The following is a 105054-nucleotide window of genomic DNA, read 5'->3' on the forward strand; positions in this document are numbered from 1 at the left end:
AGAAGGGATGAAAGAGACGTTAGGTAGTTGTTGGCCCGGGGAATCTCGTGTCCGTGTGTTGTTAATCCTAACCTCGAGTTAACTCAAAAATCCAAAAATGCCACACACCCAAAAAGATTACTTTTATCTTTTACCTTCGCTTTGCTTCATTATGTGATACAAAAAATCAGACTGCCAATTCAAAGACAGCAACGGCATTGCAACATTTCAGCTGAATGATTTGTCGAGCATTCATCATTTTGGAAAATATTTACAGAATTTATGTGTTTCCAGCAAATTAATTATGCTAACGATCAAACATATGGACACGTCAAGGTTAAATAAGGGTCACTGGTTAAAGTAACAACTAAAACCTCTAGAATTCATAGGTTTGACATGAAATTTTAAAAGGAGTGCAGCTTGCACATTCCAATATCTTTGTAGGATCACATCGCTTCTAGGTAAACTAGATGAAAATTAATTCGCAAAAAAAGTTGATGATAGAGCTTGTACATCTATTTTAGTTTAGCAATAATAGCATAATATGCAAATCCTACATTAATAATTTACATCGTCACAAATTAGCCCGTGTATTTGCTTTTTTGTGGTAAATAGGTCCCGAACAACATTATTTTATTTGTCATTAACATTTTTGTTGGAGAAGTTTTTGGCCAATAATAAGATGTTTTTGGCCAATAATAAGATTACTTTATCACGATCCAGGCGTCGTAAGTTTAAAATATGGAAACAACCTCTCTAATCCATCATTGACCTTGAGATAGATAAAAATCTCATTTACTATGACATCCTTTATTGTACTTATTTTTGCTTCTTTTTTTTTCATTTTACTTTTTTTCAGTATAGCAAATGGGGTCTTTCAGCAACATATCACTCCAATTATCAAGAGACGACATGCTGGACCCCGTATCCCTACCAACATGGACAAGAACAAAGCCTGAAATGCCAAAGATTACACTGAAGAAATGCTTTATTTCAAATCGGTAAACATGTCACAGCCTCCATAGGAAAAGATCTATTTACTAATAAGCAGATTGATGAGATTTATCTAAAACATCATTATTATGGAGAAACAATCTATCTGTAACATCATAATTACGGAGAAACAATTTATTTCTCTTTAATAGTATCTTGCAGACGTTTTGTTATCAGCAACCATGGCTTAATGCAGCTGGCATGGAAATCATGTCCAGAGTCTCCCAAGACATTTTTTTTGTACTCTCTGTCCATTCAAAATATAAAAACAAGAAAACAGCATCTAGCCTTTATTGTTATTGTTATTGTTATATATATATATATATATATAGCAAAGGAACGTTATCCTTCAGCAATGAATGTACCGCTCCAATTATCAAGCCTCGCATCCCGAACATCATTGACAAAAACAAAATCTGAAACGGCTATAATTACACTGAAGAAATGCTTTATTTCCAACCTGGGAACATGTCCTCCATTTGAAAAAGTCAATTTACAAATGAGCAGATTGATTAGACCTATCTAAAACATCATAATTATGGAGGAACAATTTATTTGTCCTTCAAAGTATCTTCCAAGGCCGAGGCTTTGCAGATTGGGCAGACATTCTTTATCAGCAACCATTGCTTAATGCAGCCGGCATGGAAATCATGTCCACAGTTCAGTCTCCCAAGACTTTCTTTATTTCCGTACTCTTCCTGTCAATTCAATAGAGAAAACCATGAAAACAACATCGCGTCACATACATATGATTGTAATTTCGTTCATAGAAGATTTGGTTTTTCATTGTAATCAAGTCAATTAGGCATAGATCTCATTGAAGTGGTTCAATGAACATTACCAAGCATATTGGACACTTTAATTCTTCCTCGTCATCCTCATTCTGCTTGGAAGAACAGTACAATGACTCCATCAAACATCTTGAGATGGCATCTTGAGATAAGCCTGTGCTGACAATTCCAATTCTTTCTCCCAGTGAAAGCAGCTCCTATACCAACCCCAATAACTTGAACTTGTCAGGCAATCTGATGGAAGGGAAAATAGAAGTTTTTTTTTTTTAAAAAAAAATTCTAACCTCATAGCTCATGTTATCAACGTCTAGTCTCATGTCATGGTGCTGATCAAAGAAATTCCTAGAATCATAGAAGGTTGACCGGTCCATTATAGCTACACCCTGGAGAAATAAAGCATGACAGATCAGTCTTCTTGGTGCATGAAAAAAATAAAGTAGCATTTTATTGGGCGGATAGCCAAAGAAAGCTGATTTCATCAACTAATAACATTGTTACCTCAGAAATCCATCTACTGCGATTATTGTCTTCATCTGAGAATGACTGGAATCTATCGTAGAAATTCCTTGCCCTTCCATTCCTCTCACCATTACACCCTATAGTAGTCAGTGGCCTTGGCTGCCTGGGAGGCATAACAGTTTCCATTCCGGGCCGCCCGCCATCTTCCGAATTGACTGCAAAACCAACAGATGGGTAGCTTGCAATGGCCCTATAAGTTCTTGGACCATGGTTACTACGAGCCAGCCCTGGGCCTCGTGTGGGAGGACCCTGAAGACTTGGTAGAGTAGTACTTGAACTTCCACTTGCAATGAAATTGGAGTGGTACCCCCCATCAATCTCTTTACTGTTATTGGTGACACTGCTGCCTGCAAGGGACTGATTTATCTCATGATTGAAGGAACCAACATCTGCAATTGCGAAAACCATGAAGGAAAACAAACTAAAAGATTTGAACTGTATAAACCAAAACCAAATGTACTAATTAAACTAACCTGAAGATAGAACCATTCTTTGGGGATCCATAGATACAGAATTTTGGCTCCATTGCCCTACTACACTCAGACCAGGAGTATCTGCTGCTGAATGAAAATGTTCAGGTACATTGTTAGATGCATGGACCCCAAATGGGACAGTTTCCACATGAAAGCCATGATTATGTCGGGTTCGGACATTCCTCTGAGATCCTTCTCCAGAAGAAAAGACATTACTGCTTCCATAACTGGGAACTACGCTAACAGGATTGCAAGGCCAACAATGAGGACCTGATAAAGGCTTTCGCTGTACTTGCTCATTTGAAATGGGAAGATTGGAAGCACTACCAGAACTATAATATCTGCTGGTGTTCCCTCTGTCAGAAACTATTGAGAGTTCTGGGATCTTTCTTTTATGTGATGCTCTTCCATAGTCCATTTGAGGATTAACTATGCTGCCCGCATCCCCAGTTGCACGTTGGTCAAAGAAAGGAGGTCCATGCTGGACATAACTTGGTGGAGGCTGACTAGAGCTCGCAGCAGATGGAGTACGCAGGTAGAGATCATTTGAGGTTCCAATTGCCATGTAATTTGGAATCTCTGAAGTGAAAGTAGACAATGGAGGACCATTTGATCTGAGAGTCGTGTTAAAATAAGCCACTGAATTTAACCCATTGACTGCTACATTCTCTGAAGAATGGACGAAAGAACCATTTTCTGCAAATGAAATTTCAAAACTAGTCATCTAATTAAGTTTCAAAACACATTCATTAACATGCAGAAGCATGGAGGGGGCCTAAAACCCCCTCCCATTCTCTCAACAGACAATGCAGGCATGGAATTGACAGAGGTACCCAAGTTCGGGTGAGGATCTGGGCATGGATGATTCCAGCTTTGGCCAGAATCCAATTCAGACATTTGGGATTGATTAATCAAGTGCCTATGCCCCATGGAAGACATAGACTTGGATCAGGACAGCATAACAAAATCTACAAAAAAAAAAAAAAAACAAATATCAAAGATCGCAGATTCAGCATTTGAATTCTAGATTGCAATAACACATTCAACTGCGCTACAACACACAAGCATAAAAATGATAGGAAAAGAGACCCTGAATGTTTCAAGAAGCATTATCACGGAAGATTGTTGGCCATTGTATAAATACAAATATGCATTGTCGGCATCAATTTAAAACTCCTTATTGTTCAAAAAGCAGCCTTTAATTGTTTAAATCTTTAAAGAATAATAATTTCTTTTACTGAATGAGAAAAAAAATCAACTCTTCACAGCAATAGACAATAAGCATCCCTGGCAAACAAATGTTATAGCATGACCTGCTATATCTCTCTGCTAGTTGGCTGACAATACAACTTTTGCCAGTGCTAAGGACAGATCCACAACAACATCACAGAAGGCTAAAAAAAGTTTAAGATATGCTACAGAAACCTTTTCTTTTTGACCAGACAACTTGTGATTGATTTAAGATCACATACAGATACATCTTGAATGAACAAAAAAATTGGTTAAAAATAATTGTGTCATCTTAAATCAAATGTAACATGCACACTGTCACCAACAGCCATAGTCCAGAGACTATGCACATCTATATATCTAAAACATATTTTTCCATTATTTCAAAATTTCAGAGTTGAAACACATCAAAATAAAAAATAAAATCACATAAAGAGATGACCAACTCCTGTCATGTTAAACCAGATGGCATTTCTACTCATACAGATCCTGGAACAATTTGACATGAGCACTGAAAGAGAATGAGTTACAGCTCATCTTTCAACTTCCCAAGAAGGGAAAAATAAATCAGTCAATGGTTCAATAACCCAATGGAATGGATCAATAACTAAATTCCATACCAAGAATAGAAAGAGGCAAAATATCATCACTTTCCTGGAGGAGGTGGTGATCTACAACCATATTTGCCAATTCCTTCATCCAGAAGCACATTCCAGTTACACAATGTAGAACTGTTCATGGCTATCTTCAAGGAATATAAATTCATTGTTAGATATGCATATACCCTTCTGAGTTCTATCAACTTCTATTTGATACTGCCTCAAAAAATATTACGATGCATGAAATTACACCATTTGGATCATCCTTATCACAGGTTCTCCCCTAGTTGGTGATTTGAAGCATATGATTTCTTGGTCATTTGGTGAAGCTGAGTATCAAGCAACATGGTGCCACAAAATAAACTTGAACTTCAAGTCAATTTGCAAATTTTGTTTGGGCTTAGGTTCAACCAACTTTTATCATCAAAGATAATAATAATGCTATCAAAACATCCTCTGACCTAGATTGATTGCCTGCACTGAACACTCAAAACACTGAACAAATTAGCACCTGATTTCACTTCTTCTCAGTCTAGCGACCAAGTTATCTAAGTCATTCTTAGTCTCAATATTTTTTTTGAAAACCTTTTTCTTGATTTTATCATTGTAGTATGTCAAAAAAACATTCTTCTTTTATTTTAACAACTTCTATAGATAATTCATTAATTTTGTTTCATGAATTATATTGATTTTTCAAATTTACTAAATTTTGCTTGCTCACAAAGATATTACTATATATATATATATATTCATAATTTTCTGACCCCCATCACCCCTCCCTTAAAAAAAAAAGCCTTTTTTTTCTTAATTACGAACTCTTGGTGTTTCTAAATCTGAATTCATGACTCTACTTTTCACCATCTTGCTAGAACTCTCAACCAAGGGTTTTCAAGAAAATCTCATGGTTTTAAGCAAATATTTGTTGCTACGCAAGCTCCATTTAAGAGTATAAAAACACGATGCTTGTAGCAGAATCATGTACATTATATTTGCTACATACCATCCAGTCTTCTTATAATACATAACAAACAATATATAAAAAGTGTGCTGTCCGCCATGAATAGCAAACGAAATTGCACTTCATATTTATTCTTTCCATCTATATTCTTCCAAATCCCATTATTTTGTGGTACATGAGACTAATTTTCACCATATAGCTAAGCATGCCAGAGTCTCTCCTTGAAGATTAAATAGCCTATACCTTAGAAACTAGAATTTCAAGAAATCATAAGAACATCAAAATGTTGAAATAGCAATACACCCATCAAATTCCTTTTGCTTCTATGTGGCTTTAAAATCAATATTCACATTGCAAATTTATATGAACTCAAATTAAAATAGTCATTCAAGTATATTGGAATTAACATGACAAGAAAGAATACCAACTCAACTATTCAAGAGATAATACTCATTACCTATAATGACAACAGAACCAGTTCAACACTACAGTTACTTCTTACAGGGTAACCTTGAATGTACCAATAACTAAAACCTAAGAGGATAGCTGCAGCAAATGTGGCCAGAAAGATAAAATAGAAGCTCATAATTGGCTTTATGTTATCACCTTTCTGCTCTGGAAGATGTCCCACTGTATTCAATGAGCCAATAATACAGATACACTTTGAGGACCAAAGACCATTTTTCTTAAATTAAATGGAAAGGCATAGTATTTATGAGCAACTAATAATAAAACAGAAGGTACATTTTTTTTGGAAAACAGAAAAAGATACCTACCACATAACCTTGTCCAACCTAAACTGGTATTAGTTCAATCCAAACTTTTCATTTTTCAAAGTAATTGCACATAGCCCATGCACAACTAACTGAAGTGGTTTCAGACTATAGTTCACATCACATTCTTTCTTCCTTTATTTTCTTCATAACTTACGATAGGGAATATTCTGTTCATGTATAATGGGTAACAACGTCTTCTCCTTGTCACAATATTAGCGATAGCAACCGATAAAACAGGAAGGTCAGGAAAACAAAATGAGTAGTATTAAACCCTGCTCCCACTATTTTAGAGAGATCATGATTCATAAGTCAGATCATGTCTATAGAAATGAAATGTTCAATTACTCAAAGCAACTTTGTTTCGTAAGGAAGCCTTTTAACATAGTAAGCCATGTCAGGATATTTAACTGAGCATGCAGACATGTCATCTACAGCAATTCAAAGCATAGGTGAAAAATGTCAGTGGTCATCAGACCAGGAATGGAAATGCATGTTTTTTGATACTACCCATCCAAACAAAGGGTAAAGAAAAATGAACACTCAAATATACAGATTATGCCACTAGAGCATATACTGAATAGCCCAGAAAGGCAAAAGCAGTTGGGTAAAAATCACATTCTTTATAAAACTATTTGATTTAGTCTAAATCACTGCCTAAGTCTGACAGGAAGAACCTCATCTGTTGCATACCTCCAAGATCCATTTGCATATGCCTAAAGAACATATCTTGTCATGTAAAGAGACCAATGTACGGTAGAAAATAACATGGACTTATTTCTGTAAAAACATACTTTGCTCTAGTTACAACTTAAAAGCATGATCTATGACTAAAATTTTTGAAAACTTTTCAAAACTGCAGCAATTTTTCTTTTCGATAAAGCCAGATGACCTCGACAAAAAATGGAAATGTTTTATATTGATATGCTTGCATAACACTGCAGAATCTCTTTTACATTACCCAATAACTTTCTCCTACAACAGGAAGGGAATAGATACCAATGGATCACGAATAGATGCCAATGGATCCAAGGTTCGCCAGACCGACCGTACCGGCATACCGATGAGCACCGGCACCGGTACAGTTCCGGTTCGGTGCCGGCTTGGAACCGGTACCGAACCGGAGCCGCATGCGCAGCCACGCGCGCGCGGACATAAAAAAAACAAAAAAAAAACGCGTCTGCGCGCGTCCGGGACGCACGCGGACGCATCAAATGCCACTCTGTGGCATTTAATGCCCCCACGCGGGCTGCCAGCCTGCGTGGGCACGGTGCCCCGTGCGGGAAACCGCGCTCGAGCATGATTCCCTGTTGAGGAATCGCGCGCGGACGCGCGAGCGGACATAAAAAAACAAAAAAAAAACGCGTCTGCGCGCGTCCGGGACGCACGCGGACGCATCAAATGCCACTCTGTGGCATTTAATGCCCCCACGCGGGCTGCCAGCCTGCGTGGGCACGGTGCCCCGTGCGGGAAACCGCGCTCGAGCATGATTCCCTGTTGAGGAATCGCGCGCGGGCGCGGTTCCTGCGAGGGGAATCGCGCGCGGGCGCGCGTTCTCCGCTCGCGCGTCTGCGCGCGATTCCCAAAAAAAAAAGCGCGTCTGCGGACGCGCGCGGACCCGTCAAATGCCATAGAGTGACATTTAATGCCACTCTGTGGCATTTAATGCCCCCACGCGGGCTGGCCGCGTGGGCGCTCTTCTCCGCTCGCGCGTCCGCGCGCGTTTCCCAAAAAAAACACGTCCGCGCGGACGCGTTAAATGCCACTCTGTGGCATTAAGAGGCCCACGTGGGCTCCAGCCGCGTGGGCGCTCTTCTCCGCGCGCGGAGAAAGAGTGGCTTGGAGTGGAGCCCGCGTGGGCGCTCTTCTCCGTGCGCGGGGAAAGAGTGGCTTGAACCGGTGCCCGGTTCGCACCGGTACCGGCTTGTACCGGCGCGAACCGGGCCGGTTCGCGCCGGTCCAAGTACGGAACCAATCGATTCCGACCCAGTTTGGGTCGGAACTGTTTTTATACGCTGTACCGTACTGATGCCCGTTGGCACCGGTTCGGTACAGGTTGAGCCAACCGGTTCCAGTCGGCTCAGCATACCATGAATGGATCACAATGAAAAGATGACGGAGTTCTAGAGAGAAGCAAATAAACTGTACAGAATGAAAATGAAATGGAATTATACAACAAAAAAAATCCTTACTCCTTAGACATCATTGAAATTCTAAAAGTGACCAATAATGAAAATCTTGGCAAGTAGACTGCAGCTCTGACTGATTATTTCATAAGACCTTACATAATTAAGAGATGTCACCATGCAACTGAGATGTGGTTGCCATAAGAGTAACTTATTCATGGTACTCAGACACGAGTAGCACATGGTATTTAAGAGTAGAACCTTCCACTCCTTTCACCTCTAACTGGTCTCTTTGTATCATCATACAGTCCAGTGAATGATCATCAACAGGGACATATCAAAAGTGTTGGTAGATGCCTCTGCCAAGAATATCAGATGAAAGCAAATTTACTCCTAACCACATGCAGAAATTCAAGAAAAAGCCCAATGAGCTCACTATGCCAAGCCAACCAGCGATAGTTGGCACACATTAAAATCACCACATTGATGCAAAGACAATTGATTCATCAGAAATCCAGCCACTGTCTCAGTGCACAACCTAAATATTATGCTACAAAAGAATCACTGAATATTCAGTCTCGAAAATAATACACATCTAATCACATCAGTTTTAGCAAAGGTATAGAAATCTGAAGGCCTGGAGATGATAGGAAGAGAACTTGTCTGGCTCAAAATTCAGAAATAGGCCTTGGATAAAAAAACAATCATCCCGGCTTTAAATAAAAAATAAGGAATCTTAAGACAGTAATGATAACAAATGGATAACTCAGCATCTCCATTATATGCGTCACTATGACCTACTAGCTTATCCCTGGATCATCATGTCACCAATGCTCTTTGGCATGAACACCAAACATTTTGCAGTTTACACAGAGAAGCTAAATCTAAGGATCCTACAATCCCCAGAATGATGCCAAATCGATGCTTTGGCAAGCTTTGCTGTGGAAAGAGTGGTCGAAGTCGCCGAGAAAACATAGCCTCTGTTTCAAGGAGCATCATGATACTGTTACAATATTTGGCTCAATATGGACAAGATTGCAGCTGCTCATACTCAATGATTTTGATGGAAAACTCAAGATTTCAAATCCTTGTCTCTCTATGACCCAATAAGCCAATAAAATGCCTGCAAAATAATTTATTTCAGTTGATAACCATCAAAAATGATATCAAAACAACCTACCCTTTCATAGAAGTTAACCTATGAATGATTGTTGACCATATAACCCTGATTGAAACAAATTGCTCACCTGATTTTCCCCATAGAAAAGAGAGAGAATATAGGGCTGGAAAATCTAAAACTGGAATCTTTTGGAAGTTAATATGTGATGCAACAGCAAAAGGATTTGGCCAACTCCTAGAGATTTTTGTTCCAAAGGAAAAATTAACCTATTGTAAAGCAGTTTAACACTGCCAAAGCTAAGACTATGCAAATTTTAGAGCAGCCTAAGATGAGAAAAGAAACTTATCTGATGATCTAACCATAAGTTAGGAAGATACATAGGCCAACTTAAACCAAACACCTCACCTGTGAAAACGAATCAAGTCAAATAAATATTAAAGGTCTTCAATTTTCTAAGATCACCAATTTTCTGATATAGCATACCGTGAAGGCTTTTCAGAGAAGCGGTTAGTGTGAAAGCAACATATACATTAATCACCTATAAACGCGCGTGTTAGTCAACACAATCTAATCTTGGTAGTGAAATGTATGAAAATATAACAAATCTAAAGGGTCTCCGAGAAGCACCACAACTGATTATCTGAAGCAGCATTGAGATCTGAAATAATCCAGTGTAAGAACATCTGGAGCCATTGAGTTGACACTTCTTAACCATATTAAGAGAAACACCATTCCTTCCAGAAACTATATATTTTGTTTATAAGAGATTCTCCAAATAAATATTTTAATAAAGAAGTAAAAATAGAGAAAAACAAATTAATAAATGCAACGATTGAACCCATATTAAACAAAGTTACGCTCTAATTCACTGTTAATAGTAATTGTTAAAAAAAGAGGTACATGGAGCTTCAGAGATCATTGAGGGTTAGTTGGGTGAAAAGATCACTAAGGTCTGCATTATCAATATTGTTCCACTTAATTAATGCTTAGCACTGGAGTAAACATGTCTGAGATATGAGTTTGCCTTGCTTTGTTATAAAAAAAATAGAATTAATGGAAAAAAGGGATACCTACATGTTCTTAAGATTTTCACTGAAATGAGGGTTCATAAAAATCTGCAAACCTCACTTTTCTGATGGTCTAAGGTAGTTTGGAACGTTGGTTAATGTTTTGTGCAGAAGAAAATATATTTCAGAATGGAGATGTAGTTGGCTCAGAGTCTTGGCTGGAAGGAGTTAATGGATGAAGGAATCTAGTCAGGGAAATTAATATTTTGTTGATGACCTGTGGACAACCTGAAATACAATGAAAGAAATCCTCAGTTTCCACTTTTTTTTCTTAATTAGTTCAGTACTTCAAAGGTCATCGAAGTAATCATTATATCAATTGAATTATTAGTACAACATGGTTCATGGCAGATTTATTTTCGAGACTAGATATCTAAACTATTCAAATAATTTGTATCAATATAGTTCATAATTTTTTTCTTTTTTCTGCACATAATATTGTTATCTTTCTTTTTATTACTAAACGATTAATGGAATTCTTATATATGGTTTCTCTCCAAGCATAGCCCTACCACTAAAGACTGAACAACAACAGGCAATGATATTTACAGACCTTTTTATGAAAAAATGCGAAATTTTCCAGACAACCGCAGTCTCTGAAGATAAATAAAATGTGTCAATATGTATCTTCTATCAAAAAGATCAAAGTGTTTAAACTTTGAAGTGATCCAATAAGAAGGATTAGATGCTTTAGGGTAACAAACATCAAACCAACACAAGTTAAAAGGACCAACGACACCTGGACATCATACGTTTGCAATTTATGCAAAGAGCTAAAGGCAAAGAAAAAGATAAGCACATGGCTCTCACTGAATATAAAAACATATATTAACGTAATGCCAGAAGTGATCTGGTGAACATTTATATGCCAATATGCATGTAGATAAGACAGTGGGAGTAATGTCTTTGTAAAAAACTTGTCATGAGAGCAAAAAATTTCCAACAGTGATAGGCCTAAACCAAGGGCGAGCTTAAGCCCTCCTCTCCTACACTATATAATCGAACATTTGGCAGGCATAAGTGGGACGTGTAACTTACAGAGGATGGTATATCATTCAATAAGACAAACATGAGTAGAAGTAAATAGGAAATGCATTCTTGTAATACATTTTTTGCCAAAAAAGAAGCAATAGTAATAATAACCATAGTGCATGTGGACAACTGCAACAAGGCATCAATAAGTTCGTGGCTAGCAAATCTCCTGGCACCGAGTTTTCTTGTGCTGCATACATATTGCAGAATAATAAAAGATTGATGAATGCATAAACAGTGGGATTGGGTGACATGGATATGTGTTTATCAAGAGTAAGGCAATTGCTGCACACAAGTGAAATTAATATGAACTTTTACAGAAGCAAAAAATATGATGATATAGATGATGATGGAAAGCCAAATGAAATGGCATGTTCAACAAAGACTGAAGTTGCGGCCAGGAGAAAGCAAACAAATTTGTGAACAACTTAATAGACAGGAAGATAAGATCAAGTAGGTAGAAAAGCTTGACATGAAGCATGAAGCAAGCCAATTGATTTTCTTTGCTAGCTAAGATTTTATTACACATCATAGTTCTGACTCAATTTGTGAAGACCAAGTTCAGGCTCCTGGTTCAGTGAAATGAGTGGATAAACTAAAAATGAAAGATCAGTGTCAAACTGAGTTCCTCCACCGGATTACCAAGACAAGAATATTAAATGGACATGCAATCCAAGACCATGATGTATACTAAAAATGAAGCATCATGGAATTGATCCTTCCAAAAAGAAAGAAAGAAAGAAAGAAAGAAAAGAAAATGGCAGCTTGTCATCCTGGGGAATGAACTAAAAATGCATGAGCACATGCTTTCTTCCATAGCTAATGGAATTCAACAACGATGCAGGTTGCAACAATGCATCAACCAGTAACCATATTATGTCTGCAAATTGGTAAACGCGGTTAAAGGAGAACACAGTCAATGGTGGCTAAGCATGACTCATATCTCAGTCAGCAGACATGCATAATAAATTAACACAAAGAATAATCATCATAAGGGTCATGTATACCAGAGAAACATCTCACCCACGCTGCAGGTGTCAAGACAACCATGTGGAGCATCCACTACATGCATATAGCATAACTTCCTATATTTCATTCTTGTTAAGGAGACACTATTGATCTTCTGAAGCATCCCATCCAACCTAAGCTAGAGACTTGAGAAAATAAAAAGATCAAAATCACATGCATTCCTGCAAAGTTAGATAACAAATAGACTTTGATGTATATAGTACTCCACTACTCCCACATGACTTGAACTCACCTTTGAACCAGAAAATCACTAAAATCCAACCTTATTGCGTAGGTACTATGCAACCAACCAAACTTCCAAAGATGGGCATGGCAACAACCCTATATCAAAGGGAAATTCTTCATTGTGGGCCAAGACTCTCATCCGCAAATTCAAACAGCAAAGATAGTATCAATAACAATCCCACCAACACAATGACAAATGTCCACTAAAAATAATGGTAAAAGGGAAATATGAGCAAATATTTTGGATCAATAAATAAATATAAGGAAGAAGCGGCCACTTTTTACTTCTTTTCCTCTTTTGCTGATGCCACATCTCTCTACTCCCAACTTGGCCCTCAGGAAACAAAAACGCCTTCTACTTCTCCTTATCCAATCAGATCATGTTGCATACAAGAGGATGAAAGGAAACCTAGCCAGCCTCAACAAATGCCAAAGTTTCATGCTTTTTTTTCTCACCACCAATGGATCTTCTCACTATTGCAAAAATACCCAAAAAAAAATATATAACAAATGTTGATAGGTCTCATATTGGGTTTAGGTCCAATAATATTAAATGTTTTGTGCTTTACTTCAAGTTATTTTTTTAATTTTATTGAGTTGTAGGATTTAAGCTTTTCAAGAGTAGGTCACAGAAGTTATAAACTTGAAAAAAAAAATTAATTTCTAGGGGTTTTTTTCTAGTGGATTTAAGTCCCACTTTAAGTAGAACAATTACCTAAAATGTCTTGCTTAAGATCTAGGTTGTATTAAAGAAATAGCTGAACCCACCTAATATCATTCTAAGGTGATCTGAATGGCTTTCCCTAGAGGTTTCTATCAAAATACAGATTTTATCATTTTTGTAAAGTCTGGTTCAAGGTTCGCCAACTGGACCCCCTACTTGTACCATGCTATTACAGTATTTGTACGCGGTACGGTACGAGATGGTGGGGCATACCGAGTGTCGTATGGTACAGTACCGACCGATACAACAAACCTTTGGTCTGGTCATTTCTTGTTGGGAAAGTGAGTAGCTCAGAATAGTCATGATGTAGGTTGATTACCAATCCTAATTTGAGAAAAACTTATGTAAATTAGAAACAAAGGTTAAGTACTGGTAAGTTAGGCATCCTTTTAGAATTAATTAACTTCATTTTGCAATTATTTTAGCATCTAAAAACAAAGTACCATGAAAAGTGGTTCACAATTTAAATAAATTAGTTCCTTATTTAAATTAGTTCATTTCAGCTGGTTTTTTCCCTTAATTCTTGTCATTCTGCCCACTCAAATTCTTTTTACCTCAATTCCACCCTTGAACCTTCTCTTTTGCCTCACATTCCTCTTTTATTTGATGTTATTTGTTGTTTATTAACAAAAATTCTTTCAGCATGTTACATAATTAACTCATAGCCAAAACACTAAGGAGCTGCATCACTAACCCTTTGTTCCATGTTAAATTAAGGAAGACCACCGTGTAAATTCACCAAGCAAAGATTTGGAACTTACAAAGTCCTTCCTTTAAAAATAAATAAATAAAGAATCATCACCATGAAAAAATTAGTGAAACTTCATTTATAAGTCCTATACTCAAAAGTGACCAAATGATCGTTTCCTCCTTCCAAACATCATTTCTATTTAGGATATACAGTTTGATTCTTAACCTCAAGTTGAAACTTGAAGATATTTCTTCCTCTGATGACTGACCAAGCAAAATATTTGGATCTTACAAGATCCCTCACCAATAGTCACTTTGAAGAAGATTCAGCAACACTTCATTTAGGATGTCCTTGTAAGTCTCCCATCTCCAAATCTCTATTTTCCTCAAAAACTAGATTCTAGAAGGATACCCTAACACCAGTTAACCTTAGCCATAGAGATCACATTTCACTTAAGCAAGTGATAACTCATCACTTAAGCAAGTGATAACTCATGTATCTTCACATTTTCCTCCTACCCAAAGCAAGGTACTCCAAGTTCTTGCTGATATGCAAGGTTTTGAAGTATCGAGCAGTTTGGCATATATCCCTCCAAACATATCGTATCAAGGGCTTCTCACTACAAGGAGATTCAGTTTGGTGCAAGAGACTTGGTTCAGATGAAAACTATCCGAACAGTCCCCAGTCAACCAAATCAAGGCTGAAGCAGTTCGAGGGTGTATCAAGGTCAATCCACCATGAACCGAGCATTGCTCAGGGAATGGTTTAAAAGGCTATTCTCCATTTGAAGGCGGAAATGAGAGGAAGGAAGAGGGATGCACTGCTTCAGGAATTTTCACACCAGATCGACCTATCTACAACCATTTCTGCACCTGTTATGTGTACATGCTACCAAAATTGGATCTGTAGTCAATTCGATTGAGGCATGCTCAAGTTCCAAGCAGATAAGGACCACAAGTATCATAAACTTCAACTTGATTATATGTTTTCAAACACATGGATAAATCATAAAAAAAAAGAGAACATAAATTAATGCACCAAAAGAAATAAGGCGAATGATCTAAGAAAGTGCATTCAATGATCTTGTACCTATGCTATAAAATTTTTTAATAATTAAAAAATTGATAAAAATTATGGACAAATAAGCTCATGTCGGGTACATGATCATTTATGATAGTTGTGATCATTAGAATGATTTTGGGTTGCAGGTGCTACTATTGTTAAATGATACCATAAATATTTTTTTTCTGAGTACTTGCATTTCAATTGCTAATTTTAACGCGCGTGCACACACACTCACACTATATATGTGTGTGTGTAGATACATCTATCCATACATACATACACTATATATATGTTAAATGTATTACAGATTGTAAGTTGTGAAATGTCATGTAATATTCATGCATGTTAATGACTTCAACACACAGAAAAAACCTTGACTAGGGCATTTAACTTGACAGATCTATACTATTTCTTGCAAATACATAGCATTTAAATAAGAAAACATCATAAAAAACTTAAAATCAGAGTTTGACGGCCAAAATAGGTCATACCAACGGTGTTTGGAGCATATCTATGGGTACCCAATCACACACTTTATCAATATGATCCTTAATAAGGCGCATGCCATACCCACCCTTGACCGATACAATATCAATTCCTGGATTTCAAGCCTTGCCAATATGTTAACCACCCTAGCAGAAATCTTACACATAGAAGGTACACTGATAATACTAGAAGACATGAACTAACAAAAAGTAATGTTCCCACCACCATCAAAATTCTTCTATATTAGGTTCTAATCCCTGAAACAATATTTTCTTTTCTGTTCTTTTTGCATCCCGAGGGGCATCACAAGTATCTAATGCCAAATATCTCCAAGGTGAAGCTCAATATCCACTCCATCTCCACATAGCCAAAAAGATCATTGTAAACTCAGGCTAATAATAATAAGAACAAGAACCGCAAATGCCAAGTGCATTGCAAACTTAAGTTTCATGGATCCTAATTTTTTAAGGAAGAATGTACAATGATTAAAAAGATAATCTAATACATTGAACCTTTAAGGAGAAATTAGCATTTAATGGTACAAAGAAGCAAAAAACTATTTGACAGGTGGGGAGAAGACAACCCCTTCTCCTAAGTTTTGCTCTTGGTCATACATGTCAACCCTCTGGTGTTCTCACTTCTGATGCAAACCAATCAATTCGTCATGATCTCTTTTTTCTTACGCAGACCAATTACAAGTACTGGCATTATTGAGAATCATTTATCTTTCCACTTATGGTGGGAGGACGCGATCAACATTTGGCATATCTTCAAGTTGACTAAGCATAATAAACCACAAGGGGTGAGTATCCATAAATCAGCATGTTCAAGAGGTGCTCAGTCTTAACATAGATGCTCATGTAAACACATGTGAGTTGATTCAAATCAAAATTGTTCCAGTTTTGCACCCATCTCTAAAAAATGGATCATCCTGCATGATAGCAAATAGGTTTAGCTAAGTAGCTTATTTTCATTGGATGCAAAGCACTGCTAAAAAGCTTAGAACTAAAGTGCCTTTTGCCTTATTAACATTCCATTATACCCTAGACATAATTACTAATCAATATTTGCCAACGTACTAAACGTAAGTCCATTACAATCATCATTAGTGATAATACCATAAAAATATTAAGGAACTTTCTCAATCATAACCAATATTGCAATAAACTTGCAATTTTCACAAACCACCAGCAACACCTCTTACATTTTCCATGCAAACACCTCAGCTCATAAATTATATATTAATATTTAAATATATAAAAGAAAGTGCATCCTGATGCACGAGCCTCCCTCCAATGCAGGGTCTAAGGAGAGTCAAATGTATGCAACCTACCCCCAAATGTGGATAGGTTGTTTCGAATCATGACACCTAGATTATAGTGGAGCAAATTTACCGTTGCGCCAAAACCTGCCAGTGATCTAAGATTAATATGTTTGGTAGGCTATGGTCTAGTGATTAAAAATTTTCGGGTGTTCATAAGTAACTTGTTTGGTATGGTACGGAGATCTAAGATCACCGACCACATAATACTACAAATACCCCTAATATATCTTAGATGGATTTTTTTAATGTATTTTTCATTCTTATGAATCAAAAATATAAGTCAATATGCTAATTCCTATAATAGCTCCATAATTTTGTCACATATTCTACTTTTAGTAGCCCTTATCATATATTTATTAATTATATAAAATATATTATCCTTCAATAATAATATGATAATAATATGATTAGTAATATATTATATTATAATATATATATCATTAAAATAATATATAATATCAACTTAATATTATAATATATATATATATATATATATATATATATATATATATTGATGATATATTGATATATCAATTTTTCTGCTAAATTAAAAGGTATTTTTGTCTTTAACTTTCAACTCAGGATCACTGCCCTGGGGTGATCCTGGACTCACGACCTCAAGGACGGGTATCCCATCACCGGATTGGGAGGTGATTTGAGAAGTGGATGTGATTTAGGATCACTGCCACGTAAGATCACCATAGTGCAACCAAACACAGTGATCTCATCACCTCCATCTACATTACCCTTGATTCTGGGACGATCATCCCATACCAAACACCCCCTACCGGACTTGAGAATGACGTCGCGGTAGTGAGGGTGCAGAGAAATTGATGCCACGTGGGCATTTTAGAGGCCTACATAAACTTGACAAACAGTGCTATTGGTTGGATTGCATTCTATTCATCAAAAAATATCATTAGAAGAGATCGAAGCTGCTCCTTTGCCCTTGGGTCGACTTCTTCTTTTTGATTTTTATGGGTATACTTATGCGCGTATAATGTCAGTTGCTGCTATTAAAAAAAAAAAAAAAACCTCCTTAGCTTTATTTCTTCATTGCTTTGGAAAATGGCTTGCATATATACGAAATCACTCAGCTGCATAAGATATATGACGCTCCACTTTTTTTATATATAATTTATTAAGCTATTTCTAAGTTTTTTTTATTATTTATATGTTATTATTATAAATTTTTTTATATTTTTATATGAAAACTACGACGTAAATGAGGCAACTAATGAGGTTATAACTTGTGAGGCAAATTATTAATCTAATAGTACATTAATGTTTATTAGATATTAAGAGTTCCACCTGTTTTCAAAGCAAAAAATACTAAAACCTGCTTATATTAGGCATCTTTCTCAAACAAAAGATGGGAGGTTGTCCTTGTGATGCATGTCTATCATGGAAAAGAAAGGTAGATCATATGTTCCACATGAATTTTATTTTCTGTTTGAAGATAGTTATGAGTTTTTGCGTGTGTGCATGATACAATGGAATTACTTTGTGACGATTGTTACGGTGGTTTATAACTTTTTATGTATAAAAATTTCTCATACTACCGTAGCTGATTGTATGCATTAACCAGTAGACAATCATTCTCAAAACATGAGCTGGGTCACCATAGCATTGTTAGGTAACAACAATTACCGGAGCAATTATAAAAGATTTTTTTATATGGATACTCTTTTAACAATTTAAATTTACATAAATACCTTCTTAAAATTTATATTTATTTATATATCCTCATAAAATACTGTTTTTGCACAAATAACCCTTATATAACCGTTCTTCTAACACCATTAATAAAAACCATATTTATTTTAATTAAATATAAAATAAAGTTTTGAAATTATTTTTTTTTATCTTCTACCGCGATCGCCTTATAAATGTTTCTTTTAGCATATCTACCTATTAAGAATATTTTAGTCATTTTAATTTAAAATTGTTAATTTTTTAACGGCATTAGATCGCGTAAATATATATGCAAAAATAAAAATAAAAAAAAATTGAACAATAAAACAAGTATTTTATCAGTCTATATATATAAGTATTAATTTGAAAAAATATTTATATAAAATATGATATGTAGAAGGATATTTATGTAAAAAAAATTATTATAAAATCATGACCATGAACTTGGCTGGCCCTTCAACACTCATGACCGCAGCTTGATATTTTTCTCCCAAATATAAAATTGGCTGGCACTTGGTAAAGTGGAGGGGGAAATTCGGTGTCTGTCAATGCCGTAAATCTTCGCAGCATCGCATGCATGGATGTGGTCGAAGGCTCCTAAAATACGAATAGAAACAAAGAGCAGTGCTCGCGTAACCCAGAAATCTTATAGTAAAAGGTTAGCCGATGTGCGCGGCTCCTGGTCCTCATTTTAATTAGCTCGCAGTTTCCAGTATTGGCGAGAAATATGGAAGCTATGCGTTACGGTGTGAAATTTATGTGTTGCTGTAGCAGTTTTGCAGATCAAAAAGAATTACAGACGGCTTGGATGGGATTGCATTATGCGCGGCATGTACTTCAGACGAACACCATTCTTTTGGAGGATGATTCGGCGACATCTACTCTATGATATTTGGTTGATGGTGAGTAAGAATATTTCAGTTCAGGCTATGCATATATCTCGTGAGGCTAACGGAACGACGGCATATATAGCGAACCACTCAGAAGACATCCTATGGGTTGGGGAGGGTGAAATGCATGAATCATTTCGGAACCTTTTGTTTGCCGATTCTACTGGATGTATTCGTACCCGTGATGTATGAAATTTCCGTTTCAGCACAAAAAAAAAAAACACCAGTTTATTACTTGTCACTTCATGGTAAAACTTAATCATCCACTACATTCTTCTAAGTAACAGCTTTGTCACTCCTAAATCATCATAAGCAATGAAGGCTCATGGAATGCATTTAGGCGCAGATGCTTCTCATCATATAAAACTCATATCACCGGAGAGAAGACTCTTCCTGTGTAGATTGCTCAGCTCCAGAGGGCTAATGAATTGGTTTTTGTCTTCAGCTTGAGGGCGGAGGCAAATCCAGATGCACATCAGATACTCATGACAGAGTCCATTAAAAGTGATGCCTAACTAATAACCAAAGGAAAAAGATCCTCACAATAAAATGCCACGAGAGGTCGCCTGTTACATCGAACTTCCACCGGCAAGCTAACTGTGTTGCATACTCCACTTCTAACGACAGGTAACATTCTAAGGGCATAGTTGGATAACCGAGCAGGACTACCCAAATAGGCCCCAAGGCATCGAAAGAAACAAAGAGCAGCAAGAAACATGATCCGAGGAAGGAGAGATAGATGCCTTTGCCATGTCAATCTCCTATGAAATGCAAACTCCCTTCATGCATCTCCACTGGGGGATGTTATCCATTTCCATACCATGCACATCACAAATGTCAGACACTATTAAGATAAAACAGCAACATTCTCTGATGAATGGATGATAAAACTAATTGATAATGCTACAGGCCTGGAGCATCTCATTCCTCCAATGAATAAACAATTGATGGCATGCAGGATCAAGTGTGACAAGAGAAAAGAACCTGGCAAGAGAAGATCCGAGGTCTCGCAACGAATTTTCAAGTCAGGAACATGTAGAGGAACAACCAGCATACCAGCAAATGCCTTTGTGATCAGGAGATATGATCTACAGAGATGGCTGCAAAGGTTAACATGCTAGAAAAGAAATCTTGGGTGAATTATCAAAAGAGAAAGAAGACATTGAGAGTTGAAACTGAAAGAAGGGGATGCAAATAACCTGATACAACCTTTTTCACTGTAACAAGTATGAATTACCTTGACTTTTCCAGTCTCTAAATTGGAACTAATACAATTTTAGCAAGGACAATCTACCTCTTTAGATACTATCAGATATTTTGACTTCAGATGACAAGAGTCCCAAAGAAAGTTTCGATCACCTCCATCAAAATACTCTGCTTTCATCCTCACCCAACTGTCCTCCACTATTTTACCCAAGAGATGCATTTACTTGTATCTATTTTGGAACTTGCCCACATAAGGAAACATGGCAAGTTACAAACTACTAACCAACAAAATGCCATCGACAAGAAAGAGACCAAGCATGACCTTCATCAGACATGCTGGTTTCTTATTAGGTGCAAGCAAGAAAAATATTGTAGGCATATTTGAAGCTCAATAATCATGCCACAGGATGCAGTCCACATATTTCATAAAGTAGAAAGAACGCCAACAGGAAAAGAATCAGAGCAGCAAAGCAAATAAACTACATTGCAATATGGAACCTGACACAACATGCTAGTTTTCTTTGGCTTCCAACCCCTCGTATTTTCAATCCTTCAACCTCGATTTTGAACTCTGATTATTTGGGTCCTTGTTCTCAGAGGCCCTTCTCACTGGCTAACACTAATCCACAAAAGAAAACCTAATCTTACAAATATAATTTCTTTTTAAACCACAACTGGCATTTCACAGGACAAACCAAAGGCAAAACTCCACTTCACCTGCATCACTTAATGGTGAAATTCTCATCAATCTCTCCCTCCTTTTATAAGACAAGAGTAGAGGTAATGAAATCAATGTTAGAAAATCCTCTTGTATACCAATTCTAACAATATACTCGTCCATATTATTCCAACTAATGCTGCACTCTATGTATCTCACACAGTTTTCCAAACCTTTATATTCTAGAGTTTGCTTCTACACCACAATAACCAGCCTACCTCAGTATCACAAAGTAGAGCTTTATCACCTACAAATAGAAAACAAGAAGAAAACTTTGGAATTACATCACATACAAATTAAAAAGTCTGGGGGCTTTAAACACTTGGAGAAGGATCCCATTATCGTTGTTGCTCAGAGTTTTTTTTCTTATCATATCTTTAGGCTTCCTAGCGCATCAGTAAAATATTTTGAATATTTCATACTCTACCAATGTAAGAACCAAGAACAAGAACAGGAAGAAATTTTTGCCCTATATTTTTTCCACCAATTGCCTTAGTGATCTCTATGGCCTTCCAAGCACGAACCCTAACGCGTTTCATAAATATATTTTTATTTTAGTATTTCTTCTACCATCCTTGCCTAATCAATACCAATAAGTTTATCTTGTTGCTGTCTGTGTTCTTATTTAATTAATCTCATTACCAATTTACTGAGAAAATCATTGTTCCATTACCATTTCCCATTTGTTAATAGTATGACTTACAAAGTTAAAAGTTCAACTTAATGATAAGTGTTGCAATCACCTCCCTCATTTATTATAATTGGTATCCAGGACTTTTTTTAACTCATCCAACATTGACCTGGTTTCCAAAATCTCACTATTATTCACTTTGGTTGTTAGAAAATTTGACAAATTGTGTTAATGGAGGAAATTTGGGGTTTAATCAAAGGCAATCAGGTTGCAGCATGCTACTTAATACTGCAATGAGTAAAAATGAGAAGAAAAGACAGTGGGATGCACAGCCTCAGACCTCACTCACCACCAAAGAAAGCAGAGTACCATATTCGAGTCTAAAATCTAGCAGATGAAATGCAACATCCAACCTTTTGATACAGATTGCACAAAATGTAAGCAACCATAGCTTCAAATGAGAAATTGGATCCTAAATTCTCTCAAGAAACCAACTTCCAACTTTATTTTGAGATCGTATAAATTTTAGGCTACCGAAAAAGCTTACTATATGGATTTTTCACACAACGCATCAAATCAGTTGACTCAAACCTTAACTAAATTTTATAATTCCCCCTAAAGCAGAAAACAGGTATAACTTGAACAGCTCTTTTGCATGAAATTTGCTAAGCCAAATGCTTTAAGCCACCAAGGATATTCTGACATACAAGGCAGTAGCCATCTAGGCCCAAAGGCCCTTTGCTAGCTAATTTTGCTGCCTCTTGAATCTGCTTCACCTCAAATACATCCAAAAATAATTTGCAACATAATTAGATAAAAAAGTGGATCATATATCTTGTGTCATCTTCCTCTATCGTTCTAAAGAAGCTTTCAGTAATAGCTAATTAATATTCTTTAATATGCTCAAGCAACTTCCTTCTCCTCCATACTTCCATCATGTGGATGTGGTTGCCTCTCCTAATATTTGCACCTATGGAATAAAGTCATGTGCATATTATCCCTTCCTCTTCACTCATAGCCATTTGATTTCAACTCTTTCAGCAGCACAACCGGATATGCTAGCGGGTTAAGCGGAAAAAAAGGGGAAAGAGGTCAGGATAAAGGAGAAGCAGATAGGAAAAGAGGGACACCAAATAGAATCCACCATTAGATTCACAGAAACTGTAACACAAATTTCATTCCAAACTTTTCCCTATATTTCTTACCATCGATGGAGACAAGATGACCTTACATATCCAACTGCATTAACACTTACAACTTTTTAAAAGACAAATAAATACTTCTACAAACTCTAAAAGACACCATGCATGAACCATAATTAATAAGCCTTGAAATACTAAGAGACACATTCAATATTAATAACACATAATTAAAGCACAATAATTACTAGCTATGTATAATTAACACTAGTCTTTGCTTTCTTGACTAAATTATAGGTCCTTTCAAAATGGGCTGAACTAAGATAGGCTGAACCAAGATGGCTGCTCCATTGCTCTTGCATCACATCATCTCCTGACAAGCCAATTAGGATGTCATCTTAGAACTCTCTCACACCAAACCAGAACAGTAGAATCTTTTTGGAAATCTAGAGCTTGATAGAGAATTATAATCTTCTTGTTTTTCACAGACCAAACAGCTTTGGACCTGGGGTATCCAAAAATGTTAATAGATTCCTCAGTAAAATGCACAACCTATAGCATTAGCATTATAGGACTGCTGTTTCATAGTAAACTCATTGAAGTTTCTAATTCCAGCCACTGTTGCCTAAATCTGGACATGGAAGTGCCCATTCAAATGAAATAGTTAAGAATTTTGGAGTCTTTGAGTGAATTCCAATTAAGAATATACATAATTTGTGTATTGAGTAAGTCAAATAAACAATGATTGGAAACAGAAAAATTAATTCACTTGGATTGTTAAATAGTTTCATTCTTGTAAGGAAAAAGGAAGAAAACAAAAGAGAGAAGTTTTCAAACTCCAGAGACTACTGTTATATGACTTAGAATACATTAGTTTGGCACGTTCGTTGGATTTTCATCTGGTTACAGAATGTCTCCAAGCACAAATAAGATTTTGCATGGTAGCAGGTTCTGAGGGTGGTCTTCTTTGACAAGCAGCAAAAATCTAGGATTCCTTAAAAGTCATATAACATTTAGTTTTTAAACAAGTGGTAATTAGCATTTTTTCCTGATATAGGACTTGAAGAGAAACTATCTGGAAAATAAATGAAATAGATGCCAGATAAGAGTCTTTAAAAGATAAGTCCTAGCAACTAGCTAGCAAGTGTTTATGAGGGACCCATGTAGATTTCAAGATAAATGTGTGTTGATTATGGATGTTGGTCCTAGTCCTTTTTGGAAAAAAAAATCCTTCCAAGAAACAAATGAAAAAATAAAAGAAGGAAAGAAAGATTAATGATATAAAAAGTAAGGGGGGAAGAATAGAAAGAGATACAAGAAGAAATGAGAAAAAAGAAGAGCTTTATTGGGAAGCATATTGTAATTATAGAACTTGTAAACATGAAGCAGAGAACATAATCACATTTAAAGTAATAAGGAAAAACGAAGATATGGACAAAATAATAAATCCTCAAATCCTTTTTTCTACTTTCCTAGAAGCTTAAAAATTTTGTTTTTTTTTCCTGCTTCAACAGTTAACATTAGTCAACATGCAAGGATAAGCATCGAAGAATTTCTCATGCTAAGATTAAACAGATTCTCATTATCAATGTGCCAATTCTCCACTAGCGCAGGTGACAAAAGGGACAGACTATATTTCGACATTGAACTACACAGAGTTGCAAGATGAAGCTGTAACGAGTAAGCAAACAAGAGGCAGTTCATTCTCCTACATGCAAAGACATGAACACTTGTGCACATATAATTCTCTTGCTAAAGTTGTTGCAAATAGGGCCCTACCTATGATGTCAAACCAAGTAGCTACATGCCCCTTTGGAAGCACTCTTATTATCCCCAGCTACCATATCCACATATAACGTACACTAATGTTTAATATTTGGTTATTGCCTATAAGTTTTTTGAGAGAAAGGGAGGAAGACCCACCCGCACTATAATTACCTCGGTCCTAGTACTTGGAAATGCACCACCCAGGACTATCTGCTGGTTGATAAACAGTTAACATAGCCTTTGTTCAATATATGGCTCTAATGCTCCTCTACTTATTTAACCCTTTCCTTTCTGAAAGAGAAAGTTCTAAGCTCCTTAGGCTCTATTTGGAATATGCTGCCAAAGTGAGGGAAAGAAAATTGCAATCTGGCATAACCATCTATCAATCTTCCAGGTACAACCATCTAAAATCTAGGCATACTTAATTCTTTTTTTTTCATTTTTTTCACTTTTCACCAAAAATAGCCGTAGTGGCAATCCCACTCTTCGAAGATGTTCCAGCACACTATCCTCTACACACTTCATAAAGACATCGACGGTCTTGTTTATGTTTTTTATTTTTCCCCCCATTAGCCTCACTGCCATGCCACTCATAGTTGGCCAACAGCAGCTTGGATAACAATTTTCATAATAATAAACTTCATGATTCTAAAATGCATAGGCAGCAATAGAAATTAAAACTACTCTGGCCAAATTTATGAATAAAAGGTGGAAACACATCCGTAACAGCTAACATATCAATCAAGAAAATACCTCTATATGTTTCAGAAGGGCAGCAGATGACCCTAAGAACTGCACTATGGATAGGAGAAAGGATGGCAAAGGCTAGCAGATTACTGACTCAACTGATATTAGAGCAGGGTACGCATATTTTGGCCTGAAAGCTTGAAAAGAACGGTATCACTAGCACTGTTTCATCCAGCGTGATTAATCTTAATAAGCTTTCCTTGTGGCTTTACTTGCTATCAGCTTTTAAGGGGGAAAAAGGAACACGAAAAGATAAGAAAAATCGCACCCAGCCCATTAAATCCATTTAAAGTTTCCATTTTATCTATTAAATCTGAAAGATGGTAACTGAATACTATTCTACATTCCAACAAAATATAGTCCTCTTTTTATTTCGAGGAAATAAAACACCAACCGAAGTAGATGAAGAATAGCCCCTTGGAATTTAAGTACCGAAGTTACGAAACCAATCAAAAAGATCACAATTCATTCATTCGGGGAAAAAAAAACAAGCACAATCTCAAGCACTCTTCTTTCTAACCCTAAGATTAAAACAGTTCCAACTAAAGCACCAAAAACAGACGATTTCCCAGAAAGAAAACAGAGCAAAGACCTCGATCTTTTACAGGGGCGTGGGCGTGTGCCCCTCGATCGCGCGGCCGCGGGCGGCGCCGCCGGCGCCTGCTGATCAAGAACCACCGGTGGCGGAGGATCTGTAGCGGTAGAGCTTTCCGAAGACGTGGAGCGCAGTGACGAAGCCGATGAAGCAGAGGCTCATCACCAGCACGACGGTAGGGGTCATCTTGAGTCCGGGTGCGTCGTCGGTGTAGAACCTCAGCATGTTGCTTCCCGCGGCCCCGCCGCCGAATCCCCCTCCAGCAGAGCTCCCGCCGCCGCCACCCAGCCTCCGCCGCCGCATCCCTGCCGCCGCGGCCGCCGTCCCCCGTGGTCCTACCGTCATCGGCCGCCCAGCGCCCCCGGCGGACGACGACGCCTGCGACTGCGCGCTTCCCCTCGCCATCGCTATCGAGAGAAAGAGATTCAAAGTGCGAAGTCGGTAGAAAGAGATCGTAGAGATCCGAGTAGCGCACCTCCGTTCGTCCGGTCGAGGAGGGGATGGGATCTATCCGGTTTAGATATGTTCGGATGGTCCGGCGGAGCATGGTAAGTGGAGAGAGGTGGTTTGGAGTGCGTCCACGTTTCGGTAGGGGAGAGGTGTTTATTGTGTGGAAGGAATGGATGGGTGGAAAAGAAGTACAGCGGAAACGGAAGATTCAGGCCTTGGATCCCACATGATCATACGCGCATCAGTTCGGCTGCCTTCATGGTGCAAGAAAGAGTATAGCTACTTGTAGAAGCTTCATAAAGGTATGCATCTCCAAAGATCGAATGGGAACGTACGCAGTTATAAAGGGAAAAATTTTAGGCACGGCACAAAGAAGAAATTATATCCTACACGGTGCATCATGTCAATTATGGTTGTTCATTTCTATGGCGGTGCACCGAAAATGAGTATTTGATGAATGAAGGCTATAAAACCAAGCGGCTCTGTATCTGATTGGTATGATACACCGTCATGTGGTGCACGCAGTGTAGGATGTAATTTATCCGGTAAGAGATTGATGTTGATGTGGTGTGGATGGGGCACTTGGGGGATGGTCTAATCTTGGGGGATCCTTTCTTTTTGTTTTCAAGTATTGCACCAATTTCCAATTGCCATATAAGATAGAAAAATAAGCAAAGAATCATCACCTAGATAAAGAAAAAGGAAACATACTCCTCCCTACTTCATCACTTTCCTCTACGAGGGATAGCATGCAAATTTGGCTGCTAGTTAAACCTGTAACTTGTAAAAGAAATATTGCATACCAGTATATCTTTTGCAGGTGATAGATTTTACAAGAATATATTTATGCAATATATAAATTATATCAGTTTAATGAAAATGTTCGTTTACAGATACACAATAAGAGGGAAAGCTATCTTTTATTGGTTGCAGAACTCCTTTTATCATATTTTTCCCTTTTCTGTAAATTTTGGTGAATTTTGCTGCTTACATTTTAATTCCAATTGGCTACTTTCCGTTTTAGTTGATTATTTTAGAAGAGGTTCTGTGTTGGCTTATACGTGTATATTTATGTGACAGTGAAGTCATAGCAAGGGTTCACTCAAATTTGATAGATATGTGGAACAAGGTGGGTTATTAACCCCTCAACCACAAGGCAACTCAATCAGCAGACCTGGCACAAAGAGTTTACAGCACCTATATTCCTTTAGTTACCATAAAATTATAGCTTCAGTATTCCAACCCCAGAACGTTATTACTGGGTGCCCAAGTCATGGCAATTTGTCTTAACTGTTTGCAGGATTTCTTGCTTCCCACTATTTACCATTGCTTTCTTCACCTGCATTACCATCCTCAGCTAAGAATTGATTTCAAAACAAATATTGTAGTGAAGAACTTGGACCTCTCCACTGAATGGGAATGCATGATAAGGTCAATCAGAGCATTAAGGATGTGCAGGGGAATAAATATGAGGAATAGTTATGGTGTCATCACAAAATTTCTAACTGCAATTGAAGGCAAGCACATTCCCGAAAATCAATTCGGGACTGAGTGAAAATTCTTCGCACATGATAAACTGCTGATTGATACATGACAAGCACTTATGAGATGTTGGTGGAATTATTTGATACTGAGGGTCTAGATTCCATTCACTGGTTGCCCATAAATTTAGTGAAATCTGCAACTCTGCAAGTTGTCTAGGGCATAAAGGCATTTCTGGACAGTAGAGGGTGGAAGAAATAAGTTGTGCCGAAGTCCTTCCATGCTTGAATTCAATGCAGTAGACAAGTATAAATGGAGTCACTTGCATACAGCAGCATGGGACACGATGTTCTTCAGAGTTGCTTAATAAATCCAGATGGATAAAATAAAAATAGCACATGACATTGGCTCCAGTGTTCTTTATTGGTGGCCAGCCTTGATTTTATACAACTGGTATGGTATATTGGCTGCTAAAAGAAAATCTAATATTCCTGGAAGAATTGCTAAGTTAAATTAAAAAAAAAAAATTCAAATGCACTATAAGATAAAAATTTGCTTTTATATAAAAGCTTATCTCTTTTCTTGCCAGTCGGACTTTCTTATTCTAAGAGGTTAGCTAGGCATGGGCTTATTCTGCAAGAAGTGCCTGAATAGTATCAGAGCCTGTCGAGGGCGATGAAGTGGAACCTCATGTCCTGCTCCGGTGATGGTTACGAAGGTAAGACCTTTATATACTTGACTCCATCCACCAACCTATCACATGAAAAAAGACAAAGGATAGGAATAAAAAGCAAAAAGAAAAAAGGAGAGCAATTAGCTCATGAAATGGAAACCTCCAGTTTGATTATTGGCCTAGGGATGGCCATCCTAAAGATGGCTTTCTTGGACTAACCTTTCCATGGTCATACCATGGATACCATCTGAGAAGGGTTGGGAGCTTGAGAGCATCGATCGAATATCTAGTTGCAGTCACAGGGACTACTGCATCTGTGTCTCCACTGTCAAAAGGTGCAGAGAGACAAGTAATTAGAAGCAGCAACGGAACTCAGAGCAATTTCTGAGTTCGAAATAGTTCACACAATCTACAGATCTGTGAAATTATCTTCATTAATCACCAAGCAACATGCTATTTCATTCATCATTCATCATCTATGGATTTACTATTAATACCAAATAATTCATACAAAGAATTTACGCTTTGATAATATTCTTTCTCCTTATTTTCAGCTTCTAATTCCAAATTCTAGAAAATCCAAAAAGATTACTGAAACCAGCTAGTTTTGTCTTACTTTACTAGGTCAGCTTTATTGATACATCTCCAGTATTAGAAAGAAAAAAATATAAGCACAGAGCATTTTAGACTTGATCAATTGAGATCTGGAAGAACTAACAAGGTATGCTTCAAACCTCACTATTACCAACATTGTGAGCATGCAAAGAAGTTGCAGTCAAAAAGATAAAGCTGAGATAGCTCTAGTGAAACTTCACAGAACATTGAGTAATCTGGTAAAGGTGCACTTGGTTTTGCATAATCCATGTTCATATCTAGTTAGACTAACATAATATATAGCACTTCTTCTCAGGTTATCACGTGTATGTGTGTCATTCATGTCCGTATCTAGATAGACTAACATAAAATAGAGCACTTCCTTTTTTTCCTTTTGTGTGCATGTGTCCTTGGATAAGCACATTCGAGAAAGTATAGTTAGAAGACATTTTCCTATTGCAATTACAAAAAGTCTTTAACACTTCCATTCTCCTTTACATTTTGATATTCAATTCTCCATTTACATTTTGATAGGCTTCAGTTCAGAAAATACTAAAAGTTAAGTTTGTAAAATATATATTACTGTTGCAAAAATAATTGTTTCACTTTCCTCTATTTCCAGATTGGGGCTCAATGAATAATATTAATCATGTGCTCTTTTCCTTTTGTTTCATTTTCCATTTTGGTTTTGTTGAAAAGCAATTAGCAGGCTGCTATGTATCCTTGTGGTTAACTGAAGTCTTGGGAGAAGGCTAGCCTAAGTCTAATATGATACCAAGCTGGTGAATACTAAAGTAGCAAAGCGAAACAATTAAATCATGGACTTACTGCAAACTGAAAAGGTTGAACTCTTCACTATGTGAACCAAAAACTATGTTTTTCTGCGTCTCTCTACCAGCATGTGGATCAGAATCCTAGAAATTCACTTGTGTTAAAACTTTATTTGGTATTGTGAAATTTTGTATACAAGCTTCATAACATATGGAAGGCAAATGGTCTTATTTTATATACACACACACACACACACCCACACACATATAATGAAGACAGTCTGAAATCATAATTAGTAAACAAAAGAAGCAATAGAAAAACAATAAAAATGCAGAAATCCACACATCTTATAAGCTGATATGCTACATTGTGCAAGGCAAAAGATGTAAGTAGGCTTTCTTATTGTCAGGTGAGACATTAAAATTCTATAAATTGAGACTGCATCCTGTGAAGTTTCAAGCATTAGGCAAAACAAATAGCTTTGTAAATACAATACTCAACAGCGTAATATTTAACTAGTGAACAATAGCAATAAATGCATGTTCCACATACACAAAAAGTTAAATGTTTCTCTATATGATCAAATACAAGTCTTTACCTTTCTTCTTTAGGTAACCATATATAGCAACAATTTGTTCCCTCCATCTCTAGCTTCCTTTTTTTTTTTGGTGTTTGATTTTCAGTAAGTTACTTTTATTCCACTGATGCCCTATATAAGCTGGAAATGATATCTATTCTAGCAGACATCTTTTTATGCAAGCTTACTGAAAGTTAAAGTATGCTCCATAATAAAGGTGAGAACACATATATGTTCCAATTGTTACAAAGCCAGACAGATGATGATGTGGTAAATTCATAGTTAAAATCAGATTTATATAACATAAAATACATTAATTGAGAGTCCATACCTGAACACCCATATTCTTACACCAGCTGCAATTAGCTCTTGATAAATAGGAAGCATGGATCTAGGGGAATCTGCCCAGTAGTTTCCAACAATATCACTGTCACAGGGCACATTATAACCATTTTTCTATTAGTTTACCAAAGAAAACTTACTTGAAAGTTCCCCACACTATAAAAACAGAGAAATCAGATTATATCTCTACAATAAGCAAACAAACCTGCATGTATCCCAGGCATAATGAATCCCAGTAACATTAGCATGGAGTGCCCTTTGCACTTCCGGGCGATTGTAGTACACCTTGGCATACCTATCGGTGCAGGGATCATATGCTCTGGACATCCAAGGCTGAGGATGAATAAATTAGATATAAGATGTAGGAAAAATGTATCGAAGGTCAAAAATTTAACACCATCTTAACAACTTGCATTAAATTTAAATTGTACAGCAAACATTATCATAATCCATACTGAGAAACATCAAAGTTGTCAAAATATACACTCCATATGGGACAAGAATCTGGATAACTCAATAGCACTATAGTGGCATAATTGACATCGCATAGTTTCAGTCCATCGACATTATTGGAGTGGCATGCAGAACGATCAATCTTCCCCATTTTAAAGTCACATTATAATGCACCAAAAACACCTTTCATTTGTTTTGTCTTTTGTGAAGAAAAGGAATATGAAAATTGCAAGACACTCCATTTGCACTGATAAGCAAAAGATAGAATAGTTTTCAGGAAAAGGAAGCCAGAGGTGTGCAGAGAACTTACATAGCGGCCCCTTAAGTTGCGTTTGAGAGCGCTGCTATCATTGCATGGGCTTGTATAAATGCTGTATGGATCAATGTTCCCTTGTTCTGTGCTAGCAACATTGAGATTCTTCACACACTCGGCAGAAGGGTGTTGAGAGGATTGGAGGTTGCATGTGGCCCTAAGATTATGGTATGTGGCGTCCGAGATCAGGCCATGGGTCCACCAGTACTCAAAGGTGCCCACATAGTCATGGTAATCATCAGTAACAGCGTTCCCCACCTGACATCACAATTCATCAAAAGAAATAAAATTTGACTCCAATTGCGTTAATAAATCTCTAGAAATAAAAAGGAAGCAGCTATCAGAAACTTCTTGTTGACCATGAAACCCTTGAAATTAATGATTGGATTCTGAACGCCCTTGTTCTTCTGAGTGATAACCTGAGACAATTGAGGAACATAATGCCCTGAAATGCAGTTGATAATTGATAAGAAATCAAACGAATGACATAAAATAGATTAATTCAAAGCACAAGAAACAAAAGTGGATCAAAAAAAAAAAATCAGTAAAACAACACCTGCATAGCTCTCTCCGGCGATATAAAATTCCCGATACTTGTATTGCGGATATCTCTCAAACCAATTCACAAGGAAAACATATGCATCCGTAGCTACAGCAGGAGAAGAAGAAAAAGACAGTGACATTGTTCCGATCGTGAAACATCATTCCTGACTAACATCAATATCACAGGCGAGAGTAAAACCTGTCCTCCGGTCACCAGCGGTGTACAGATCCATCGAAGTATTGGAATAGGAGAAACCAACACCGGCCGGCGACTCCAGGAAGAGCATATTCGCCACTGCAAACACCATAACAAACGAAAATTGAGATCAAACTGAAACAAAATCACCTCAAGAATTCGCAAACCAGGGGGGAGGGGGGGCACTGGGATCACCATTGTTCCAAGCGTGGGGATTGAGGTAGAGGCTGTAGCCATCGGGGCGAATCCGGAAGGGGCCGAGCTCCTCGGAGGCGCCGTAGGCGATGGAGGAGCAGCCCGGCCCACCGTTGAGCCAGAGTACGAGTGGCGCCGGCTGGGCCGCCGGCGGGGCCTCGACGAGCCAGTAGAAGAGGGCCCGGCCGGCGCGCGGGTCGACCGTCACGTAGCCGGAGTACTGGGAGAAGGCCTCATCGGTGGGCAGGCCGGGGAGCTCGGCGATCCGGTCACTCTCCTGCTCTGCCGCTAATGTGAGTCCACCCCTCAATCTCAATAGTAGAATAAAGAGTAACAACGCAGTAGTAGTAGTCGTCTTGGTGGTAAAGAAGACCTCCATGGCCGGTTTGGGTTGAGGGGAGCCCCAAAAGAGAAAGGGAGAGGAGGGAGGTGAGATTACCTCCCTGTCAAAGAAGAAGAGAAGAGGAGAGGGAAAAGTGCGAGTGGGGCCAGGAAAGACCGTTGAACCTAGCTTGGATCATATTTTCGGTTCTATTTATATTAATTTTTAAAAATTTAATTTAATTTTGGATTAAAGTTTCATAAAATTGATTCAAACCTATCCAATTCAATCCAACTAAATCTATATATATATAATTTTAATTTTATTAATTTTTTATTGGATACCAATTCAATAATCAAACTAAATCTAACTAATTTTTTTCAGATCGATTTGGAACAATATTAGCTTGACTGGTTCGGTTTCACTTTAGGTTTTAGAAAATCTATTTAAACAAATTCTGTTTCGGATTATGCTCACCAGTCGTGCTCACCTCAATTAGTTATTATAGGTAGTGATAGGGGTTGTTAGCATTAATTAAATAATGAGCTAATGTCAACTCTGGCCCCGATATTGGACGGAAACATAGCTCAATGCCATGTGGCATGAGATGATTGGTGAAGTTCAAGGGGACCACGTGACACGTAGCAGTAAATCTTCGTTGTGATACGATAGTCGGGCCCACAGCATTCTTATAAGTTGTTATTAGTTTGGGGGGGGGGGGGGGGGGGGGGGGGGGGGTTGGGATGCTATGGGCATTAATGGATGGAAGAAGGTCGCATCTCGGAGGGGCGACGAGAGAAGAACTGGGTGCCGAAAACGGTGGCTTTACGCTCTGGCAAGCAGCGGGACCACGGAGTAGTTAGGATTTATATATATATATATATATATATATATTAAGAACTGCTCACAGGCGTGAATGCTGATAACAGAATTTTAAAAAATATTTTTTTTTTCCATGAATACCCTCCTCAAAATTCAATTTTACATAAATATTCTTTCAAAAGTGATAGTTGCATGTACACGCTCGTAAAACACTTGTTTTGCTATTTTGCCATTTTTATCTTTATTTTTGTATATGTATTATGTACCCACGCAATCTAACGTTGTTACAAAATTAACGATTTTAAATTAAAATAATTAAAATATTTTTTTAAAAAACCATCCAAAGTCACGCTTTTTGTCTCTCTCTAGCTATATGTAATGTTCGTAGAAGAGCACCTCGTTCAAGAGCATCCGAATTTTGGAAAAAAGTGGATTTGAGCTGTTTCTCTATCTTCACCCCCGGATTTTATTGGTGTTCATGATTGGGTTCTCTTCAGAATAATGCGATCTGCTTTCACCATATACTTTGTGCAGATTTTTTTTTTTTTTTTTTGTACAACTCGTAGCTCAACACATACCATAAATGTATCAAAAATCTGCGACTTCCTGCCGCTATGAGGAAGTATGCCACGCCTCCTGTGCTCCCTCCCTCGCCAACAGTTAAGGAATGTACTGGGAAAGTTGATGGCGGTTTTCTGAGTGACGTTTTCGGTGCCGACTGCTCTGGATGGACGTGCCGCTTGGTTTTATTATCACCGGCCAGTCCGTGCCCATGATTGATAAGATAACCATTGGTTTTGCACCGGCTTTGGCTCTGTTTGCCACCCGACCGCCCCTGTGGTCGCATGATTGCAAGGAATGGGAAAATTTTGGTTGTATGCTATTGATGGATGTGATTGGACCAAAACAGTAATATGAAGGTCAGGAAAAAATATTATAATGACAAATTAATTTTCTGAATGGTATAATATGAGTAGACTACAAATACTATGTAAAGATTTTATTGTAGTGGACTAATTAGTATGCTTGCTAATAAATGTATGTTATCATTTCCTTGGGTGCTTTGGATAGCATCATTTTATTTTAAATATTCATCCAATTTTTTGAAATGGTTCTTGATTTTCTTGCAGAATTAAAAAAAACAAAATTTTTCAATTTTCTTGTTCTATACTGTACATCCTCAAAACTATTCCATAGCTTCCACCATTACTACTATTAGAAATGGCATAAACCGAACCGAATGGTCTGGAGCATACCGATCATACTATAGGACGTATCAATGTTCGGTATATAGAACCGATTTCTTCGAATGTATTGATATGGTTAAGAAGTGGTGCTAGTACTATATCTGATACCGGGATGATGTGTTTTGCTTTGCTTTGTTTTCAAATTATGTATTTTTTTTTCGGTGTAAACACATAATTGTTGTTAATCTTTTCGGGGGAAACACATAACTGTTATTGGGGATGGGTGTGCTCGTGGAAGCTTCGTAACCTGGCCAAATCTTTTTGTTTGCTTTGGCTTCACGCCTCTTTCACGAAGGAATCATGAGTTAAGAACTTGCATCCTGCTAAGAAGGGGACCGCACTCAACAACATTTTCCTGAAGTGTGACATAAGAAAAAACAAGAAGCAGCTGCTTTTTTTCGATTTTGGCCTTCCAAAACAATGATGACCATACGGGCCCATGGATAATATTACATAAGATTTGTGTTAGCCAATGAAAAGAATCATCTTTAATTGCCAAAATCTTCTTTTTTAATGGAAACTTTCCTGCATAAATTGCCGAAGGCTTTAAGCTCTCCTTGGAAAGATTTGCATCTACACAAAGACATCATAAAAAACATACCTTAAGTAGTCGTTATCGATATTCTGCCGCTCTCCATATTAAATGATGTAAGGTTCTTGCATGTTGCTTCCTTCGCTTTTCCGCCATTTGTCATGTCTTGGTGGCATCTTTTTTTTTTTTCATTTGATCTTCAAGCATGGTTCACGCGAATTCTGAAGCAATCTGTTATAAAAGGTTCAAAGCAAGATCCACTATGTTGGTACTGATCGGCGTACCGATAGCGGTTCGGAGCGGTATGCATCGGTTTTGTACCGGCTTCGTACCGATCTCGATTGAATGGCTGGATTTTAGGTTCTAGTGTTTTTTTTTTGGGCCACAGTAAAAGAAGTGGCCGACAATAGCCACTTTGTTTGAAAAACCACATCGCGCCGCACTGTGATTTAAAAAAAATTGAAAAACTGACATACCGGTATGAACACGTCAACAGTACATGGCGGTACCGGCCGGTACAGAAGATATACCGATCGATTTTCCAGAAAAACTAATCCGGTACCGAATTTCACGCTGATCCGGTACCGATTTAGGATAGTATGGCAGATTTTGTACCGACTGGTATAGTAGATTCTGTACCAACCGATACGGTAGATTCTGGTTCAAAGGTTAAAATCTCAAACCATCAGATTTTGAAGGGGCCTTCAGCAATGTACCATGGTAAGTTTCAATCCAGTTGTGATGCCAATGCATGCATGAGTAGGACAAAATGGTCACATCGAGATCTTGGAAGATGAATATATGTTCAAGTGGGCATTGATTGATGGAATATTACCCGAGTTACAAGTGCATACATGGGAAGAGCAATGTAACCAGAAAGGAAGTGAATAGGTATAAAAAGTGTAGGTTAGATTCCATAAAGCAAGGAGTCTGAATACTAAAATATCTTCTTGAGGTAATTGGTGAAAATCTGATCACATAGTTTCTATTGGATGATTTTGGCATGTGGACTTTATTGGTGAAATGGTGACTTCGACTATAGCTGTTGCCACCCCCGCTACGATGATTTCCAATTTTTCATGAAAATAAATTGGCTGAATTTATAAAGAAAAAACACCGACTCAAATCAAAGAGCAATAGAATGCATCACAAGCTAAGATTTTTCATATTAAATTCAAAGCCAGGCATATTGAGTTTGTGAGGATCTCTGTTGGTATGTGTTTGGTAATCCTAAATCGGTTATTTGTTGAGCAGATCTTAAGTATTTATAGAAGACCAAAGTACTTAATAATATTTTTCAACTAATCTTTTCTGATAAGATCATAGATTGTGACATGATGATATCAGAGCAAATCAGACCCATGATCTATATGAACTAGGGAGACACTACAACACAGATATATTCAAGCTGAACACGAGTTGATTGTAATATTTATGATTGGATTTGGATTCATAGCCCGATGAGGATGACATGACTCAAAACGTATATAAGGGTTTTAGTGGAAATACATGAATATATATTACATGCGCATAGCAGCATTCATGGGTGCATAACTTTTCAAAAGCTCAGGGAAAATATGCTTTATTTTTAAAATATACTAGGGGATATTTGAATAAAACTACCTACATACAGAAAGCGGTCACAATTCTCATATCAAGAGATGAGGAATTCATGTATTGACATGCAATAAGATGGGCATGAAATTATGCATCTCATACATCTCCATGCGTTGTGTGCGGATTTTGAGCAGGCCTAGTGTTTTCATAGATAATAAAAAAGATGAGACTTTGAGGTTCTTTTAAAAGCCATGACGCGGACGCAGTTAGAAAAGGCCATCAAGTTTTGATGCATGGTGATAGAAAGAAATCCCGGCTTTGAAAACAAAAAGCGAAAGAAAGGGAAATTTGTGAACAAAAAGAGAGGAAAGGAGGAAGAAACGGAGACAGGTCTGGTGCAGTCTGATATTATGATTACTTCAAGTCATCACCATCTCCCACACAACACAATACTTCCTTTTCTTGTGACTAGATGACCATCTTTGCAATATACAGGGAAACGTTATCATGGATGAGGGGGGACATGTTATGATCAACAAGGAAGATGAGGGGGCAAAATGATTAAACCCAGGATCGATCGTTCTGCTTGTAGTCGGGGTACTAGTGCTGCTTTTCCTTGTTGATAACTATGCTCTGTACATGTATGCACAGAAGACCCTTCCACCAAATAAGAAGAAACCTGTTTCCAAAAAGAAGATGAAGAAGGAGAGGCTCAAGCAGGGAATTTCCGCTCTAGGAGAATAAGATTTTAATGTCATTAATTCTCAAGGTTGATTCTCTGTTAAAGCTAAGAACCTTCAGATTTTCCTTTTTCATTGTGAAACAGAGGCTGATCAGAAAAAACGTTTACTATGAGATCTAATTTACTCGAAATTGTAAGGTGGGCTTAAGTTATTGGAGAATGCAGTCGACTTGTCACTGGCCATCGATCTCTTTACTTAGGTGGATTGTGACCATCATACACCTAGCAACTGAAGAAAGACCTGGAGATTTTAGCTGCTCTGGACCACCCCTTCCTTTACAACTTTGCTTTAAGATTGTATGAACTAATCATTGCTAACCATTTGCAAATTGTGCTCCTGGGATTTCTTGTGTAATATTTCTTTCCTGTGCTCCCCTCTGAAACCTTTTTATTCGAAGCACCATTATGTATGAAGATCGAACATCCTGCACCACACCAAAATGCTTGCCGAAAATATGGTTCTTGGACGGAGTTGTATGCAATTATTATTGGATATCTAACCCCAATTAGGACACTCATGATTGTTATACAGGGGCGAATTGTTTACTGTTGATTAATAAGATTGTAATTCTGAGCTAATTAGATTTCTTATTCGTGCGCTGGATATGTTATTTTTCCCCCTTTTTTTGATACATAATACCTGGAGAGTTACTCAGGAAAGCTGTGATAGATCATCACCGATACCAAGATTTCCAGTGCATCGACAATGATAGGGTATACCGCATACCCCCTCCAAGCTGCATTTCTTCGCATCGACACGACTGTAGTGGGGGATAAGAAACGCAGGATATCTCTCGTATCCATCCTAGATTTGGACTACAAAACGCTCGAAGCAAATTAGGACGTGAAACTTGACCGACACGGAAAAGAGAACCGGCCCAGACGAAGGCCCATTAAGTCACATTTCGTCCAGGCCCATTGACCATGACCGCATGGACGCCGAAGTCCCATCCTTTATTCTCACCCGAAAATCTTTTCAAACGCTCCCCCTTGCTACTCCTGGAGTACAATCACAAGGGCGGCAGTGGCAAATATGCTCGCATGGCCGACAACACCTCATCTTGCCTCTTGGATGCCATGGACGGGGTCTGGTTCCCGAACCCCTCTAAACCTGCCATCACAATCCTGCTCATCATTAGTTTCGGAAGGCAGATTATGGAAGGTAACAACAAAATTATATATGATCCCAGAACTGGGGACAATCATCATTCTTTGCCTAATTTTTTGCTGTCTCTGTTTCTGTATAAGACTTTAGGTTATCAGTTTTTACTCGTGTTAGCTAAATCTTCTAAATTTAGTCCTCTGAGAATGATAACCTGCAGGATGCTTATAAGAAGAGACCAGCATGGTTGAATCTTGTCATTGGCCAGCCTATACTCCGCTTGCAAACACCACCTAAAAGCATGGTCAGCTCATGTCCTTCATCCCCAAGCACGAGTTTGCATGCCTAGCCCGATACTCGCAGTAGGAGAAAAGAACCATGGAAGATGAGGAGCTACAAGAGTTTATCTGATCTTGAACGTTATGACCTGAAGGGTTTCATGGATCTAGGCTTTGTATTCCACGAGGAGGCATTGGACGCAAAGATAATGAGCACAATACCAGGGCTACGAAGGATGAGGGAGAGAAGCAAAAGGATTGAAGTGAAGAAAGTGCACTAATGAGGAACAGCTGAAAAGGCCATATCTGTGTGAGGCCTGGTTCATCAGCAGACCTGATTCCCCAGTACTCAGTCTCGGGATGCTACCAAAATCTCGTGATGGAGCAGGCATGAAGAAGCAGCTCAGATTCTGGGCTAGAAAATTTGCTTCCTTGGTCCATGAGTAATATTGGGGAAACAAAAAATCTATTACCATAGATCCAAATAATATCCTGAATTTTTGCATGAATTTTTCAAGCATAGTTGCAGGGTAACATCCTCTCTCCTAGTTTTTCTATTTTTTTATTGGGTTGTCAAGAATGACCTCATGGCCGAGCGGTACTTTCTGGTTGGCCTTGACAGCAAGTACCTTATCGGATTAGCCCTCAAACTTGAAAGTTTTGGACGACAACAAATCACGATAAGTGCTAGAAAGAAAAGAAAGAGCCCAGCAAACCTACCGTAACCGAATAGGAATAGCAGCATCCGTGCCATCAAAAGAATCAAAGGAAAAAAAAAAAAAGGATTAGCTGACTTTTGGTCTACACATCAAAGATCTTCATGATCGTCCTCCCAAATTAGGGCCAATATTTTGCAAGTAAACAATTCTAAAGCTTACTCTGTATGGGGCTCCTTTTGGTTGGTCATGGTGGTGGGGTTGTTAGGATATCACCTCCACCTAAAAGATGGAAAAGAAGATCCTGCCTCGTCAGACGCAAGAGAAGGGTGGACACAAGCACTTAGGAGGCAACTATCGGAGGGCAAAGTATCCATCTTCACCAATTGTAAATGTAGGCAAAAAAAAAATCTGATGCCACATAGTTGTCTGTGTGGAACAATGGACAAGACAACTTTTAAAAAATTAGAGAAAAGAATGCAAATAATATTATGAAATGCAAAGGTGCAAGAGTACCCTACATGACAAGGAGGATTAATCAGAATTTCTTCTCATGCTGTTTTCTTTATATGTGCCATGGCCAATGATATATAAAGAGCATTCACAACATAAGCTTCTCAACAAGTTGGTAAAGAACATTAAATATTTTTAGATAAGAACAATAAAAATGTTCTAGCGGAAGAACAAAAGTGCAAGTTAGTTGCATTCTCAGTCTATCTTCTTCCTTTTGGGTTGAAATGTTATTTAGTTCTCTCATACAACCTATAGTAGCAGCCATCCTATGAATAAGAGCTACTCTGATCACCCATTTTAACCATTCCATTCTAGATCATAAATTCCAAGAAATTCATGTTTGATGATGAAAAAGATCTAAAAATGTTAAACATGACTAGCACTCAGCATGTATGATGCATGTGACGAGCAAGGTCGATAATCAAAATCTCAACAAAATTTATGTCAATGATAGATGAGTCCAGCTTTAGATTGCTGAATTTCAGAGTCCATAAATAGATGTGAGAGGGAGAGAAAGAGAGAGTTTGCAAAGACAAGGTGGGTTCATTGCATAAAGAGGTAAATATTTTCAAAGATGACATTATAAAGGTGGGTTCATTGCTAGGAATTTGCTTCATAATATAGAAGGTATATTAGTCTTGTTCCCCTATATATTACTTTCTCTTCATTAAGGCTCATAGGCCCAATTTTGTTGGTAATTCTTTCAATGTGCAATCAGGAGCTCACCATTGTAATTTCCAAAGAAGGAAGGTCTTTAAAGGACATATTTATTTGTAAATATTCAAAACCATGACAAATCTGTATGATCTTTTGAAGAGCGAGAAGCTTGCTAACCAAAAAAGATGTCGCAGTCAAGATAAGCTTCAAAACTATAGGCGTGCGTTAGCATGTAAGCTTTGATGCCGTAGTTTTCCTACTTTGTTTTCATAAAATGAATGGCTTCTGGCCTTTGTGAAGGACAGCTAATGCATGCAACTTTTCTATGGCAAGAATCCAATCCCGACCTTTCTTTCTAGATAGTCAAACAAAGAGACAAAATAGAGTTGCAAATCTAGATAGTCAAAATTTACAAGAAAAGCTAGTTGCCTTGCAATTCCATAAAGGCAAAATATGCATTGCGTGAAACACATTAATTAAGCTAGTAGTCACAATTATTAATGAGTTGGGTGGAGAACGTTGCAAGACAACAACGATAATGACCCCCAATTCTCCAAAGGACGAGACATGATGACACCACCAACGTAGATATAGAAGCTAGCAGAGCCATTGCACCTGCACTAACTATGTTGGCTTAAATAGCATAACTAGAAAGATCGTACACCGCCAAAATCAGCAATCATAGTTGAAGGAAATCAAGATATGAAATGACTAAGTCAAATTTTTGGATTCTTGTGGGCATTGTCCCAGCAGTCACAACCCTCCACCTTACAAGAGGAGGTTCCATATTTGAGCCTATAGTGATGCATTTCTTCAATTATTTGGACCTAGATAAGTATAATACCAGGTGGGCCCCCTTTCTCTCTCTCTCTCAAAAAAGAAGTGCATATAACTAATCTAGAACTAAAGTGTTGCCTAGGCTTCATTATCAAAGTGTTGGAATGGGAGAAGATTCATGATTGTGCTTGCGTACATGCAATACACAATTGATCTAATATCAAACACAATCACAAACACCACGATCAGCTCATGGCCTGCTCTAAAAAGGCCATATTGCAATGTCCCCTGGTTAGCATGAATTGTGGACCGGTAAGTTCTGATATCCTTTGTAATAATCTAGAATCTCACTCAAAAAAGCTAGGTAAAAATTATTTGGATTCCTTGGCTCTGCATAAGCATCCAAAATCTCTCTAGTGCACAACCAATGTGGGACTAAACACAATGTGTGTGTGTGTGTGTATAACTTAGAGAAACAAATAATTAGGCCAAGAAACAAAAAAAATCCAATGAAGCATGATCACACCTCTTCCCACTCAAGCAAGCAAGGATACATGTACACAATCACAATTATGAATCTTCTCAAAATTCAACACTGCAGCAACAAAGCCCCATCATATTCCAACACTTCAGACGTCAGACATCCATATTGGCATAGCCCATCAGATAAATCAGGTTTATTTTTCAGTGTCTGATTTAATTATTTTGTTTCTTTTTTGGTAGTTCATCCTTTTCAATCCGCTTTAGCAGTTTATACAGCAATAATGTTAAACAACTCAATAAATTTCATAAGTACCTTCTAGTGTTACAGTTATCATGCGAATTGTACTGATACTTTAAAAGAACCACTAGTAATTCTAAAAGAAATGCCCTACCTAATAGAAAGTACTCTAATAAAGGCATCAAGTCAAAATCATCTAAAATTCATCTTCAAAGGAATCAATTTTAATGGGCACGAAGAATAGACATGACCTATAAACGCAACTAACCTGTTCCCTTTAGTCGAGCACTTCATCAAACACGTAGCAGCTCACTCCACAAACCAAGCAGCTCTCTCCTCGAACCAAATCTCCCCTTCCCCCAGTCCCCTCAATCCTCTAATCAAATCCTCAAACAAGCCATCACGAACACAATTTATTCTCTTCATATCTTTATGCATCTCCCGCCCCCACCCATACCCAGGGGATCAAAGCCTCCACAACCGGAGCCAACCCTCTTAAAACCTCCGTCGAGAACCCACTTCCCTTCTTCTCCCGCTCCGCCAGCAGATCGGACACCACGAGCCCGATATCTTCCCTCATCCCATTTCTCGTCATCTCCGCGGCCATCTCGGCGTAGAGGGGCTCGTCGGAATTGGACGAGAACTCCTTGCCCGCAGCGACGAACACCTTGCCGGCGAGGTGCCACTCGCCCTGCCGCCGAAGTTAGGCGAGGGCCACGACGAGGTCCGGCCTGAGGAGGCGGGCGACGACCGTGGAGACGACCTGTTCGACCTCCTGGGGGCTGAGGGTCCGGTCTCGGAGCAGCGGCCCTCGGTGGTCGCGGGGGCCGCACGAGATCGAAGAGGGGGTGGACTTGGAGTTCTCGTCGAAGGGGAGGAGGAAACGAAGGAGGCGGAGAACGAGGGTGGGCGAATGGAGAATGGTTTTAGAGAGCCGGCGGCCATCGTATTGGAGGGTGGCGGTGGGGGTTCTTCGTTTTCCTTCGTCCGCCCGGGGAAGAGAGGAAGGATGGGTCGAGACTTCAGAGAGGAAAGCTGGAGATGGAATCTTGATGAGCTGATCCTTCGATCTAGACCGTCCAATGGCCTTCCCTTTCTTGCGAGATATGTCAATCGAGTTGCTATGTATGGACCATTTGAAGCAGAAATTTGGAATCGGCATTGCAATTTGCAAGGTACTCGGCAGACACGTGTAATTTTGCCAAGGAAAAATATCAATAAATGACATGAAAGAAATAAATATGAACACTTTATTTTTAATTAATTTATAATATAATTATTTATATTAATACTAATATTTATTATATGCAATTCATCCTTACTAAAGACCGTTAGATTTTTTCGAAACACAATAAGAAAAATAATAACGCCGAATCAAGAGAAAAGTAATAAGAATAAAAAACAAATATGGTTTTTAGTGATAGAGAAATCAGGATTCGAGTCAAATTTATGAGCATGAAGTTATTTTTTGCATAACACTTGTGTAATACTTGGCTATCGCTCTCTTCGTCCCCATGATTCAATTTTTTTTTAACATTTCAGATAAGCTTATTAAAATCTCTTACTTTTGACACAAATAAATTTGATCTTAACCTTGCTCTGATATTCGAACAGGGAAGGTGAAAACGAGATGAACGTCTCATTAATATTTGAATATAATTAAGTTTAATGAACAATACAAACATTATTAGTTGTATGGAGCATCACAATATATGATTCATACTGTTTCTTGCATGCAAAACATGCGGCTAACAATATTCAAAATTAGCGGCAGAGATCGAACATGCTTACGCCCCTATGTTTGTGGCTGCCGTTGATCAGCATCCGGAAGTTGAATATATAACTGACAAGGACGGACAGAAGCTTATGGTGATGATCAAACTGATATAATGCGGCCATTCTTATTCTATCCACTTGGTCCATCCTCAGGATCCAATCATTACACTCCATTACGCTACTATGTGACAATCTTATTCCTGCACTCAGTGCATGATAAAACCAAGGAATCCCGGCCCTATCATTGCTTCAACCTCTTTTAGAAAACAAGCCACTGAACTAATTGAACCAACTAGTTGGCACGGCCTAAGCCTGCTTATTTTATATTTTGTGCTGCTCGAAAGCCAAACGGATTTCATGCAAGCCAGGTTTCATCTTTCACCAGCTGTTCATAGGGGTGCAAATAGTCGGATCGGGTTGGATCATGAGTGATTCCGATCTAATTCGATTTTTGGTTCGGATCCTAATTTTGGACCTAGACCCGAATCGAGTCGGGTCAGGTATACCGTCGCAATTTTTGATCCAATGGATCATTTGGGTCGGATTGAGTCTATGTATAATGCGGACCTAATCCAAAAAATTTGTGTCCAGTTCAAATCCGGATCGGAATCCGATTCGGATCAATCCATCCATAGTTTCAGAACTTATGTTTGCAGCCCGCAGATCCAAATAATTTTATAGATTCGGCTTGAGTCATAAGATTGAAAATCTAAAATTATCTAAATTTTAAATAGGTCGAGTCAGATCGGATCGGATCTAAATTTAGTAAATTCAGATTTTCATAGATCCTTCAAAATAACTCGGACCGGGTCTGAATTAGTCAGTCAAATTGAATCACGGATTAATTGCCACGGGCAGCATGACAAAGAAATTCAAAAGATCAAAGTACATGATAACAAATTCAACGGCAGACGCCATCACCTGTGCTCACGTATCAAGAACCTGTTGGCCAACAATGCAGGCCATCAGGCCATGTCACTTGACAAGATTTGAGGGGCCGCAGGAATCCACCAAAAGAAGCCACCCTGCATGTAGTCTTCGAGTACTAACCTGAATTTATTATCCCTCACTAGCTTTAGCAGCTAGCAAATATATGCAGACCTCAGTTTTCTCGCGTGATCTAACGTCCCGGAATCCCGGGAAACAAACAAACAAATGCCCGGCAACATCGCTCCCACCGAGTGACAAGAGGCAAAAACAAAGAAAAGAGACTTAAAGTCGCATGGAATTATAGTCATTGGAGTTTCCTCCTTGGACTATGGGAGCATCGGCCGTTCTGTCTTTGAGACGGGCGGCATTAAGCTAAGCCAAGCCATCTACATTAGCGCTGTTTGATGCTAATGCTAATATCAGAGTTTTAGCTGACATAAGGGCCATTATCTCAGGATGTCGTCACACTGCAATAAAAATAATTGCTGAAAGCGAAAACACAGAGCACGAAGGTATGGTGTTTGCCGTCCGGACCACAAGGCATTGCTTCCATCTGTATTCTGTAACGTTGGTGGTACGTACCAAGAGATTCCTATCCTTCGGAAAAAAAAAATACATATATATATATATATATATATATATATAAACTGCGAGTCAGAGGCTTCAGAAACGTTGCCTTTAGCATCTCGCCCGAAGGGAGAAATGAGTCGTCACCATAAGGTTTCCTTCGCAGGATCTCGATGCCGCTGCCGTCGAGAAGCCACTCGGTTTCGGGCAGACAGCGGCATCATCTGTCTGCGGAGGCAACCTAGATGGTGGAATCAAGGACCGAATTTCAGGTTTGCTTCTATCCCTCCTCGCAGCTCCAAGGTATTCATTGAGACTTGTCCCAAGTACTTGCTTATCGTTCTTTTAAGGATCGTGAATGGTTTTACAAAGTGTTTGATCTGCAGGTTTCCCATTTATGTGCATTAGATTCTGAGAAAAACTTCTTTTGCTTTGGTATCAGGTTGCTGCCAGTGCTCAGGTTCAAACTGGAGCATCTGGAAGAACTTTAAGAATCTATTTCATTGGCTTCCCTGTGAGCCTGTCTGTGGTGCTGATGCAATCTCCTTATCTTTGATGAGATCTGACTAAGAAGGTCCATACAATCTCCATTCCCTACAGTAGTGTGTTCATTGCTTACGCTTTTGGAACAGATGTTTGATTACCACAATCATTTCTGGCACTTGGTTGCTTATGCTTTTAGCTTGCCAAGTTTGCTCATTCTGACCCATAGGCCATAACTGAACTCTTCTGGTAAACAATTCTTTTAACAATAATTCTTTGAAGGTACCCTTCAAATAGAATCAGCTATGGTTATCAATCTTGGATTTTTTTCATTCTTTTTCCCCTTTCAGTCCTCAGAATAATGGTGGCCATAAAACACATGGGCTGAGCATAAATAAAGCAATAATTCCATTTTTCTTCTCCATCCTCGTGTGATTCCACACAAGCTACTTCACATCATATGCATCCTGTAACGTTCCGATACCCGTGACCTCCCGCATGAAGCAGAGAATTGAGACATCATGTGGGATCAAAAGTTCCTAGCCTTTCCATTTTTCCACTGGCAATCCATCTTTTACATTCAAAAGAATTTCAGATAGCAAAGAAGAAATAATTCCAGTGGTCAAGTTATGCTCCTTCAATTGATAGATTCACATTTACCTAAAAAGGTGGCAGGCTTTCTGAATTGGAGAGGATGAACAGAAATATGGCGGACTTTCTGAATTGGACAGTGGGATATAGAAGTAAAGCTCATACATGAGATCAGCTACAAGGTTTAACAGCAAATTTCTGATCATGGTAATCCGACGAAAAGTTCAAAAGCATTCACAAATCAATTCTCATGCCCTGACAAGCATCCAGGCAACCAAATCCAAACTCACCCTTATCAAATAAGTGTGCATGAGATTCCCGACAGGACTTCAGAGCACAATGAAGCTATGTTGGTAAAATCTTCACATTTATATATTTAAAAAGGTAATATTGCCTTCCCCATGAATAATTGCTTTCCAACATGATTAGTAACATTTATTCTGATGATACATGGAAAATGTTGAAAGAAAGAATCACATTCCCTCAGCCTACCTGCAAAACAGCATCTTATGAAATCTCAGGCAAAATTTTGCATATGTAAACTGCCAAATTCTGTTGGCTTTAGGAGTCTTTCCCGCTGATTCCGATCTGACTTGCATAGTAACTGGATCACTGTTATCACCCCCTACTAGGTTCTATTTTCTTTCTGCCTGCAGCGATCGGCACAAAGATTCAAGCTTTTCCTTCTGACTCTTTGCTTTCTCCAGCTGCTTCTTCATGTCTTCGCGCTTTCATTCAAGATAGAAAAATTAAGTATGCTACACTATTGACTGTCAAGATAGAAAAGTAAGTATACTACACTATTGACTATTATGATGAAGGTAAGCTGCAAATAAATGAATGTGCAACATTCTTTGTTTCATTCCAAAGTGTTACTTCTACAAGCTGTTTTTTGCCCTAAAATCACAAGCAGTTACTCATGCTCCTTTTACAGGTTAAAAGATACTCAAGAAAATATTTAGGTAGCATCATCCCCATCAAAAAGAGGGTTATTGTGTATACCCATGAACCTAGCAAAAGAATGGTCCTCAATTTCTTTATTCCTAAGGTTGGTTGCAAGGTGAATAATGCCATCAGCCAAGTGTATGAAAATATTACTTTCATTAAGCAACACATTTAACCCTAACCTAGACACAGCAAGATAGCTGAACAAGCAGGAATAATCTCTCACCTGTTCATCCTTATCATACTATAAGATCTGTGTTATAAGGCAGTAGGATATTAAAAGGTTATGGATGTTTAGATTGAATGTCTATGATGAATTGATATGCCGAAATTCTTCAAATTGGAGCCCCGTTGCACATTCGTAGATGCAAACACCCAAATTTTAAAGACGAGATCTGGCAATGTCGCTATGTTGTATGTGTCAGTTGCAACTGTGAATATCTCAGAGTACCAACAAAATTCTACTTTGTTGGCACACCCATTTTGAAGTTCCCCTTCCACCAATCTCAAACATTAGCTTCTTGAAGAATCCAATCCACTGTTTTCATAAGCATTTAAAATGGCTACCATATTTTCCCAGGATCAATCTTACCTCAGCTAAAAATATATCAGTTATTGAGTTATTTGATTAGATGTGCCTGTTCCAATGCAACCATCAATCTTCAATGAAAGTAAAACTCCAAAAAGAATTACTTTTTGTTTTTTCAGGATCCAGTAATACACAATACGAATGCTCTCTATGTTGTCTAATATCCTTTTTGCAGCATCAGTTCTTTCTTGCAGTCAAATAAATCCAGTTACAGCTTAGGCTCCTGAACTCTATGGACATAAGGTGGCCATTTCACAAATTAAAATGCTTGGAGGGCCCTACCTCACCTTTTTTTCAAGTAGATAAAAGAGTCATTCTCCAAGGATGGTTTAGAAAATTATGATCATGTATATGAGAACAAATGCAGCCTTACACCATAAGGTCTTGAGGTCTTAAGATATGCGCATGATTTTTTTCCATTGGATCTGAATTTCAACATCAATTAGGACATCAATAGTGTCAATAAGCATATAACAGACATCATGCCAGAATGGTTCAAAAAAACATCAGAACAAAATTCTTTTGGTGGAAAACCAGTTGCCATTTTATGAAAAACAAACAACAAATTACATGTGCCTTATAAGGAGATCAATCACAGGAGTTGGGATCTATAATATGATTATGGTATAATGAGGGCCTTCACAAGTATGGCTATCGAAGTTTGTCATTAGCATCATTCTAAAACAATGTTATCGTAACCTGCCAATATCTCAAATGTTCACCAGGAGATTTAAGACCTCTTATTTTCCAGATTATCCTCAACGAAATAAAAAACTATATGTTATATCTAGGGCAGGGGCGGCCCAATACATTTGGGGGCCTAAGGCGAATCCAATGAATAAGGCCTCTTTTTTTTAATAATAAAAAATTTAATAAATATAAAATACTTAAAAAAAATATAGGAATAGATAGCTATCAAGTACACTATTTCAACAAAGATACATGAATCTAACAAAGATAGGCAAAAAGCTTTTTCAATTTAATATAATTTTTAAATGAAAGCACATAAAAGTAATTACTCTACAAGAAGGGTCATGAAACTGATTAAATAACTGAGATAATGCTTGGCAATAGTGTTTACCATGTCAAGCAAGAGCCGAATAGGAAAGGGTCATCCCATGGCACTTCATGGTCAAGGTAAAGAAAAGAATTGAACCTCTCTATTAGAGAAAGTAGGGGCATTATGGAAAATTCACTCCATCTAATAAATAAAAGTCCCATCCCACCATCTCCCCTTCAAGTGAGTACCCAAGCAGCAACTGCAACATCACAGCACAGCAGCCATTCAACCCCCTCTCGCTCCTTTTCTCTCTCTACCACCCAAGAGGGGAGAAGAAACCGAGAGGAGAAAATTAAAAGAATCTCCACCCTCCAAGAAGTCCATCTCCAATGTGAGGGAAGGAAAACCAAGACCAAAACCAAAAAAGAGAAGGGATGAAAGATAAGAGTGGCTTCAGGCGTGCATCAACTGTCGCAAGGATCTTTGAGGATGGTGGAAGGAAGACGAGGGGGGGGGGGGAGTGTTTGTATAGCAGCAGCACCTCCCGGTTCCAAGAGGACTTGATCGTCCCACGGATCTTTGAGGATGGTGGAAGGGAGACCGATGTACTTTACTTCTAAAATCTTTTACTTATAGCCGGAGGATGGGCAGCGGGGGGCGCAGGACGGCGAGCTTGATGTCGCAGCTCCGGAACCCGGCCTCGTCGAAGACCCGGCTGACGATCGGGTCGTCGAGGATGGCGAGCACCAGCTGCTGCAGCTCCACCTTCACATCGGAAAACGACGACCCGAGGGAAGGCCGTGGGTGGGGGCCTTCCCTGGGCCGGGGGCCTTAGGGGACCGCCTCGATCGCCTAAGGCTCGAGCCGGCACTGATCTAGGGGCATAATTTTGACATGATGGACTATGAGAAAAGATGGCAAAAACATTAGAAATTTCCAAATACGATGGTCTTGCAGAGATAAAAAGAACCAAATACACATTACAAATAAAGAAAACAGGTATAGTGAATAAGTATTTTTTAAAGCTCATTAAAATATCCTCATTTAAACAACATTCCAATTTCTTGCTTCTATCAACAGATTTTAATGATTGTTCAGCCTACCTCATCAACAAGCTTTACAAGCGTGATATCTGACTTCTCACATCTGCTCTTTAAGAACTCATTTTCCTTCTTAAGTTCCTTTACTGATCTTGCCATCTGATCAAAATTTAAATGACAGAAAAATATGTTAACATAAACAGCTCAAAGTAAAATTAATGTCCTAATACAAGGTATTGGGTAAGAACTCTTGCCAGCACTAAATTCGTAAATTAAAGTATACATACCTTTTCCATCTCCTGCTTAAATGAATCGAAAAGTTCATTACTTTTCAACAATGCGTCCTGAAGAGATAAAGCTTGAACTCAATATCTTTGTAGGCTATTTAAAAAATATATGTATTAAAGACAAAAAGAAAGCAGACTATCTGCCTAGTATAGATAATAAGATGAACTTGTAATATTTGCAGTTCTAAGTTTATGATAAACTAGTATTAAACTTGAGAGGTGGTTGCAAAAGTTGAAAGCTGGTTGCAAAAGCTTCTAAAAGTCTGGCAGAACATTACTAACCTTAAATCCAAGGTCATAAAAGTCTACAGCATCAGTTTACTTATGAATCTATAAACTCGTATCTTCGTTTTACCTTTTTGAATTATCATTTAATACACTGTGAAATAAAATAGAAAAATAATTTTACCCAACGATTATACTTCAACTTCATATATAATTACTACATGCACCACAGTATCAGATCTAAGGTCTAAAGAAAGGTTCTGGATCCTGGTGCATACTGCTCTGTTCCAGCAGTCTCAATAATACCCGTACCATATTGACACATGGTTTTCACCTATATTTTGTTGTCCCAGCACCATGAGCATATTGTGTGTTGGTATCATATCAACCAGTCCATACCATACTAGCAAGGTATTGAAACAAGTACTGGTATTGGTATTTTAAAACATGGTCCAAAGTATCATTTACTTCAAAATTGCATATTGTGCTAAAAGTCAATTGGCATGGTTGCCAATCTCCATACTTTGAGCACACAGGTGAAGGGAGTGTACCAGTGTACATCAGGCCTAGATTTTGTAGATTGTTCTTTTCTGTGAAATATTTTAATAAATTATCATTTTTTCATTCTCCAAAAAAAAAGTCATCTTCTGTTCTAAAACTATGAATATAGTCTAGCGTCCATTACCAGTTATGTATAGCAGAAAAAAGCAATTCATATCTCAGAAAGTTCAAAGTCTTTCATGTGCCAATAAGAAAGAAACTTAAGGTGAAAAACATGACTTATCAGTTATTATAAACTATCCAAATATTGGAATTACTTTTTCCTAGAGTAATATGTGAATATCTAGAGTATGCATATAGTAGCTGTGTATCATTCTTTGTCAATGAATAGCAACTTTCAACATGGTAACATGTCATGCAAGACTACACAGGTACAACACATCATACTTCTCATGCATTAAATCATCATCACATGAGTCATCATAGTCACGCTACATAAGCATCTAAATCACATTTGTTTCAAAAGATGCTCTAGTGCTAGCTTCATGAATCAGAAATTTATGCAGAGCTGCAATACAGGAATAATATCAAAATTTTTAAATAACTGGCAGCATAGGAATAGTGAATTTATTCATACAATTTCAAATTATCAGAAGCATATAGAATTAACAAATACTTGGAGTTGCTGAAATTTATCTCCATCGTCTGCTAGCTGTAAATGCAGATTCTTCTCAGTGGCCAATATTTCTTCAACCTGTTCAACATATAACTGCATCTGGGTTTGATCCTGCATTAACCTTTCTTGTCGTTGAATTTTCTGATCAGCAAGCTCAAGTTCCACAATTTTCTGCTTCATCTACATGTTCATATTTTGGAGCTGGTAGTTAGTCAAACAATTCCAAAGGCAGTAAAACTAATGCAGAATTTAAACCTTGGAGGGAAAGTATAATGATAAAATTGGGGTGATACTAGTTTGGCATAGTGGAGGATACCTCTTGGGCAAATTGTTGTTCAGCAAGTGCATACTGGTCAGCAAGATGCTCTAACTGGTTTCTTAGCCTAATAAAAAAACTCACTTAAATTAATGTACTAGGAGATAACTACAAAAAACCAAACTGGAATTTACTCTTGCTTGGAGGAATGATGGAGAAACATGATGTGGACGGGCATTGAAAGAGATGACAGATCATCTGGTAAAAAAGTTTAATAGTGTCTGAGATGAAACAAGAAAATTTAGTAACAATCTCACCTTTGTGTTTTTTCGACCAATTCACATTATTAAACAAGAGAGATGGGGTGAAGCACCCTATTTATAACCCTCTTAAAATCAAAGAATTAAATCAACTTCGAAATCTAAAACTATTTAGATTAGGTTTAGTAACTAATCAACATGACAAAAGTCAACAACCAGAATTTTTATGAAGACAGATACGATCTTAAGAGAATTAGGGAATAAAATCATTGAGTGACCATATATTGATGAGGAAGATTCAAACATCATACAACCTTGACTGTCATTGAGTTGGTAAATTTGTTATTACATAGTTTTATGGTGTTTTCTTTCTCATCTCAACAAAAATGCTTTTAACAAAAATAGCCTGCCTTGGGCGCATAGAACCCAGATCTCGCTCCCAGATCAACCTTCCATCTTCTTCAGGCTGGAAGACTTTCCGTCCATTATGGAGTATGCCATCCCGGCAAGACAGACACGAGAGCGGTCAGTTGGTCTAGGGAAGGGGAGCAGCAGCCGAAGCCGTGATTAAATCCCTGTTTTACAAAAATGATATAGTTTCTTAGGGCCCGATGGGTATTGCTTTTGTGTTCTGGTTTTCCAAAGACCAGAAGGAGAAATGGACTACAGTGAACACAAGTATGATGAAACCCTTTTCTAAATTATTTGTAAAACCTCTAGATATTTTGGTAGCAAAGATTTATTGTTTTCAAAAAAGAGTGAAAACAAAAGCAAGGAATGTCATAAGTTTTGTGCAAATGCTATCTTTGACATCAATCTGTTTGTGGTATTTCACTAATTGGTAAAGAAACAAAAACACAAAATCAACAACAATACTAAACAGACGCTTATAAGTTTTTGACTGATTCAATACCGAGCTAAAGTTTCCACTTAGAAGCACTTTATTAATCATAAAGCGGTCCATTTACATTATCAGTTTAACTTAAATAAAAGAAAGAAGATTTGTATAAATTCATTGAGAAATTTGTAAAAATTTTACAATGAAAAAACCACGTTGGCATATGTTCATAACATATTCCCATTATTGAGTACTCCATCAGTTATACTGTCATAGTCCTTAGCAGTTAGCACTCTAATTAGATGATGGATTTTAAGAATCATGTCTTCCACCAGAACATCAGCAACATTGGTAGGCCATCCACTCAATATATTCTCTATTATGGTCATAATCTTATTAGATTGCTACTATTGATGACTGATGGTAGACGATGGAAGCAAGGAATTTATCATCTAGACCTCTTATCAAGGAAAAAAAATCTTCTAATGAATGAAGAGTAGTTCGATAGTCATTTTTGATCGTCAGTATCCCTTGAAAATGTACAAGATCTTCAACACCTGCGTAAACTGGAGAAGCAAGTCTAGAATCAATAGATTTGACCAAATATGGAGTCTCAATCAATCATTAATGCAACAAAAGAGGGGTAGTTGCAGATGAGTTCAATTTATATAACTAATTTGATGATGCTAGTGGTCTTTTGATTCAAATTGTCCAGGCGTCAACCTGTCATGTTGTCTAAATGTTGGCAATGTTATGATGATGTTAGCAGATAAGAATAGCACAGGAGAGAAGATCAGGAACCATTTCAGATCAAGGTTGGAAAACATTGCTTAGGATTGAGTTGGGCCAGTTGAAATTTGGTTTCTGCAGTTTCAAATTTGGGCCAAATGTATTATGAAAATATCAGGAAACATAAAGAAAAACAAGAACAAGCCAAGGACATATACAAATGTATCATTATATCAAGTATCTAACGCCAACAGATAATCTATGACATATGAAGTATGAATTGAAGACTACAATTAAGTAATATCTCACCGAAGTGCATATAAGATTTAAGCTAAGTTCTAGCAAACCAAACTTAAGCCTTGTGAATCTAATATTCATGGGAGTTTATCGACTGCACGATCTCATCTTCTCCTATTTACCCTTGAAAAACCACTTGAAGACTAAATATGGAGAAGGAAGTCTAGAATCATTAGGTTTGACCAAATACGGAGTCTCAATCAATCATTAATGCAACAAAAGAGGGGCAGTTGCAGATGAGTTCAATTTATAACTAATTTGATGATGCTAGTGCTCATTTTTTATTCAAATTGTCCAGGCGTCAACCTGTCATGTTGTCTAAATGTTGGCAATGTGATGATGATGTTAGCAGATAAGAACAGCACGGGAGAGGATCAGGAACCATTTCAGATCAAGGTTAGAAAACATTGTTTAGGTCTGAGTTGGTCCAGTTGAAATTTGGTTTCTGCAGTTTCAAATTTGGGCCAAATGTATTATAAAAATATCAGGAAACATAAGGAAAAACAAGAACAAGCCAACGACATAAACAAATGTATCATCATATCAAGTATCTAACGCCAACAGATAATCTATGACCAATGAAGTATGAAGTGAAGACTACAATTGAGTACTATCTCACCGAAATGCATATAAGATTTAAGCTAAGTTCTAGCAAACCAAACTTAAGCCTTGTGAATCTAATATTCATGGGAGTTTATCTACTGCACAATCTCATTTTCTCCCATTTACCCTTGAAAAACCACTTGAAGACCCAAAAATAAGTATCTTACATCATGGAAAAGCTGCTGATCTCTTGAACTTCTTAGAACGAAAAATCTCATGTGCTTCCGATTTTCATAACAAATGCCAAAAAATGTATAATCTTAATAAAATACTTCAGAGGTTAGATTTGTCATTCATGAGATAGCATCTCTTCTTTTAACACAATAAAAAAACAGCTAAAGATAAAAATAATTTAGCCAGCGATAACTAAAGAAATAAAGAAATGGTCACTGGATGACAATACGTACCAAAATAATTAGTAAACCTAGTGTAAGTCATGACTCGTGAGTCTTGGCCAATTTCAACTGAACTACTGGAACCAGTTGATTTCAGCAAACACTGATCCAAATGTTACCTTAAACCACATTCCAGGTTAAAGACTCTAAGGAGGACCCACACAACGAGTCATAATAATGAATTCTTTTGAATGCAGTGAAACATGTTTAATATTAAAATGTCCATGCACTAACTGTTTAAAAATTATAATTCAAGAACACTCTCAAGCACGCACAGATATGCTTGGAGACTTCATATGACCTTATATTCCATCTGGCCTGGTCTTAAGCTAGCATGCTCAGTCTACACGTGCAACTTAGTCTAAGGGGGAAAAATAAACTAATTTACTAGTTACAGCTACATGTAAGAGTTATTGAAATATGCATAATACCAACAGCCTTGAGTCAGTACCCCAAGCCTGCTAAGTAGAAGGTGCTGAGATCATAGTTTTACAATAATGATTTCATTTGTGGGTAGCCCATTGGTTGGAACCTAATCAAGCAAAGGATAATCTAGTAAGGTAGATGCTATGTTGCTGGCAGTCATGAATTTTTCTGGTTTTCACTAGTGAGGCCTTGGATTGAATAGTAATGTACCTTTTCCACTAATTGAGTCTCACTTGTTACCACAGTTTGACAGTAGATTGGTGATCCTCACCTTCGCTGCTTTTGTGACTAATCAACTGCATTTATGTTTTGAATTACCGTAACCAGATAGATTTACTGGTGCAGATTCTAGTTTTTAATACAATTAGATTTTCAAATCAGTCCTTGTCTGCTCTTCTTAGTTCCCAAATAAGCTTCCAAATAAAAAGGGTGAAGTAAAGGGAATAGTTTGTGACCAACTGCAGATCATACCACAGGTTGCATCCTCAATCAGACAGCTGTACTTCAGCTTCATAGTCGAACCTTCTAGTGGTATAACTGACTACGGATCAGAATTCTCTTTTATCATTTACAATAAAAACTGACTACTTACATCTTAGATATATGTTTGCTTTTAAATTTCTGGTCCAAAGACAACTTAAGGAACAAACTGCTCTCTAACATATGCCCTGAATCCTTGACATTAAAAAAAACAAGCAGATAGGAAAGCCCAATTACTCCCAAATAATGGACTTGATTAATCCAAGTGATTGCCCACTGGCTCATCCCTTTGGGTCCACATACTGACCAAGTCCTCGGTTTTAAGTTCCAGACTCATAGTTAATAAAAGTGAATCTCCAAGGTTGACGGCCACCTTATGCCCAACAGATGTTTTGATAATTTCCATAATTTACTAGATAACCTCAAATAACTTGTTAATACAGAAAATAATTAATTGATGTTTTTAAAAGAATTGTTATTATGGGTTCTTCATCATTCCAAATAGTAATCCATGATAATAGAGGGTAGAACAAACTCACTGAATTTATCATGAAAAAGACTTGAAAGTAGAATTCATGCTTGACCCCAAAAAAAATGAAAGAATATTCACCATGCATTCAAGCAAAGACAGTCCAGTGTGTAGGTCTCAACATGCAACAACATCTTTGTTAATGTAGGCATTCTAAGAAAAACAATAAAACTTTCAATTCCTCATTGAAGTCTTACATCTCATTCTCCCTTAGTTGATAAAGACATTCATCTTTCTGCTGTTCTAGCTTACTGCTTACATCCTAGAATCACAACATTGAAAGGACCATTAATAATGAATTAGAACATAACAGAAACACAAGCATTACACCATGAAAAGGAAAAGAGAGACGTACTGAAATTGCCAATAAGAAAATGATGCATATGCTAGTGTGGTTACTTAGGTATTAAATTGACAAAAAAATTATGCAACCAAGAATAATGCCGTTAGACAACTACCGAAATTTAAGAATGCTTGTTCCTGAGTAATCCTGATTTTGCCTAGGACAGTAAATGATAAAACTGAAAACACAGATTTCCATACAGCATTAGGAAAGCAGAAAAATGTAGCTTGCAAAAGTTAGTGTAATATAATGAACAGAATCTCAACAGAATTTAAATATAACTCTTTGTTAGATGACTCTGGTTCCTCCTTGTTACCCTGGTATATTTACATTGGGAAGCTTTTTAGAATTATGTATTTTCTTTATCATTAATTTCAAATGAATTTTATCCATTGTAGCAGGATTAAAAGAAAAAAGTAGTAATGGAAATTATTAAAATGGAATCATATTCATTTGTATGGCTAAAGGGCTAGGTGTTTGGACATCACTGAGCAAGTGATTGTTTACGTAATCTTTCCTTGCACACAAGAACAATATCACCCTGTCCAGCTGACTGGCAGTTGGCTCTGTACTGTTTATTTCTGCTTCAATAGAGAGGTTTTACCTATCAGAAAAAAAGAAAGAAGAATAGAAATGGCACATAACAAGAACCCACAAAATAGCTCTTCCATACTGATCTAAATATATCTCACCCAAGTTTTATGACAAGGCCACTTCTTCCTCACATCTAAATCTTGTATATTATAAATCATCTGCGGCCCCTTATAAGTAACCTAATAATGCGTCAAATAAAGATTGTTTCCAAGGATCTCTTCAAAAGATTTTCTTTTGTGATGCTCCCTCAACAAGATGCACATCATATGTGGAATCATCCTCTAATAGCAACCCTCTTCATAAAAAAACTTCAGTTCTGGACTCTGGTCTTCCATGAAATACCAAGCATTTATCAATTGCCCACTTAGTCCCTAGAGATCCAACAATTCATTGTTGAATCTTAAGAGCAGGGATTGTTGTATACAAACACCACCACATCAAATACACATCAAATGTTGTTTAACATGTTCCCAGATATCACTCATTTGTAGGCTTAACTTCCATTTCTTATGCTGTCCTGAACTATGAACAAATAATTAACGTTCTTTCATTCCCCACACTTTCTTGATCAAGTTCATGTTCCTGATTTCCAAGCTCCAAAATATCCATAAAACAATTACAGCAAAAGAAGTATTGACAGATTCCTTCATCTAACTGTAAACAGTCTATTAGTTGTTCTCCATCTTCTTCAATTTACCTTCTTATAATTACATTCCAACCTTCTGTTGACAATCAGGGCTCAGCTGTCTATATTTTGGTGATCTCCAAAAATTTTGTCATGAGCCCTTCTTGTAGTTTCACTTTTAACATATTTTTCTAGTTGAAACAAAGTGTTGATAAAAGTTTTGGGAACAGTAAGAACATGGAAAATTCACATTTAAGCCACAATCATGCCTGTAGATAGAATAAGTTGAATGACAGAAGCATCAAAGTTGCCTTACATTTTCCCTATATCCCTTGCTTTTACCTAGCTAGTTTTGTTTATAAGATCCTGACTTCACATGGATCTTCTATGGATGGGCCTAGCTGCTGTCTACTGCTTGAAAAGTAGTCCAAATATACCTTTTTGTTCAAAATATGTACAATTCCACGATAAACTTGGACTTCCTTTAGATAGATTCCTGTTTGGGAAACTTTCCAGAAATAAGTATTGAGGAGAGATGCTTGAGGGCTAGCAATCTCCTTCAACAAAGATAAATGGCCACAAGCAACAATGCTGGATCCTTGAACAAGAGGAACGGTCATGTCTGGAGGGGCCAGATCCACAGGACTGCTGCAGAAAATAAAAATGGAGTTAAGTAGGGGAAGAAACTTTTCTGTTTCAGAGGTCCTGGGAACGTATTACAAAGAAATGAATCCATATTGTTTCTGGAAGTTAATGCATATTCTTATCCCTCATTTTCTCCTCTCTGCTGCCTTCTAAAATATGATTTCCTCATTTCTCCCTTCCCCTCTGCATTTGTGCCAATTGTTGTAAAGTGGTTGTTTTATTTGATTAATACATTACTTTAATAGATGACAAGAAAAGCTGTATAGCCACAATAAAGCATAACATAGACTACCTTTGTTTCTTTTGCTGGTACTAACTGTAAGTTAATAATATCTATCTTACTTGCCTAAAATTACTACAGCAAAAATTGTATTTGCAAAGACTTGAATCACTTGATTGTGCACTGCTATTTCAGACAATATAATGGAAAACTAACCATAACAAGAACAAGCATAGATTATAACCCTTTGAAGTTTGAACTAATGTATACCTTAATTGTATCCTTAAAAGTCACAGACAGATCTGATCTCACATTCTGTCCCTCTGTTGATACTCTCTGGCACTCGTCCTGCAAACACACATGTTAAATATACAGCTCAACATACTCAGATTTATAATCAATATCACAACAGGGGTAAACATAGGTTGAAATGGAACCTTTAGACCTACAAAGAAAATTCGCAGGATACTAAAGAATCATATTTTGAACTTGAAACTGAATGTTAGAACTGCATGATATATGGTTTCATAAGATTGCAGTGCAGATGCACATATGCCGCAAACTCACGCATGACACACTCATTCCATATGAGCCTATGGCCTATTGTAAGTGTACAATTTAAGCCACAAGCCCCTCCAGGGGATTTGTTGCATTCCGGCAACATTCAAATACTTACTAAAGAAACATGCTATCAAAGTTGCAAACTGCTCTCCTAGGTCATCATGATAGTTTTGGAGGCTTGTTTTTGAAAATAGTTTCACATATTGCCATTTCTCCTATCTCATTCCCTCATTTTTGGTGGCGGGGCTTTGAAAAATAGCTCGAAAATTGCAAAATATGGAGAAATCATGCCAAAATTTTTTATTTGAGCTTGATTTTATTATATGCCATAGATCTACGGATGATGAGATAATTTTTTTTAATTTTTGAAACATATCAATTTTTTAAAAATTAAAAATATATATTTAAATTTAAAAATAAAAAAATAAAAAAAAGAAAAAAGAAAAATTTCGTTACGACAAAGATAATTTTTTTTAACCTCAAAAAATATACTAATTTATCTAATACATAATACTAATTTTTCATATTATTTATTTATATATATTTTTTAATATTTTTAATTAAAAATATTTTTAAATTTCATAAATTCAGAAAAATATGATTTCTAGCTCAAAAATTACTTCTGAATAATGTAATATGTACTACTAATTTTTCGTAATATTTAAAATTATTTATATATTTTTAATTATTTTTTAAATTTAAAAATAATTTTTAAATAGTAATATGTAAAAAAATTAATTTTAGCTCAGATCCATGTATAATCTAATAATGGATGCTATATATATTTATTTAGGCCCTTTGCATGCATCAAAGGCTCTACTTATTTCTCTAAATTTTTTTCAAATTTAGGCCTAGGTCACTGTGCGCATGATCGCATCAAAACTTGATTGAACGGACACCAAATTTTTATAGCCCTAAATACGTTTCTGATTTATAATTTTTTTAAAAAAATTATTTATTTTAAAATTCTTTCATTTTTAATCTAAATATATATATCTAATTTTTAAAAATTATATCCAAAAATTAAAAAAATTTATGTCATCTTGTAGATCGTCCATAGATTTACAACATATAATAAAATCAAGGCCAAATCAAAAAATTTGGCATAATCTTTCTTTATTTTGCAATTTTTGAGCTATTTTTCGAAGCCTCCAAAAAAATGTGGGAATGATATAGGAGAGAGGAAGCACACCTTATTTAGGCTTGGATCTTTCTTCTAAACTACTAAATCGGTAAAAATTTTGAGTTTTTGGAAAGGGAGAGCGGCGGAAACCTCTCCGCCGCTTTCACCTGGGCCTTCCCAATAACAAATATAAACTTTATACCACTCAAAGAGGGGCCCGGTTCAAAATCGGGTCAACTCAGTGCGAACCGGTTGGTTGCACCGAGTTTGAACGGAACCGGCCAATTCTGAATGAATCCATGCCGGTTCCCACCGATTCTGGTCGATACGGACCCTTACCGGCCGGTTCTGCACTGGTTCTAGCTGGTATGGTACCAATTTTGGCCGGTTTGAGGCCGGAATCAAAAATTAAAGGCAAACTGATTTAGTTTCGCACCGAGCGGTTCGGCTCGGTTCGACAGACTATGGCCAAAAGTATTTCAGCTCCACAACCAAAAATTTAATATGAAGAATCAAAAAAAAAAGAAAAGGATGCATGCATAATGCATGCACGCAATATATGCAAACATGCATACATGCATCTCATTCTAATTAGGGAGTGAAGCGTGTGTCTTTTATGATCTTACCCATGTATCATGTGCACATTTGGAATGCCAAGCATCCATTCCATCTTACCTACATAAAATTTATACCTTAATGCAATTCTTAAACCCTCTTTAGCCCTCATTTTCTCACTAGATCTCCACAACCATTTTCTTAGCAAATCCAAATATGTCATCCTTAGCCGTTTCAATCCAAAGAAACTTTCAGAACTGCACATCCTATACTACTTGACAAATAGCACCTCCAACTAACCCTTATCCTATTCCTATCACTTTCACCAATCTTGAATTGCAATTTTTCCAACTTACGAGGCATCAGATTATAAGTGCTCATAAGAACAAAACATAATGAACAATTTGAAAGGATCTCTTAATTCTCACCTCCAAGAAATAATACTTGTCTCCAAAATACAAGCCTCCTATCAAACTTATTCATCAATGACTCTAAGTCATGCTTCCCAAGCCCTTAAGTCCTAGACTTGCGAGAAGGCAGGGTATCTTGTGCAGGAACTACATGCCCTACATATCTCACCCACAAATATGACCTATGCATACTAATCCATGGTTTTGAGCACCAGACAACACCGGTCTACTAGGTGTACCATCCCATATTGGTAGGGAACTGATATACGGTATACCCTCTGTACCAAGTGTCAATACCAAAAATTGTACCATATCAACATTGTAGTAGTTGGATACTCCTACAGGTATCAAAATTGGTACACAAAACTTTGTATTAAATCATACAACTGGTAGTCATTGTCATGCTGAATTGAACACCTATAATGTGTTTAATGCAGCCCAACTTGAATTTCATAAGTTTGCACATAAAGAAAATAAGATTTAGTTGATGTTACAACACCCATAATCATGGGACAAATACTTACTGCTTTATCCAAATGCAATTGAGCAGAACTTAGCTTCTCGGTATTTTAAAATATTTTTTAATAAACACATAACAGGAAAAGAAATAAAAAATAATAATTCCAAAATACATAAGTAGATTTGAAGACAGTACCATTAGCACTTTATTTTGAGATTGTAGCTCCCGACAAAGTGACTCGAGCCTTTCTTGGGTGACAACAGCTTTCAGATTTAAGAAATCGTGCACAAAAAAATCAGATATTGCATTAAGAAACAAATAGATGGAAAAAAAAGTAATGAACTAAAGAAGCTCTTTCTCATAACAATAAATTATTGAAATATTGCAAGATGAGTGGGAATATTGAGAGAGCGGGCCTTCGCACAATGGTAAAGTTGCTTCATTAGTGACTTGGGTAAATTAACAACATGGGTGTTATGGGTTCTAAAATAGAAACAACCTCTCCCTATGCGAGGGTAAGGCTATATACATCTGACCCTCTCTAGATCCCGTAGTTGCAGAAGTGTCATGCACCAAGACACCCTTTTTTATTAGTGGGAGTATTAATCACCTGAAGTTGACGTATTTTTTGAGTAGGATCCCATCAAACATGTCAAACCAATTGATAGAAAGAATAACCAAACCTTTGAACAAAAGGTAAGTTAGGAACTTTAACAATTGTTTTTGTAATTCAATATTAGCACCAAAGGTGAGTGCAAAGGGTCAATGGAAATTCAGAAACCTTTTTTGAGGCCTAAACTAAGAATTCTATCTGAGTAGAAAAAGACAATATTTAAGAACAAGGTCATTAATTTGATAAAAATTTTGAATGACTAATAGTCTCTACTTGACTTGGGATACACCTCAAGTTTCAGACCTTAGCTGAATTTAGTGAGGAGCTCAGGGTTGTTCTGAGAGTTGGAAATTATAGTATAGAACTATTTTAGTGCCTTCATATATATGAATTAATGAATTATAAAATTTATGGTGTTACTTCTCTATATTGAGTTGTCAGTTCATCTTGGTGGCTTATCAAAAGGTTTCACCAGTTCTTGTTTCTTCTTCTGCATCCTTTTTGTCAGAGTAATGTAACCATCAAGATCTTTACTTTAGATATTAAATCTACATCAGTTCAGACATAAAGCCCAAAAACTCTGACCTTTCCAGCATTAAACCACCTCTAGTTGAGACAAAGATAAATAACTTGAGACTTCAAAGAGATAAATAACTTGATACTTCAAAGCAAGATTTCGTGCTTACAAAAGATTCAATCAACTATGACAAATTAGTTTATTTACCATAGCAATAAACGAGGTATGGGCACACCATTATGAGACATTACCACTTACAAAGACAATTAAACGAGAAAAAAACCCATATCATGGCATAGAAGCTTTCAGTCAGGCAACTTTAGAAATCACAACTATTTTACTATCTTGAAATTCTTGTAACTCTAATGTACGCTCGAAAAATCTTATTGATGTCCTCAATATTTCTCTTTCTAAGAATACCATAAAAACAGAGATTTTTTTCTTTTTGGAAAAACATAAGAACAGAGCAAAAATTATGTTAAACTGCTTGTTCAAGAGAAAATAAGGCTTTCCTGAGAGTTCGGCAAATTTCTTTTGCAAGAAAGGAGGGCAGTTACGGTGGCTCTTGATTCAAGAAGAAGATTGATTGCGGAAACCTTTACAGGTTAAACATCATACCCGAACCCTGATAAGCCTTGTCACCCAAATCGTGAGCAGAATTCAAGAAAGGCTCATCTTGAGGCGATTGAACCTTCTTTGACGCCTCCAGAGGCCCACCGCTCGGTTGGGTCGATGAAACCCTAACTTCTTGGATGTCCCTCTCCGGCAAGAAATCGGGACAAGTTCCGGGCTTCTCCCCGGCCCCCGCTCCGACGCCGGCGGCCCAGGATATCTCCACGGCGAGGGGCAGCAGCGACCCGTTCCACGGCTCGTTGGGGCGGTCGGGATCGATCAGCGGCACCTTGTAGTCGGTGCCGGTGGTTGGGGTGCGGGGCGCCGGCGAATCGCCGGAGCTCTCGACGAAGCCTTCGGGAAGCGCGGCCGCCTCCGGGAGTCGGTCGGTGAGGGAGCCATCCATCTCGGGATGGGGGAAAGCGGCGGCGCAGAGAGGGTTTGGGGTCCGACCGGTAGAGGGCGAGGGCGAGAAAAGAGGCGGCGGGGTCTCGCCTTCTCTTCACCTCGTTCTCGGGCTTCGGAGTTGGGACGCAGGAGGTCCTCGCGGGGCGAGAAACTGCTTATATTGGACGAACTCATGCGACCGTTACGGGCGCTTCTTTACGGGCCTGTGTACCGTTCGCTCGATAGTGAGGATCATCAGCTGCTCGCTTTGAGAGCTGTGCCAATGGATGAATGATGAAAATTGGAGTGCTTTGAGATTTGTGTGGTGGGTGATACAATGGTGCTTTCAGAATCCTTTTGCAAGAAGGATGCAACCTGGTTCCATCTGCTTAATAATTAAAGGTTTTATATTAGATTTTTCAAAAGATACACCTTAAAATAAAATTTAGATTTGCATAATTATAATGCAGACATATCTTTCTCCCTCTCTCCAAAAGATTAAAAAAAAAAAATTTGAGCTAGTTCTGAAGGTGCAACAATGCAATGTGAGAAAATATTAAAGTGTATAATTATCTTCTTATTTTGTTTTCCACCAGGAATTTATAATTATAGTCGTGGACTGTTGAAATGTGACATAAAAATGTTATACAACTTATTTATGTGACACCAAAATATTATACAATATATGGATGATTCTCTTTTTGTTTTGCTTTTAACCAGAATTTTGTAAATTCTCTATCTGAGAAGAGATAGAAAGGTGACAAATAAGATATTTAATATTCCTTTGCATATTGTTTGAGTATTTTCTTGGGAAACTACTGCTAAATTTACTCCTCGGTGAGTACCGATCAGTGTTTGTTAAGCTACTTTGTTGGTATTTTTTTCTTAAATAAGAACTGTGTGGAGAAAGTCTAGCTGAAATTATGATGACAATATCGATTTATCAACTCAACAATTGACACTCCTTGCACATACTATTCTTATGTACAATGATGATGTAAAAAATGGGCACTCTTACAAAGTATACCATATCTTCCACTGTATGTAGGATACCTGTTACGTTATTTATTAATTTATTTTTATATAAGGGTAGACAAAACCACCCAATTTATTTAAGATATAAAGAAGTTACAAAGCATAGCAAGAAGTTACAAGGTACGAAGACGAAGCAACAATTGCGTTAAGAGGTGAGAATGTTAGTGCAGGCTGGTTACGTATTAACAGCGATCTTACACCAAGGCTTAGGAAGACTCAGAAGTTGCTGCCGATTACATAGCAGACATATCATTTAGCAAGCTAAATGTAGTCTTTGAGATGGCTATCTGTAGCTGATTTATTGAGAAATATCCTGACATTTCTTTCTCTCGATCATGTCCAAGATAGTGCTGCAACAAGCTTATCAAAAGCCTGTCAAAGATCTTTAGTGATGTTACTATGCCTCCATTTGAGGAAGTTATTTTGGTCACCTTTTCATACAGATGTACTCTCTAAAGCTTTCAGTTCTCACCAGTCATGCTGATGCAGTAGCTCCTCATCCATTCTAAAGACCTGATGAGCAGCGATCTTCCTTCTGGTCTGGTGGCCGGTCCTGGAAACAGTCTGGTACTCCATGGCCTACTCGGTAGCATCCTGGATGCTGGACAGTTCGCACCTTGCAACATCGAAGAGTTAATAGAAAATCCTAGTGGAAACCTGTATTTCAGCACCAAAACACAGAGACCTATATACGTTGCAATGCACAAAGAACCATGATTTTCTGATAGACGCGTGAGTGGTATCTCTAATAACCATAAGTCAACCACAAATAGCCATATAGAGAATTAGCAAGCTTGAATCAATATAATACAGCTCGTAGTTACAGATCACAATGCACATAATTGTCATTTGTTCTCATCGTTCGCAACAGACGCATTTGTGGCACAGCATGGAAGCAGGATGCAGAAAGAAGTCCTGCTTTTCCAATACATGGCCTGAAATCTCACTCGATATGCTGCTAATCTCAACCCAACCATAATCATCACACACTTAAAGCAAGAGAAACCTTTGGGAGGACATGAGTTATGAATGCAGTTCAGGTACAAGCTCGGTCAATGCATTTTATGATGATTCACTTCCATGTTGGATATCTGCTGGTGCCTTGACTTTGAAGAGCCCCATGTGATAACCTTTGCAACTAAATGCTCACGATTCCACAGAACTCTCCTCATCTGATGATGACTCATCATCTTCTGACCCCTCTTCTATAGTTGGGGACCGTAGAATTGGAGGGGGACTCATTACAGGAGCGGCTGGGACAGTTGCAAGGAAGCTCAAGGCCACAACCACATCAGCAATTAATGGACGAACAGAAGCCTCTTCCTGAAGACACATTGCAGCAACAGCAACTGCTTGGTTTAGAGCTTTCAGCGGGTAGTCATTTTGAAGAAGTGGATCAACTAGCTCTGGAAACCTCTTCTGCTCCCTGAACATGGGCATTGCCTGTTGAAATGAAAAATGAGGGATTACGGAAAGGAAATATGATAACTAGATGAAATGTGTACCAACATACGGAAATGGTCACAAGAGTTTCTTAAAGGGTTCATAATTTCATACCCAAGCGACAAGATTCTGTTCGTGTATTGGTTTGGTAGTGTCTATGACTCTTCTCCCTGTGATTAGCTCAAGCAGAACAACTCCAAAACTGTATACATCTGACTTCAAAGTAAGATGGCCTGTTCTCGCATACTCAGGTGCACAGTAGCCATATGTGCCCATCACCCTTGAGGAGACATATACTTTGTCCCCAGTAGGACCAAGCTTTGCAAGCCCAAAGTCCGAGAGTTTTGGGGTAAAATTTTCATCAAGTAGAATATTAGATGGCTTGAGATCACGGTAGATTACAGGTGGGTTGGCTTTATCATGCAAATACTCCAGGCCTTGAGCAGCACCATAAGCTATTTTCATTCTAGTATACCAGCTTAAATGTTTCTGATTGGGCGGTAAATCTGTGAAAATAAAGCCATGCATTGCTCACTAACTGAAGCACAAGTCTGAAGCAATAAATTCAAAAATACTGCCTTCAAAATTGATCAATAAGTCAAAAGGAAGTTTATATGTTCAAACCCTAGAAATAGGTCAACTTTAAATGCTAGTGCATGTGAAGAAAGACTTCAAAAGAATCAAAGTAGTCTAGTCAGGTACATGGTTGACAAAAGAAAGCAAATGACTCAAATGAATTTAACTATCGTACCAAGTAAATGGTCTTCTAAAGGACCCAAAGGCATATACTCGTAAACTAAAAGTCTTTGATCACCATCTGCACAATATCCAATAAGTTTGACCAGATTTTGATGATGAAGGAGACTTAGCATTAAAACTTCAACAGTAAATTCTTTGTTGCCTTGCAAGCCATTCCTGTCTAATTGTTTAACAGCCACAATCTGACCAGAACAGAATGACATTAGTAGAATATCTATATTCCCGACAGATTGAGGTCTCTTAGAAGTATAAAAACCAAAAAAAGAAAAAGAAAAGAAAAACCATAGTACAGGTTTCATTTACCTCACCACCTTCAAGGCAACCCTTATAAACTCTGCCAAACCCTCCTTCACCTAAAAGACATTCAGGTCTGAAATTCTTGGTAGCTGTAGCAAGCTCACGGAATGTGAATATTCCTGCTGCAATATTTCCATTGCCAACATCTTTCTGACTTGTTTCAGCTGAAGCCTGCTGTGCGGCAAGTTCTGCATGGGAAGTGTTAGACCACTAGCCACCCTTTCATGAGATGTAGAAAATGGTTAATTGTATAAATAAGAACAAAAATAGATTATATGAGTTAATGTTGAAGTTCTGGTTTTGCAGCTTGCTTTAAATTGAGTTAAAAGAAATTACCCTTACCATTAAATATACATGTAACAATACCATTCATCTTTAAAGAAAAAGGTATCTTTTGCCTTTTGCGAGAAAATATGCAACTAATCAGATAGATTGTTCAAATTGCTTAAAATAATACTCTAGTAGTATAAATAATAGCAAAAATAAAGATCGATGAAAAAATATAAGGGTTGATTGACTTTCTGTGAGCTTTAATTAATAGCTAACCATAAGATTTTGCATAGAATAAGGTAATGGAGAAACAAATAGGAGACCTGTTTCTTATAAACTCATTTATTTAGATTTTAAAATCGGTTAGTTTTTTCCAAAACAAGAATATTGAAAAGCAATTAAACAAGCATTTTATTGAAACATGTTTATTTTTTATTGACTTGCACAGATCTTAACAACACTTGAGAACAAACAGCCTATAATCTATATATATTTCTATTACACAAAAACACATGCAGATAAAATAGTCATAAGCTAATAGATTTTCCACATAACCTACTCTCTTACATTATACTAATGAGAAGCACATTACAATGCATATTGCAGTTTATAGGCCATTTGTTGCTTATATTTATGGACTTCTAGTGTTTGATCAATAGCATTCTTACTCAGACAGAGCACAATCTTACTATAAATTGGAGAGGTTTGAGAAGAGAAAAGATGAGGAAGAATTGAGAAAAAAAAAGAGAAATCTGGATAGAGACACCAAGATAAAAGATAAAGAGGAACAAGAAACATAAAGATGTCACTGTTCCAATTTCCAATAGCAGCCTAGTTTTGTCAATAATGCCCATGTATTTCAAAATGTATTTATCATGATAGGGCCAGGCCATAAGTATGAAATTAAACTGGGGTCATATTCATCACTTGAATTGCAAGAGTCTGAAATAACTCTTTGAATAAAATGGCTAATAAAATTTTGTCGTTCTCATGCTTTCCTCAAGCTGCAGATTAGGCGTCAGGCAGTCATCAAATATTATAAAAAGCTGCACAGAAATGTTTAGCTTTTAATATTTTAACATCAGAGATCTAAGATATTAGGTCCATCACTTGTTATACAAGACAGAAATCCTTAATTTTACTAGGACAAAGTCAAACAACACTAAAGACAGTGACAGCAGAATGCATGCAAATCAAAGAGGCACTATTGCATTGTCTAGAACCTCAAAACTGCCTACCATGGGTGAAGCTTAGAATCATGAAACTAAGGCACCTAAATAGCAGTTAGTGATGTAGACTTAGTCTATATCTGCTTGTAACAATGGCAGACACTTAACATATCAGATTGGAAGTGATTATGATTGGGGTCATATCCAAATGATTATACATGAGACAGTACTGCCTTGAGCACTACCTGAATTGCAAATTTGCATCTTAAAAATAGTTTCTGTAAGTTTTGAGCATGTACTGCAGCAGTGATTTGAAAGTATAAATGCCAGATTTAAATGGGTAATGATAATCAATCGTGCTTAGGAAATATATTGCAGTATCAAATACCTATCTCTGATGCCCATCGCCTTCTCCAACACTAGTGGATTATAGATTAAATTTTTGTCTTATTTTGAATTCTTCTCCATGCAGTAGCTGTATTTTCCTCAAAATCTATGCTAAATAAATTTACAATTTTAAGGCTAAAAGCACCATAAGCCCAAAGTGCACTGTAAAAATAACCATTATAAGTTGTACCATCACTCTGTGAAATCATGAGACAGAACGAAACAGGGTTTAAATTCAGATGCCTATCCTGCTTATAGTCGCCCCAATTTTGCTTGAAAGTCAATGCGCTACAAGGTTTGCCATCTTTCCATCAAGATATCAGTTGAAACTGGACAGTAGACAATATATCTTTTAATGGGTTATATTGCAAAAGACAACCATGTAGCGATCCTTTTTCTTTCTAAAAGAAAAAAAAAAATTACTCTATCCCCAAAAATAAAATACTATTTACATTAACCACCAATATGTACATACAGAAGACAAACAGAAGGATAGCCGTCGACGTAGGATGGTGAGTTTAGGTTGTGTTCCTTCTAAAGTATCCCAGAGATCATGTGATTAGCATCACGGTGTTTTTAGTTGCAGGAAAAGTTAAGAGGATGCAGTCACCTTGACTCACCTAGCTCTGGATTTTCTGCCCCAGCCTCATCCAATCATCTGCTTGGGTTCACTTAGATAACACCTATTGCAGAAAATTTTGAGCAGTATGTATTTTACATGTGTAAACCATCTCTGGCAGTCAAAAGCCCTTCTAAAGTTTCCAAGGTTTGGTCCGGATTTCTTATGAATATAAACCCCTCGGAACAAAAACATGGACATGATAACATTTCCTTCATCTGACAACATTTGCTTCAAATGCTTGTGGAAAACTTCATGGCAGAAAAGCCTGCTCCTGACCAAGCGAGAGCTTGAGTCTGCACCCTCATGAGTCGCAATTAATTGAAACTTTCCACTTACAAAGTTAAAGGGGTCATATATGCATATTTAAAACCGCCTCATATTTACCTCCTTTTTCAAAACTTGTCATTTGGTACGGTTCCTTCCACATTGCCAACACACAGAAGAAAGGTATCTTGATGAATGGACATTTAATCTCATGCATTAAAGGGACTAAAAGTTTTGTGCTTTAGAATGTTTTATTGTTTGTAATTTGCTCTACTGCTCCACTTACAGGATGAAAAGGCAGTGAAAGGTATATTAATGAATGACAAGTAAACATTGATCACATGAAATTCGAGTAAAAGCATAAAACAAATATATAAACCCAAAGATACCGACCTTAGCTGAGCTGGTATAGTGGAGGACTTCAGTTGGTGCTTTAATATACAAACCCAATATCTCCATTTATCAATCTTATGGTAGAATACAGAATAAATTCGATAAACTAACATCAACAGGATTATGCTTTGATCAAAGATGACGAAAGAGTATCTCACCAGGATTTTTAGTCAAGCCACTGCCCTTAACAGAACCTGACGCCTCCTTCCTTGAGCCCTGCTCCCTCTTCCTATCGCCAAATGAAAAACAAGGGAAGCAGCTCATCTCTCGTAACACTGCTTAGATAACCAGATTCAGAAATTCCTACCAGATATCAAGCACAACCACCAAACCTGCAAGTGGTCACCAAATAGGTAGAAATCCCAAACCAGGGTCCAAAATTTCATCGAAAGAACTCAAAACACTTGACAGCTACAGGAGAATCAAATAGATCCAATCTTTGATTTCTCTCGAAAAGATCAATCTTCTTCCCCACGAAAACAGGGATCAAGTGAAGCCGCCCAAGTCTACGAAATCCTCAAAAGATGCAAACTTTCAACAACCATTGCGAGAATCGATCGAACCCAGATCCCAAAAGGATCCAACCAGACTTCAAAAAAAAGAAAAAAAGAAAGAGCACAAACCCGGGCCTCAGAACTCTCTAAGCTACAAAATTTTCACCGCATAACCCCAAGAGAGATCAAACCCAGATAACAAAAGACCCCCAAAAGAGTCGAAAGACCTTTCGGGGCGATCGGATTCCCCATGCTGGGAAGGGGTGCCGGCCGTCCGCTCAAATGAGAGGTATTTGTGCGCCAGGGGTGGACCAACAGAAGGAAAAATGAAGAAAGGGGGGTTTTTTTTTTTTGAACGGGGTTGGGGTCGGTCAGGGCAGCACCGGTGGCGCCTCCGGAAGAGGAGGAGGGGATTTGCGGCCATATTTGAAGCCGCGCGAGAAGGGCCAGACGTGGATCCAAATTCGCGGGAGAAGCGGGGCTAAGGGAGAGAGAGAGCTGGAACAGGGGAAGTATCGAAGTCGATGTCGTTGGGATTTTTGGTTTAAAAAGGGAAAACAGGAGAAGCGAAAACAGCGACAGAGAGCGAGGCGGGGTCAACACCGTTTGCTTGCTCCGCCGGAACCATTTAAACGGAATGATTATTTTTTTCCAAATTTTCTACCAGCCAAACTAGACAATTAATTATCCTCCCAAATTTAGTGCATCCTAACAAAAAGAGGAGGTCATTTCATGAGAGTTTTTGATGTCCTCTACCTGAGGAGCTATTGTTGTCAATGCCTCAATGGCCTATCAATGCACATAAAAAGTTCTTCAAGTCTGACCCTTGGTGATAAATTTATAACAACTCTAAAAAAATGCACGTATCTATTAAATTATACAGAATCATGCATCAATGAGAAAAATGCACCAAGATTTCATGAGGAACATACCATAGAATGTACACATGCTTTGACCAAGCTACACTGCTACTTAATGATCAATATGTTATATAGAACAATTATCACATGAGATTGCTACTTATTCAGCATGTCAGCAAAGGCCTATCAGCTATTCGTTTATATTTTATATGATCTGCAATTCCCAGAAAATCCAACATACCATAAACAAAACAACAAAATCATATAAAATCTAATAACGATAAAAGAAAACCATAAACAAGAGAAAATCCAACGTACCATTAAAGTTACAAGAAATCCTTGTAACTATTAACAAACGAGATGCTGCGTCTAGAGATATTTGTATCCAATTACATGAACAAATGAAGATAACTATGACGTCTTACTACCTTTCTTTTTCTTCCAAAATATCCCTCCACCGTCCCCCCGCGGAGGCTCCGGCTCCGGCTCAGATCCCGAGATGGAAACGGCCGCCGCTCGAGCTCTTCTTGCCTGCCGAGACCGGGCCTCGGCCCAAAGAAGGTTGTGATCCACTCCTTCTAGATTACCCTTGTCGACCTCTTCCACATCCGCCTTGCCACCGCGGACACCAGCGGCGCCACCGAGGCCAGGATCTTCGCCATCGCCGCCGCGGCTTCCCTCCCCTGCTCCTCATCTTCCTCTCCGCCGTCACCTTCTTCTTGGAGGCCGGCGTCTGCGACCTGACCTGAATCTTCTCCGGATCAGGCGGTGGGCCGCCCCGGAGAACGCGCCGCCAGGACAGGAGGACGCAGGGGGACGGCGATGACGACGCAATTGACGCCACCGCAGCCATTGGCGGAGAGGAAGCAGCCGATGGGGTGGGGAAAGATAGGAGCGGTTCGCCGTCGGCGGGGGACGATGCTCTGTTTGGCATCAGCTTTTTTTTCCGTTCTATTTTTGGAAGCATGTATGGTTATTCCATTTCAATTTTCAAATTCTGGTTGAAGCTCGAGTTTTCAATGACATTATTATAATCGACACGGTTAAATTTCGCAGATATCTTTCGCGTTGATCTACAAATCTCCAAATGTTACAGACTCGACAAAGACTATGCTGCTGCTCTGATCCATGACTAGCTAAATACTATTAACTTAATATAATGCACTGTTGCTTCATACTACCATCTCTTACAAACCATTGAGAAATCTAAGGGATACATATAATAACAAACATCTCCTGTCCGTAAATCTAAGGCACTTATTCGTTCAACAACCAATGTCAAACAAGGCACCTCACAACCTTGCACATCCTGTGATCAAACGCCAATCACTCCTCGTTTGTCCAGAAACACACACAAAACAAACCCAAAGAAGCAAAGGCTGGAAACGAAGTTCATAGCTACAACCCATGAACCCAACCCTTTCAAAGTAGGCTCTCACCGAAGAACAGACCCACACTAATTAAATTAATGGTGTAATGAGTAAACTGGCTGTACCAGTAGTCTCCTCCATGCCTTCCCGTATGCGTGCTGGTTGAACAGGCTACCTGGTTGCTCCATTGCTCATATCCTGCTCGGAGCCAACACCTACATCCTTCAATGGGGCAATGTTCACCTTCGGAGGACCGGAGTGGCGTCTCGCAGCTCCTGGGGACGACACACCATGCTTATCTGTCTCTGCGAAAGACAAGCGCTTCATTGCCGAACTCGTGGATCGCTTCTCTGATGTCTCGACGCTATCACTCAATGCTGATGGGCTCTGGAAACGGGATTTTGCCCTCGCCGATTCTGTGGATGCCATGTAGCTAGGAACGGCTGGAGTACTTACCAGGCTCGCGTCGTCTCTTGTTGATGGCCCCGGAACACTCTGCCTTCTGGGTGCCCGCTCTGAGTGCGAACTGTGCGTGCTCCTCGAGTCATCCTCTATGTGTCGCCAGCCATTCTTTGGGCTCACCGATTTCAACTTCCCTGCCGCTGACGATGCCTTGGATGGGGGAGTTGAGGGCGGCTGGCGGCTGGCGGAGCGGCTTGGTTTCCGCGGTGGGGGCGGGCTTCGCTCCAAGACGCTGTTTCGAGGACCATGGGCGCTGTTTAAATCCCCTGCGATGCTGCGGCCGGCACTCTTCGCTGAGGCATGGTCGTTCAGATCTTTTTCCGACGTGCCGCGGTTCTCCCATGGCCTCGCTGCCATCCGGCGCTCCAACCAGCTCCAGCCCCACTGCGGATTGTGGGGGTCTGTGAATGTTGGAGCCACCGATCGTGATGAGCTCTTCCACTGTTCCAGGCCAAATTTAAGAATTAAAATACTTGCCATTACATACCTCAAAACTACGTTAACTTGTGAAGCCAACTGAATCCAAGAATAAATATGAGAAGTGACACCAAAGCAAGTGAAGGAACCAAATAATAGGTACCTGATGAGAATATGCATAAGCAAGTGTCCTTTCTCTTCTGATAGCAGCTTCTTGCTTGTTTAATAAACTTGCTTCAAGTTGCTCTTTGGACTGAAGACTGTCATCCCATTCCTCTCCCAACTGTCACAAAACTAAGATTAGTATCCTAAAGATGACTAAACCAATCTGTTAGTGCTTTGGGAAAAATGAGCAGTCTAAATCGAGCAATATAAGAAAGCTGCTAGAGAAATGTCGACCCCTTAAAAAAAATATGTGTAAGGTAGCAAATATTAAGCTAATGCATGTATTCTTTTCTGGTCTTTCAGAACAGTAAAAGCAAATGATATTAGATCTCAAGCTTTGCTAAATTTGAATACAAAATTATAAAAATTAGTAGAATGGCAAAATTGCTTATGTTAAACTCACACAATTGGTCCATGTGGCAAAGGAGTTACAATGCTGGTAACAGATAGATGAGACCTGTCAATTAATTTCATACTACATTTTATTAGCCACAATGGTAACATGTCATTATTTGTTCATTCATACACGGCTCTTTCCTAATTTTGCCACATATTTATTTCAAAAATCAACAAAAAATCCATTATGCCCATCTTATAATTATTTGTATTGCAATAGCCTGATTACTATCCATGTATTCTGATCAAAATATAGAAATCAAGCAAAACTTCTTGCAAGGTTTCATGGAATATACCTTTGATCTTTCAAGTTCCTTTTCACGTTTGAGTTGCAGCTGCCTCTGAAGAGCCAGATTTTCCTCTATCATTCTGATTCTCCTTGAACGGATCTGTGATTGCACTCTTGCCCATGTCTGCATGCGATATAAAGTGTTCGTGGTTCGACGCTTGACAGCATTTCCTTCAACCATTGACTTCAATCTAACGAATCCTCTCAAGGCTCGCAATCTTCTCCTTGCCTAAATACAAGGTTCCAAGAAAGAGAAAAATGAAAATCATAAGATCAACTATAGAAAATTAACATAAGAAAGTAAGAATAATGTCATAAGAGAAAAATAAGTGTAATGCTAACGGCAACGACTCTGTTGCACAAAATATTCTTTGTGCCACATGGCACAAAGATAATAGTGCAATTCATAGGCATTGGTATGATTCTTGTGTGTGTGTGGTCAAATTGTGACAAGTCACACTATCGTCATTTCAGCACAATGAAGCTTTGTGTGAAGACCAGACTCCAATAGCATTTGTCCAAAAATAATGGCAGTATGCTCAACATAAGATTTTTTTTCATTATATGCCTACTTTACTCCTTTCTAAATTACAAAATGTAATGTCATTGTTGGGCAATTAAGTTTTAGCTCTAAATGGTACATTTCATAAAAGTTAACCATCGTAGGTGATCTAACCATTTAGGTTTGTCTTCAAGAAGCAACCTAGCATGTTTGAGTTCTTCTTGTACACAAACACATACGAAGCTAGAAGCTAGGTTTTTAGCTTCTCCTAAGAGCACTTTCTTGATTATTCTTCTTCAAAAAGCCCTTCTCATATAATGTTACCAGATATTACTTTTCAGAAAGTACTTTTTTATTTTAAAAGTAATAAAGTACCTTTTATTTTAGAAGTAATAAAGTACTTTTTTAAAGCAACACTAAGTATGCCGTTGAACTGGTCATAAACTAGTTTCATCTGTTTCTTCTAAAAGCATAATGGCAAATAAATCATCAGTTACCCAAAGTTTACCATACAATTTCATAAGAAAAGAGTATACCCTTCCTACAGCCAGCAAGTTGTCTAATTATTAGAAGCCTTAAACCTTTTTTTCTAGATATTTACCCTCCAAAATTATAGTCTATAATAGATGCACAAAGCAAAACCTTTGCATGTTTTTCTGAGAAAACCAACCACTCTAAGAAGATTTGGTGAATCGGAAACAATAAAAAAAATCTCAATTTGTTTGTTTTCTTATGAAACATGCATATCAATATGCATGGATAGTACCTTTTTTTTCCACTTACAGTTACTATGTCAATAGGATTTGGACTTATACTTATTCCCACAGCAACAAAAAATATTCGTCGTATATGGGTTTTTCCTAGTATTTTTCTGTTGGTTTTACTGTTTTTCCAATAAACACATGGATGATAAATAGGCAAACCCCAGGTTATACTGCCATAAACATAAGACCTTCTTTTCTAATCTTCTATTGAGGAAGGATGGGAATTCTTTTCCTTTCCTTTTTCAAAATTTAAAGGCTAACCAAGTGAAGAAAAAAAAAATCTTATTGTTATGTTTTGATTACGATAAACACAAACTTCGCTTCCAATCAAGAAAAGTTTAAGTGAAAGATTCTATAGCATACACGGAAAATAGAAAGAAAAAGTTATGCTTTTTAATGCGAAAAACATGGAGGAAGCATTCAAGAACCGTGTCTGAAATCAAAAAAAACTATTATCTCTAAGTATATTAGTTCTCGTACCATGTACCCTCGGACAGCAGTCTGAATCTTTATCGCCGCAGTCTCTTCCCTTGAACGACCAGCAATCCTTGATGACGCAGTGAGGCGAGCAACCTCCGCAGCAGCTTGAGCTGCCACGACGGCAGCCTCCGCCGCAACAGCAGATGCCACCGCCACAGAGTAGGCATGATTGTTCTGTCCATCCTCCCCGTCCGGCCGTCTAGCCTCCACGGGTGGCGGAGGAGGAGGTGGCGGAAGTGCCGCCCGAGCAGAATTGTCGAAGGAGCCAGAGTCGAACCGATCAGAATCCGCGAATTTCCCACATCTCCAAATCCTCTTCCGTTTGAACTTCTGATTACAAGAAGAAAGGAGGCATTTTGATTAAATACCATCTAGCTTGAGACATTGGAGAAGCTAAAAGAAGAAGAAATCAAAATCCTAACCTTGTCTTTCTTTACTTTGGATTCAGCGGTGAAAATTTTCTTGATGGAAATATACCATTTCCCCTTCCTCCCCATCTTCTTCCTCCTATCCTCCTCCTTCTGTTAAACTTTGATTCAAACAACAAATAAATAATCATCAAAATCTCAACTTTTTTTCATACCCAAATTCGGCCATACCTCAAAAACGAAAAAAATCCCAAAAAATATATAGAAACAAATTTTATCTAAACCTTCACAAAAATCACATCCTCCCTACGAAAAAAAAAGAAAAAGGACGACAGAAACCTTCTCGCGACCCAAAGGTAATACCTGGCGGTGGTAGTGGCGGGGAGATCGCTGGACCTCTGGCGAGCTCAGGTCCTCTCTCTAAAACAACCCAAACAAACAGCGAGACGGCGACGACTAAATGGATTCCGCGGGTCAGATGAAACCAAGACCAAGAGATAAAAGCAATCTTTCTTCCTTTTGTCGGAGTGGAAGAGGGCTCTGACCCGGGCCCACGGGCGGGGTTGGAGTGGGGCAGAAGCAGGCAGGAGAAGAACCGCCGCACCGGTTCTCTCTTTCCCACCGGGGCCCACCGTAGGAGGTAGGCACGGAGGTGGGACCCAGCGCCCAAGAGGGCCGTCCGTTTGCCAACAGAACGGAGCTGCCCTCCCTCCATTTAAAGCACCCAGTTCTCTTCTCCGTCTCCCAAACGAAAAACCGCCCCATTTTTAGAGACGGAGGTTTTAAAGGCAGTAAAGTCGTTTAAGGGCCGTTCCCGGTGATTGTGTTTATTCTCAGCGCATCACTCCGAAAGCTATATTACTACGGCCCTGTTTGGACCCATTTTTAGAGACGGAGGTTTTAAAGGCAGTAAAGTCGTTTAAGGGCCGTTCCCGGTGATTGTGTTTATTCTCACCTCATTAGATATCCTACGATGCACGGTGAAATTACCAAACCTTCACTTCGCGGGTGCCAGTGTGCCACCCACGTGGCAAGAGGATCTCAACGGTCTGAACCGGTATACGACGGTTAACCACTTGAAAAGAAGCTGTGCTAGCGTCGTAGTTTGGCTGCGTAGGTTTTTTAAATTCTTACCCCGGATTGGAGTAAATGATGGCTTGAAAAATATCCTAAAGATAGGCAACGAAACAGCAGATTAAATAGCCCCTTGTGTTGCCAACCACTTTAAAAAAAAATATTTAGATGAGAGAAAAAGGGTTATTGGTGCTCTCTATCGTGAGGCATATGCTAGGTATGGAGTACACTCATCTGAAAGATGATTCGGTTATGGTGATCGAAGAGATTTGCGGACGACTTTTCGAGTCAGATAGATAATTTTTACTACGTGACATTCGTCGAATGGCACAGAATATGGCTTCTTCAAAGCAATGCATATGTATCAGAAAGCCAATACAGCTGCTGCTGACTGGGTGGCCTCCTACACGGCGCAACACTCTAAAAGTTTTCTTTAAATGGATCAGGCGGACATACCCTTCTCGCTTGGCTGTCTCTTATTTATATTTTTTTTATTTGTACTCAACTATATTTGATATGAGGAGCCACTGTACCATATATATATATATATATATATATATATATATTCATACCGTATGGTACATTTTCTATAAAAAAAATCATATTACTTTCGCTCATTGTAATAGACCCATAAAATAACTAATTTTATTTCGTACATAGATGGGTTAGTTTGCCACGGGGAGAGAGCGGCTTTCGGTGAATTGTTGGGCCTCCTAGCATCAGCGTCAACTCTTAACGTTGACGGCGCCGGATCCGTGAAACCATTCATGTCCAGGAGAGGGGGTACGGTAATTGTTGGGCCCACGGGAAGTGGGATAAATTCCCCGCCGTCGACTTGGTGGGGCCCATCAGCGTGAGCGTGGGGATCAGGGTTAGGAACTGGTGTACTCTTGACGAAACTTTCCCCGTGTCAAAAAGATAAGTTGAAGGGTTCGGCAACAAGACTTTTCCTTTTTCTAATTTGTTTTGTCCGACTACTTTTAAAAAGGAGCACTCCTTTATTCCTTTCCGAGAGACCTCATTGATGAGTTCATTTATTAAAATTTGTGCTATGTTTGTCAAAGATTTTCGTGTTACGTTCCTCTTTGGATAACATCGTGGCACTTTTCAAGTGGTCCACGTCTCAATGTGAAGCAGGGGCGGTGACGAAGAGTATGAGCTGTGTGGGGCCGAGCTGCCATCTGGCAGTTTGGAAAATGGAACGGTCGTGATCGAAGTATGAAAACGCGCTAAGAAGAGAAAACTGCCGGTCATCGAAAGATTTACCGGAAGACCAATGAAGTCTGCGGTAGACTAAAAATTTTTATTTTTTTTAACATAAATATCCTCTTAAATATCAAATTTTATATAAATATTTTTCTAAATTAATATTTACATGTATGCCTTCCTAAAATACTTATTTTACTATTCTATCCTTTTTTATTCTTATTTTTGCATATATACTCGTATCATCTAACGCCGATAAAAAATTAACGGTTTTAAATTAAAATAGCTATAATATTCTTAGTGGGTAGATGTGCAAAAAAAAATATGTATAAGACGATCACGATGATGAACAAAAAAATAATTTCAAAATTTTATTTTATTTTTATTTAAAATAAAAATGATTTTTATTAAGAATGTTAGAAAAACCGTTATATTAGAAGTATTTGTTAAAAAACAATATTTTATAAGAATACAAAAATAAATATAAATTTTTAGAAAAGTATTAATGAAAAAAACCCAAAATTTTAAGAGATTTTTGTTTTCTAAATTTTTTTGATGTATTTGTATTAGAGTAATGTGAAACGTCCTTCTAAATGGGGAAAAAAATCCTTTAGGAACATGTCACTTTGGTTTGTGACTTAGATAAGCTGTACCAAATTTGGATGTCCAAGGATTGAGACAGGCCCGAGAAATCCAATTGGCCGAAACGAAATGCAACAATTAATCAACCATGAATTCTTGGCAAAATATGATTTGATAACTGATGTGCAAAATATAAATGCATGTATAACTGCAAACCTTCTGATTGACCAGACTGACTTGCTGATTGACTGGAGTTAAGGATCTAGCCACCTAGGTTGACTTGGAAATATCAGGCTTGGATGCTTCTAACTGCAAACCTTGTGTATACTTAAGGAATCCTGCATAAAAAATCAAGCATTGAAGCATTCAATTATAAAATATTTTGAGACTTTTGGACTTGTATGGAAAATCACAAAAGAAGGTCTGAAAAACCATAGGAGGTTAATATGTAAATATGAGGAGGTTCGAGTGTGCTTAAAAATGCTAGGCATATAATATGATGGATTAGGTGTCATAATCCCTTCCACTTGTAGAGATTAATCGTTTCCAGTTCTCTTTCGCCCTGTCAATTCCATGACTTTATCTTTAGTGAAAGATGACCACCACTATTTCAATGCATGATGCAATGCATGACTATTTCTCAAATTACACTATTATAATGATTTATTTATTCCAACATAGAAGTGTTAGGGATTAAGAGAGTCATGATAATAAATTTGATATATATGTCGAAACCTATTTCGACCCAAAAACTTAAGTCATTAAATTTTAAGTCCAATCATCTATATCAATTCCTCTACCTATGACCGCTCCCCATTTATTAAATCTCATATATGAATCTTAATAATCTTCTCCTGAACATGTGATCATATTCAACTCTCTCTCTCTCTCTCTCTCTCATCCAATCCATTACTTTTCAATTAAGCTTACCATAGTGTGTTACTAAAGTCCAAGAGTCTTACTCTTCAAGAGTCACAATTTATAATACCCTTAGAGAGTCCTCTTCTAACAAATTTGCCTATTTTTGCACTCAAATCGGATGTCTTGCTCTATCAAGTCTGCTTGTCACACTTACTTGGTATACTACAGCTTACCATGACTCTACTTGCCAATTCTTTATAAGAGGCCCCAAAATTGTCATCTTTATAACTTCAAAAGTTGTCTAAGGTCATTAGATAATGGATATAATACTATTATTAAGTAGACACTGAATTGGAACTAAAGGGACTTGATATGGATGTTAGAACTCAAGCTGGCCAACAGTTTAAATTAACATTAAGTTCTGAACCTAATCAGTTATATCCCTCTTTCTACCTTCCATTAATTATTTCATGCGGCATTAAACTTCACACATAACACCATATCTCAACTTGTCAAACTAGTATAATTAGATATTATCTTATTGCTTTGAATTATAGATAATGTGCTAGTTTATTTTAAGGAGATTGATATGAAGCTAATATTTGATTTATTAACTAAAAACACATGCCAAAAAAAATGGTCCAGGATATCCTGCACCCATTATAAAAATTGTGATCTAAGAATCACCAAGCATGATGAAAGAGTCAATTGGTGTCTAGCATCCTACTGTGGACGGTTTATGATATCTTTTTGTTCATGTTTTTTTTTTCCATCATAACATAGCATTGTCCTTTGGTATCCATATCCAAAAGATCTTCCAGTGCAGCGGAATTTGGTATTATCACTAGATTGCAAGAGAAATAATGCTATGGAACACCATTGCATTTATTGTCCAAGTGCACTTAATTCCGAGAGAAAACAAACACATAAGGATTAATTCAGAGAGGATGGTGCTGTTAACATGGACCGAGGCAATCTTAACCACCACATAAGTGCAACATTGTATGGTGAAATCTAATCACATGTACCACGATAAGCCTATAATCAGCATCCATTAATCTATACTACAATGTTCCCTAGTCCACATAGACTATAGGCCGAATTCGCTTTGATACCATTTGTACCAATACAGAATTTCATCCAAAATATCTGGTCGAAAGGTATTATTTTGGTTCCTTAGTCCTGTATAAGTATCCAATATCTTCTCGGCGAATATCCGATGTGAAACTAAACACATGCCTGCATTGATCCTTACATTTTGTAAATGGCCGATACTCTGAGAAGCTTTTTGGATTGAAAAGAGGGAGTTGTCGGAAAGGCTCAAAGACTTAGTTATTTTTTAACTTCTTTATGTATTCATATGTATGTATCACCCATTGTAATAAAAAAAATAAAAAATAAAAAAGCGAAAGAAAGAAAGAAAAAAAAGAAAAAAAAAGAAGCTGAATATATCAGAGTAGGGCCCACAAAAACGCCCCAAAGAGAAAACAAACACAGGTGGGCTCGGCCCCAATCATTCTAATACATAGGTCTCATCACGGTCCCTTTCAAAGTCTCTTTAGTATTTAAAGCACGAATACTACTTGATCCACATCCATCCTAGGATAGATACGGGGTGGATAATATCCGAGTGTATCTATTATTCAACTTCCACCAACCAGTTTGGACTAAATGTGTCATCAGATTGGGCTTGGGATGATCTGAATATATAGTTATAATTTTTTGTTAGATTCAGATCCGAACTGGAATCCTAAAAACTTTTCAGAAATGGATCCATGGTAAAAATATATTTATGTAAATAGCTCTTAAGTTAATGATGAATTATTATATTTATTCAAAAAAAATTCACATTTTTAAAAAAAATATGCGATATATGGTATGATATATTATATTTTAATAGTTATTTTTATAAAAATTAATCTAATTTTTTTGATAAAAAATTAAAAAATAAATATGCCTTATTTTTTTCTGATATTTTTTTATCAAAACATTTAAAATATCAACAACTTCTCTAAATTCCAAAATTTGTATATAATTTTTTTATGAACATTCTAAAAATAGGTAATTCATGATTGTTTTTATTTATTCAGTAATTAATTAAAGAGAATTTATAGTAATTCATATATAATTGTTAATATTTTTATATTATAATTATTAAAATTTTAATATCTTATTATAAAATTGATCTAAATAGTGAATCGAATTCTTGGTGGGACTGGTCTGGAATCTAAATGCATGTTTAATATCTATTCCTTAAGTCTTTATATAGTTACATAATATAAACATCACATGAAATTTGAATGTATGTTTAATATCTATGTCTTAAGTCTTTATATAGTTACATAATATATACATCGCATACAATGCCAATCTAAATAGTGTAATCCATATTTTTAGAAACAACACAGTTAAATTCGGCTCAACTCAACTAAGCCTTAGATTTCAAATTAGTTGAGGTTGATTATATGAATCCTTTTACTTTATACTAGATTTTAGGCTGTATTTTTTAAAAAATATTAAGATATATAAAATATCACTAACTTCTATATATTCCAAAATATGAACATAATTTTTCAGCAAGCTTTTTTTAAAATAGTTAATTTATGATTTTTTTTCTTTTACAATTAAAAAGTAATGATGGTAGTTAATGTAGAAAATTTATAATATTTTGTAATATTATATATTTTACTTAATAATTTAAATTTGTAATATTTTAAATTATAAAATCAATCAAATCAATAAGCTGGATCTTTGGTTGGATTGGTCAGTACACATGTTTGATATTTACACCTTAAGCCCTTATCTAGTTACTTATACATCGCATGCATGCCAATCTAGATATTGTGCATCTTCACAAACAATACAATTGTTCTATTTTTTTTTTATTACCGTAAATCCATCTCAACATTCTCATATCACCTATACTTATTTTGTGAGCATGATATTTTTAATTGTCCAACATTTTATACTAAAAAGCATAGCTAGTTGTATAGCTATTCTACATATATTTTTTAAACTTGGTGATATCCTAATCACATGATATCCCAGTTGCACTTCTTTATTTTATTTAATCTACTTCATCTTATTGGTGACACCCTTCTTGATCTCCATTTTATGATCCTTAAGTTTCACTCCACATTCTCTATTTCATCTAACCTACTTTAGTCCTATTGATGATATCCTTTTTAGCTAGCTTTTCATGATCCTCAATTGTTACTCCATCTTCATCTCCATTTCTAATTTTACTAAACTACATTCTATATATTTTGTTTTGTCCTACTTAACTTAAAATTTTTGGATTCTAATACGTTCATTTATATTCTGACTTAACCTTAGTTTTATCCACTAACATCGTATCATTAAAATAACATACACCAATGAATATTCCCATGGATATGATTAGTAAGCTCCTCCAATAACTAGTGCAAAAATGTAAGAACTTATATCATTGTAATTGGAAAGTTATTAGTATTACTATCCGTATTTCTCATATGAATAATTACTCCATTGCATATGTCCTTAATCATATTGTATATCTAACGGAAAATTCTTTTTCTTTTAACATCTACTATAATACTTCTCTGAATATTTTATTATATACTTTTTCTAAGTCAATAAAAAATATATTAAGATTTTTTTATATATATATTTTTATTAATCTTTGAAAATATAACTTCTATAGTTGATGTTTTTGTACACGAAAGTAAATTGACCTTTTAATCTTTCGTATCATACTTTAACATGGAGTCAATTATTCTTTTCCAATGTCCCATAATATATTATATTAAGTTAATATCATCACAGTTAGAATAATTTTAAATATTATTTTTATTCCTATAAATTAACACTATAGTATTCTTTTTTTATTCATCAAATATTTTTTTAATATTTTATGAAACAAATTAATCAAGTTACTCCTACAATACTTAAATATTTCCAAACTTCAAAAAAAATTTATCAGCTTTAATTATTTTTTCTATTTTTTTTCATAATCTTATTTATCTTAAATATTTTAGTTGTACATATAAATTTAATATTTCTATTGGTCCATATTGTTTATAGCTCCCAAACTACAGGAGTCCAACCATAAAAATAGAAATGTAATTAATATCGGATATGTAATCTTTTTGTCTTTAGAATAAATATAGATATTATTAATATTGGTTTAATATTTCATTTATATCCCGGATTGCCGGGATTAATGGATAATATAATATAAATACTAATTTTAGTAACTGTTTGATATCCGTATTGGGCCATCCTCACTCACCGAGCCGTCGCTTCCTGTTCTTCTCTGCCGGCTCCTCCTCCTCTGCAGAGATCGAACCCCCACTCCGCTTGGAGATAGCTCTAGGGTTTCCATTCCGGCAATCGTATCTCCTGATAGTTATGCAATCTTCTCGCGCCGGTGAGATGACCGGTCTCCGATCGTCTGTAGGGTTCGCGTCATGGTTTCCGGCCGTGATCCGGTGGAATCCCTCCTCCATGCTATGAGAGATGCCTTATCCCCTCTCGAATCCGGGTTCTTACGCGAAGCCAAGGATATCGAGTCCCATTGGTTGAATTCAAGAAGAAACGAGGCCAAGAACGGCAACTTCTCGGAGGTTTTTCATGGATCGGTTAAGAAAAATGTTGGCCGGGATGCGGTGGTCGCTGCGGTGGAGGAGAGGAAGAAAGACTTCGTGGCCATCAACATCCCGATCAATTCCTTTCTTGGAGCGCTGTTCCCTAATTCTTCCGGCGGGAATGCCGGTGGCGGCGGCCGGAAGGGCCAGGCGTTCAAGAAAGGGGCAAAGGAAGAAGACAGCGATGGATCATGTGTTAATTGCTTGCATTTTGCCGTGACCTGGTCTCTCATGTTCAACAGTTTCTTGCAGGTCTTCCCAAGCCCGTTCAAATCCGTCAAGGAGTGTTTCGGGAAGCAGTGAGGCCAAGAAGACGATTCCTTTGCTGATCCCTTGCATGTTAAACCTAAAAAGAGAGGATTATACAAGGCCGCGTTTCGGAGTAAATCTAAGAATTTGGCCCCGAAGGATGGGGAAATCTTGTTGTTTGAATTGCTTCTCTGCTTTGTATTTGATAACTTGGTCCAGAATCTTCATGTGTTTAATCTGCATTGAGAGGGAAAAGGCTTGAAGAGCTGCGAGCAGCCACTTAAATCCTTGCCCTGCTCCTCAGTTCGATCATGAGGAGATAATTAAGGGTCTAATTAATAGAAAGGAAGCATATTTTGATGGATTCTTCTCGAATATGAGGTTTTCTAGGGTAGTTTCCCAGGGGACACACCTCCAAGAAATGATGAGATCGAGGACCATGCTCCAATGGTGATTGGAAAGAAACTGAGAGTAGTTTGCCACAGAATTTCGTGAGTGGATTGCTGAACATTCCATTGTCAAATGTTGAGCACCTTAAGTCCATGCTCTCATCTATTTCGTTGACTGAGTTGATTGAGTTCATCCCTCAGTCAGGGAAATCGTCAACAGATCATCCTGACAAGAAGAAACTATTCTCAGTTCAAGACTTCTTCCAATACATGGAGGCCGAAGGTATGTACTTAAGTCACTATTTCTTTCATATTCTGACATCAATTCACTTTTTCCATCATAATCTAACTTCTAGCATTGGGTTTTGATGTATATCTGTCAGCATTAATTTCATGTGTCACAGCTTTTCCATAGTCATCATTAATGTCGTATTATGCAGAATTAGATGTTGTTTTAATGATTATATGATATAGACAAGTGTTCACGCATAGCGAGAAACCTCAATAAAATTTGGACAAGTTCCAAGATAATATTAGCTACTAAACCAATGATCAAAAGTCCCAATCGGAACAAAGGACATGTGAGGGTTTCATGGAGAAAATGTCCATATCCAGCTTAAGGTTTAGGCATTTTATGCAGGGAGGGCTCATGAGTATGGACATGAGTGTTGAAATTCCACATATATGAAGCGTGTAATTTGGGAAGCTTAAGGTTATAAAGTCTACAAGTTGGTAAGCTGGTTTCATAGGAAAAGAAGTGCTATATATTTATTGCTTTAATAGCATGACAAACCAGAAAGGTAGAACTCAAGCAAATTTCTTGGCCTTCAAAGAAGTTTAGACTTTGAAGATGTTTAGCCAAAACATGTATATGTAGTAAATTTATCTATTGATATTGCATGTCTTGAAAAGAAATGAATTCGAACAAGTTTTGTTAGTCATGCTGGACTTTGATGCTGAAGACACTAATCATGAGGTTATGATGGACATGGACACCTGTGTATCCCACGCCTGCACATATCAATATGGATCTGAAGTATCCATGCAAGGTAATGAAAGATATCCAAGTACCTAATATCATTATTTGAGACTATGGATGTGCCAAAACCATGACTACTAATTTCAATATATAAGTTGGAGACAACCACAAAAGTCTAAAGTAACCAGGGAATGTTATGACCAATGACAATTGATATCAGAATAGATATTATTAAGTATAATCCAAGCTTTTACACTATAGCCACAATGATGTGAACATCAATTTTTGACTGCTAGGCCTTGTTGTCATTTAGCATTGGAGATACAAATTTGTCCAAATTCCACTATCTCATTTTCTTATGTTGATAGTTGGATTGCATGCATGTCGTGTTGGTTGATATTACTGAAGTTCGTATGTCCTTATTTGTTTCTAATATTCATTCATTTTTTCTCTCTTGTCAAATTTCCATGCAGTTTGATAAGATGCAAGAGTATGCTTTTCTTGTTTATGAGACCTTCATTGGAAAAACAGCATGGAAATGTATATCGCAAAAATATTTTTCTTATGAAGAGTCCGCTAGATGTAGTAGCATCAAAGCATATTTTATGCACATGTTAAGCTTTACAAGTGTTGTTGAAATTATCAATAAAAAAGCAATTTCTAGAAAACCATCCTCCCCATTTGCGGACATAGTTTTAAGAAGAAAACCGACAAGACCAAAAAAAAAAAAAAACACAACAGCACAAAGTGTCCAAAATTTGCATGTAAATTGGTAAATACTGCTACCAGTTACAGCCTCACCTTCTAAGAGCACAAGAGAAGAACGAGTGCCCTAACTATTCTTCATTGACTTGATATCCACTGTAAGATGCATGATATATAAGGTCTTACCTTTAAAAATCTTGTTGTCCCATTGTGTTATAGGTCTTCGCCAAACATTAGTATTTTTGTAATCCATGATTTTTTTATGTTTTAACGCTTGAACCCAAATCTTATGGGGACACCAGTGGTTTAAGAAGGCTAAGAACTATTCAATGAGCTCCAAAAAGTCTGTTAGGTTCCCTCAGAAAAAGAGATAATGAGCATGCTCTAGTCCTCTGGTAGACAAGAATTGCACTATTTAGATGCCACTTTCTGCTTTAAAAGGTATTTGAGGCAAAGATTTTTATAGTGACAAGAAAACAAGCACCTGTATTTTGCAATGAAATTATAGTTTTTGAAACTAAATCTTGGATGCTAGAGCATATATTCCTATCCATGAGAAAATAGTAAAAGGAAGTCGTGGAGATGTTTCCCTAGCACTCACCTCCACAATCTTATACCTCTTCCTCATCTTTGAACATGGTCCTTCTGATTGCTAGTCTAAACGGATGTTCAATCTCCATCTCTCTCACCTTGAACTAGTCCTTAACCATAATATTTTTCTTGATGGCATTCAAGAAAGTCCAGGGGAAAAAAAAACTCAGGCATTGTGGGACCACATTAAATTCTTTTTAAACCTGTACCACATTGAACCTAATAGATGTTCTAAAAGATTTAAAGGAGTACAAAATTCCCCATTAGCTTAAGGTATCTTATCTATACAATTACTCTTCAAAGTTCAAAGCTTATTATGAAACATGGTTAGGTTAATGTTTCTAGCCTTTCTGATGCCAGGGCCTGTCCCGAAGATTGTTTAACCTTTATTTAAGAGGTGATATTTGCCCCTTCCATCAAATCCTCTCTCTTCCTCTAAATCTGTTCTCAAAATTTCTTTAAATTGTTGTCTAGCCTGAAATGCAAAAACATGAAATAAGAGGGAAGGTCGACCGGAATTATATATGAACGAGAGTCACCAATGTTGCCTCGACATGTTAAGCCAACTGTCCAAGTGTCCAATAGAGTTGGACACAGGAACCTTCAGAAAATTGGACACTGGGACTCATCCATCTTGTCTAATGCGTTTGTAAATATGTATGTGTGTATTCTAAATAATGAATAATTTGGGAGACCAACTGCTTAATATTTCGATAGAGTTGACCAAATGTTTATTAATGTTATATCACACTTGAAGTTCAAGGTATGTGTACTAAAAATTGATATGCAAAAATATGATGATACTATGATTTGTTTAATATGAAGCGTCAAGTAGTGTCATGAAGTTTCCAGGTGTCTAAGCGTCCGGACACATCAAGAAAGCCAAAATTTGAAGTGCTCAGGTAAGACTGGCCCTTAACCTTAAATCGGATATGTTTATCATTTCACTTCCATCCCTCAGGTGATTAATCAGACCTCTTAAGAACAAGTTATCAATTGTTCTTCCTTGCACAAAAATATGAAAACAGACACATTGTCATTGTCAGAAAATTACAAATTCACCTTATGTATTCTAAAGACATCATAAAGTTGAAGAGGATATCAGAGGAAAAGTTCCATTATTTTAATTTGAATGCCAGCTAATGTTAATATTGTGATTAGGAAACGGTACCTCTTCAACTTTGCTACAGTCAAGATTTTGCTGGCACTGATTTTTCAATGACAAGCTGTACATATTTCTATACACCCTTTGCTTGTCTGTGGACTATCTTATGCAGCACTTCTTTTGGCTGGAGTTGAATAAGCACTTGGTCTCATGACTGCAAGATTAAAAAGTCTATAGGAAGGCGATTTTTTGAGGAGTTGTATAGAGATGGTGATGGTCAGGTACATATTTAATAGTTTGAATATGTTCTGGAATTGAATAAGCACTTGGTCTCATGACTGCAAGATTAAAAAGTCTATAGGAAGGCGATTTTTTGAGGAGTTGTATAGAGATGGTGATGGTCAGGTAACCCTTGAAGACCTTGAAATTGCAATGAGGAAGAGAAGGCTGCCAAGAAGGTATTCTTGGGATTTTCAGCACTGCACTCAAAGCAACATATTTTCAAAGTCAATTGGGCGGAAACAGTTTTTGTCCTTGATGGAGCAGAAGGAGCCGAAAATATTTAGAGCTTACACAACCCTCTGTTTGAGCAAGTCTGGAACACTTCAAAAAAATCAAATCTTGACATCGCTCAAAAGTGCAGGCCTTCCTGCTAATGAAGATAATGCTGTTGCTATGATGCATTATCTGAATGCAGATACTGAAGGATCTATTTCATACAGTCATTTCCGCAATTTTATGCTGCTGCTTCCTTCAGAGAGACTTGAAGATGATCCACGATTTGGTGAAAGTAGGCTATTATAAAGAAATTTTCTATGTAGTGAATGAAGATTGTATGGACAATAAATTATTGCTTCTAGAGCACTGATCTGTGTCATATTATTGTTCCCGAAGTTAAAGAACTTCTAGGAAAAATATAGAAGTCAACAATCTCAGTTGTGTTTCCATATTTTTTTAATCTGTCTCATTATTTGATTTCTTAGATTTCATGTTCAAACTAATAATATCTTTAAGGCCCAAGGCTTCTGCCTGCAGATTCACTTGTAATTCTTGTCAAGTATCCATAGTTGCATGTACTTACTTGCCACCCTTCCAAGGATTCTTTTTATTGTTGTGCCCAGGACATATCTACCTGTGGATACATCAAGTCCTGGTATTGTGAAAGCTTGTAAATACTGGTTTTTGCTTATGCTGAAGCATGAATCACTGCAATGGGATGGTTCTGTTTTTTGCATATGTTGCTAAATAAGACTAACATGTCTGACGTGTCTTGCTAAGATTGATGTATTCAAATAGTGGACGGTTTTACTGGAAGGCTTAGAAAAATGCTTGTGAACCTGTTATTAGCTGTTTACTTTATGGCCATTAACATATAAGAATTTGTAGGTTTAGATAGAAAAGACTCATAAAAGGTTCTTCGTGGCTTGAAATTTAATTTGGTGATGATTTTGCAAGTATGATAAAAAGGTGCAAATAAAACATTCATCAGGAACTAAATGCTTATATGTGAAGATACTCTATTGACAAATGTGCATTCCTATTTACTTCCTTTTGCCCTTTGTAGCTTCTTATTTTTTTGGACAAAGTGTATCACATATTTGATCTTTTTAGATATCTCTGGGAATATTTTTATGTTATTTTATGTTTTACAAAAATTCTCAAGTTGAAGGAGTTGCTTGGTTTCATTTCTTATTATAATTATTGGTACACACATCCATCCTTCCATTACTATTGGTATAAACGTTATATTTATGTGCATGTTGGAATCACAACCTTATTATTGTCTGTTACATCTCTCAAGGGAATAATCATTTGATAGTTGTTTAATTTTTTAACTTGAGGCTCATCCTAGATATTATGTACAGGAGTATCTGGTTTGAAGCTGCTACACTTGTAGCTGTTCCTCCACCTGTGGATATATCTGCTGAAAATGTTCTAAAGTCTGCTTTGGCAGGAGGTCTTGCTTGTGCACTTTCTACTTCTGTGATGCATCCCATTGATACAATTAAGGTGCCCCCTCAACGAACCAACATGCGCATACATGATAGAACTTTTTATTGTTTGGGTGATTTTGATTAAATGAAATGATCCCTGTCTTGGTGAAAAACACATTGCATTATCAATTGATCTAAATAAATAGGAAGGTGTTCAACTCAAGTTTCACATTTTTTTAATTTTTTATGGTTATGTGCATGGTGATGTTTAGGTATTATAGACAACAGCAGAATATATCAAATGTGTTGATATGTGTTTATCACGTAGCACTGAAGCATTATGGTGGTGTCATTATCCTGTCAACATGTTGTTCCTTCATTCCCGATGAGCATCATCTGAAGGCTAGTTGAGTTTACATGCAATGTTACCCTACTTATCTTGTTCAAGAAAGGACAGAATTCCTCAGATTTGTTTTGCCTTGAATCTCTAGTTATACTGAAGAAAGGAGAAACAGCAACTTTTTTTCCTTTTTTTTTTTGTATGTGTGTGTGTCCAGAAAAAGAAGAAAGCAGGGTTCTTGTCCCTATTCCGAACCATGCTGAAAAACCTATATTTTGCTTATATGGAAAATCAAGTATGACAGATTTAAATTTTTTCATTGGGTTAAAACTACAAACACGTGGGTGAAAACTGTCTACATGCAATGCAAATGACACCAAAACACCCTTAATTTGTGAGCCTCATCAATTTGATGCAAGTGCACGTCAAGAAAAGGGCTTTTGTGTTGGATGCTGCATATACATGGTTTTCACCTACATGCCCATGTAAATAAAGAATGTGTTTTTTTTTAATTTGTGAAGTTTTGAAAGTATAAAGTGCATAAGTAAAATAATAATATACTATGCAGAAAAAATTAAAAGGCCTTACATATTATTCAATTTTTTATTTCTAGACTCACATGTGTTTAATGTGAAAAAATCATGGTACAATTGCTGGTTTTGATTGGATGCTGATTGTCAAAGCAATGCTATTCACATGATCTACCTAATTGGTGGAAGAAGATAGTGTTTTCTTTTGTCCATGCCCCATTTTATCATCTCGTAATACAAGAAGGAAAAGCCTTTTGTACTTACACGTTGAAATGTTGATCTCATGATAAATATAGCTTCTTCAACATTCAAGTACCCTTCCACGAGCAGGAAAAAAATAAAAGAATTAGCAGAAATTTCTATCATGCAGTATTAAGTAGAAAAGGAATTGTATCTTTTGCATATTTGCTGGTGCTATTCTCATGGTGTATTGCTTCATCTCACTTTAATATGTATAATTTTATTGGGTAGCTCTTCCCATTGTAACAGATTTGTGGTTTATCAGATGTGTACAAGCATTAATTCTTTCATTCCCAGAACTTGTATCAAAATTTCTGCAACTTGGGCTTCGGGGATATATAGAGCAATTCTTGGGCGATTTTCGAGGTTAGCATTCTTTTCCCACTATCACAGCTTGGAGCTACTGTAGCACTCATCTCTGTTTTCACTTGCAGCCATTGATTGAAGACTGGTTTTTTGGAAGCAAGCAAGTTAGTTTTAATAAATGTTGCCCCAACACTTCCAGATATTCAGGTAAATTAAAGCATGTGGATTTTTATGTTTTTCTTTATATTATCATATTTACTGCCATTCTTGTGAAAAGTCAGATTTCCATCAATGACCTGTTGTAAATATCTTTAAACATGTTAATTGTTTTTGGTCTTCATCTGGTAGTTTTCTGTCCGTATAGTCTTACTTTTATTGCGAAATTGCATCACAATCGGATTCTCTGTGTTCACTGTAACTACCTTTCCCATCATGATGCACCATATGTAGGGCATAATCAAGGGGTTTATTGCAGCGTGATTTGATAAAATTGAGGACTTGTTTGTTTCATCAAGTCTTTGAAACTGGGACAACTTAGAATTTGGGATAAAGTAGTATCACACTATGCAGATTCTGTAAGTGAGACGTATATTCTCATGTAGGTGCAATCCTTGTCGTCCTTCTGCAGCACAATCCTGGGAACAGCTGTTTGAATTCCTTATGAAGTTTTAAAGCAGTGGGTACAGGCAGGCATTGTTGACAATGTAGTAGAGGCAATTGTGGGTACCATGCACCAAGATGATCTCAAAAGTTTCTTTCAAGGGACTGGTGCAACGGTTTTTCGGGAGGTCCCATTCTATGTCGCTGGCATGGGTCTTTATGCGGAAGCTAAAAAGGTAGTCATTTTCTTTATGGATACTATAAGTATTATCATTAATCTTAATGATTCCTTTTGTAAGTGGAAATTTAACTAAAGCCTTCTGACTGACTGTCGTACAGGTTTTCAGATTTTCAATTATGACATGTCTAGATGATAGATTTGCTGAGGATTCCCAGAAAAACTTTGTGGAAGAATTATTCCAAATAATCAGAAATCCTCAGCCAGTGTATGCCATTTATATGCAGCTTGAGTGTGCAATTTAGTTTTATCTATTATATTCTGGACAGTTCTTGTGATTGATTTTCTGTAGGATTTATAGCACTAAATTCCCAGAAAATAAAAATTCCAAACAACCAGAAAATCCTTAACCTGAATATGCCATTTCCTTTTGTTGCAACTTGAACTAGGTTGCAATTTGGGTTTTCCTGATCACATGTATTGTTTATAGAGTTTGTGGATACGTATCTGAGTTAATCATGCTCATTTGAATAAAATTTTACTCCAACAAATTCATACGAATTTTCATGATATTTGAATGCACCATTTAGTTATTATATGGCGCATATCCCTATATGTTCTATATATTTGTCCATCTGTGTATTTTGAAGTTTCTGCTGCTAATTAGTCTTTTTCCCTCCCCTCCCTTTTGGTGGGTGGAAAGGAGGAAAACTTATAACAACCTAAGATGCATGGATCAAAAAAACCGTATATTTAAAAATTGTAGAACAAAAAAAATAAAATTTTCATGAAAAATTAATGGACAATATGAATGCATGTTTGACATGAAAGCTTTTGTATATGCATTCTTGTTGCTCAGATTGACAATTCTCTTCTTCCTCCCTTGGCCCTGCTTGTTTTCTGTTTTCAAAATTCTAAGAAGAAAATTGAACTAGTCCGAACGAATATGTATGATGTAACTCTATTGCTTTCTAAATTGTTTATAAAACCTCTGGAGCTTTTGGCAGCAGAGATTTATTGCTTTTAGAGAAAGTGAAAATAAGAGCAAGGAATGGCAGAAGTTTTGTGCGAACACTTTCTCTAACTTTAATCTCCATGTGATGTTTCACTAATTTGTAGGGAAACAGAAACACAAAAATTGCAACAGTACTAAACAGGCGCTAAATTTTTAGGTATTTTCAGAAACCAAAACTACCATAACCAGTTTCTCCTGATACAGCTGGCTGGCAAACTATTATTGTGTGGAATTTGTGCTAGTGGGGGTAGGAGCAACAGCTTTCCTGAAGTATGATAGCATTAACATCGTTTTCTCTATAACTAGAATGCATTTTCAAGTGATAAATATTTATTGGTGCCAGAAACTGTGATCTAAATCAACCTACAGCATTTCTTTCTTTCCCTTCATCATGAATAACTTTCTAAGTGCGGAGAAAGTGATCCGGTCGATGTCAGGTTTCTTGTTTAGAATGTGAAGCAATAAAAGTAATTGCATGATATAGTTTCCTGTTGGGTCCACCACCTATACAGTTTTTCTACAAAATTTGCATGTAAATTAACTCTTGGTTCCGGCTCGTTCTAAAGGCTGCACAGAATTTTCTTAACCGAGATTTGGAACCTTAGGAGATTGTCATGGTGGGGGCTTTGTCTGGTGGGTTGCTGTTGTCATTACAGCTCCTTTTGATGTGATGAAGACAAGGATGACGATCGCTCCGCAGGGCCGGCCATTTTCGATGCAAATGGTGGCCTTCTCCATTCTTCGTAAAGACGGGCTCACTGGCCTCTTTAAGGGCGCTGTCCCCAGCTTCTTCTGGATTGCACATCTTGGTGCAATGAATTTTGCTGGTTATGAGCTAACAAAGAAGGCAATGGACAAAAGTGAGTACATGGTTGGTGAGCAGTTGCACAAGAAGCGCATGGCTGGGTCTGGGTAACCTGTCTACTGATTTATTATTATTATTATTATTATTATTATTATTATTTTCACCCTTTCTGGCTAGACATGAATTGGCTGTGCAACAGAGCTATTCTTGCAAAACAGCTTTCTTATGAATATGTTGCCTTCTAGATGTGCTCGTTGTTCCAGAAATTTGGGTTTCTGCTGTTGGTATGTGGCCTCTGCGGGGATCCATTAATTTTGTACTCTTGAGCCTTTTTATTTTATATGCAGGTGGAAAGCCATGCCTGCTACTGAAGTATAATTGGCTGGTCTGACCTATTGAATAAAATTTATTCATTAATTGATCACGAATAAACAAGAAAATTATTTGAGATGGTCATCCCTGAAGGGAACTGATCTGAAATTACTCAAGAAAGTGTTGGTAATTAACAATATTGCGGTATCTACATTATAAGGTTCATATAAGGTCTCTGTGTTTTATAGAATTTTTGCTGATTTATGTCGGTATAATCAGTTGTGTTTTATTTGTTTGGGTGTGCAGTTTAGATTAATTGATCATGTCTCCATCTTTTTCTTTAATGAATCGGGGGAAGTTCCTGACGTCAGCCATTTTCCATCAAAAAAAAAGAGAAAAAAACATGTCTCCCTCTTTATGTAGACCTTGGGCTTCTTTCATCATCCTCAGGATTGGTACTACTTGGGCTTGGGCTCCCATGTTAGTATCCGTCGGTTCATGCGAGGTAGACGCCGCTCCAGAATTTCGAGTTTTCTTTGTGCCACCAATCTTAGACCACTTAAAGGATTTGTCCGTTATGATACTTGTCATGTTTCCTGCGAGTATCTGATTTGTTGAGTTTGGGCTGGCGAATTTTCATCTATGAGATTGTGTGGTAATTATGGCAGGATCGATTAATTCTAGAGGTCGCAAAAGGCTAGGCATGACTATTCTGCTACTGCCAATTTCCACAGGTTCTGACCAGCACGCGAAAGGCTTGGCACGACCATTCTCTATTCCGCTCCTTATGTCAATTAGGATGTGCATAAGAATGAGTCAAGATGCTCCATGGCGTGCAAAAGACTGTAGAGTCCTGGAAGGCTGCCATGGCATCCCATCATGGAGATGGACAGCGGTCGAACATGGCACATCCATCTCCATCATCGGACGATATCGAGGGCTGCACATCCGGCTGCGTCATGGAACATGCGTCTTTAACTCTGTAGTAGGGTATTATTATTATCAGGAGTACTTGATGGAGGTCACGGTTGGGTTATGCAAACTTGTTCGGATTTATGCAGCGCTAAGGAGATTGGTCGAGTGCCTATTTGACAGACCAACGTGTGGGTGTGGGTAACTTCTCACGGTCTGCCCCTGAGTTAGTGATGACTTTAGAAGATTCAACATAAGCTATTCCTAATCCAGGTCCGTAATTGAAACTAGTGCTAATTCATTTCTCATTTACCGATTGAAGATGTCGTCTCTTTTTTCTAATTTTATTGACTGCATCAATCGAGTGTGAGCCGCTGTTGTACCAAAAAAAAAGAAAAATCATAGGGTTTTATGTGGAGGCTACAAGTATGATCAAAAAAGGATGGACTGTCAAAGGCGGCGGCCGAGCCACTAGAGGAAAGGCCACCCCAATATGGACCTCCATTAATTTGGCAAAGAGTACACACGCCTATTCACCAGTTCATCCTTTAAGTTTAATAATAGGTTTCTTGTCCAGTGGTCATATTTTGCAAGCACTGCAATTGTGATGCATTATTTCAAGTCAAGAGCTAGCTATAAATGAAGCTTCCTAAGTTTTGGTCGACCAATTGTGGTTTATTAAATTGATGCCACCTATGCTGACTAATACTTGTTAAAAGCGTAGCTAGGTGAAGTATGTTAAAGAACAAAAATAAGCTATTTGAAATATTTAGAGTATTTGTAAATCAAAAATAGTGGTAGGTCTAGCATTGTACAATTATAGTGCTGCATCTTCTGGAATATTCTCATCAAAGTAAAGGTTACATGCTAACAAAGTTTCATACTAGGCAAATACTATGTAGGTGTGATTTTTAATTTCAAGGATTTTAAAATAAGCAGAATATGGCTACCCATCTCTAAAATTCCGACTCGAGAGTAAAAATCAAACTTCTTCTTCTAGCAGACTATCTCTTTTAAATCTGGTGGTTTTATTTAATGTATCATCAAATCATGGAACTACAGCCCACCATGGAAAACATGTGATCTTATACATGATTAGCTTATTGATAAAATAATCAAAATCGTGTGTCGTGTATTTTAGCTTGCAAGAAAAAGGCCATACGTGCCAATGAATCGACCATTATTTTGTTTATGATAAACGATCGCGATCAATTTCAAAGTACTCTTTTCCAATTCAACTTGCAAAGTGTCTAGAGCTGGCTTCGGTTGTTTGCTTAGAGGAAGAAATCTACATTATAAGGTTCATATAAGGTCTCTATTTTTTATAGAATTTTTGCTGATTTATCTCGGTATAATCAGTTGTGTTTTATTTGTTTCGGCATGCGGTTTAGATTAATTGACCATGTCTCCATCTTTTTCTTTACGTAGGCGTTGGGCTTCTTTCATCATCCTCAGGATTGGTACTAATTGGGCTTGGGCTCCCATGTTAGTATCTATAGGTCCATGCGAGCTAGACGCCGCCCAAGAATTTCGAGTTTGCTTCGTGCCACCAAGCTTAGACCACTTAAGGATTTGTCCGTTATGATACTTGTCATGTTTCCTGCGAGTATCTGATTTGTTGAGTTTGGGCTGGCGAATTTTCAGCTATGAGATTATGTGGTTATTATGGCAGGATCGACTAATTCTAGAGGTCGCAAAAGGCTTGGAACGACTATTCTGCTACTGCCAATTTCCACAGGTTCTGACCAGCACGCAAAAGGCTTGGCACGACCATTCTCTATTCCGCTCCTTATGTCAATTAGGATGTGCATAAGAATGTGTCAAGATGCTCCACGGCGTGCAAAAGACTGTAGAGTCCTGGAAGGCGGCCATGGCATCTCATCATGGAGATGGACAGCGGTCGAACATGGCACATCTGTCTCCATCATCGGACGATATCGAGGGCTGCACATTCGTCTGCATCACAGAACATGCATCTCTGAGGATCCGAACTCTGTATTAGGGCATTATTATTATCAGGAGTACTTGATGGAGGTCACGGTTGGGTTATTATGCAAACTTGTTCGGATTTATGCAGCACTAAGGAGATTGGTCGAGTGCCTATTCGACAGACCAACGTGTGGGTGTGGGTAACTTCTCACGGTCTGCCCTTGAGTTAGTGATGACTTTGAAAGATTCAACATAAGCTATTCCTAATCCAGGTTCGTAACTAAAACCAGTGCGAATTCCTTTCTCATTTAGAAGATGTCATTTCTTTTTTCTAATTTTATTAGCTACATCCACATTTGTCGTATGTGAGCCGCTGTTGTACCCAAAAAAAAAAAACAATCGAGATCGATTTCAAGGCACTCTTTCCAATTCAACTTGCAAAGTGTCTAGAGGAACATAACGATGTCAAAACTTAACCAAATGACCAATTAGGACACAAGGAAGACACATTATGGTCAGCTGATGAGAACTTCTGGAAGAAGGCCATTCTGAAGGAGTCTGCTCACCCCGGACCCACCAAGACAGGCTTCCAAAACTCCATTTCCCATCTATTCTTTCTTATCGTTTGAATTACAGAGACCTAACACTTGACAATTGCTCCTGAGGTTTGTATGCTAAAACGAAAGATTATTTGGCGTAAGTGCTGGCTGCCACCTTCAGTTGAAAAGATTACCTCCATGGCTCCATGCAATAGTTGGAGGCCAAATCCAGATGGAGATTGGCAAGAAAAAGGAGGTGAAGGGAGGGGGAAAAAAAGAAAAGTATGTTTCGGTATCATTATAGCTTGTCGGCATGCAGACCAGAGATGGACAGAGAAAAGGCATCATATCTCGCGAAAGCCATGAGTCCCGAGCGGGAAGCTGCCATGATCCAAGCGGAAAGCGAGCCAATTGAATGCCGCGTGGGCCCGAGGGCACGTAAACATGCACACTGGAAGACTGGCGTAACGAACCGAGTTGGCGCGAGTTCAGATGGGAAAACAGGGGATTGAGATAGACACTACCAAACCCTTAAATTCCTTCGTTCGAAATTCAATTAAGTTATTTATTTAATAAAAATAATTAGATTTAAATTTAAATTTTTGATTTATTTAATAAATAGATTGGATACGAGTTGCAAGATTTTTTTGGCATTGGGCAAAACCAAATTTCAAGTTTTGGTGCTTGCAGCACCATTTTGATCTTGTCGAACTAACAACATTCTAGCTTTTGGGTGCTGGTAGTTGAGTTTTTAAGAGTTTAGATGCCAGAATTCTAGCATTTGAACTCTTAGATGCTATTTTTTTTGATATTTGAGCTTTTGTATGTTGGTTGGACTAAACTTTGAATTTGAACGGCGAATGAGCTGAGATTATCCATACTTTGGAACTTTTATAAATAGCCCTCCACTCCTTCCTTATCAATAATGGCCAGTCGTTGACATTCCGATCCAATTTTTTTTAAGCAATGGAAGACTTGGAGAGAGTTGTACTATATCACAAGCTTCATTTTGTGAGGCGCTTAAGTATTCTCCTCTATTTTTTTACTCTCTTCCCTTCTCTTTTCTTATATTTCTTTCCATATGCATCTCATTTGCAACTCGCACTTAGGATAGGCTTTTACTCTCTCTCTCTTTCTCTATTTTTTTCTATATGCATCTTATTTACATCTCCATGCATACACTTACAATAGGCATTTGACCTACCTATTTGTTAACTCTAGGGATTTTTATTAAGGTTAGAAAAAAAGTGTTTTATAATTTATTCCTTCCCACCATCCCCCCAAGCATGTTTTTATTAATGGTAGTGACATCTTTATACAAAAATGAACCCTGATCACCCTAACTCTACTGATTGATGTGATTGATTTGGCAAGCCAACAACTAATTGTTTCCCAGTACTACTAGAATAGTATCCTAGCAAACGGCACTGAATTACGCGAGCCCAGTACTGATTTTGGTGATTTGGTTGGGTGTAAAATGATATTTAACTTTCTTATTGCTCATATCATAAACAAAAAACCTTTCTTTTTTTTTTGGTGAAAAAAAAAACCTTTCTTATTGCTTGACGTATTGGCCATTAGAAAGGACTTCCGTGGCGGGAGCATTTTTCAATGTCTTATTTTTCTTATAGATTTTTATCATTTGATTGAAGTGACACGGGTACATTACACTGAAACATGGTTAGCCCAGAATAGGGATTTGCTGTTGACGCATATCTACATCAACCACAGCTCATCAAAAAAACCAATCAACCAAAATTTGCCACGACGTCAATATATATAGAGGATGAGGGGCGGCCACTTGGCGGGTCATGCGCCATGCGGCCAAATTTATATATTATAAACTCTCTGCATTTGGCCGCATTCTAATTGAGGCTCTAATGATCCTCGAAATTTTATTAATGTGATGAGCCTGATGTCCGGATCCTATCCAAACCAGCCATTTCTAGTCGGTCCACGTGCCATAATTTATTGGTGGTAGGTAAGCTCTTCCACCCCAATAATCCACAAAAAAGGAAAACCTAGGAGGTAAGTGTTCAAGATGCCCAAACAAATTTCTAGAGAACCTGCTTATGTTCCCCGAGCACCATTCTAACTTAAGTATCGGAGGGTTCCTCGTTGGACAATCCTGACTTCGGTTTCGGAGGATCTTCCGTCGGATACGCTCCGATCATTTTCGTTTGTACTGTTTCAGGTTGGAGTGCGGCCACCCAACAAACACTCCAATAGTGACTGCACACCGCTCGTCCTCTTCGATTCTTATCGGAGCAGCCGACAGATGAGCTCTCCAGTGCCGTTGCGCTCCTCATTGCAGTGTTTAGGATGGTCCGGTTCTCAGCAGCAACGGCTGTAAGTCAAACCACCCTTGTAATGCAAAGAATAATCAAGTTGATTCTGTAGAGCAGAACAATTCTGCTTCAAACAAGCAGGCTTCCCGAGGACTCCCATGAGAGCTCTTGCCACAGTGCAATGCATGATTGTTTATCATATTAATCAAGAGAGAAATTGTTTTGGAAGCCTACCTCAGTCACAACTTATAAAAATAGGAATAAAGAATAGAATGCAGACATTGGTGCAACAGTATATAATTATAAAAAATAGAAATAAAAGTATTTTTTACCATAAAAAAATTGAATAATGAGATACCAACTCTCCATGTGAACTAAAATCCGAAACGAACGGTTAGAAAGCATAAGGCTTTCCTTACCGCCTGAAAATAGCATACTAGAAAGCTCGCCACTGGTGTTAGATCACCAAGAAAGAGAACAAATAAAGAGAAGATACAAGAGTAGCATAGATCCAGATGTCTTGATTTTTAAGAATTTTCTTTACCATCACACTATTTTTCGAGAAATATGGAATATATTGTAGCCTGGACTACAACAAGAGATATATAAATCAAAGATACTTCTAAAATAGAATCCTACTAGTAAGTAAAGTGCAAGATAAAGTAAAAATAAGATAAAATAAGATTAATTCATTGATGTTGGATACCCAAAGGGTCGTTCCCAACATTACAATCTAATTTTATAAGAGACTTCTCATAGTAAGATTAGTACTACTACGTAATCCTCTTGGATACTTATCGTTGCTATTATTTGCCATATGGCTCACTACTATCATATATGATAAATAGTATTACTCTTCTTCTCATATCATGGATAATAAGAATATAGGTATAACTACCTCACTTTTCTCATATTATGAATAGTGGAAAGATAAATATAATTACTTTCTTTAGATTTTGCTCAGCTAAGACCTCGTCATAGTCCAATGACTATCACTTTCTTGGGTCTGCATCTTCTTTGCTGGCCTTGTCGGTTTTTAGTTTACCATTAGCTTGGATGCAGTACTGTAAACAGTGATCCATGGTGTTTCCCTGAACACAAAAATATGACCACAACTTATCACGTCCAACCACATGCTGCCTGTGTAATATAACGAACTAGTGTTTGCAAACCATGCGGGCACTACAAGTCATATCATATCACTATTTTACGTTCTTATTATGTATCCGGGGTAGCCAAAATTTAGATAGATTTCTTTAGAAGAATGCTCATGTCGCTCTCAGATACTAGTCCGCATTGGTAGTAGAAAAAGCGACTGATGTCCCCTTTAATTACTTTCCGAGGAGCTTGCACAGGATTAAGTGCAGAAAAAATGGGTGAAATACTTCACCTTCTTGGAGGCTTAGGTCCACACGGCAACGACCTGGAAACTAAAAAGAGGAGGTGAAGTGGTAGGGAAAGGGATTCCAACGCACTAGGGAAGAGGACCGAAGCAGCCCCCCCTCTTATATTTTTCCAACGGGGAGAAATCCGGAGTTAGAAATTTAGAGCTTCTCAACGTGGAAACAAGGATAAGATGGGCGAAAATATGGCCGGTTTCTATTGTGGTTGCTTTCTCGTGCCCAACGAGCGACCGCCTCCTCACCCAACACTTTGACCCCCAACCCACTTTGGATGGTTAATTAGTCGCCACCCTCATGGATGGGGACCAGAGATAAATATTTGTAGAATTTAAAGAGAAAATGTTATATGACGTATGATCTCTCTGTCAGTCCCTGAAAAGTTTTTATTTTTTTTTCAAAAAAAATCTTTGTGATGTAACTAGGTAAGTCATGGTTCAACTAACCACTTAAATTTCTTGCAAACTGTAACTTATTTATATATATGGTGGGATTATGAACAGAAATTTTTTATATGACACTTGGTTTAAAATGATGTGATGCATAAATTTGGCATTAAAGAAACATATGTACCTTCTGTTTTTTAAGAAAAAAACTCTTCTGGCCATTCACTGCTGTGCAAAATTATACATGCTTGCAAATTTTGACACTAAAAAAAAAGCAACTTAAATCATAGTAAATTAAGATGCACCATATAATTTAAACTCTTGTTTCCAGCGCATTCTAAATCAAGTCCAGCTCAAAAACAGCTTAAATTATCTAATTTCTTCTCTCTTGTCTCTTATATCCTCTCGAGCTTTCCTCTTATCAGTGATTATATATATATATATATATATATATATGTATATATATGAGAAAACGATTAGGCGACACGCCTAATCTCTTCCATTAATTCAATTGAAGGCAACGAGCCTTATCAATGATATATTACCAATAACCTACCCCTGCTTTTGCCACAA

At 37.5% G+C, this 105054-nt stretch overlaps 6 protein-coding genes, 2 long non-coding RNA genes and 2 pseudogenes across 18 annotated transcripts; 2 read left to right on the forward strand and 8 right to left on the reverse strand.

Moving 5' to 3' along the window:
• Positions 1-1403: 1403 nt before the first annotated feature.
• LOC103718126 (probable E3 ubiquitin-protein ligase HIP1) lies at positions 1404-5198 on the reverse strand. 2 transcript variants are annotated; one of them, XM_008806801.4, is made up of 6 exons: positions 3589-5193; positions 2756-3451; positions 2262-2671; positions 2048-2146; positions 1814-1960; positions 1404-1670 (listed from the first exon to the last, which is right to left on the reverse strand). In XM_008806801.4, the coding sequence occupies exons 1-6, from the start codon at positions 3692-3694 to the stop codon at positions 1524-1526; spliced, it is 1605 nt and encodes a 534-aa protein (XP_008805023.2). In that variant the 5' UTR covers positions 3695-5193; the 3' UTR covers positions 1404-1523. The 2 variants fall into 2 exon arrangements, with proteins under 2 accessions (XP_008805023.2, XP_008805024.2); XM_008806802.4 differs by having other exon boundaries at positions 1421-1670; positions 2262-2629; positions 3589-5198.
• Positions 5199-9085: 3887 nt separating this feature from the next.
• On the reverse strand, positions 9086-14775 carry LOC113463457. Of its 2 annotated transcripts, XR_003387702.2 has the most exons (3): positions 12684-14775; positions 10045-11224; positions 9086-9966 (listed from the first exon to the last, which is right to left on the reverse strand). It is a non-coding gene; the product is annotated as an uncharacterized LOC113463457 (long non-coding RNA). The 2 variants fall into 2 exon arrangements; XR_005514376.1 differs by having other exon boundaries at positions 10045-14775.
• Positions 14776-26318: 11543 nt separating this feature from the next.
• Positions 26319-27237, reverse strand: LOC103718128 (protein transport protein Sec61 subunit beta). Its single transcript, XM_008806803.4, has one exon. The coding sequence runs from the start codon at positions 26995-26997 to the stop codon at positions 26665-26667; it is 333 nt and encodes a 110-aa protein (XP_008805025.1). The 5' UTR covers positions 26998-27237; the 3' UTR covers positions 26319-26664.
• Positions 27238-28480: 1243 nt separating this feature from the next.
• LOC103718140 (serine carboxypeptidase-like 27) lies at positions 28481-33669 on the reverse strand. Its single transcript, XM_008806817.4, has 9 exons — positions 33182-33669; positions 32990-33085; positions 32804-32896; positions 32607-32692; positions 32245-32505; positions 31687-31814; positions 31471-31566; positions 29417-29522; positions 28481-29277 (listed from the first exon to the last, which is right to left on the reverse strand). The coding sequence occupies exons 1-9, from the start codon at positions 33558-33560 to the stop codon at positions 29137-29139; spliced, it is 1386 nt and encodes a 461-aa protein (XP_008805039.2). The 5' UTR covers positions 33561-33669; the 3' UTR covers positions 28481-29136.
• A 3722-nt stretch (positions 33670-37391) lies between these two features.
• On the forward strand, positions 37392-40849 carry LOC103718141 (DNA-binding protein S1FA). The gene is given in 2 exon segments (XM_039132432.1): positions 37392-39565; positions 39726-40849. A coding segment is annotated over 1 exon segment (237 nt). The 5' UTR covers positions 37392-38168; the 3' UTR covers positions 38406-39565; positions 39726-40849.
• Positions 39008-44333, reverse strand: LOC120112730 (annotated as a pseudogene).
• Positions 44334-47800: 3467 nt separating this feature from the next.
• On the reverse strand, positions 47801-65363 carry LOC113463458 (alpha-taxilin-like). 2 transcript variants are annotated; one of them, XM_039132431.1, is made up of 9 exons: positions 64815-65363; positions 63262-63329; positions 60228-60305; positions 57728-57792; positions 53034-53100; positions 52718-52897; positions 51316-51372; positions 51092-51187; positions 47801-48175 (listed from the first exon to the last, which is right to left on the reverse strand). In XM_039132431.1, exons 1-9 carry the CDS (start codon positions 65212-65214, stop codon positions 48170-48172), a joined length of 1017 nt encoding a protein of 338 aa, XP_038988359.1. In that variant the 5' UTR covers positions 65215-65363; the 3' UTR covers positions 47801-48169. The 2 variants fall into 2 exon arrangements, with proteins under 2 accessions (XP_038988359.1, XP_038988358.1); XM_039132430.1 differs by having other exon boundaries at positions 47801-48182; positions 64815-65360.
• Positions 65364-66991: 1628 nt separating this feature from the next.
• On the reverse strand, positions 66992-73788 carry LOC120112729 (annotated as a pseudogene).
• A 529-nt stretch (positions 73789-74317) lies between these two features.
• On the reverse strand, positions 74318-78893 carry LOC120112728 (protein IQ-DOMAIN 1-like). Of its 2 annotated transcripts, none has more exons than XM_039132429.1 (6): positions 78765-78893; positions 78456-78554; positions 78034-78363; positions 76295-76516; positions 75601-75720; positions 74318-75461 (listed from the first exon to the last, which is right to left on the reverse strand). In XM_039132429.1, the coding sequence occupies exons 2-6, from the start codon at positions 78528-78530 to the stop codon at positions 74730-74732; spliced, it is 1479 nt and encodes a 492-aa protein (XP_038988357.1). In that variant the 5' UTR covers positions 78531-78554; positions 78765-78893; the 3' UTR covers positions 74318-74729. The 2 variants fall into 2 exon arrangements, with proteins under 2 accessions (XP_038988357.1, XP_038988356.1); XM_039132428.1 differs by having other exon boundaries at positions 78456-78563; positions 78765-78888.
• A 7490-nt stretch (positions 78894-86383) lies between these two features.
• Positions 86384-96981, forward strand: LOC103718130. Of its 7 annotated transcripts, none has more exons than XR_003387706.2 (7): positions 86384-87670; positions 92633-92777; positions 94077-94177; positions 94246-94324; positions 94720-94953; positions 95057-95163; positions 96477-96981. It is a non-coding gene; the product is annotated as an uncharacterized LOC103718130 (long non-coding RNA). The 7 variants fall into 7 exon arrangements; XR_605776.4 differs by having other exon boundaries at positions 96516-96981; XR_005514377.1 differs by lacking the exon at positions 86384-87670 and adding exons at positions 87688-91048; positions 91122-91557 and having other exon boundaries at positions 95057-96975.
• The last annotated feature ends 8073 nt before the right edge of the window (positions 96982-105054 follow it).

This window comes from Phoenix dactylifera, chromosome 12, assembly GCF_009389715.1.
Source record: "Phoenix dactylifera cultivar Barhee BC4 chromosome 12, palm_55x_up_171113_PBpolish2nd_filt_p, whole genome shotgun sequence".
NCBI lineage: Eukaryota > Viridiplantae > Streptophyta > Magnoliopsida > Arecales > Arecaceae > Phoenix > Phoenix dactylifera.

Bases quoted from the DNA above. Each gene is read 5' to 3' on its own strand.
- LOC103718126 (XM_008806801.4), bottom strand. From the start codon at position 3,694: ATGTCTTCCATGGGGCATAGGCACTTGATTAATCAATCCCAAATGTCT. The intron at 2,147-2,261 runs GTAACAATGTTA...TTATTTCTCCAG, and splicing joins GCAGTAGATGGATTTCTGAG to GGTGTAGCTATAATGGACCG. The intron at 1,671-1,813 runs GTAATGTTCATT...TTGAATTGACAG, and splicing joins TAAAGTGTCCAATATGCTTG to GAAGAGTACGGAAATAAAGA.
- LOC103718128 (XM_008806803.4), bottom strand. From the start codon at position 26,997: ATGGCGAGGGGAAGCGCGCAGTCGCAGGCGTCGTCGTCCGCCGGGGGC.
- LOC103718140 (XM_008806817.4), bottom strand. From the start codon at position 33,560: ATGGAGGTCTTCTTTACCACCAAGACGACTACTACTACTGCGTTGTTA. The intron at 33,086-33,181 runs GTGATCCCAGTG...TGGTGTTTGCAG, and splicing joins TCCCCACGCTTGGAACAATG to TGGCGAATATGCTCTTCCTG. The intron at 32,897-32,989 runs GTTTTACTCTCG...CTCCTGCTGTAG, and splicing joins CGCTGGTGACCGGAGGACAG to CTACGGATGCATATGTTTTC.
- LOC113463458 (XM_039132430.1), bottom strand. From the start codon at position 65,214: ATGGATGGCTCCCTCACCGACCGACTCCCGGAGGCGGCCGCGCTTCCC. The intron at 52,898-53,033 runs GTATCCTCCACT...ATGAACATGTAG, and splicing joins AACAACAATTTGCCCAAGAG to ATGAAGCAGAAAATTGTGGA. The intron at 48,183-51,091 runs GTAGGCTGAACA...CTTGAATGAAAG, and splicing joins TTGTAAAGCTTGTTGATGAG to CGCGAAGACATGAAGAAGCA.
- LOC120112728 (XM_039132429.1), bottom strand. From the start codon at position 78,530: ATGGGGAGGAAGGGGAAATGGTATATTTCCATCAAGAAAATTTTCACC. The intron at 78,364-78,455 runs GTTAGGATTTTG...TCTTGTAATCAG, and splicing joins CCAAAGTAAAGAAAGACAAG to AAGTTCAAACGGAAGAGGAT. The intron at 76,517-78,033 runs GTACGAGAACTA...CCTTGTATTTAG, and splicing joins CTGCTGTCCGAGGGTACATG to GCAAGGAGAAGATTGCGAGC.